The following is a 135,194-nucleotide window of genomic DNA, read 5'->3' as shown; positions in this document are numbered from 1 at the left end:
ATGGAGAGAGCATTTTTCAAGCTAAAAATAGGAAACATTGATTCATATAAAAGACAATTTGGCATGACACGGGTTTAAATCACTAAAGAGGCTCAATGTTTTGAAGTTTAATTTCAGTTTGTAAATAAACTTTTCTGTTTTATGGTCATCTATTTTATAATTAAAACACGTTTCCAAGATGTATGGTTCAAACCCTTAAAATACTGAGAAAGCTTAGTAAGATATAACACTAAAGATCAACTTGAGCCTTGGATGCTCCAATAGTAGCTTTATGCTAGTTCATTCTTCTTATAGTATAAAGGAGCAAAAGGACAAAGAAAATTTAAATGTTTTGAATAGTTCCTTTTATTTGAAAATTGTCAGTAATAGACTAGAGTTATGTTTCAATGATAATTTAATATCTGGGCCTGACACTGTGGCTCATGTCTGTAATCCCAACATTTTGGGAGGCTGGGATGGGAGGAATGCTTACCACCAGGAGTTTAAGACCAGCCTGGGCAACATAGCAAGACCCTGTCTCTACAAATAAATACTAATATTATCTGGGCATGGTGGCACATGCCTGTAGTCCTAGGGGCTGGGGTACCTGAGGTGAGAGGATCCTTGAGCCCAGGAATTCAAGGCTGCAGTGAACTCTGATCACACCACTGGACTCCAGCTTGGGTAACAGGGCAAGATCCTGTCTCTAAAATATATATGACCAAGATAATCAAGGTACAATGACAAAAATTCCTTCCTTACAATGAGTTATAACTTTAGGAGAAACAGGTGCAAGGGAGGAATAATAGGTTCCTTTTACACATTAAAAAGCCACTAAAATATAATGTCCCCCAAATTTTACATACCCATGACAATAATTCTTTAAAATAATGACTGGATTCTTTATTATTACTATTATTATTATTGTACTTTAAGTTCTGGGGTACATGTGCAGAGCATACAGGTTTGTTACATAGGTATACGCATGCATGGTGGTTTGCTGCACCCATCAACTCATCATCTACATTAGGTATTTCTCCTAATGCTATCCCTCCCCTAGCCCCTCACCCCCTGACAGGCCCCAGCGTGTGATGTTCCCCTCCCTGTGTCCATGTGTTCTCATTGTTCAACTCCCACTTATGAGTGAGAACAGGCAGTTCTTTCTGTTCTTGTGTTAGTTTGCTGAGAATGATGGTTCCCAGCTTCGTCCATGTTCCTGCAAAGGACATGAACTCATCCTTTTTTATGGCTGCATAGTATTCCATGGTGTATATGTGCCATATTTTCTTTATCCAGTCTATCGTTAATGGACATTTGGATTGGTTCCAAGTCTTTGCTATTGTGAATACTGCCGCAATAAACATACATATGCATGTGTCTTTATAGTAGAATGATTTATAATCCTTTGGCTATATACCCAGTAATGGGATTGCTGGGTCAAATGATATTTCTAATTCTAGATCCCTGAGGAATCACCACACTGTCTTCCACAATGGTTGAACTAGTTTACAGTCCCACCACAATGTAAAAGCATTCCTATTTCTCCACATCCTCTCCAGCATCTGTTGTTTCCTGACTTTTTAATGATCACCATTCTAACTGGTGTGAGATGGTATCTCATTGTGGTTTTGATTTGCATTTTTCTTTCTTTTTTTTTTTTTTTTTTTGAGACGGAGTCTTGCTGTGTGGCCCAGGCTGGAGTGCAGTGGCACGATCTCGGCTCACTGCAAGCTCCGCCTCCCGGGTTCACGCTATTCTCGCCTCAGCCTCCGAGTAGCTGGGACTACAGGCACCCGCCACCACGCCCGGCTAGTTTTTTATATTTTTAGTAGAGACAGGGTTTCACCATGTTAGCCAGGATGGTCTCGATCTCCTGACCTTGTGATCCACCCGCCTCGGCCTCCCAAAGTGCTGGGATTACAGGCTTTAGCCACCACGCCCAGCCTGATTTGCATTTTTCTAATGACCATTGATGATGACCTTTTTTTCACATGTTTGTTGGCTGCATAAATATTTATATATATGTATGTGTATATATATGTATATGTACGTGTGTGTGTGTATACATACGTGTGTGTGTGTGTGTGTGCATGTGTATATATATATATATTTTTTTCCTGGAGACCGAGTCTTGCTCTGTAACCCAGGCTGGAGCTCAGTGGTGTGATCTCAGCTCACTGCAGCCTCTGCCTCCTGAGTTCAAACAATTCTCCTGCCTCAGCCTCCAGAGCAGCTGGGACTACAGGCACGCACCACCACGCCCAGCTAATTTTGGTATTTTTAGTAGAGATGGGATTTCATCATATTGGCCACGCTGGTCTCGAACTCCTGACCTCATGATCCACCTGCCTCAGCCTCCCAAAGTGCTGGGATTACAGGTGTTGGCCACCATGCCTGGCCCATAAATGTATTCTTTTGAGAAGTGCCTGGTCATATCCTTTGCCCAGTTTTTGATGGGGTTGTTTTTCTCTTGGCAATTTGTTTAAGTTCTTTGTAGATTCTGCATATTAGCCCCTTGTCACATGGATAGATTGCAAAAATTTTCTCCCATTCTGTTCACTCTGATGATAGTATCTTTTGCTGTGCAGAAGTTCTTTAGTTTAGTTAGATCCCATTAGTCAATTTTGGCTTTTGTTGCCACTGGTTTTCGTGTTTTAGTCATGAAGTCTTTGCCCATCCCTATGTCCTGAATGGTATTGCCTAGGATTTCTTCTAGGGTTGTTATGGTTTTATGTCTTATGTTTAAGTCTTTAATCCATATCGAGTTAATTTTTGTATAAGATGTAAGGAAGGGTCCAGTTTCAGTTTTCTGCATATGGCTAGCCAGTTTTCCCAACACCATTTATTAAATAGGGAATCCTTTCCCCATTTCTTGTTTTTGTCAGGTTTGTCAAAGATCAAATGGCTGTAGATGTGTGGTGTTATTTCTGAGGCCTCTGTTCTGTTACATTGGTCTATACATCTGTTTTGGTACCAGTACCATGCTGTTTTGGTTACTGTAGCCTTGTAGTATAGTTTGAAGTCAGTGTGATGCCACCTAGATTTGTTCTTTTTTCTTAGGATTGTCTTGGCTATGTGAGCTCTTTTTTGTTTCCATATGAAATTTAAAGTAGTGTTTTCCAATTCTGTGAAGAAAGTCAATGGTAGCTTGATGGGGATAGCATTGATTCTTCCTGTCCATGAGCATAGAATGTTTTTCCATTTATTTCTGCCCTCTCTTATTTCCTTGAACAGTGGTTTGTAGTTCTCCTTGAAGAGGTCCTTCACATCCCTTGTAAGTTGTCTTCCTAGGTATTTTATTCTTTGTAGCAATTGTGAATGGGAGTTCACTCATGATGTGGAACTCTGTTTATCTGTTATTGGTGTATAGGAATGCTTGTGATTTTTTGCACATTGATTTTGTATCCTGAGACTTTGCTGAAGTTGCTTATCAGTTTAAGGAGATTTTGGGCTGAGATGATGGGGTTTTCTAAATAAACAATCATATCATCTGCAAAAAGAGACAATTTGACTTCCTCTCTTCCTATTTGAATAGTTTTATTTCTTTTTCTTGCCTGATTGCCCTGGCCAGAACTTCCAATACTAAGCATAATAGGAGTAGTGAGAGAGGGCATCCTTGTCTTGTGCGTGTTTTCAAAGGGAATGCTTCCAGTTTTTGCCCATTCAGTATGATATTGGCTGTGGGTTTGTCATAAATAGCTCTTATTATTTTGAGATACATTCCATCAGTACCTAGTTTATTGAGAGTTTTTAGCATGAAAGGCTGTTTAATTTTGTTGGAGGCCTTTTCTGCATCTATTGAGATAAGCATATGGTTTTTGTCATTGGTTCTGTTTATGAGATGGATTACGTTTACTGATTTGCGTATATTGCACCAGCCTTGCATCCCAGGGATGAAGCCATCTTGATCGTGGTAGATAAGCTTTTTGGTGTGCTGCTAGATTCAATTTGCCAGTATTTTATTGAGCATTTTTGCATCAATGTTCATCAGGGATATTGACCTGAAATTTTCTTTTTTTGTTGTGCCTCTGCCAGGTTTTGTTATCCAGATGATGTTGGCCTCAAAAAATGATTTAGGGGGGATTCCCTCTTTTTCTATTGTTTGGAATAGTTTCAGGAGGAATGGTACCAGCTCCTCTTTGTACCTCTAGTAGAATTCAGCTGTGAATGCGTCTGATCCTGGACTTTTTTTTGGTTGGTAGGCTATTACTGCCTCAATTTCAGAACTTGTTATTGGTCTTTTCAGGGATTCAAATTCTTCCTAGTTTAGACTTGGGAGGGTGTATGTGTTCCAGAATTTATCCATTTCTTCTAGATTTTCTAGTTTATTTGCATAGAGGTGTTTATAGTATTCTCTGATAGTAATCTTTATTTCTGTGGGGTCAGTGGTAATATCCCCTTTATCATTTTTGATTGCGTCTATTTGATTCTTTTCTCTTTTCTTCTTTGTTAGTCTGGCTAGTGCCTACGTATTTTTGTTGATCTTTTTAAAAAAAAAAAAAAAGTTCCTGGATTCACTGATTTTTATAAGCATTTTTCATGTCTCTGTCTCCTTCAGTTCAGCTCTGATCTTAGTTATTTTTTGTCTCTCTGCTAGCTTTTGAATTTGTTTGCTCTTGCTTCTCTAGTTCTTCTAATTGTGATGTTAGGGTGCTAATTTTAGATCTTTTCTACTTTTACCTGTGGGCATTTAGTGATATAAATTTCCTTCTAAACACGGCTTTAGCTGTGCCCCAGAGATTCTAGTATGTTGTGTCTTTGTTCTCATTGGTTTCAAAGAACTTATTTATTTCTGCCTTATTTTCATTATTTACCCAGTAAATAATGGAGCAGATACAGGTTATTCAGTTTTCATGTAGTTGTGTGGTTTTGGGTGAGTTTCTTAATTCTGAGTTCTAATTTGATTGCACTGTGGTCTGAGAGGCTGTTATGATTTCCGTTCTTTTGCATTTGCTCAGGAGTGTTTTACTTCCAATAATGTCAATTTTAGAATCAATGAGGTGTGGTTCTGAGAAGAATGTATATTCTGTTGATTTGGGGTGGAGTGTTCTGTAGACGTCTGTTAGGACTGCTTGGTCCAGAGCTGAGTTCAATTCTTGAATATCCTTGTTAATTTTCTGTCTCATTAATTTAATATTGCCAGTTGGATGTTAAAGTCTCCCACTATTATTGTGTGGGAGTCTAAGTCTCTTTATAGGTCTCTAATAACTTGCATTATGAATTTCAGTGCTCCTGTATTGGGTGCATATATATTTAGGATAGTTAGCCCCTCTTGTTGCATTGATCCCTTTACCGTTAGGTAATGTCATTCTTTGTCTTTTTTTTTTTTTTTTTTTATCTTTATTGGTTTAAATTCTGTTTTAGCAGAGACTAGGATTGCAACCCCTGCTGCTTCTTCTTTTTTTTTTTTTTTTCTCTCCATTTGCTTGGTAAATATTTCTGCATCCCTTTATTTTGAGCCTATGTGTGTCTTTGCATGGGAGATGGGTCTTTTTAATACAATACACCAATGGGTCTTGACTCTTTATCCAATTTGCCCATCCGTGCCTTTTAATTGGGGCATTTAGCCCATTTACGTTTAAGGTTAATATTGTTATGTGTGAATTTCATCCTGACATTATGATGCTGGCTGGTTATTTTGTCTGTTAACTGATGCAGTTTCTTCATAGTGTCAATGATCTTCACAATTTGCTATGTTTCTGCAGTGGCTGTTACCAGTTCCTTTCCATGTTTAGTGCTTCCTTCAGGAGCTCTTGTAGGGCAGGCCTGGTGGTAACAAAATCTCTTAACATTTTCTTGTCTCTAAAGGATTTTATTTCTCCTTAACTTATGAAGCTTAGTTTGGCTGGATATGAAACTCTGGGTTGAAAATTCTTTAAGAATGTTGAATATTGGCCCCATTCTCTTCTGGCTTGTAGGGTTTCTACAGAGGGTTCTGCTGTTAGTCTGATGGGCTTCCCTTTGTGTGTAACCCAACCTTTCTCTTTGGCTGCCCTTAACATTTTTTCCTTCATTTCAACCTTGGTGAATCTTACAATGATGTGTCTTGGGGTTGCTCTTCTCGAGGAGTATCTTTGTTGTGTTTTCTGTATTTCCTGAATTTGAATGTTCCCTGTCTTACTAGGTTGGGGAAGTTCTCCTGGATAATATCCTGAAGAGTGCTTTCCAACTTGGTTCCATTCTCCCCATCACTTTCAGGTACACCAATAAAATGTAGGTTTGGTCTTTCCACATGGTCCTATATTTCTTGGAGTCTTTGTTCATTCCTTTTCATTCTTTTTTCTCTTATCTTGTCTTCACACCTTATTTCTTTAAGTTGATCTTTAATCTCTGATATCCTTTCTTCCGCTTGATTGATTCAGCTATTGATACTTGTGTATGCTTCATGAAGTTCTCATGCTTCACGAAGTTTTTCAGCTCCATCAGGTCATATATGTTTTTCTCTAAACTTATTATTCTAGTTAGCAATTTGTTTAATCTTTTTTCAAGGTTCTTAGCTTCCTTCCGTTGGGTTAGAACACGCTCCTTAGCTCAGAGGAGTTTGTTATTACCCATCAGAAGCCTACTTCTGTGAATTCGTCTAACTCATTCTCTGTCTAGTTTTGTTCCCTTGCTGGTGAGGAGTTGTGATACTTTGGAGGAGAAGAGGCATTCTGGTTTTTGGAATTTTCAGCCTTTTTGCGCTGGTTTCTCCCCATATTTGTGGATTTATCTACCTTTGGTCTTTGATGTTGGTGACCTTCAGATGGGGTTCTGTGTGGATGTCCTTTTTGTTGATGTTCATGCTATGGCTTTCTGTTTGTTTGAGTTCTCCTTCTAATAGTCAGGTCCCTCTGCTGCAGGTCTGCTGGAGTTTGCTGTGGGTCCACTCCAGACCCTGTTTGCCTAGGTATCACCCAGGCAACAGCAAAGACAGAATAGCAAAGATTGCTGCCTCTCCTTTCCTCTGGATGTTTCATCCCATCCAGGGGCACCCACCAGATGCCACCCAGAGCTCTCCTGTATGAGGTGTCTGTCAGCCCCTGCTGCGAGGTGTCTCCCAGACAGGAGACACAGGTGTCAGGGACCCACTTGAGGAAGCAGACTGTCCCTTAGTGGAGCTCAAATGCTGTGCTGGGAGATCCACTGCACAGAGCCGGCAGGCAAGGACGTTTAAGTCTGCTGAAGCTACGCCCACATCTGCCCCTTCTTGCAGGTGCTCTGTCCCAAGGAGATGGGAGTTTTATCTATAAGCCCCTGACTGGTGCTGGTGCCTTTTCTTTTCAGAGATTCCCTGCCCAGAGAGGAGGAATCTAGAGAGGCAATCTGGCTACAGTGGCTTTGCTGAGTTGTGGAGGGCTCTGCCCAGTTGAATGACTTTGTTTTCACTGTGAGGGTAAAAATGCTTACTCAAGCCTCAGTAATGGCAGATGCCCCTCCCCCAACCAAGCTCCAGCATCCCAGGTCAACTTCAGACTGCTGTGCTGGTAGCAAGAATTTCAAGCCAGTGGATATTAACTTGCTGGGCTCTGTGGGTGTGGGATCTGCTGAGCTAGACCATTTGGCTCCCTGGCTTGGTAGCTCCCTTTCCAGCGGAGTGAATTGCTCTGTCTGGCGTTCCAGGCACCACTGGGATATGAAAAAAACTCCTGCAGCTAGCTCAGTGTTTGCCCAAATGGCTGCCCAGTTTTGTGCTTGAAACCCAGGGCCCTGGTGGTGTAGGCACCCTAGGGAATCTCCTAGTCTGTGGATGGTAAAGACCTTGGGAAAAGCGTAGTATCTGGGCTTGGATGCACCATTCCTCACAGCACAGTCCCTCACAGCTTCCCTTGCCTAGGGGAGGGAGTTTCCTGACGCCTTGCGCTTCCCAGGTGAGGCGATGCCCCACCCTGCTTCAGCTTGCCCTCTGTGGGTTGCACCCACTGTCTAACCAGTCCCAATGAGATGAATCGGGTACCTCAGTTGGAAATGCAGAAATCACCTGCCTCCTGAGTTGATCTTGCTGGGAGCTGCAGACTGGAGCTGTTCCTATTCGGCCATCTTCACAGCTTGATTCTTATGAGTTTTTTCTCATTATATGGATAACAAAACTAATGATTTAGAAGATGCTAAAATTTTAAAGGTCCATTACAGAAGAAATAGAATAAGAATCTAACGGTCATGGTTCTCAAATGCGAAATTTCATAAAGCATGTTATTTTTTTTAAAAATGTAAATTAAAATAGTACTCAAAATTTATTGAAATAATCTGGATCAAAGTAATTATGTAGTTACTTTCAAATAAAATAATAAAACCATTGTAAATGTGGCATCAATTTTGAAAATATGATACCAACATTGATTTATAATTTTTTGCAAGAAAACTCCTTTCAAAATCATAATTTAAAAAATTATACTTCCTGATTTTACTGTAGAGTGCTAAGGAATTGTGAGCAAAATATATAAGGTGAATATGATAGTGATAATTCTCAACTGTAATATTTTTTACCTTCAATTGATTATTTTGACAATAGGAAAATTTAAATTATATTTATGTTAAAAACAGTGTAAAAATTCACCCAAATTTCTTCTGGATAAGTGGTCTTTTATCTGATGTTTAACATGATGTTTAACATGTTTTAATTTAAAATTAAATCTGGGCCAGGTATGGTAACTCATGCCTGTAATCCCAACACTTTGGGAAGCTGAAGCAGGTAGATCCTTTGAGGCCATGAGTTTGAGACCATCCTAGGAAATGCAGCAAGATCACATCTCTACAGATTAAAATATGTGTGTGTGTGTGTGTGTGTGTGTGTATACATAGGTGTATATATGAATATGTGTGTATATATGTATGTGTGTATATAAAATCTAAAATTCATCATATCTACATTTATTCTCTAGCTATCCAAATGTCTTCATCATTTTATAGGATAACATAAAACTGACAGTACCTGATTAACTAGGAGTTGTGGATGGAGGCCTATTATAAATTTCCAGAAAGTTGACATAGTAGTTCATTTATATGAATATTATTCCATTGAAGACATGTCCTCTTTTTCTTCTTGGAAAGGTATCTCATATAATAAGAACTATTTCTTTTCTGAAATAATTTTCATTGAGTATATTACATTGAGGTTCCATGCTTCTGACACTTTTAACTCAAGAGACTGTGTGAGTATACACATATATTTTGAAATTTTTCCTTGGGCTCTCAGAAAAGTATTAAAGAAGTAAATAAGTAACTACAGGAATAAGAAGATACAAATGTTCATGAAACAAATTTGCTATCTACCATAGGACTGAACCTGTATTCCAAGGGACAGAAAGTATCCTTTTCCTCAAGGACCTTACCACTGAGGGAAGGTGATAAATAGACAAGCTAATTTCAGATAGTGAAAGAAAACCGAAAAAAAAATAAAGACATAATATGTTAGGAAGTACCTAAGGATCGAGGATCAGAAGCCAATTTAGATGGGATGAGAGAAAGTCTCAGGAACTCAACAAAGATCTAAATAACAAAGACCGGAAACAGGAGCAAGGCAAGAAAGGGAAGTACAAAAAAAAGCAACATCTCATGGCTAGAAAAGTCTTCGAAGTTTCAAGGAACAGAAAAAAAGAGTGAGCCTAGAATAATGTTCCAGTGAAGGGAACAGTGGTAGAAAGAAAGGTTTTCTTATGGGCCAAGGAGAGAAAGGACCATGGAGCTCACGTGGAAAGGCAATCCCTTTTCTAGATAATTAATCGAGTTCCCATAGCATGTAGTGGAGATCCTAAAAGATATTACTTAGCAGAGATGGACTTTAGAGTTGTTCTTCGCAAGCAGTACTGTGCTTACAAATCACCTAGGGGAGCTTGTTAAAATGCAAACATGAATTAAATATGTCTGGCTCAGCAGTTAAGAGTCTATAATTGTAACAAGTTCCTAGGTGATACCAATAAAGCACTTTCTTCACTTACCACCTGGGAAGTGAGGGGAGGTGATAGCTTTCCTCCATCAACACCCCCTCTCCAGAGGGCACATCATCTGTTTCCCGGTCCTGCTCTTACATTAATGGGGTTGGGGTGCTGTGAGTGATTAGCACCAATTCTGCTGAAAAGGCACCTCTCCGCAAACTTTTTGAGAAAGTGGCTGTCCTAATAATTGAAGGTTCTGTAGACCTCTCTTCCATGGACTTGTCTCCAAGATAACAGGAAAGCTCCTACTCATGTTTTGGTCCATTCTCTTACAAGTTTTTGATTACATCCAAAGTATCAGTGAAGAAATTAAGAAAAGTTTTCTGGACACATATTTTTTCCTGAATAAAATTGTATAATTTTAAAACTTTAGATTTTAAAAATTTAGAGCAAAACTGCTACAGGAGCATGATTTAAGGACAACTCTGGTTCCTTTGATTTATGAACCACTGATAATAGGGTGTAAGAATCCTCTTCTTTATGCCTCTTATACAGTTGCTACTAAATCATTAGAAAACCATGCAGTTGTTATATGACACGTAATGTGAGGGTGGGAGACAAACTATGCATGAGTGCAGCTAAGCAACACATCTCAATCCTAATACATCCTCTAAATATTTTTAATAGTTCTCATTTCTGATTAAAAAGCATAACATAAGAGGCTGTGAGGAGTGATCTGGCATCTGAAGCCTACACTCTGATAACTATCACTGATATAGATGTTTGATAGCAATAATGATAATTAGATCTTCATTGAAGATTTACCCATTGGGTAATAATGTTGAATCATATAAGTGACTCCTTGTAATTTAATCAAGTTTAGTATTATAGAACAATCACTAATATTTATGTAGCCTATGCTTTTTTTTTTTTTTTTTTTTTTTTTTTTTTTTTTTTTTTGGTGCCATCTTATATATGACATCAGCCATGTAAGGGAGGCGTTACTATCATGACCAATGTCAAACCCATATAGCAGAGGAGGAAACTGAGGTTTACTAGAGAGATGAACTACCACAACTTAGACTCAGATCTCCTAACTTGCTCCCCTGTTTGTTAAATATTTATCGAAGCTCTACACTGTGCTAAAGCTGTGAAAATGCAATACAGAAAAAAAAATCAAAATTGAGTAATGAATAATGAGGGGAGACATTAACATAAAAATTATTTACCACTTATTTTTAGATAAGATTCTACTTACAGAAATTGAACTTAAGATGTAAAGTGAAATGGTCATATTTATGAAATTTAAAAGGAGACAGTGAAGTCACTGGTTTTTTTCTTCAACTCAAATACATACCAGTTTGTAAAAATTAAATAGAATTGCTATTTTAGTGATATTTTAAGTTATTAACATAATGACATCAACAGACATATTGTATCACCTTACATACTCTTTACCTGTAACTTCAAGAACTGCCTGGAATTTCCCAAATTTCTATTGCCTGCATCACAATAACATCTAAACCCAAGATTGATTCAGAGAAAATTTCCTAGGATCCTCACCACTACTTGTGGTGACTTGACTTGAAATATCCAAAAGAAAGTGAAAGCTCTCCCCCACAGTCAATCAAGTCCTTCCCCATTCACCCAGTTACCCCCAAAGACAAAATGGAAGTCATCTATTACTCCTGTCTCTACTAACTTCATAAAATACATCCAGTCCTGAAAGTTGGAGCTCCCTGAGGAGATTTTAATTGATATACCTTCGCCATTGTCACTGCCATTCCTTTAGGAACCTAGCATCACTTCTTAGGTTATTTCAGGAGATTCCTAAATGGTCTTGACTTGCCTCCCTGATCCCTTCCCTCCTCAGGGGTGTTTGCTGTGAAGCAAATGATGTATAGGTTCAGGGCCCTCCATTTGCAGAAACCCCTTCCAAGGTTGTGGAGGGCACTGTTCTGTTCACATAGTAATAGATTTTAGAAAATTTGCAAAAATATTTTGAGTGTGATAAGACTACTATATCCACTCTGACTTTCACTCATAATAATTAACTTATCAAAGGCACTGAAGTGGCTGGAGGTACTTTTGGGATCCAGGTAAGTGGAGATTGAGTTGTATTGCCAGCCACCCCAGCACTGACTCACCTAAATTTGTGACATCAAATTTCATAGCCAGAGGTGATAGCATGGTCTGAATCTGTTGTTCTATGCCTCATCTCAGAAGGGCGTGTTTAGAGGAAGAAACAAAAGAATTTAAACATACTAAGCCAAGAAGTTATTCTGCAGAAAATTCCCCCAATTTTGAGCCATATATAATTGTAAGCAGAGGATTCTGTCCTAAACAATGGCTAGTCAGAAGGTGTTCTCTCAGGAATATATTCACAAATACGTCACATACATTTATAAACACATTACTTTTGGGAGAGAGTGGATTAGCAGGCAGCAATAATGTTTAATAGAATGCACGTGTTGATAGAATATAAACCAGTATCAGTACTACAAAGTGTGAGAACATGTGTTTGAAATCATTCTTTATGAATCAAAATTACCACTAATAAATTTTGAGCAGTCATACTAGAAGAAACACTGGATTATCTTCCTATGCTATCTGTAGAATGTATTACAAAATTTTCATATGAAAAGCACAGCTAAACGTTGAGGGAAAAAAATATAGAGTGGATTTCCTGGCCAAGATGGCTCCCTAGAAGCAGTTAGTGTGTGCTGCTCTCATGGAGAGGTGAAGGAGTGATGAGTAAACACTAGCCCTTGAACTAGATTGTCCAGGTGAACATGTTGGAATTCATCAAGAAAGCAATACAATCCACAGAGATCAGAGACAAGCAAGACAGGACAGCTGCCCACCTGGGACTGGCGTGGAGCCAGTGGAGGCTCCTCAGCATGGAGAAATGATGAATGAGAGCCCCCAGGGCCCTACAGTTCTGCCGTGGACCTTTGCAACCCTGAGCTCAGGAGATCTTGTGTGAACTCCCCTCCAACCAGGACCTCCAGACTGACGTGGAGAGCTATGCGGAGTCTGGGCATAACCACCACTCAGGTACACATGAAATCCCAGGGGCCTTGGACCCCTAGGCACCAGCAACTGCAGCTCCAGCAACAGGGGAGGCCAGACTCCCTCACACATCCCCAGGATAAGGGCTGAAATGACAGGACTGAGGAGTGGATGGACTGCAGTCTTCACCTCCATTGCACTTCAGTGTATGAGGCCAGCTGGCCTGGGACCCTAGCATGGCCACCGCAGTCTCATTTGAGCTCTCTAGCTGGTAGCAGTTCTGCACTTCCCTGAGATGGAGCTCCCAGTGGTAGCAGACAGGTCCACCATTTTGCTGCCCTGCAGCTCCTGCCCCTGCTGCCCTCAGACTCAGAAGGGAGAAAAGTGGTTAAGGACTAATACAGGCCCCCAGCACAGTGCAGCTAGCTGCCTTACAGAAAAGCAGCCAGACTTTTCCACACAGTTACCTGCCCCTGTTAGTCCTCACAGGGCAGGGCCTCTTGACTTGGGCCCCCAGTGCAACCATTCTGCCCTTGCCTGAACACTTGGGTCCAGAGGCAGCTCTGCATTTCCCCAGGGAGGATATCTCAGAGATAACCCACAATGCAGCTGCAGTGGTAGCACTGTTACTGCCTTTCAACTAGGGAAGGAAAAAAGGGCCTGGTTGCATTTCTGGCACCTCCAGCACACTGCAGCCACCATACAGAGAGGAGTCCAGTCTCGTTTTCCTGTGAGCACCCACCCCCTACTCTTCACCAGGTAGGGCCCCTGGCTGGAGACTGCATGGCAGTTGTCCCACCTCCCACTGACCATAGCCACTGGTAGTGGCTTTGTGTTCCCCTAGGGTGGAGCTCCCAGAGGTAACTGACAGCTCCTCTTCCATTGTAGTGGTTCTCTCCTTGCTGCCCTTAGACTGGCGAAGGAACAAAGACCCTGAGTGCTTTATTCAAACCTCTAGCATACTGCAGCTACCCCAAGGAGAAGAGACCAGTCTGTCTTCCCTCAAACCCCCTACAGCCCCCCTGCTCATCACCAGGCAGGGCCCTCCAGCCTGGGTCCACAACACAGCAACCCCACCCTAGGCTGGTCACTCCAATTGGTAGCAGCTCAGCATTTCTCTAGGGTGGAGCCCCAAGAGACAAGTGAAAGGCCTTCTGCCATTACCACTGCTAAGGTCCCTGCCTCTGCTGCCTCCAAGCAGGAAGTAACAACCCTGAGCTCACCCCAGGGATGCAGTGTGCAGTCCAAGAGTGCAACCAGCACTGAAGTGGGAGAGGAGCCCACAGTCTCAGAGCGCTGAGAAGGAGCACAATTGCAAATTCTAGGAAATAGAATCGTATCTGAGCAAGAGTCTACCTACCAGTGATTACACTTCAGTGCCACATAGTGGATCACAGCCCAAACTTCAATACCAAAAATACTTTACTAATATACAACCCCTTGAAACCAATGACAAGAATTCAGCTACAAATAAAGACCCGGCACAAAGCCTTGGCTCTCTGAAAACATCCAGAAATGAGCCCAACTGACTTTACTCAAATGACACAACAGTTCAAGGAACATCAGCCCATACAAATGAGAAATAAATAGTGCAAGAATTCTGGCAATTCAAAAAGCAAGAGTGTCATTTTTCCTCCGGCCCTACTAGTTCCCCAGGAATGGTTCTTAACCAGGTTTAAATGACCACTGAATTCAGAATACAAACAGGAACAAAAATCATTGAGATTCAAGGAAAGTGAAAACCCAATCCAAAGAATCTAAGTATTGTAATAAACAGTACAGGTACTGAAACACAAAATGGCCATTTTAAGAAGGAACCAAACTGATAGAGCTGAAAAACATACTACAAGAATTTCATAGTACAATCGGAATAGACTCTGAGCAGAATGGATTCTGAGGAAAGAAACTCAGAGCTCAAAAACTGGTTCTCTGAACTATCTCAGACAAAAATAAACAAAAATCAGTAAAACGGAATGAACAAAATCTCTGAGAAACATGGGATTATGTAAAGAGACCGTATCTATGACTCATTAGCATCCCTGAAAGAGGAGAGAAAACAAGCAATTTGGAAAACATATTTGAGGATATCATTCACAAAAATTTCCCCAACCTCTCTAGAAGGGTCAATATTCAAATTTAGGAAATACAGAGAACCCCAGTGAGATACTATACAAGATGACCATGCCCAAGACACATATTCATCAGATTCTCCAAGGTCAGTATGAAAGAAAAAAATATTAAAGGCAGTTGTAGAGAAAGGACAGATCACCTACAAAGGGAACCCCATTAGGCTAACACTGAAACTTTCAGCAGAAATCCTACAAACCAGAAGAGATTGGAGGTCTATATTCAGTATTCTTAAAGAAAAGAAACTCCAAGAATCTCATATCAGGCCAAACTAAGTTTCATAAGCAAAAGAGAAATAAGATTCTTTTCAGATAAGCAAATGCTAAGGGAATTCATTACCAACAGACCTGCCTTACAAGAGGTCCTTAAGGGAGTGCTAATTATGGAAAGGAAAAACCTTACCAGTCACTACAAAAACACACTTAAATATATAGACCATTGACACCGTAAAGCAACTACACAACCAAGTCTTCACACTAACCAGCTAGCAACATGATGATAGGATCAAATCTGCACATATCAATATTAACCTTGAATGCAAACAGACTAGATGCCCCAATTAAAAGGCACAGAGTTCCAGGTTGGATAAAGAAGCAAGACCCAACTGTATGCTGTCCTCAAGAGACCCATCTCACATGCAGTGATACCAAAGAAAAATCTACGAAGCAAACAGAAGGAGGGGGGGAAAAAAAAAGACATGGGAACAGGGATTGCTATTCTAATTTCAGACAAGACAGACTTTAAACCAAAAACTCAAATAAGAGTATTACATAACGGTAAAGGGTTCAATTCAGCAAGATAACCTAACTATGCTAAATATATATGCACCGAACACAGAAGCACCCAAGTGCATAAAACAAGTTCTTAGATACCTATGAGGAGACTTAGATAACCATATGATAATAGTGGGAGATTTCCAATACCCCACTGACAATATTAGATCATTGAGGCAGAAAACAAAGATATTTGACATCTGAACTCCACATTTGCCCAAATAGACCTAACAGACATCTAAAGAACTCTCTACCTATAAACAATAGAATATACACTCTTCTCATCTGCACATGGCACGTACTCAGAAATTGACTATACAATCAAGCATAAAATAATTCTCAACAAATTGAAAAAATCATACCAATCACACTCTCGGACCACAATATTGGGGGAACCAGCCCCCAATATTTCAATGTAAGTTCTTTTCTGGTTTCCCTAAGTGTCGGCCAGTCCAAGAAATAAAGGGGAAGAGTACAAAAAAGAGAAATTTTAAAGCTGGATGTCCAGGGGAGACATCACATGTCAGCAGGTTCCGTGATGCTCCCTGAGCTGTAAAACCAGCAAGTTTTTATTAGCAATTTTCAAAGGGGCAGGAGTGTAAAAATAGGTTGTGGGTCACAGAGATCACATGCTTCAGGGGCAATAAAATATCACAAGGCAAATGGGTAGGGCAAGGTCACAAGGCCAGGGTGAAACTAGAGTTGCTGATGAAGTTTCATGTCCCTCTGTGTACACATTGTCATTGATAAATATCTTAACAGGGTTCAAGAGCAGAGAACCTGTCTGATTAGAATTTGCCAGGCTGGAATTTCCTAATCCTAGCAAGCCTGGGGGCGCTGTAGGAGACCAGGGCGTGTTTCATCCCTATCTACAACTGCATAAGGCAGACATTCCCAGAACAGCCATTTTAGAGGCCCCCTGAGAATGCATTCTTTTCCCAGGTCTGTTAATTATTAATATTCCTTACTGGGGAAAGAATTCAGCGATATTTCTCTTACCCGTTTTCGGCAGTAAGAGAAATATGGCTTTGTCCTGCCCAGCTCCCAGGCAGTCAGAGCTAATGGTTATCTCCCTTGTTCCCTGAACATCACTGTTATCCTGTTCTTTTTTCAAGGTGCCCAGATTTCATATTGTTCAAACACACATGCTTTACGAACAATTTGTGCAGTTAATCATCACAGGGTCCTGAGGCAACATACATCCTCATCTTACGAAGATGATGGGATTAAGAGATTAAAGACAGGCATAGGAAATTATAAAAGTATTGACTGGGGAAGTGATAAATGTCCATGAAATCTTCACAGTTTATGTTCAGAGATTGCAGTAAAGACAAGCGTAAGAAATTATAAAAGTATTAATTTAGAGAACTAACAAATGTCCATGAAATCTTCACAATTTATGTTCTTCTGTCATGGCTTCAGCAGTTCCCTCCGTTCGGGGTCCCTGACTTCCTGCAACACCTCAGTGCAATAAAATTAGAAATCAATGACAAGAAGATCACTCAAAACCATACAACTGCAAGGAAATTAAACAACCTGCTGCTGAATGGCTTTTGGGTAAATAATGAAATTAAGGTAGAAATTTAAAAAAAAAATAGAACTAATGTGAACAAAGATACAACATACTAGAATTTCTGGGACACAGCTAAAACAATGTTGAGAGAAAAGTTTATAGTCCTAAGTGTTCATATCAAAAATTTAGATCTCAAATTAAAAGCCTACCATCACACCTTGAGGAACTAGAACAAAACAAGAGAAAACCCCAAAGCTAGTAGAAGACAAGAAATAACTGGCTGGGTGCGGTGGCTCACACCTGTAATCCCAGCACTTTGGGAGGCCAAGGCAGACAGATCATGAGGTCAGGAGATTGAGACCATCCTGGCTAACACAGTGAAACCCTGTCTCTACTAAAAATACAAAAAAATTTAGCTGGGCATGGTGGTGGGTACCTGTAGTCCCAGCTACTCAGGAGGCTGAGGCAGGAGAATGGCATGAACCCGGGAGGCGGAGCTTGCAGTGAGCCAAGATTGCACCACTACACTCCAGCCTGGGCAATAGAGCGAGACTCCATCTAAAAAATAATACTAATAACCAAAATCAAAGCCAAAATGAAAAAACTAAGACATGAAAACCATAAAAAGATGAATAAAACCAGAAATTGTCTTTTAAAAAGAATAAGATACCACTAGCTAGAATAATAAAAAACAAGAGAAGATCCAAGTAAACATCAGAAATAAAAAAGGCTACATTACTACCAATGCACATAAATACAAAAAAAAAACCCTCAGAGACTATGATCAACACCTCTTTGCACACAAACTAGAAAACCTACAAGAAATGGATAAATTTCTGGAAACATACAACTTCCCAAGACTGAACCAGGAAGAAACTTATACCCCAAACATACCAGTAATGAGTTCTGAAATTGAATCAGTAATAAAAAACCTGCCAACCAGAAAAAAGCCCAGGAGCAGACAGATTCACAAATTTTTCCACGCATATAAAGAAGAGCTGGTAAAATTCCTACTGAAACTATTCCAAAACATGAAGAAGGAGGGATTCCTTGCTGTTTCATTTTATGAGGCCAGCATCATTCTGATATCAAAACTGGGCAAAGACACACACAGCAAAAACAAAAAAAAGAAAACTTTAAGCCAATATCCTTGAGAAATATAGATACAACAATACTCAAAAAAATACAAGCAAACTGAATGCAATAGCACATCAAAAAGCTAATCCACCACAATCAAGCAGGCTTTATTTCTGGAATGCAATGTTGGTTCAACATATGTAAATCAATAAATGTGATTCATCTTATAAACAAAACTAAAAACAAAAAACACATGATTATCTCAATAGATGCAGAAAAAGCTTTCAATAAAATTCAGCATCCCTTCATGCTAAAAACCCTTAAACTAGAAATCGAAGGAACATACCTCGAAATAATAGCCATCTGTGACAAACCCATAACCAATATCATACTTAATGGATGAAAGCTGGAAGCATTCCTCTTGAAAACTGGAACAAAACAAGAAAGCCCATTCTCACCATTCCTATTTAACATAATACTGGAAGTCCTAGTCAAGGCAATCAGGAAAGAGAAAGAAATAAAAGGAATCCAAATAAGAAGAGAGGAAGTCAAATTATTTGTTTGCAGATGATGTGATTTCATACTTAGAAAAACCCATAATCTGAGCCCAAATGCTCCTAGATCTGATAACTTCAGCAGTTTCTGAATACAACATCAGTGTATGAAAATCAGTAGCATTTCTATATACCAATAACACCCAAGCAGAGTGCCAAATAAAGAATACAATAAAATCCAAAATAGCCAAACACAAAAAATAAAATACCTAGAAATACAACCAGAGAAGTGAAAGATCTCCACAACAGGAATTACAAAACACTGATGAAAGAAATCAGATACGATACAAATGGAAAAACATTTCATGTTCATGGATAGGAATAATTGACATCATTAAAATGGCCATGCTGCCCAAAGCAATATACAGACCCAATGCTATTTCTATCAAACTACCAACAACATTCTTTACAGAATTAGGAAAACACTATTCTAAAATTTCATATGAAACCAATAAAAGAGCCCAAACAGCCAAAGTAATCCTGAGCAAAAAGAACGAAGCTAGAGGCCTTACATTACCTGACTTAACACTATACTATAAGGATACAGTAACCAAACGGCATGGTACAGGCACAAAAATAGTCACATAGACAAATGGAACAGAATGGAGAGCCCAGAAACAAATCTACACATCTACAACTATGTGATCTTTGACAAAGTAGACAGAAACAGGCAATTGGGAAAGGACTCCCTATTTAACAAATGGTGCTGGGATAACTGACTAGCCATAGACACAAGATTAAAACTGGACCCATTCCTTATATCATATACAAAAATCAACTTAAGATGAATTAAAGACTTAAATGTAAAACCTAAAACTATAAAAATCCTTGAAGAAAGCCTAGGAAATATTATTCCAGACATAGGCCTTGGTAAAGGTTTTGTCATAAAAACTCCAAAAGCAATTGCTACCAAAAAAAAAAAAAAGTTGGCAAATGGAAACTAATTAAGCTAAGGAGCTTCAGCACAGCAAAAGAAACTATCAACAGACTAATTAGACAATCCACAGAATTAAAGAAAATATTTGCAAATCATGCATCTGACAAAAGTCAAATATCCAGAATCTATAAGGAACTGAAGCAAAAAAAAAAAATTATTAAAAAGGGGGCAAAGTGTATGAACAGACACTTTTCAAAGAAGATATACATGTGACCTAAAAGCATATGAAAAAAATGTTTATCATCACTAATCATTAGAGAAATGCAAATCAAAACCACAATGAGATATCGTCTCACACCAATCAAAATGGCCATTATTAAAAGTCATAAACAACAGATACTGGCAAGTCTACAGATAAAAGGGAATCCTTATACATTGCTGGTGGAAATGTAAATTCGTTCAGCCACTATAGAACACAGTTTGGTTATTTATCAAAAAACTTAAAACAGGCCTAACATTAGACTCAGCAGTCCCATCATTGGGTATATACTCAAAGGAATCTTAATTGTTCCACTATGAAGACACACGCATACATATGTTTATTGCACACTACTGACATAATAAAGACATGGAATCAACCTAAATGCCCATCAACAGTAGAATGGAGAAAGAAAATGTGGTACATATACACTATGAAATACTATGCATCCATAAAAAGAAATGAGATCATGTTTTTCGCAGCAACATGGATGGCGCTAGAGACCACTATCCTAAGAAAACTAAGGCAGTAACAGAAGAACAAACACCACATGTTCACTTATAAGTGAGAGGTAAACATTCAGTACACATACACACAAAGAAGGAACCAATGGACACCAGGGCCTACTTGAGGGTGGAGGATGGGAGAAGGGTGAAGACTGAAAAACTACCTATTGAATACTATGTTATTACCTGAGTGATGAAGTAATATGTACACCAAACCCCTATGACATGCAATTTATTGTAGAACAAACTTATGCATGGACCCTGAAACTTAAAGTTAATTTAATAAATAAAATAAATTTAATTAGCTCTTCCTCCACTTGTCTGTCCCAGTGCGAGGGATCTATGTGGCTGCTGGTATATGAAAATACTAACTAGCTTGTCCTTCCTCACTTACCAGAACTTCTAACCAGCAGTAAATTAATACATTGCTCTTGTTAACCTGGAGCATACACAGAGAGTTGAACTGGTTAGTAGGTTAGTCATAAAATCCTTACTAAAGCATTTGTGAAGACTGCCATTATCATCAAGGCCCACCTCTGCCCCACTGTACTGAATTCAAGTTTGGTGAGAATCAAGCTAACTGTATTTATTTGTTTTTGTCTGTCTGTTTGCTTGTCTTTTGTTTTTTGTTTTTGTTTTTTCCTGCCCAGCTCAGGGCCCAGGTTCTCACTGGTGGTGGTACCTGCTCCCAGACTGTCCTACCTCATTTTGTGTGTGTGTGTGTGTGTATGTATGTATATATATATACATAATATATATTATGAAAAAAATGTTTATCATCTGGGCAGAATGTGCAGGTTTGTTACATAGGTATACATGTGGCTTGCTGCAACTATCAACCCATCATTTACATTACGTATTTCTCCTAATGCTATTCTTCCCCTAGCCCCCCGCCCCCTGAAAGTTCCCAGTGTGTGATGTTCCCCTCCCTGTGTCCACGTGTTCTCACTGTCCAATTCCCACCCATGAGTGAGAACATGCAGTGTTTGGTTTTCTGTTCTTGTGTTAGTTTGCTGAGAATGATGGTTTCCAGCCCCATCCACATCCCTGAAAAGGAGATGAACTCATCTTTTTTATGGCTGCATAGTATTCCATGGTTTTCTCCCCATTTTGTGGATTTTTCTTGGATCTACCTTGGGTGTTTGATGTTGGTGAACTTCAGATAAGATCTCTGAGTGGATGTCCTTTTTATTGATGTTGATGCTATTCCTTTCTGTTTGTTGATTTTCCTTCTAACAGTCAGGCCCCTCTGCTGCAGATCTGCTGGGGTTTGCTGGAGGTCAACACCAGACCCTGTTTCCCTGGGTATTACCAGCAGAGGCTGTAGAACAGCAAAAATTGTTGCCTGTTTCTTCCTCTGGAAGCTTCATCCCAGAGGGCTGCCTGCCAGATGTCAGCCAAAGCTCTCCTGTATGAGGTGTCTGTCAGCCCCTACTGGGAGGTGTCTCCCAGTTAGGAGACATGGGGGTCAGGGACCCACTTGAGGTAGTCTGACCCTTAGCAGAGCTCAAATGCTATCCTGAGAGATCTGCTGCTCTCTTCATAACTGTTAGGCAGGGACATTTAAGTCTGGTGAAGCTGTGCCCACAGCCACCCCTTCCCCCAGATGTTCTTTCTCAGGGAGATGGGGGTTTTAGCTATAAGCTCCTGACTGGGGCTGCTGCCTTTTTTTCAGAGATGCCCTGCCCAGAGAGGAGGAATCTAGAGAGGCAATCTGGCCACAGTGGCCTTGCTGAGCTGCGGTGGGCTCCACCCAATTCAAACTCCCCAGAGGCTTTGTGTACACCATGAGGGTAAAACTGCCTACTCAAGCCTCAGCAATGGTGGATGCCCCTCCCCCCACCAAGTCCGAGCATCCCAGGTTGACTTCAGACTGCTGTGCTGGCAGCAAGAATTTCAAACCAGTGGATCTTAGCTTGTTGGGCTCCACGGGGGTGAGACCTACCAAGCCAGACCACTTGGTTTCCTGGCTTCAGCCCCCTTTCCAGGGGAGTGAACAGTTCTGTCTCACTGGTGTTCTAGGTGCCACTGAGGTATGAAAAACTCCTGCAGCTAGCTCGGTGTCTACCCAAATGGCTGCCCAGTTTTGTAGTTGAAACCCAGGACTCTGGTGGCATAGGTATCGTAGGGAGTCTTATAGTCTGCAGGTTGTGAAGACCATGGGGACAGTGCACTAAATGGGCTGGAGTGCACCATTCACAGTCCCTCACAGCTTCCTTTGGCTAGGGCAGGGAATTCCCTGACCCCTTGTACTTCCCAAGAGAGGTGACATCCCACCCTGCTTTGGCTCGCCTCCATGGGCTGTACCCACTGTGCAGCTAGTCCCAGTGAGATGAACCGGGTTCCTCAGTTGGAAATGCAGAAATCATCTGCCTTGTGTGTTGATCTCGCTGAGAGCTGCAGACCAGAGCTGTTCCTATTTGGCCATCTTGCCAGCAATGCATCTTTATTTGTTTCTTATTTGGTTGTCTGCTTTTTTCTTTCAGTGGGGGCAGTAGAGTTGTTTTTGTGGTTATTGTTGTTCAGCAGTACAGCTTTTAAAACATAAAACACTTGACTGTATTTATAGGGAGACCAGCTGGCCCAGTAGGCCATGCTCTGGAGCAGCAATGTGCACTATAGAAGTCACTTGCCACCAATGGTTGTTGATCATTTGAAATGTGACCAGGTCAAATTGAGATGAGCTGTAAATGTAAAATTTACATCAAGTGTTGAAAACATAGTACACAAGAAAAAAGAATATAAAATAACTTGTAATTGTTATATTGATTTTATGCTGAAATGGTAATATTTTGAGTCTGTTGGCATAAATGAAACATTACTAAATTTTCTTTTTTTTTTTAGATGGAGTCTCACTCTGTCACCCAGGCTGGAGTGCAGTGGTGGAATCTCAGCTCACTCTAACTTCTGCCTCCTGGGTTCAAGCAGTTCTCCTGCCTCAGCCTTCTGAGTAGCTGGGATTGCAGGCAGACACTACCATGCCTGACTAATTTTTGTATTTTTAGTAGAGATAGGATTTCACCATGTTGGTCAGGCTGGTCTCGAACTCCTGACCTCATGATCTGCCTGACTCAGCCTCCCAAAGTGCTGGGGTTACAGGCATGAGCCACCGCGTGTGTCTTCAATATTTTTTCTTTTCTTTTCTTATTTTTCTTTTTTTTTTTTTTTTTTTTTTTTTTTGAGATGGAGTCTTGCTCTGTCACCAGGCTGAAGTGCAGTGGTGCGATCTCGGCTCACTGTAATCTCTGCCTCCTGAGTTCAAGTGATCCTCCTGCCTCAGCCTCCCAAGTAGCTGGGATTACAAGCACGTGACAGCATACCCAGCTAATTTTTGTATTTTTAGTAGAGACGGGGTTTCACCGTGTTAGCCAGGATGGTCTCAATCTCCTGACCTTGTGATCCGCCCACCTCGGCTCCCAAAGTTTTATAGACATGAAAAAGATGCTTGAAAAATAAAACAAAACAAACACAAAAAACCAACACTTGTGTGGTGTGGCCAAGGGAAAAAATATGGAGGGAGAGACAGTGTATGTGACCAGGAATTTAATATTGTTTCTCTGGAACTTGTGATGTTTGTGTTTTGTGTTAGATTTTAAATTTTATAATATATTGTGATTTCCTTTCTCTTTCTTTTTTTTTTTTTCTTCAACATTTGTGTTCCAGGATGCACGTGCAGGATGTGCAGGTTTGTTACACAGGTAAAATTGTGCCATGGTGATTTGCTGCACAGATCAACCCATCACTTTGATAGTAAGCCCAGCATCCATTAGTTATTCTGGAAGCTCTCCATCCCCACATCCCACCCGCTGACAGGTCCCAGCATGTGTTGTTCCCCAACAGGCATTCATGTGTTATCATTAAGCTCCCACTTATAAGTGAGAACATGCAGTGTTTGGTTTTCTGTTCCTGCGTTAGTTTGCTGAGGATAATGCCTTCCAGCTCCATCCATATCCCTGCAAAGGAACATAATTTTGTTCCTTTTTATGCCTGCATAATATTCCATGGCCATTGTGAACAGGGCAATAATGAAAATTTGCATGCATGAATATTTATAATATAATTTATTTTTTCATTGGATCTGTGAGTGTGTTTCTTTTTTGATTTTTTATTATACTTTAAGTTTTAGGGTACATGTGTACAACGTGCAAGTTTGTTATATATGTATACATGTGCCATGTTGGTGTGCTGCACCCATTAACTCATCATTTACATTAGGTATATCTCCTAATGCTATCCCTCCCTCCTTCCCATGACAGTCCCAGGTATGTGATGTTCCTCTTGTGTCCAAGTGTTCTCATTGTTCAATTCCCACCTTTGAGTGAGAACATGCAGTGTGTGGTTTTCTGTTCTTGCAATAGTTTGCTGAGAATGATGGTTTCCAGCTGCATCCATGTCCCTACAAAGGACATGAACTCATCCCTTTTTATGGTTGCATAGTATTCCATGGTGTATATGTGCCACATTTTCTTTATCGAGACTATCATTGATGGGCATTTGGGTTGGTTCCAAGTCTTTGCTATTGTGAATAGTGCCGCAATAAACATATGTGTCCCTGTGTCTTTATAACGGCATGATTTATAATCCTTTGGTTATATACCCAGTAAAGGGATGGCTGGGTCAAATGGTATTTCTAGTTCTAGATCCTTGAGGAATAGCCACACTGTCTTCCACAATGGTTGAACTAATTTACAGTCCCACGAACAGTGTAAAAGTGTTCCTATTTCTCCACATCCTCTCCAGCACGCCTGTTGTTTCCCGACCTTTTAGTGATCACCATTCTAACTGGTGTGAGATGGTATCTCATTGTGGTTTTGATTTGCATTTCTCTGATGGTCAGTGATGATGAGCATTTTTTCATGTGTCTGTTGGCTGCATAAATGTCTTCTTCTGAGAAGTATCTGTTCATATCCATTGCCTACTTTTTGATGGGATTGTGTGATTTTTTCTTGTAAATTTGTTTGAGTTCTTTGTAGGTTCTGGACATAAGCCCATTATCAGATGAGTAGATTGCAAAAAAATTCTCCCATTCTGTATGTTGCCTGATCACTCTGATGGTAGTTTCTTTTGCTGTGCAGAAGCTCTTTAGTTTAATTAGATATCATTTGTCAATTTTGGCTTTTGTTGTCATTGCTTTTGGTGTTTTAGACATGAAGTCGTTGCCCATGCCTATGTCCCGAATGGTATTGCCTAGATTTTCTTCTAGGGTTTTTATGGTATCAGGTCTAACATTTAAGTCTCTAATCCATCTTGAATTAATTTTCGTATAAGGTGTAAGGAAAGGATCCTGTTTCAGCTTTCTACTTATGGCTAGCCAATTTTCCCAGCACCATTTATTAAATAGGGAATCCTTTCCCCATTTCTTGTTTTTGTCAGGTTTGTCAAAGATTGGATGGCTGTAGATGTGTGGTATTATTTCTGAGGGCTCTGCTCTGTTCCATTGGTCTATATCTCTGTTTTGGTACAAGTACCATGCTGTTTTGGTTACTGTAGCGTTGTAGTATAGTTTGAAGTCAGGTAGCGTGATGCCTCCAGCTTTGTTCTTTTGGCGTAGGATTGTCTTGGCAATGCAGGCTCTTTTTTTGTTGCATATGAACTTTAAAGCAGTTTTTTCCAATTCTGTGAAGAAAGTCATTAGTAGCTTAATGGGGATGGCATTGAATCTATAAATTACCTTGGGCAGTATGGCCATTTTCACAATATTGATTCTTCCTATCCATGAGCATGGAATAATCTTCCATTTGTTTGTGTCCTCTTTTGTTTCATTGAGCAGAGGTTTGTAGTTCTCCTTGAAGAGGTCGTTCACATCCCTTGTAAGTTTGATTCCTAGGTATTTTATTCTCTTTGTAGCAATTGTGAATGGGAATTCTCTCATGATTTGGCTCTCTGTTTGTCTGTTATTGGTGTATAAGAATGCTTGTGATTTTTGTACATTGATTTTGTATTCTGAGACTTTGCTGAAGTTCCTTATCAGCTTAAGGAGATTTTGGGCTGAGATGATGGGGTTTTCGAAATATACAATCATGTCATCTGCAAACAGAGACAATTTGACTTCCTCTTTTCCTAATTGAATACCTTTATTTCTTTCTCCTGCCAGAGTGCCCTGGCCAGAACTTCCAACACTGTTGAATAGGAGTGGTGAGAGAGGGCATCCTTGTCTTGTGCCAGTTTTCAAAGGGAATGCTTCCAGTTTTTGCCCATTCAGTATGATATTGGCTTGAGTTTGTCATAAATAGCTCTTACTATTTTGAGATACGTTCCATCAATACCAAATTTATGGAGAGTTTTTAGCATGAAGGGGTGTTGAATTTTGTTAGAGGCCTTTTCTGCATCTATTGAGATAATCATGTGGTTTTTGTCTTTGGTTCTGTTTATATGCTGGATTACATTTATTGATTTGCGTATGTTGAACCCACCTTGCATCCCAAGGATGAAGCCCACTTGATCATGGTGGATAAGCTTTTTGATGTGCTGCTGGATTTGGTTTACCCGTATTTTATTGAGGATTTTTGCATTGATGTTCATCAGGGATATTGATCTAAACTTCTCTTTTTCTGCTGTGTCTCTGCCAGGCTTTGGTATCAGGATGATGTTGGCCTCATATAATGAGTGAGGGAGGATTCCCTCTTTTTCTATTGATTGGAATAGTTTCAGAAGGAATGGTACCAACTCTTCCTTGTACCTCTGGTAGAATTTGGCTGTGAATCCATCTGGTCCTGCACTTTTTTTGGTTGGTAGGCTATTAATTATTGCCTCAATTTCAGAGCCTGCTATTGGTCTATTCAGGGATTCAACTTCTTCCTGGTTTAGTCTTGGGAGAGTGTAAGTGTCCAGGAAATTATCCATTTCTTCTAGGTTTTCCAGTTTATTTGTGTAGAGGTGTTTATAGTATTCTCTGATGGTAGTTTGTACTTCTGTGGGGTCAGTGGTGATATCCCCTTTATCATTTTTTATTGCATCTATGTGATTCTTCTCTCCTTTCTTCTTTATTAGTCTTGCTAGCGGTCTATCAATTTTGTTGATCCTTTCCAAAAAAACAAGCTCCTGGATTAATTGATTTTTTGGAGGGTTTTTTGTGTGTCTGTTGCCTTCAGTTCTGCTCTGATCTTAGTTATTTCTTGCCTGCTGCTAGCTTTTGAATGTTTGCTCTTGCTTCTCTAGTTCTTCTAATTGTGATGCTAGGGTGTCAATTTTAGATCTTTCCTGCTTTCTCTTGTGGGTATTTAGTGCTATAAATTTCCCTCTACACACTGCTTTGAATGTGTCCCAGAGATTCTGGTATGTTGTATCTTTGTTCTCATTGGTTTCAAAGAACATCTTTATTTCTGCCTTCATTTCATTATATACCCAGTAGTCATTCAGGAGCAGGTTGTTCAGGTTCCATGTGGTTGAGCGGTTTTGATTGAGTTTCTTAGTCCTGAGTTCTAGTTTGATTGCACTGTGGTCTGAGAGACAGTTTGTTATAATTTCTGTTCTTGTACATTTGCTGAGGAGTGCTTTACTTCTAACTATGTGGTCAATTTTGTAATAAGTGCAATGTGGTGCTGAGAAGAATGTATATTCCATTGATTTGGGGTGGAGAGTTCTGTAGATGTCTATTAGGTCTGCTTGCTGCAGAGATGAGTTCAATTCCTGTATATCCTTATTAACTTCTGTCTCATTGATCTGTCTAATGTTTACAGGGGGGTGTTGAAGTCTCCCATTATTATTGTATGGGAGTCTTAGTCTCTTTGTAAGTTTCTAAGGACTTGCTTTATGAATCTGGGTGCTCCTGTATTGGGTGCATATATATTTAGGATAGTTAACTCTTCCTGTTGAATTGATCCCTTTACCATTATGTAATAGCCTTCTTTGTCTCTTTTGATCTTTGATGGTTTAAACTCTGTTTTATCAGAGACTAGGACTGCAACCCCTACTATTTTTTGTTCTCCATTTGCTTGGTAGATCTTCCTCCATCCCTTTATTTTGAGTCTATGTGTGTCTCTGTATGTGAGATGGACCTCCTGAATACAGCACACTGATGGGTCTTGACTCTTTATCCAATTTGCCAGTCTGTGTCTTTTAATTGGACCATTTAGTCCATTTACATTTAAGGTTAATATTGTTATGTGTGAGCTTAATCCTGTCATTATGATATTAGCTGGTTATTTTGCTCATTAGTTGATGCAGTTTCTTCCTAGCATCGATGATCTTCATATTTTGGCATGTTTTTGCAATGGCTAGTACCAGTTGTTCCTTTCCATGTTTAGTGCTTCCTTCAGGGTCTCTTGTAGGGCAGGCCTGGTGGTGACAAAATCTCTAAGCATTTGCTTATCTGTAAAGGATTTTATTTCTCTTTCACTTATGAAACTTAGTTTGGCTGGATATGAAATTCTGGGTTGAAAGTTCTTTTCTTGAAGAATATTACTATTGGCCCCCACTCTCTTCTGGCTTGTAGAGTTTCTACCGAGAGATCCACTGTTAGTCTGATGGGCTTCCCTTTGTGGGTAACCTGACCTTTCTCTCTGGCTGCTCTTAAGATTTTTTCCTTCATTTCAACTTTGGTGAATCTGACAATTATGTGTCTTGGAGTTGATCTTCTTGAGGAGTATCTTTGTGGAGTTCTCTGTATATCCTGATTTTGAATGTTGGCCTTCCTTCCTAGATTGGGGAAGTTCTCCTGGATGATATCCTGAAGAATGTTTTCCAACTTGTTTCCATTTTCCCCCTCACTTTCAGGCACACCAATCAGACTTAGATTTGGTCTTTTCAAATAATCCCATATTTCTTGGAGGCTTTGTTCATTGCTTTTTCCTCTTTTTTCTCTGGACTTCTCTTATCACTTCATTTCATTCATTTGATCTTCAATCATTGGTACTCTTTCTTCCAGTTTATCAAGTCGGTTACTGCAGCTAGTGCATTTGTCACGTAATTCTCATGTCATGGTTTTCATCTCTATCAGTTTGTGTATGGCCTTCTCTGCATTGATTATTCTAGTTATCCATTCTTCCATTCTTTTTTCCAAGATTTTTAGCTTCTTTGCGCTGGGTACGTAGTTCCTCCTTTAGCTCTGAGAAGTTTGATTGACCGAAGCGGCCTTCTCTCAACTCGTCAAACTCATTCTCCGTCCAGCTTTGATTCGTTGCTGGTGATGAGCTGCATTCCTTTGGAGAGGGAGATGCACTCTGATTTTTTTGAATTTCCAGCTTTTCTGCCCTGCTTTTTCCCCATCTTTGTGGTTTTATCTGCCTTTGGTCTTTGATGATGGCGATGTACTGATGGGGTTTTGGTGTGGGTGTCCCTTCTGTTTGTTAGTTTTCCTTCTAACAGTCAGGACCTTCAGCTGCAGGTCTGTTGGAGTTTACTTGAGGTCCACTCCAGACCCTATTTGCCTGGGTATCAGCAGCGAAGGCTGCAGAAGATAGAATATTGCTGAATAGCGAGTGTTGCTGTCTGATTCTTGCTCTGGAAACTTCGTCTCAAGGTGTGCCCAGCCATTTGAGGTGTGAGGTGTTGGTCTGCACCTAGTGGGGGATGTCTCCCAGTTAGGTTACTCAAGGGTCAGGGACCCACTTGAGCATGCAGTCTGTGTGTTCTCAGATCTCAACCTCTGTGCTGGGAGAACCACTGCTCTCTTCAAAGCTGTCAGACACGGTCATTTACATCTGCAGAGGTTTCTGCTGCTTTTTGTTTAGCTATGCCCTGTCCCCAGAGGTGGAGTCTACAGAGGCAGGCAGGTCTCCTTGAACTGTGGTGGGCTCTACCCAGTTGGAGCTTCCAGGCCGCTTTGTTTACTTACTTAAGCCTCAGCAATGGCGGGCGCCCCTCCCCCAGCCTTTCTGCTGCCTTGCAGTTAGATCTCAGACTGCTGTGCTAGCAATGAGGGAGGCTCCATGGGCATGGGACCCTCCAGGCCAGGTGTGGGATATAATCTCCTGTTGTGCCGTTTGCTAAGACCCTTGGTAAATGCAGTATTAGGGTGGGAGTTACCCAATTTTCCAGGTGTTGTGTGTCTCAGTTTCCCTTGGCTAGGAAAGGGGATTCCCTTCCCCCTTGTGCTTCCCAGGTGAGGCGATACCTCGCCCTGCTTCAGCTCTCGCTGGTTGGGCTGTACCAGCTGACCAGCACTGATTGTCCAGCACTCTCCAGTGAGATGAACCCAGTACCTCAGTTGAAAATGCAGAAATCACCCGTTTTCTGTGTCATTCGCACTGGGAGCTGGAGGCTGGAGCTGTTCCTATTCGGCCATCTTGCTCCGCGAACCAGGAATATATTGAAGAGACATCTGCACCCTCAGATTTATTGCAGCACTATTTACATTAGCCAAAATATGAAATAAGCCTAGGTGCTCAATAACAGATGAATGGATGAAGAATATGTGGTTTATGTACACAATGGAATAATCTCTAGCCATAAAAAAGAATGAAATCGTGTCATTTATGGCAACATGGATTGAACTGGAGGATATTAAGTGAAATACACCAGGAACAGAAAGTTAAACACTGCATGTTCTCATGCACATATGGAAGCTAAAACGTTGTTCTCATAGGAGTAAAAATAGAACAAAGGATCCTAGAGGCATGGGGCAAAGGAGGGAATAGGGAGAGAATTGTTAAAAGACACAAAATTACAGCTGGATAGAAGGAATAAGTTCTAGTGTTCTATAGAACTGTAAGATGACTATAGTTAATAACATATATATAACATATGTAGTTAACATAGTAACATATATACAACATATATTTTCAAATGGCTAGAAGGATATTGAATGTCCTCAACACAAAGACATAATAAATGTTTGAGATAAAAATGTTAATTACCCTAACCTGATTACTATACACTATATGTCTCAAAACGTCACTATGTATCCCATAAATTTGTATATTATGTGCCAATTAAAAATGTGAAAAATTAAAAAGGGTAAGAAGTTTCAGTTAACAGAAGAAATAAATTCCTGAGATGAATTGACTAGCATGGTGACTATAATATTGTATATTTAAAATTGCTAAGAGAGTAACTTTAAATGTTCTCACCACAAAAAAACTGATAAATATATGAGATGATATGGTCAAATATTATACAATGTGGTACATACATCAAGCACTTTTTATACAATATATACAATTTTTATTTGTCAATTAAAAGAAGAAATATGCTGGACATGGTGGCTCACATTTGTAATCCCAGCACTTTGGGAGACCAAGGCAGGTGGATCACGAGGTCAGGAGATCGAGACCATCCTGACTAACACAGTGAAACCCCATCTCTACTAAAATTGCAAAAAAAAAAAAAAATTAGCTAGGCATGGTGTCAGACACCTGTTAGTCCCAGTTACTCAGGAGGCCAAGACAGGAGAATGGTGTGAACCTGGGAGGTGGCGCTTGCAGTAAGCCCAGATTGTGCCACTGCACTCCAGCCTGGGGTGACAGAGCAAAACTCCATCTCAAAAAAAAAAAAAAAAAAAAAAAAAAAGAAGGAGAAGAAAATAATTAAGGTGATAAAATGAATGTGCTTAGATCACTCTGAAAGTAGTCTCAAGAATGCATGGGAGGGAAGGAAAGATCCAGATTTTGTCCAGCAGAGAACCAAATTATACAATTTTAGGGGTTCTTTTTAAAAAAGCAACATTCCACATGTAGATATAAAACATAGGATGACAGAAGATGGCCAACTAGCTACAGTCTGCAGCTCTCATGAAGAAAAATGAAAACAGTGAGTGAATTCTGCACCTTAAGCTGAAATTTCCAGGTTCTCACATTGGGACTGACGAGGCAGATGACTCAACCGACGGAGACTGGCAAGAAGCAAGGTGGAGTGATGGCCCACCTGGGAGCAGCAAGGAGCCGAAGGAATCTCCATCACCAGCCAAGAAAAGTGGTGAGTAATTGTGTGGCCCCACCTGGGAAACCACGCTTATCCCATGGATCTTTTCAATCCATGGATCAGGAGATTCCTTTGTGAGCCCACACCACCAGGGCCTTGGGTGTGATACACAGAGTTGTATAGAGTCTTAGCAGAACAACCTCAGGAGTTTTATACACTCAGGAGTTTTATACACTCTGGCACCAAGAATCCTGGCAAGGTGGGAGATCTACTCATATACTTCCCGAGGAAGGGGGCTTAATCCAGAAGCCAAGCAGCAATGTTCTGTGGGCCCCATTTCCATGGCACCTCATCAGTTAAGACCCACTGGCCTGGAATTCCAGACAGACAGTGCAACAGGATGGAAACTGCCTGAGATGGATGAGTTCTCAAGGGGAAGGATGGCCACCATTTCTAAGGTTAGGTCAACTCAGTCGTTCTAGCTTGCTGGGTCTTGGGAGTCCAGGCAGTCTGGATGAGAAGGAATCCCCCATAGTGCAGCACAGCTGCTGTGCCAGATTGTGGCCAGACTGCTTTTTTTAAGTGGTACCCCACTTGATTTCTCTTCACTGGCCAGGGCCTCCCTGTGGATATTTTAGCAACTCCAGTTAGGGTTATATAAACAGAACTCTGATTTCTCCCTTAGATGAAGACTGCAGGGGGAGGGCCAGCTGACATCTCTATGGTTTTGTCAACTCAGCCTTTCCAGTTTGCTGGCTCTGAAGATTCAGGTGGTACAGATGAGGAAGGGTTCTCCCAGTGCAGGACACCTGCTCTACCAAAAAGCAGCCAGACTGCTTCTTTAAGCAGGTCCTTGATCCCATCCTTCCTGACTGGGTGAGAATTCCTAACAGAGGTCTCCAGACAACTCCTACAGGAGCATCTGGGCCAGCAACAGGTCAATACTCCACCTGGGATGGAGCTCCCAGAGAAAGGAGCAGACTGCCATCTTTGCTGTTTTGCAGCCTTCTCTGGTGATACCTCCAAGCAAGGGAAAAACCAAGGCAAGTAGGGTTTGGAGTCACAACTCAGCAAATCACAGCAGCCCTACAGAAATGGGGCCTGACTGTTAAACAGAAAGCAACAACAACAGTAACATCAACAAAAAAAGAGCCCACAAAACCCTCAAAGTTTAGCAACCTCAAAAATAGAAGGTAAATAAGCCCACAAATATGAGAAAGAATCCATGCAAAAAAGCTGAAAACTCAAAAAGCCAGAGAGCTGCTTCTCCTCCAAATGACCACAACACTTCTCCAGCAAGGGCACAGAACTGGTCTGAGGCTGAGATGGCTGAATTGACAGAAGTAGGCTTCAGAAGGTGGGTAATAATGAACTTCACTGAGCTAAAGGAGCATGTTCTAAGCCAATGCAAAGAAGCTAAGAATCATGATAAAACATTACAGGAGCTGATAACCGGAATAGCCATTTTAAAGAAGAATATAAATAACCTGATAGAGCTGTAAAACACTATACGAGAACTTCACAAAGCAATCACAAGTATCAATAGCAAAGTAGACTAACAAGAAGGAAGAATCTCAGAGCTTGAAGACTATCTTTCTGAAATAAGACCAACAAAAATAGAGAAAAAAGAATGAAAAGAAATGAACAAAGTCTCTGAGAAATATGAGACTGTGTATAAAGTCTGAACCTACAACTGATTGGGGTACCTAAAATAGACAGGGAGAATGGAACCAAGTTGGAAAATATACTTCAGGATATCATCAAGAAGAATTTCCCCAACCTAGCAAGACAGGCCAACATTCAAATTCAGGAAATCCAGAGAACCTCAGTAAGATACTCCATATGAAATTCAACCCCAAGACACATAATCATCAGATTCTCTTAAGTTTGAAATGAAAGAAAAAATGTTAAGGGCAGCTGGAGAGAAAGACCAGGTTACCTACAAAGGGAAACCCATAAGACTAACAGTGGATCTCTCAGTGGAAATTCTACAAGCTAGAAGAGACTGAGGGTCAAATTCAAGATCTTTAAAGAAAATAATTTCCAACTCAGAATTTCATAGCAGCCAAACTAAGCTTCATAAGTGAAGGAGAAAGAAGAACTTTTTCAGACAAGCAAATGCTGAGAGAATTCATCACTACCAGGCCTGCTTTGCAAGAGGTCCTGAACGAAGCACTAAATATGAAAAGAAACCTAATGAGCTACTACAAAACACACTGAAGTACACAGACCAGTGCCACCATGAAGCAAGCACATAAACAAGTCTGCAAAATAACCAGTTAGTATCATGAAGACAGGATCAAATCCACACATATCAATACTAACCTTAAATGTAAATGGGCTAAATGGCCCAATTAAAAGACAAAGAATGGCAAGCTGGATAGCGTATAGACTCATCAGTACACTGTCTTCAAGAGACCCATCTCATGTGCAAAGACACACAGGCTCAAAATTAAGGGATGCAGGAAAATTTACCAAGCAAATGGAAAACAAAAAGAAGAGGGGTTACAACCCTAGTTTCTGACAAAACAGACTTTAAACCAACAAAGATTTAAAAAGACAAAGAAAAGCATACATAATAATAAAGAGTTTAATTCAACAAGAAGACCTAACTATACTAAATATATATGCACCCAATACGGAAGCACCCAGATTTATAATGCAAGTTCTTAGAGAACTGCAAAGAGACTTAGACTCCCACACAATAATAGTGGGAGACTTTAACAACCCACTGACAATATTAGATCATTGAGACAGAAAATTAACAAAGATATTCAGGACCTGAACTCAACTCTGGATCCAGTGGATCTGATAGGTATCTACAGAACTCCCCACACCAAAGCAACAGAATATACATTTTTATCACCACATGGCACTTAATCTAAATTGATCACATAACTGGAAGTAAAACACACCTCAGCAAATTCAAAGGAAATGAAATCATAACAGTCTGTCAGACCACAATGCAATCAAACTAGAACTTAAAACTATGAAATTCACTGAAAACCACACAACTACATGGAAATTGAACAACCTTCTCCTAAATGACTTCTGGGTAAATAATGAAATTAAGGCAGAAATCCAGAGGTTCTTTGAAACTGATAAGAATAAAGGAACAATGAATCAGAATCTCTGAGATATGGCTAAAGTAGTGTTAAGAGGGAAATTTATAGCAGTAAATTCCCACATCAAAAAGCTGGAAAGATTTCAAATTAACAAGCTAACATCACCACTAAAAGAACTAGAGAACCAAGATCAAACAAACGCCAAAGCTAGAAAGCAATAAATAACCAAGATCAGAGCAAAACTGAAGGAGATAGAAACACAAAAATGCTTCAAAAAATCAATGAATCCAGGAGCTGAGTTTTTAAAAAATCAATTAATAGAATACTAGCTACATTAACAAAAGAGAGAAAAATCAAATAGACACAATCAGAAACGGTAAGGGGGATTATCACCACTGACCTCAGAGAAATACAAGCAATCATCAAAGAATACTAAAAACACCTCTATGCACATAAACTAAAACTAAAAAATCTGAAGAAATGGATAAATTCCTGGACACATACAGCCTTCCATGACTGAACCAGGAAGAAACTGAACTCCTGAATAGACCAATAATGAGTTCTGAAATTAAGGCAGTAACAAATAGCCTACCAACCAAAAAAAGCCCAGGAGCAGATGGATTTACAGCTGAATTCCACCACAGGTACAAAGAAGAGGTGGTACCATTTCTTTCTTTTACTTTCTTTTTTTTTTTTTTTAATTTTACTTTAAGTTCTGGGATACAAGGGCAGAATGTGGTAGTACCATTTTTGCTGAAATTACTCTAAACAATTGAAAAGGAAGGACTCCTTCCTAACTCATTTCATGAGGCTAGCATCATCCTAAGACGAAAACCTGGCACAGTTACAACAGAAAAAGATAACTTCAGGCCAATATTCCTGATGAGCATTATGCAAAAATCCTTAATAATATACTGGCAAATTAAATCCAGCAGCACATCAAAAAGTTTATCCACTATGATCAAGTTAGCTTCATCCCCAGGATGCAAGGTTGGTTCAACATATGCAAATCAGTAAATGTGATTCATCACATAAACAGCATTAAAGACAAAAGCCACATGATTATATCAATAGATGCTGAAAAGGCCTTCATGTTAAAAACTCCCAATAACTAGGTATTAAAGGAACATACCTCAAAATAATAAAAGTCATATATGGCAAAACCATAGCCAATATTACACTAAAGGCAAAATCTGGAAGTCTTTCCCTTGAAAACCAGCACAAGACAAAGATGTCCTCTCTCACCACTCCTATTTAACATGGTATTGGAGTTTCTGGCCAGGGCAATCAGGCAAGAGAAAGAATTAAAGGGTATTTAAATAGGGAGAAAGGAATTCAAATTATCTTTGTTTGCAGATGGCATGGTTCTATATCTAGAAAAAAATCCCATCATCTCAGCCCCAAAACCTGTTAAGCTGATGAGCAACTTCAGCAAAGTCTCAGGATAAAAAAATTAAATGTGCAATAATCACTAGCATTCCATATGCCAACAACAGGCAAGCAGAAAGCCAAATCATGAATGACCTCCCATTTACAATTTCTATAAAAAGAATAAAATATCTAGGAATACAGCTAATAAGGGAAGTGAAGAACCTCTTCAAAGAGAACTACAAATCACTGCTCAAGGAAATCGGAGAGGACACAAATGAAAAAACATTCTATGCTCATGGATAGAAAGAATCAATTTTGTAAAAATGGCCATATTGCCCAAAGTAATTTATGGATTCTATGCTATTCCTATTAAACTACCATTGAAATTCTTCACATAATTAGAAAAAACTATTTTAAAATTCATATGGAACAAAAAGAACCCAAATAGCTAAGGTAATCCTAAGCAAAAAGAACAAAGCTGAAGGCATTACACCACCTGACTTCAATCTATACTACAAGGCTACAGTTACCAAAACAGCATGGTACTGGTACAGAAACAGACACACAGATATTGGAACAGAATAGAAAACTCAGAAATAAGATCACACACCTACAACCACCTGATCTTCAATAATCCTGATAAAAAAACAAAAAAGCAATGGGAAAAGGATTCTCTGTTTAATAAATGGTGCTGGGAGAACTGGCTAGCCAAATGCAGCAAATTGAAACTGGACCGCTTCCTTACGCCTTATAAAGAATTAACTAACGAGGAATTAAACATTTAAATGTAAAACCCCAAACTATAAAAACCCTAGAAAAAAATCTAGCAATACCATTCAGGACATAGGCATGGGAAAAGATTTCATGATGAAAATGCCAAAAGCAATTGCGACAAAAATCAAAATTGACAAATGAGTTGTAGTTAAACTAAAGAGCTTCTGCATAGCAAAAGAAACTATCATTAGAGTGAACAAAAAAAAAATCTACAGAATGGGAGAAAAATTTCTTTGTCCACTGACAAAGGTCTAATATACAGGTTGTACAAGAAATTTAAATTTATAAGAAAAAAACAACCCCATTAAAAAGTAGGCAAAGGAATGAACAGACGCTTCTCAAAAGAAGACATTTGTGTGGCCAAACATATGAAAAAAAGCTAAACATCACTGATCATTAGTAAAATGTGAATCAAAACCACAATGAGATACCATCACATGGCTGTCAGAATGGTGATTATTAAAAAGTCTAGAAACGATAGATGCTGGTGAGGTTGTGGAGAAAAATTGACACTTTTACACGGTTAGTGGGAATGTAAATTACTTCAACCATTAGGGAAGATAGTGCGGTGGTTCTTCAGAGATCTAGAGGCAGAAATACCATTTGACTTAGCAATTCCATTACTGGGTATATATGCAAAGGAATATAAATTATTCTATTGTAGAAGGGGGAAGGCAAGATGGCTGAATAGGAAGAGCTCCAGGCTACAGCTCCCAGTGTGAGTGACACAGAAGACAGGTGATTTCTGCATTTCCAACTGAGATACCAGGTTCATCTCACTGGGGCGTGTCAGACAGTGGGTACAGGACAGTGGGGGCAGCCCACCGAGCAAGAGCCGAAGGAGGGAGAGGCATCGCCTCCCCTGGGAAGTGCAAGGGGTAATGGAATTCCCTTTCCTAGCCAAGGGAAACCGTGACACATGGCACCTGGAAAATGGGGCCACTCTTACCGTAATACTGCGCTTGTCCAAGGGTCTTAGCAAACAGCACACCAGAAGATTATATCCCGTGCTTGGCTTGGAGGGTCCGACGCCCACGGGGCCTCCCTCATTGCTAACACAGCAGTCTGAGATCTAATTGCAAGGTGGCAGTGAGGCTGTGAGGGGGTGCCCGCCATTGCTGAGGCTTGAGTAGGTAAACAAAGTGGCTGGGAAGCTCGAACTGGGTGGAGCCCACCACAGCTCAAGGAGGCCTGCCTGTGTCTGTAGACTCCAGCTCTGGGGACAGGGCACAGCCAAACAAAAGGCAACAGAAACCTCTGCAGATTTAAGTGTCCCTGTCTGACAGCTTTGAAAAGAGTAGTGGTTCTCCCAGCACAGAGTTTGAGATCTGAGAACAGACAGACTGCCTCCTCAAGTGGGTCCCTGACCCCCAAGCAGCCAAACCAGGAGGCACCCCCCACTAGGGGCAGACTGACACCTCACATGGCGGGGTACCCCTCTGAGACAAAGCTTCCAGAGGAACAATCAGGCAGCAACATTTGCCGTTCAGCAATATTCACTCTTCTGCAGCCTCAGCTGCTGATACCCAGGCAAACAGCATCTGGAGTGGAACTCAAGAAAACTCCAAAAGACCAGCAGCTGAGGGTCCTGACTGTTAGAAGAAAAACTAACAAATAGAAAGGACATCCATACCAAAACCCCATCTGTACATTACCATCATCAAAGACCAAAGCTAGACAAAACCACAAAGATGGGAAAAAAACAGAAGAGAAAAGCTGAAAATTCTAAAAATCAGAGCGCGTCTCCCCCTCCAAAGGAACACAGCTCCTTGCCAGCAATGGAACAAAGCTGGACAGAGAATGACTTTGATGAGTTGAGAGAAGAAGGCTTCAGATGATCAAACTTCTCCGAGCTAAAGAAGGAATTTTGAACCCATTGCAAAGAAGCTAAAAACCTTGAAAAAAGGTTAGACTAATAGCTAACTAGAATAACCAATGTAGAGAAGTCTTTAAATGACCTAATAGAGCTGAAAACCATGGCATGAGAACTACATGACAAACACACAAGCCTCAGTAACTGATTCGATCAACTGGAAAAAAGAGTATCAGTGATTGAAGATCAAATGAATGAAATGAAGTGAGAAGAGAAGTTTAAAGAAAAAAGAGTAAAAAGAAATGAACGAAGCCTCCAAGAAATACGGGACTATGTGAAAAGACTAAATCTATGTCTGATTGGTGTACCTGAAAGTGATGGGGAGAATGTAACCAAGATGGAAAACACTCTGCAGGATATTATCCAGGAGAACTTCCCCAACCTAGCAAGGTAGGCCAACATTCAAATTCAGGAAATACAGAGAAGGCCACAAAGTTAATCCTCGAGAAGAGCAACTCCAAGACACATAATTGTCAGATTCACCAAAGTTAAAATGAAGGAAAAAATCTTAAGAGCAGCCAGAGAGAAAGATCAGGTTACCCACAAAGGGAAACCCATCAGACTAACAGTGGATCTCTCAGCAGAAACTCTACAAGCCAGAAGAGAGTGGGGGCCAATATTCAAATTCTTAAAAGAATTTTCAACCCAGAATTTCATATCCAGCCAAACTAAGTTTCATAAGTGAAGGAGAAATAAAATCCTTTACAGATAAGCAAATGCTTAGAGATTTTGTCACCACCAAGCCTGCCCTACAAGAGCTCCTGAAGGAAGCACTAAATATGGAAAGGAACAACCGGTTCCAGCCACTGCAAAAACATACCAAAATATAAAGTCCATCGATGCTAGGAGGAAACTGCATCAACTAATGAGCAAAATAACCAACTAACATCATAATGACAGGATCAAATTCACACATAACAATATTAACTTTAAATGTAAATGGACTAAATGCTCCAATCAAAAGACACAGACTAGCAAATAGGATAAAGAGTCAAGATCCATCAGTGTGCTGTATTCAGGCAACTCATCTCACGTGCAGAGACACACATAGGCTCAAAATAAAGGGATGGAGGAAGATCTACCAAGCAAATGGAAAACAAAAAAAGGCAGGGGTTGCAATCCTAGTCTCTGATAAAACAGACTTTAAACCATCAAAGATCAAAAGAGACAAAGAAGGCCATTACATAATGGTAAAGGGATCAATTCAACAGGAAGAGTTAACTATCCTAAATATATATGCACCCAATACAGGAGCACCCAGATTCATAAAGCAAGTCCTTAGAAACTTACAAAGAGACTAAGACTCCCATACAATAATAATGGGAGACTTCAATACCCCCCTGTCAACATTAGACAGATCAACGAGACAAGTTAATAAGGATATACAGGAATTGAACTCATCTCTGCAGCAAGCAGACCTAATAGACATCTACAGAACTCTCCACCCCAAATCAATGGAATATACATTCTTCTCAGCACCACATCGCACTTATTACAAAATTGACCACATAGTTAGAAGTAAAGCACTCCTCAGCAAATGTACAAGAACAGAAATTATAACAAACTGTCTCTCAGACCACAGTGCAATCAAACTAGAACTCAGGACTAAGAAACTCAATCAAAACCACTCAACCACATGGAACCTGAACAACCTGCTCCTGAATGACTACTGGGTATATAATGAAATGAAGGCAGAAATAAAGATGTTCTTTGAAACCAATGAGAACAAAGATACAACATACCAGAATCTCTGGGACACATTCAAAGCAGTGTGTAGAGGGAAATTTATAGCACTAAATACCCACAAGAGAAAGCAGGAAAGATCTAAAATTGACACCCTAGCATCACAATTAGAACTAGAGAAGCAAGAGCAAACATTCAAAAGCTAGCAGCAGGCAAGAAATAACTAAGATCAGAGCAGAACTGAAGGAGATACAGACACAAAAAACCCTCCAAAAAATCAATGAATCCAGGAGCTTGTTTTTTTTTCTGAAAGGATCAACAAAATTGATAGACCACTAGCAAGACTAATAAAGAAGAAAGGAGAGAAGAATCACATAGATGCAATAAAAAATGATAAAGGGGATATCACCACTGACCCCACAGAAGTACAAACTACCATCAGAGAATACTATAAACACCTCTACACAAATAAACTGGAAAACCTAGAAGAAATGGATAATTTCCTGGACACTTACACTCTCCCAAGACTAAACCAGAAAGAAGTTGAATCCCTGAATAGACCAATAGCAGGCTCTGAAATTGAGGCAATAATTAATAGCCTACCAACCAAAAAAAGTGCAGGACCAGATGGATTCACAGCCGAATTCTACCAGAGGTACAAGGAGCAGCTGGTACCATTCCTTCTGAAACCATTCCAATCAATAGAAAAAGAGGGAATCCTCCCTCACTCATTTTATGAGGCCAACATCATCCTGATACCAAAGCCTGGCAGAGACACAGCAAAAAACGAATTTTAGACCAATATTCCTGATGAACGTCGATGCAAAAATCCTCAATAAAATACTGGCAAACTGAATCCAGAAGCACATCAAAAAACGTATCCACCATGATTAAGTGGACTTCATCCCTGGGGTGCAAGACTGGTTCAACATACGCAAATCAATAAACGTAATCCAGCATATAAACAGAACCAAAGACATAAACCACATGATTGTCTCAATAGATGCACAAAAGGCCTCTGACAAAATTCAACAGCCCTTCAAGCTAAAAACTCTCAATAAATTTGGTATTGATGGAACGTATCCCAAAATAATAAGAGCTATTTATGACAAACCCACAGGCAATATAATACTGAATAGGCAAATCTGGAAGCATTCTCTTTGAAAACATGCACAAGACAAGGATGCCCTCTCTCACCACTCCTATTATGCTTAGTATTGGAAGTTCTGGCCAGGGCAATCAGGCAGGAGAAAGAAATAAAAGCTATTCAAATAGGAAGAGAGGAAGTCAAATTGTCTCTGTTTGCAGATGACATGATTGTATATTTCGAAACCCCATCATCTCAGCCCAAAATCTCCTTAAGCTGGTAAGCAACTTCAGCAAAGTCTTAGGATACAAAATCAATGTGCAAAAATCACAAGCATTCTTATACACCAATAACAGACAAACAGAGAGCCAAATCATGAATGAACTCCCATTCACAATACCTTCAAAGAGAATAAAATACCTAGGAATGCAACTTACAAGGGATGTAAAGGACCTCTTCAAAGAGAACTACAAACCACTGCTCAGTGAAATCAAAGAGGACACAAACAAATGGAAGAACATATGCTCATGGATAGGAAGAATCAATATCGTGAAAATGGCCATACTGCCCAAGGTAATTTATAGATTCAATGCCATCCCCATCAAGCTACCAATGACTTTCTTCACAGAATTGGAAAAAACTGCTTTAAAGTTCATATGCAACAAAAAAAGAGCCCGTATTGCCAAGATAATCCTAAGTCAAAAAGAACAAAGCTGGAGGCATTACACTACCTGACTTCAAACTATACTACAACGCTACAGTAACCAAAACAGTATGGTACTGGTACCCAAACAGAGATATAGACCAATGGAACAGAACAGAGCCCTCAGAAATAATACCACACATCTACAGCCATCCGATCTTTGACAAACCTGAGAAAAACAAGAAATGGGGAAAGGATTCCCTATTTAATAAATGGTGCTGGGAAAATTGGCTAGCCATAAGTAGAAAGCTGAAACAGGATCCTTTCCTTACTCCTTATACGAAAATTAATTCAAGATGGATTAGAGACTTAAATGTTAGACCTAATACCATTAAAACCCTAGAAGAAAACCTAGGTAATATCATTCAGGACATAGGCATGGGCAAGGGCTTCATGTCTGAAACACAAAAAGCAAAGGCAACAAAAGCCAAAATTGACAAATGGGATCTCATTAAACTAAAGAGCTTCTGCACAGCAAAAGAAACTACCATCAGAGTGAACAGGCAACCTACACAATGGAAGAAAATTTTTGCAATCTACTCATCAGACAAAGGGCTAGTATCCAGAACCTACAAAGAACTCAAACAAATCTACAAGAAAAAAACAATCCCATCAAAAAGTGGGCAAAGGATATGAACAGATATTCTCAAAAGAAGACATTCATACTGCCAACAGACACATGAAAAAATGCTCATCATTACTGGCCATCAGAGAAATGCAAATCAAAACCACAATGAGATACCATCTCACACCAGTTAGAAGGTCAATCATTAAAAAATCAGGAAACAACAGGTGCTGGAGATGATGTGGAGAAATAGGAACACTGTTACACTGTTGGTGGGATTGTAAACTCATTCAACCATTGTGGAAAACAGTATGGCGATTCCTCAAGGATCTAGAACTAGAAATACCATATGACCCAGCCATCCCATTACTGGTTATATATACCCAAAGGATTATAAATCATGCTGCTATAAAGACACATGCACACGTATGTTTATTGAGGCACTATTCACAATAGCAAAGACTTGGAACCAACCCAAATGTCCATCAGTGACAGACTGGATTAAGAAAATGTGGCACATGTACACCATGGAATACTATGCAGCCATAAAAAAGGATGAGTTCGTGTCCTTTGTACGGACATAGATGCAGCCAGAAACCATCATTCTCAGCAAACTATCGCAAGTACAGAAAACCACACACTGCATGTTCTCACTCATAGGTGTGAATTGAACAATGAGATCACTTGGACATGGGAAGGGGAACATCACACACCGGGGCCCATTGTGGGGAGGGGGGATCGGGGCGGGATGGCATTGGGAGTTGTACCTGATGTAAATGATGAGTTGATGGGTGCTGACAAGTTGATGGGTGCAGCACACCAACATGGCACATGTATACATATGTAGCAAATCTGCACATTGTGCACATGTACCCTAGAACTTAAAGTATAATAAAAAAATAAAATATATATATATGTGTGTGTGTGTGTGTATGTATGTGTGTGTATATATATATATTCCTTTCCTTTGGATAAATGTGCAGGAATAAGATTGCTGGATTATATGGTTTTTCTTTTGGTAGTTTTTGGAGGAACTTCCATGATCTTCTCCATAATGCCTGTACTAATTTACATTCCAACAAACAGTGTATAAGAATACCCCTTTCCCTGAATACTCACCAGCATTTGTTATTGTTTGTCTTTCTAATAGCCATCCTAACTGGGGTGAGATGATACCTCATTGTGCTTTTGATTTGCATTTTGTGATGATTAGTGATGAACATTTTTTCATATACTTGTTGGCCATATATGTCATTGTGTGAGAAATGTCTGCTCAGATTATTTGCACATTTTATTTGAAATTTTGGTTGTTGAGATGTTTGAGTTACTTCTATATTCTAAATATTCTGTTGGATGAATAGTTTGCATATATTTTTTCCCATCATATAGGTTTCATCTTCACTCTGTTGATTGTTTTTGTTGTTGTTCTATAGAAGCTATTTAGTGTGATATAGTCCCATTTGTTTATTTTTGCTTTCATTGCCTGTGCTTTTGAAGATTTTACACAAAAAATCTTTGCCCAGACCAATGTCCTGAATCATTTCTGCTATGTTTTCTTCTAGAAGTTTTAAAATTTATAGTCTGAATTCAATCTGTTTTGAGTTGATTTTTGTATAGCATGAGAGATGGGGCTCTAATTTCATTATTTGGATTTAAATACCATGTTCCCATTATCATTTATTGAAGAGACTGTCTTTAATGGGTGTCATTAGCACTGTTGTCAAAAATCAGTCGGCTCTAAATATGTGTATTAATTTCTGGGTTCTCTGTTCTGGTACATTGGTCTGTGTGTCTGTTTTATGCCAGTGCCATGCTGTTTTGGTTACTGCAGCTTTGCAGTATATTTGAAATCAGGTAGTGTGATGTTTCCAGCTTTGTTATTTTTGCTCTTTGGAGTCTTCTGTGGTTCCACACAAACTTTAAGACTATTTTTCTATTTCTGTGAATAACATCTTGGTATTTGATAGGGATTACATTGAATCTGTAGATTGCTTTGAGTAGTATAGTCATCTTAACAATATTCTTATCCATGAGTGTGAGATATCTTTTCATTTGCTTATGTCTTCTTCAATTACTTTTATCAGTGTCATGTAGTTTTCATTGTATAGGTCTTTCACCTATTTGGTTACATTTATTTCTAGGTATTTTAGGTTTCTGGGTTTTTTTTTTTATTTTTTATTTTTTGTAATTATTGTAAATGGAATTACCTTTTTTCTTTGTTTTTCAACTAGTTCATTATTCATATATTGAAACACTACCAACTTTTGTAAGTTAATTTTGTAGCCTGTAACTTCACTGTATTTATTAATTAATTTGAAGACTTTTTTGATAGAGCCTTTAGGTTTTTCTATATATAAGACCATACAATCTTCAAACAGAAACAATCTGAGTTCTGTCTTTCCAGTTTAGATATATTTAGGTTTCTTTCTCCTGCCTAGTTGCTCTGACTAGGACTTCCAGTACTATATTAAATAAGAGTGGTATGAGTGGACACTCTTGTGTTCTAGTTTCTAGAGAAAGAGCTTTCAGATTTCCCCCATTCAGTATGATGTTAGCTGTAGGGTTTTCATATATGGCCTTTATTATATATCTAATTTATTGACATTGTGTATCTAATTTCCTTGTATATCTAATTTATTGACAGTTTATATCATGAATGATATTTGGGTTTTATAAAATGCTTATTCTATTGAGATGATCATATGATTTTTATTCTTCATTCTGCTTATGTAACGAGGACGTTCATTGATTTTTGTATGTTGAACCATCCTTGCATTCCTGAGATAAATACCATTTTATCATGGTGTATCTTTTTGATATGTTGGTGGATTTAGTTTGTTACATTGTATTAGGGTTTTTGTGTCTATGTTCATCAGGAATATCAACCTGTAGCTTTCTTTTTTGTTATGTCCTTATTTGTTTTGGTATCAGAGTTATGCTGTTCTCATAGAATGAGTTAGACTTAATTTTTTGGAATAGTTTGAGAAGAATTGGTATTAATTCTTCTTTAAAAGTTTGGTAGAATTCAGTGGTGAAGCCATCTGGTCATGAACTTTTTATTGTTGGAAGACTTTTAATTACTGATTCAACCTCATTACTTGTTATTGATCTATTCAACTTTTCTATTTCTTCTTGGTTTAATCTTGGTAGGTTGACTGTGTCAAAGATTTATTCATTTCCTCTAGGCTTTCAAACTTATCAGCGTATAGTTTATAATAATCTCTAATGGTCCTTTGTATTTCTGTGGTATCAATTGTGAAATCTGCTTGTTCATTTCTAACTTTATTTGGATCTTCTCTCTCTCTCTCTCTCTCTTTTTTTTTTTTTTTTTGACGGAGTCTTGCTCTGTTGCCCAGGCTGGAGTCTAGTGGCACAATCTTGGCTCACTGTAAGCTCTGACTCCCAGGTTCATGCCATTCTCCTTCCTCAGCCTCCCAAGTAGCTGGGACTACAGGTGCCATCCACCATGCCAGGCTAATTTTTTCTATTTTTAGTAGAGACAGGATTTCACCATGTTAGCCAGGATGGTCTTGATCTCTTGATCTCGTGATCCACCCACCTCGGCCTCCCAAAGTGCTGGGATTACAGGAGTGAGCCACTGCGCCTGGCCTAGACTTACCTCTCAATACTGCTTTTGCTGTATTCCATAGGATTTGGTATGTTGTGTCCTATTTTCATTTCTTTCAAGGAATTTTAAAATTTATTTCTTAATTTCTTCTTACCCATGGATTGTTTAGGAGCATGTTGTTTAATTTCCATGTATTTGTATGATTTGAAATGTCCCTTTTTAAAAATTGATTTCTAGTTTTATTCCATTGTGGTCAGATAAGATTTTTTATATGATTTCAGTGTTTTAAAATTTTTTGAGACTTCTTTTATGTTCTCACATGTGGTCAATTATCTCCTGCCAGGGAATTCAAGATGATGGGGAAGCTGGTTGTCTGCCTCAATCTCACTTTTTCCAGTTTAGAAACCACAAGTTGGGGATAATTTTTCTGCATACTTGGCTAGAGTGAGAATTAGGTGGATAACCAGCAAAATTGGTGAAAGGGCATGATGGATGTGGAAATCTAGTTCTCTGATGAGTTGCTCCATTTTTTTCACTTTGCTGTGGTTCCAGAAACTGTCTCATCTTCATATCAGTACATCATACATTTATCTTTGCCTTTTTTATTTTTATTTTGAGATGGAGTCTTGCTCTGTCACCAGGCTGGAGTGCAGTGGCACAATATCGGCTCACTAAAATCTCCACCTCCTGGGTTAAAGCAATTTTCCTGCCTCAGCGTCCCAAGTAGCTGGGACTATTGTGCATGCCACCACGCGCAGCTAATTTTTGTATTTTTAGTGGAGATGGGGTTTCACCATGTTGTCCAGGATGGTCTCAATCTCTTGACCTTGTGATCTGCCCACCTCAGCCTCCCACAGTGCTGGGATTGCAGGCATGAACTACCACCCTTGGCTTATCTTTGACTTTTGACCAGGGGTATTCAGTCTTTTGGCTTCCCTGGCCACATTGGAAGAATTGTCTTGGGCCACACATAAAATACACAAACACTAACGATAGCCGATGAACTTTAAAAACAAAATTTGCAAAAAACAAACTTATCTTGTTAGGGTCAGTTACTGGTTCCTTACTTTGTTAATTTGGAATGATCATGATTCCCTGTTTGCTGTTGTTTCTTATGTTTATATATCTATGTCTTTGCATTGAATGATTCATTATTTATTCCAGTCATCTCTAGCTTGTTTTGGTTTTTATTCGATATATTTACTTAGACGTACTTTACTAGGTCCCTGACTCCATTTTGGCTCTAGATGGCATCTTAGGCTAAGGTTTGCCTCAGGTGGAGCTCTGCCCCTCCTGAATGAGGGAGGTCTGTTATATCCTAGCAGTATGGGAAGGTTGGCTAGGGGGTTTGTGCCCAGGGAACCTGTGGGATGAACTTTCACAGTGCTAGTGAACAGTCACTCTGATCTGACAGCTCCTTAGGCTGAGTTATAGGGCAGAGTTTCCAAGGCTGGGGATGATATTCCTGCCTACCCCCTTTGTTTCTGTCCTCAGGGGTATTTCTCCCTTGATGCTTCGTGTGAGTTAAGACAGGGTAGATCTCCTGCCCAGGAAACCCAAGATGATGGGGAAGCTGGTTGTCTCCCTCAATCTCACTTTTTCCAATTTAGAAACCACAGTTGGGAAAAAATTTTCTGCATACTTGGAAAAAGTGAGAATCAGGAGACAACCAGCAAAATTTGGGGAGGGGCATGATAGATGTGGAAATCCAATTCTCTTAATGAGTTGCCCAGTTTTTTCACTTTATTGTGGTTCCAGAAACTGTCTCATCTTCATATTTGAGTTCTGGGATATTTCTGGTAATAATCTTGGTGCTGTATATATGTATTTTTGGTATTCTGTTGGTTGCGAGAGACAGAGGCTAGGCAGTGCTTCAGCTAGCTTCTACACAGCAATTTGGAACTCAAATTCTCTCTCGTTTATTATTTTATTAAATGTGTTTTCTTTACCTTTTCCCTTTTCTTCTTCTGGAATGCTCACAATGTGAATATTTGTTCGTTTAATGGTGTCCTATACATAAATTTGTAGGCTTTCATCATTCTTTTTTCTTTATCTCTTTTTCTTTGGTCTGTTATTTCACAATAACTGTCTTCTAGTTCAGAGACTTCTTTCTTCTGCCTAATCTAGTCTGTTTTTGAAGCTCTCAATTACATTTTTATCTCATTAGTTGAGTTATTCAGCTGTGGAATTCATATTTGTATCTTTTTATTTTCCAGTATCTACTTTGTTGAATTTCTCATTAAATTCCTTAATTGTTTTTCTGATTTTATTGAATTGTCTATCTGTATTATTTTGTATCTTCACTAAATTTCCTTAAGATTATTATTCTGAATTTTTTTGTGACATTTTGCTTATTTCCTTATGATTGGGGTCTGTTACTGGAGAATTATTGTGGTCCCTCAAAGGTGTCATGTTTCCTTACTTTTTCATGTTTGATGTGTCCTTCCATTGATTTCTATGCATCTGGCAGAAGGGTCACCCTCTCCAGTTTTATGAAGTAGATGTTGTAGAAAAGATTTATTCATTTAGATGGGTATTGGGCTGTTGGTTTGATGAGGTGTGTTGGCTTTGGTTCTAGGTGGACGCAGTAGTGTAGGCTGTATATAGTTTCTTCAGCTATAATCTATATTAGTAATGTTTGTAAGTGTGTCTGTGGCTTAAGCTGAGAAACATAGTGGTGGCAGTGCAGCTTTGCCAGAAATAGGCTTGCTGGGCTGTTTCTCAGGTCAGAGCACATGATGGGTCAGCCAAGGAGTCTGGCTCATTGGAGTTGAGGGTCTGTTACTCCAGCTGGGGCACAAGCATGTAGTTGCTTAGCCAGCCTGGGGACATGCCTGTCAGGTGTAGCCTCTTTTTGTTTCTCAAGCCTGGGACATGACCACCCAACTACTTAACTGGCCTGGGTGTGTGTTTTAGTGGTGGCCCTCAGGGCTGTTTCTCAGGCCCAGGAGGTCAGTGCACAGCTACTCAACTGGCTTGAATGCATGTCTGTCAGGGATGGCGTGTGGAGTTGTTTTTCAGTCCCAGAACACAGGTGCACAGCTCACTGGTCAACTTGAGGACATTTCTGCCAGGGGCTGTTTCTCGGGTGTGAATTGCAGGCAGAGTTTTTGGGCAATCCAGGGCAGGGGCATTTCTCTGTGGGTCAGGCATGCCACAGGGCTGTTTCTCAGGCATTGGACATGAACATGTGGCCACTCTACCAGCCTAGGGGTACGGCACCTGCTCAGTGGGGGACCTTTGGGGGGGATGGGGAGTGAGGCACACAGCAGTCTGCTGGCTCAAGAGTAAGTTCACCCTGGGTGGGTGTGCAAGACTTTTTTCCAACTGGAAGTGTAGGTAGTGGTGGCTGGTTTGTTTCCCTGCTTTGCAGGACCAGAGTCACAGCTGATCCTGGGCCCAAGCTCTACACAGCTGGGTTTGTGGTGGTCAGCCCCCCGCTCCCCACCACCCGGTGTGGGCTTGATGCAATAAAAATGGAGCCCCAGTGCTTCAGAAGTGCAGTGGCTACTTGCCCCCAGAGGAAGACACACTCCAGAGAAGGCCCTGATCTCAACATGGCACTGTGCTGCAGCAGCTTGACTGGGTGTAGGGTGGGAGTATACATCTCATGCTCCTAATCTGGAGCAGTGCACCTATGTGAAGCCCTAACAGCTCTTTCAATTGGGCACAGGGCTTTGAGAGAACTGTATGATACTCCTGTACTAAGGATTTTAGGTATTTACGGTGGCAGTGGGGGCTGATGGGATTTTTCTGCTTACCTTCCTCCCTCACCTCCTCCGCCTCTGCAAGTGGAAGTCCCTCTTGTCTGCACCAATCTGATCTGGGTGGGGAAGATAGGACTTCAGAGGCCAGGTGCCTGAACACTGCCTTCCTGAGTTTCAATCACCATAGATACATCTCCACTCCCCTGCCGCACTCCAGTGTTTTCCCTTCAACACCTGAGTCAATTCTTAGCTGTATTTTCATTGTCTTGGTCTTTTCTTGCAGGGGGAATGAGCACCGAGCATCTGCAGTCAGCCATCTTGCTGATGATGTCACTCCCATTTTGTACCTTGACCAATATGTCCCAATCCCCACTCCCACTCTCCAGCCCTTAGTAACCACCATCTACTCTCCATTTCTATGAGTTTCATTTTAGAGTCCATGTATAAGTGAGGTCTCACAGTATTTGTCTCTCTGTGCCGGACTTTTTTCACTTAGCAAAATGTCCTCCAGATTCATCTATGTTGTCACAAATGGCAAGATTTCCTTTTTTTGAAGGATGAATAGTGTTTATTTTGTAAATATACCATAGTTTTTAATCCATTCATCCACTGATGAACACTTAGGATGACTTTATAATTTGACCACTGTGAATAATGCTGCAATGAACATGGGAGTGCAGATATCTCTTCAGTGTACTCATTTCTTTTGACTGTATACTCAGAAGACTACTTGGTGGATTATATGATAGTTCCATTATTAATTTGAGGAATCTCCATACTGGTTTACGTAATAGCTTACCAATTTACATTCCTTCCAACAATGTGCTATTGTAATTGGGATTGTTTTCTTGATTTCTTTTTCAGATAATTCATTGTTAGTGTTTACAAAGGCAACTGATTTTTGTACATTGATTTTGTATTCTGAAACTTGATTGAATTCATTTATTAGTTCTAAAAGTTCTTTGAAGCCTTTAAAGCTTTTAATGCATAGGATTATGTCATCTGCAGAGACAGTTTACTTCCTTTGTGATTTTAATACTTTTTTTTCCTCTTGTTTAATTGCTCTAGCTAGGACTTTCAGTACTACTTGAATAGAAGTTGTGAGAGTGAATATTGTTCCAGATCTTAGAGGAAACGCTTTCAGCTTTTCATCATTGAGTATGATGTAAGCTGTGGGCTTGTCACATATGGTTTTTTTTTTTTTGAGACAGAGTCTCGCTCTGTCGCCCAGGCTGGAGTGCTGTGGCTGGATCTCAGCTCACTGCAAGCTCCGCCTCCCGGGTTCCCGCCATTCTCCTGCCTCAGCCTCCCGAGTAGCTGGGACTACAGGCGCCCGCCACCTCGCCCGGCTAGTTTTTTGTATTTTTTAGTAGAGACGGGGTTTCACCGTGTTAGCCAGGATGGTCTCGATCTCCTGACCTCCTGATCCGCCCGTCTCGGCCTCCCAAAGTGCTGGGATTACAGGCTTGAGCCACCGCGCCCGGCCTCACATATGGTTTTTATGATGTTGAGGTGCATTCCTTCTGTAACTAATTTATTGGTAGTTTTTATCATGAAAGGATGTTGAATTTCATTAGATAATTTTTCTTGATGCATTCATAATATATTTGTCCTATATTCTGTTAATGTGGTATATCAATTTATTGATTTGCATATATTGAACCATTCTTACATCCCATTAATAAATCCCACCTTACCACAGTGAATAATCATTTTAATGTGCTGTTAAGTTTGGTTCACTAGTGTTTTGATGAGGATTTTTGCATCTATGTTCATCAGAGATACTGGATTGTAATTTTCTTGTAATGGTATTGTCTGGCTTTGGTATCAGGGCCTCATATAATTCACTTGAAAGTTATTTCTTTTTCTTTGATTTTTGGAAGACTTTCAGAAGGATTGGTATTAGTTCTTCTTTAAATGTTTAATAGAATTCAGCAGTGAAGCCATCAGGTACTGGGCTTTTTTTGGTGAGTGATTTTTTAAAAAAAATTATTAATTCAGTCTCCTTGCTTGTTATTGATCTGCTCAGATTTTCTACTTCATAATTCAGTCTTAGATTGTATGTATCTAGAAATGTATCCATTCCTTCTAGGTTATCCAATTAGTTGGTGTATAATTGGTAATAGTCTTCTTATTAACCTCTTTATTTCTGTGTCTTTAGTTGTAATAGCTCCTTGTTTATTTCTGATTTTGAGTCTTCTGGCTTTTTCTTAGTGAAAGGTATATCAACTTATCTTTTAAAATATAACAACTCTTAGGTTTATTAATCTCATCCATTATTTTCCTAGCTTCTATTTTTTCCTGGCCTGATCTTTATTATCTTCCTTATACAAATTTTTTCTTGGTTTGTTCTTGTTTTTTCAGACCCTTTTGGCATAATGTTAGTTTGCGTATTTGGATTTTTTCCTTTATAATGTAGGCATTTACTGTTTTTGCTGCATTCCACAAGCTTTCATATGTTTTGTTTCCATTTTCTTTTGTATTAATATAATTTTTAATTTCTATTTAAATTTCCTCTTTTTTTTTTTTTTTTTGAGACAGAGTCTTTGCTCTTTTGCCCAGGCTGGAGTGCAGTGGCGTGATCTCGGCTCACTGCAAGCTCTGCCTTCTGGATTAACACCATTCTCCCACCTCGGCCTCCCGAGTAGCTGGGACTACAGGTGCCCGCCACCACGCCCAGCTAATTTTTTGTATTTTTAGTAGAGACGGGGTTTCACCATGTTAACCAGGATGGTCTCGATCTCCTGATCTTGTGATCCACCCGCCTTGGCCTTCCAAAGTGCTGGGATTACAGGTGTAAGCCACCATGCCCGGCCTTAATTTCTTTTTTGATCCATTAGTTGATCAGAAACCTATTGCTTAATTTCCACATATTTATGAATTTTCCTATCTTCCTATCATTGCTTTTTAGTTTCATATTATTGTAGTTGAAAGAGATATTTGAGATGGTTTCAATCTTCTTAAATTTGTTTTGTTTTATGACACAACATATGATAAATCCCAGAGAATGTTTCATGTGTATTTGAGAAGGATATGTATTCTGCTGCTGTTAGATGGAATGATCTTTCTATATGTCTGCTAGGTTCCTTTGGTTTATCATTCAAGTCCACTTCATCCTTATTGATATTTTTTCTTTTTGGTATGGATAATATATCCGTTGTTGAAAGTAGAATATTAAAGTCCCCCACTGTTATATTGCTGTGTATTTCTCCTTTGTGTTAATATCTGCCTATTATATTCAGATGATCTGATAGTAGGTGCCTATATATTTATAATTGTTATAACCTCTTGATAAATTGACATCTTTATTATATATGAACACTTTGTCTAATGCAGGCATTTACTACTACATTCGAATTTTATAGTTTTACAGTTTTTGACTTAGTCTGTTTTTTTCTTTTGTAAGTATAGGCACCCCTGCTCTCTTTGGTTATAATTTGCATAGAATATCTTTTTTCATTCATTTACTTTCTATGTGTCCTCAAGCCTAAAGCGAGTATTTTGTACACAGAATGTTATTGGATCATATTTTTCAACTTATTAATTTTTTTTTATTTCAATAGGTTTTTGGAGAACAGGTAGTGTTTGGTTACATGAATAACTTCTTTAGTGATGATCTCTGAGATTTTGGTACACCAAACATTCAGGCAATGTACACTGTACCAGTGTGTAGTCTTTTAATCCTCTCCCTGCTCCCATCCTTACCTTAGGTCCCAAAAGTCCATTGCATTATTTCCACACCTTTGCATCCTCATAGCTTAGTTCCCACTTATGATTGAGAACATAAAATGTTTGGTTTTCCATTCCTGAGTTACTTCATTTAGAACAATGGTCTCCAGTTCCATCTAGATTTCTGCAAATGCCATTATTTCATTCCTTTTTATGGCTGAGTAGCATTCCATGGTATATATTGATATGATTTGGCTGTGTCTCCACCCAAATCTCATCTTGAATACCCACATGTTGTGGGAAAGACCTGGTGGGAGGTAACTGAATCATGGAGTAGGTCTTTCCCATGCCATTCTTGGGATAGTGAAAACGTTTCACAAGATCTGATGATTTTAAAAAATGAGAGGTTTCCCGCACAAGCTCTCTTTCTTTGCCTGCCACCATCCATGTAAGATATGACTTGCTCCTCTTTGCCTTCCACCATGATTTTGAGGCCTCACTAGTCACGTGGAACTGTAAGTCCATTAAATCTCTCTTTTTTTTTTTTTTGTAAATCGTCCAGTCTCGATGTGTCTTTATCAGCAGTGTGAAAAGGAACTAATACGTATATACACCACAATTTATCCATTCATTGATGAGCATTTAGGCTGGTTTCATATATTTGCAATTGTGAATTGTGCTGCTATAAACATGCATTTGCAAGTATATGTTTTGTATAATACCTTCTTTTCCTCTGGGTAGACATCCATGAATGGGATTGCTGGATCAAATGGTAGTTCTACTTTTAGTTCTTTAAGCAATCTCCACACTGTTTTCCATAGTAGAATGATTATTCCTTCAAATATGTTGACCAAACTTTTAGATTTCTCCTCAGGAGCAGTGATTATTCTTAGGTTTGTTCTTTTAACATAATCTCAAACTTCCTGAAGGTTTTGCTCATGTTTTAATTTTTATCTTTGTCCTTATTGGGTTGGGTTAATTCAAAAGCCTTGTCTTCAAGCTCTGATGTTCTTTTTTCTGCTTGTTCAATTCTATTGCTGAGACTTTCCAGTGGATTTTGCATTTCTCTAAGTATGTCCTTCATTTCCAGAAGTGACTGTTTTTTATTTATGCTGTTTATCTATTTTTCTATTCATATCCTGTGACATTAAAGTTTCTTTAAGTTTGTATTCACCTTTCTCTGGTGCCTTCTTGAGTAGCTTAAAAATCAACCTTCTGAATTATTCTGGCAATTCAGAGATTTCTTTTCAGTTTGGATCCATTGCTGGTGAGTTATTGTAATATTTTGGGGGTGTTAAATAACCTTGTTTTTCCATCAATTCATAAACCAGAATTGTTTTTCTGGTTTCTTCTCATTTGGGTAGACTATGTCAGAGGGAAGATATGGTGCTCAAGAGCTGCTGTTCAGATTCTTTTGTCTTATGGGGATGTGGTGCTCTCCGCATTCCCCTAGGGATGGGGCTTTCTGAGAGCTCAACTAGAGTGATTGTTATTTCTCTTCTGGATCCAGCCACACAGCAGAGCTACTAGGCTCTGGGCTGGTTCTGTGGAGTGTCTGCAAAGAGTCCTGTGATGTGATCCATCTTCAGGTCTCTCAGTCATGGATACCAGAACCTGTTCCAATGCGTGTAGCAGGGGCGTGAAGTGGACTCTGTGAGAGTCCTTGGTTGTATTTTTGCTTAGTGTGCTGGTTTTGTGTTGGTTGGCCTCTGGCCAGGAGGTGGTGCTTTCAAGGGAGTATCAGCTGCAGTATTACAGGGAGTATATAAGCTTGCCCTAAGGTCACCTGGATAAGTATTTGGGTGTCTCAGGTGGTGGGTGGGCCACAGAGCTTCCAAGAAATTATGTGCTTTGTCTTTAGCTACCAGAGCAGGTAGAGAAAGACCATCAAGTAGGGGTGGGGTCTGGTGTGTCTGAGCTCAGACTCTCCTTGGGCAGGGCATGCTTCAGCTGTTGTGGGGGGTGGGGGCATGGTTCTCAGGCTGATGAAGTTACATTACCAGGGAGATTATGGCTGCCTCTGCCACATCATATAGGTCACCAGAGAAGTGGGGGAAAGCCAACAGTGACAGGCCTTACCCAGCTCCCATACAGCTGGAAAAGCTGGTCTCGCTCCCACTGTGTCCCCCTAACCACACTGAGTTTATTTCCAGGCAGCCAGTGAGCAGGGCTGAGAACTTGCCCCAGGCTACAAGCCTGCCTTCTGAGAAAGTAAACAAGGCTTTCAGGTTTCAGGCCTCCCCAGCTTCTGCAGCTTCTATGTTCATATCTGTACTCCAGGTCACTCCCTCCCCCAGTTTCTGTCCAGGAAACTTCACCTTCAGTTGAAATTGTTACAAAGTTCAGCTGAATGTTTCCTTTCCCCTCATCTTTCCCCATTTCCACTGCCAGCAAGGACCCCTATGAGATAAAGTCAGAAATGGCTTCCCTGGGGACTGAGAGGGCCCACAGGACCCCTCCCTGTGCTTCCTCTACCCCCATATTTTGCTCAGCTCTCTAAATTTGTCTCAGCTCCGGGTAACGTCAGATCCTTCTCCTGTGATCTGGACCTTCAGGTTTCCCAGGGAGGATGTGTGTTTGGGGGTGGATGTTCCCTCTTTCACACTTTGAATACTCACATTCTTTCGGCTGTCTCACAGAACCTGCAACAGCAAGCCGCTTCCTTCAAAGGGCCTGTGGAGTCTCTGATTTTCTTGGTATGTTACTGCACTAATTCTTGGAGCAAAAGTTCACAGTGTGAGCCTCCACACGCTGCTCTGAGTGGGAATTGGAAGTTAGTCCTGTCTCCTATCTGCCATTTCTTTCCAACTGAGATCATATTTTTTAATCCATTTAAACACTGTGTCTTTTGATTGGAAAATACATTCATTTGCATGTAAAGTAATAATCGATATGTAAGAACTTTTGCCATTTTGTTTACTAATTGTTTCATCATTCCTTTTTTCCATTATACCGTTCTTTTCTTCCTCCTTTGTAATTTGTTAAATTTTTAGAGTGCATGCTTTGACTTTTTTTTAAAATCTTTGTGTATTCACTAGAGGTTTATTTTTTCTTTGTGTTCACCACGGGACTTATATGAAACACCTTATTGTTATAACATTCTATTTTGAACTGAAAACTTAAGTTCAATAGCATACGAAACCCACACTTCTACTTCTCTCCTCACCGCCTTTTAGGCTATTGATGTTACATTGTATATCTTTCTACTTTATTTATCAGCAAATTGTAGCTATAGTTATTTTTAATACTTTGGTCTTTTAACTTTTGTATAGAGTCAAAAGTCATTTACACACCATTATTACAGTATTAGAGTATACTGGATTTGACTAAATATTTACCTTTACCAGTGAATTTTGTACAGATGGTCCCCAACTTACATTGGTTTGACTTAAAATTTTGTGACTTTATGATGGGTTTATTAGGATGTTTCCCCATTATAAGTTGAGAAACATTTGTACTTTCATACGTTTTCATGTTGCTATTTAGCATCCTTTTGTTTCAACTCTAAGAACTTCATTATTTCTGGTAAGGCAGGTCTACTGGTGATGACTTCTCTCAGGTTTTCTTTGTCAGGGAACGTCTCTCTGTCCTTCATATGTGAAGGACAGCTTTGCCATGTATAGTATTACTTGTTGATAGTTTGTTTTTTCTTTTTGCACTTTGAATATGTTCTCTCACTTCCCTTACAAGGGTTTCGTTGAAACCCTTACAAGGGGTTCGTTGAAAAGTCTGCTGATAGTCTTATGAAGGTTCCTTGTGTGTAATAAGACACTTTTCTCTTGGTGCTGTCAAGATGCTGTCTTTGATTTTTGAACATTTGATCATAATATGTCTCAATATTTTTCATTGGGTCTGATAGAGTTTGCATATTTGTCCCTGCCTAAATCTCATGTCGAATTGTAATTCTTAGACTAGTGGGAGGTGTTTGGATCATGGAGGTGAATCCCTTGTGGCTTAGTGCTGTTTTCATGATAGTGAGTGAGTTCTCACAAGGTCTGGTCACTTAAAAGTATGTGGCACGCCACCCCTGCTCCATTTTCTTTCTCTCTCTCTCTCTCTCTCTCTTTCTTTCTCCTACTTTCATCATGTGACAGGCCTGTTCCCCCTTCACCTTCTGGCATGATTGAAAGTTCCTTGAGGAGCTTCACCAGAAGCTGAGCAGATGCCAGCCCCATGCTTCCTGTAAAACGTGCAGAACCATTAGCCAATTAAGTCTATTTTCTTTATAAGTTACACAGTCTCAAGTATTTCTTTATAGCAATGTATGAACAGCCTAATACAGGGTCAGTCTTGCTTAGGGGTTTTTGAGCTCCATGAATCTGGTTGTCTATAATCCTCTCAATATTTGGGAAGTTTTCAGCTACTATTTATTTAAATAAGTGTTCTTTAACTTTCTCTCTTCTTTCAGAAACTCCCATAATTAATAATATATTTGTATTTGATGGTGTCCCATAAGTCTCTTATGCTTCCTTCATTCTTTTTCTTCCTACAATTGGGTAATTTCAACTTTTCTGTCTTCAAGTTCACTCAGACAACTAGCCCATCACCAGGTGCACAGACTGGTGTGGCTTCCTGTGGGTTTCTGGGAAGGCTCCCCCGGGTCACTGGGTAGTTCTCTGGACAGGCAGTGTTGGCCCCAGCCCATAGATGAGAGGGACTTAAAACAGTTGCAGGGCTGCTTCAGGTTCCACAGCTGAGACTAAGTTTGACAGGTCTGCCTCCAGGAACTCAGACAAGCATGTCTCCCCCTGGGGACCTCATGGGGCAGGACTGCTTGCAGTCTGCAGCTGACAGAGCTGAAGACAAGTCTCTTAGCCATTTCAGGGTCCACAGGAAGAAACAAAGTCAGCAGGCCAGTCACTCAAGGCATAAATGGCATGACTTTACCTGGGTTCCTTGGTGGGTGATTGTGGTAGGAGGATCAAGGCCAAACATGGCTGCAACTGAGTTCTGAGGATGACAGGGCCATTTCCAGGTCTGGAACTGGGACCATAGCCTGTGAGATTTCTACATGGGCACAGTTCTACCCTCTAGAATGGCCTCACTAGGTCTTGAGCTCCAGTAGGGTTTCACAAACTCCTATCTGAATTCCAGAGCTCCCACAAAGGCACTTTTGCCTTTGTTGCTTGAGAGGATACAAGCAGGGGAGCTCCTATTTTACCATCTTGCTGATGTCACTCTCTCCCTTTCTCAAAACACTTCCAATTATTCCACTGAAAAAAAAAATCCATTATCATTCATCTAATTCATTACTCCATTAATCACTATTTTTTGAGTACATACTATAACAAAGGTACTGTTAAGAATTGGAGGAATTATAAAGCATGGTTTGTGTCCATAAGGATCTTGCGGTCTAAGAAGACAAACATAAGCAAGATATCAACATAACAATTTAGTACACACAATCAGGCAGTATTTGCTTTAGAAATGAAATGAGCTCATCTTGGGGCAGATGGAATTTTTGAAATTTCCTGATTCAGATTAGTTTCTTACTAAGGCTAACTTTAATAGTATCAAATCTCACCCTGACTTAAAAAAAGAAAAAGGCAGGAAAGGTCCCAATTTCAAGAAGAGTAAATATAGTTCTCTTATCACTAATTCATGACAGCTTGCTCTTATGTCTCATTATGAAAAAAGAAAATGATAGAACAGTAGCAAGGATTACTTTTTGAGAAACCAGAATTTCAGAAAACAGGTATGTGTTAAAGATTGTTATCATGAAATTCACTTTCAATATTCTTTTCTTGTCATTTAAACATTAAGAAAAAAAACTTATTCAGAGAAATAATTTTTCCCTTCCTTTTATAAGTATAAGCACTCCCTAGAAATAATTGGTAAAATCCTTAATTATAGATCTCGTCTACTTATTAACATCCTCTTCAATGGTCAATATTCACATCAATAGTGTTTTGTTAAATAATCCATGGAATAATGACAAGCAACTCTTTTAAAACTAAGAAATACTAAATTTTTAAAAGTAACAATGAGAAAATATTTGCAAAAGTATGTTTTTTTTGTATTTTATGGACACAAACCTTTCAGAAATTACCTAAATCAGAAATCAGGGTTTTGCAATAGTCTTTATTATAAAATTTTGGATACTGAGTAGCTAATATTTTAATTTTTTAAAGTATTTTTCTATGAAAAAATAATCTACATTATTGGACTGAAATATGGAGATATGTAAAATAAAAATTCTGAGATACTGACTCTACATTGCTTAGTAGCTACTATTACCCTTTCAGTATAGTATTTAGAAAAGGTTTCTAACTAAGCTGTTCAAGTGTAATAAGTCCAGAGACTCTTGGGAATGTAATTATCTTATTTGTTTTGAATCAGACTGTCTGCAGTTAGTCTAGTGTTTTAATAAGGTCTACAAGGATTAGAACTAGTCAACATATGAATTATGAAACCCCTAATCAACCTGAAGAACAGAAAAAAATCAACTCGTAGGAAAAATGTGGTACTCTTGCAAGACTGTGGAATACCATTCAGAACCATAGCAGGGGTAGACTTGAAAACCAAGAAATATAGTTTCAACGAAGAAAGGTTTTGTTACCTAGGGGGATAAAATAGCATATGCTTCTAAAGATGTGAACTTTCTTTTTAAAAAATAATCTGTGAGTTTACATCATCCTGTAAACTTTCCCAAAAGAAATAGGAAGCTATTCATCTACTATAGCCAACAAAGTGCAGAAATGTGTTATTGCAATATTTTAACAAACATCACAGGTAGTTTTAAAATGTAATCCTTAAGCTTACCTTTTTTGGAAAGAAAATAGTTATTTTTTTCTAAGACATGTACCATCATATACTTGATGAAAATGTTTTTCCATAATTTGTCATTGAGATTATTAGCTTTTCAGCATTTAATATGGCAAATTGTGGTTAACTTCTAGCCTATTTTCTTCTAGTCAAACTCTAAAGATGTTATGTTTTAAAAATCTTAATAGGCAGAAATCTACAGTCCTCAAACTGAGGCTCAAAATGAAAAGATAAAGACAAGTCAAAGAAAGAATATTTATTTTGATGGAGCAAACAAATTCAAAACTAAGAAAATAGGGCAGTTTTCTCAGAAGAAATTAGCCCTCCAGTTGATTTAGAGAGAACTTACTAAGTAAGCTGTCTCATTGTGTATCCATCTATTAAGAAATCCACCTATAAAAAGAGGTCCACAAGGTGATTTCATGGGGCCTAGATAAAGAAACACTGTGGTGTAGTTTAAATATTTCTCCAACATTTACTTCAAGGAAAGGATCCCTGATTATCTGCCAGTTATTAAGTACCGAAAGGTGAATCGCTTTTGATAAACTTGTTAAAATGTCTCTTAATTCCATCCAACTACTTTTCTTACAGTTCTTACATCTCAGTCTTCCCATATTAGTTTCTCTTCTGAGATGAGAATGTGATGATCAGTTTGTGAACATCGTCTGTTTGGCAGCTGTTTCTGATTTATGTTTTGTTACAAACCAGTACCATGTGAGTTAGGGTCCCCTATGGCTCCTCCAGGGGCTGTATCATTTCTGATAAGACTAAGACTCTCTTAGATGGAGACCAGGCTCCCTAACAAAGGTAGCCATAGCTTGGCTAGCACATGCAGGGATCCGAGTGAAACTATTTATCATAAAGACAGTGCTGGAAATTACAATCTCTATTGGTGAGTGGATTCAGAGTCCAATTCCCATTAGGACTGACCCAAGCTATTTTTAGTACCATATTCATTTATAAAAGTTACAGGAAATGTCTAAAAACATGGCAGTCAAGATAATTCTACAAAGTATTCTAAAGTCCCCAAATACAAACTGCCTGAACTTAAATATTGTTCAACTGATTAAGCAGATAGGTTATTGGAGAGCTAACTCTTTAAATATAAACAGCCTTTATGTTATCATTTAGATTCAGGTTTAGAGTTCAAAGAATATTTTTAAAAGGGGTTGAGGGTTTACTGTATCATTTTCTCCCTTAGGTGTTTTGGGATTTGTAATTTATTTTAGATTCGATCAGATTGTCTTAAGTCTCCTCAGTGGATGGAAAACAATTTGTCTACACTCAGCTCTAACAGTAAAAATGGGAACTTTGGAGACATGAAGTATAAAGAAATATCAAGTTCATTATATAAACAAAAGGGGTTATTTTACTGTAGGAGATGTAATAAGTAATAATTGAATATTTATTAGATTAAATGGCAATGTAGGGAGGAATGTTTTCTAGTTTACCAAAAATTAAACAATGCATCAAGCACATTTTAGATTTATTTTATTATTTTTAATGAACTATGTTTAACATTTTACAAATCTTCAGGTTGTTACAATTTTCAGCAGTAAATATAGTAGTAACAGCAATAAATACACCGAAATATGAGATTTCTCTGAAAGAATACAAAAAATAGAAACACCTGGAAATAAGAAGGCAAAATGTCAATTCTAGATCTGAAATAGAAATTAATACAGCTGAATTCCTTTACAATGCTGGTACATGGGAAAATGAGAAACTCATGCGCCTTATAAATGAATGTGTGACTTTGAGCTTCACCTTTCTGGGAAGTTTTGAGGGACATCATTTGACCCACAGATCTCTAAAACCCTATAATACATATCAATACCAGAGGATTCAAACACATAGTGGCCTGAAAATGATTGCCAAAGCAAAGAAGTGCTTTCATTCCTCAACATTTGTGATCTTTGTGGTATACTATGTATTATAAAAGGGCATAATCCCTATACAACTGCATAAAGTCATAAAAATTGATTTATAAAGTCTCAAGATCATAATATGTATTCAAAAATACATATAGCTGTGCTTTAGTAAATGAATCCATCAGTTAGTCGAGAGATAGTTTTGCCTTTAATATATATCCAAAGTATATACAATGGATCGACAAATGTTAACAATTTGTGACCAAAATCATCTAGGTTTATATTTGAAAAAACCTTAGTTTTCAATTTAAAAATTTAAGAAAGTTGTGAATATTGTTTATTATCACTTGGGTTAAGAAAAGGTAGATGGCTTCAGCTTTTTAACAGGAAATTTGTGAACTACTCACAAATGAGAAGTCACACTCTTTTGATCATTAGAAAAGATAAATTGCCTATAATTACCAATTGCGAACAGCATGTGCAGTGTAAAAATAATAATGTTTTATTCTGAAATCAAACAAGTAGTTCTAGAAAAGCCCTTGGGATACATCATCTCATTTCCCTTACACAAAAATGAATAAAATAAGTGGCATACCTGAATGGTATACCCTTACACCAATATGTGTATTTCATTACCAAGCTGAGATGAAACATTTTTATTTAAAGGTGGGAAAAATAAACACTTAAAATATAAAGTTTTGCTATATAGTTTCTGACTTCATTCCAACATAATTTATCATCAATATATACTGTATTCAAAAAACAAGAAATACTACTCACATGCAAAATTTATTGTTCCAACATGAAACACTAGGTCTATATTTTTAATAAAACTGCACATCTGTTTAATTTGGTTAACTGAAAGAAAATGCACACTTAAAAAAGATGTTCTATCCTTCTAATAATGCAAGTCTATATCAAAGGCACTTCAGCAGAGCACTAACTTTAACCTTTTCCAAATCATTTTCATTTGTGCTGCTTTTGATGTATCTTTCTGTGTAAGACCAATAAGAAGCCTTCTCTAATTGTTATAAGCCTTATCACTTAAAAAAAAAAAAAAAAGAAAAGGAAGCCTATGTATTACCCAAAACATTTATTTCTTCTATGGATTGGAGTAATATATAGCAAATATTTACCTAGGGTCTTTATGTTCTTTGGGTTAACACAGAATGGTAGGAAGGTTATTTGACAGGTTAGATGTTGCAGAAGTTGCAGGAAAAAATTGCACATCTAGCTATAATTTTACTGAAGCAAATGGGCTATTTTGGTTCACTGAACTTGTTGACGGTCTCTATGTTGCTCCCATGTTGAATAGCAGGGAATGAAAAACAAAGCAATTTAGGATTTTTACCCCCACAAGGGAAAGGTGCTTCAGACATTTGCCTTCAGGGAAATTTTAAGAAAAATGGGATCAGTTGATTTTAATGAATAATGAGCTTTTTATTTTTAGGATGTATGAATGGTAATTGAGTTAATTAAAAAGTTGTTCACATTGAATGCTTGCTATGATGAAAAGAATATAGATATATTACTTACAAAACTGAAAAAAGAAGTTGCAAAGGCTATAAGTAACTTAGGGAAAAGCTTTTACTTTCCCCCTGAAATTGAAACTGTTTTTCTTAAACATTTTTTAAGCAAATCAATATCTGGATATACAACTACTATACTGAAGGTATTTTTGAGCCTCAGAAAAAATGGCATTTCTTTTTCTTCTCATCAACATTTAAGAAAAATAAATCAATGTTTATTTTTATCTCCACATATTTTATTTTAGTGTTCAAAAGAAACTTTCACATCATTTTTTAAAATTTCATAGCCTTTAAGTGACTGAGTTCAGGTTTTTAGAGTAGAAGAAATATATTAAAACCAATTTAGCCTAAAAGTATCAGTGAGCCTTAAATCAAAGTCATAGATTATTTTTTCAGATTTGTAAAAAGTTTTCCTTGACAGCTAAGCTTGCTTCATTGTTGAGGGGAAGAAAAAATAATTAATTTTTAAATAAAAATTGCCAAATTTCTAAATTACAAATTAATACCTTACTTATTTTGTGAAGTTATATCCAAAAACAACCAAAGAGCTGGTGTCTCCCTCTCTAATGACCAAGTAGGTTCTTGCTCATATTATATAAACGTAGGATTTACGTTTGGGATGATACAATACGCATGCTGTTTAAAGACCAAACAACATTTTCTTTGAGATAACTCCAGAGTAACATCAGTCCAAGTCATTTATCAAGTTATTTTTAAGTATAGGCAGAAGAGGACGTAATAGTAACATTTAAAAGAATATGATGCCTGAAGTCAGTTTTGTTTCTAAATGTTCCATGGGGTAGTCACCATGGCAGAGGCAACATTTTTGGAGGCAACTTGAGGAGTATATATTTCACTGTTTATTCTTAAGAGAGTCAAGGCCAAACTGGCTGGCCGAGCAACATTTTCAGAAAACTAACATCTTGATGCTATTTTGCATTTTGAAAACTTGGATACTGTAATTCATTACCCAAAAATAAATGAATAGGCCAGAAAAAGCATTCCTTGGTATCTTTCTCTCTGATTACTGAATTACCATTTACTCTGCTTGAGACATGTCCAAGAACCATGAGATTGCTCAGTCTCAACTTCTTAAGTTCATACTGCAATTTACAACAAGAAGCAAGAATAAATGGCACGAGACAGCAGACACACAATCCCTGTTGGAGTTAATTTATGGGAATCAGTGGGCGTTCCTCTCGCTTCTTCCAGATGTTAGTCTTGCTATCTCTTTTGGCTAGTGGTGGTCTGCCCCTTCTTTTAGTGGGGGATGTATTAGCTTCAAAATCTTCAACAGTGCTTTTCCTTCCTAGGGACTCTTCCCCAGGGTGCTCCATAATCACTCCACTCCCTCCATCCAGGATGTGCCTTAAAGTTGGGTCCTCAGGGGAACAGACGGTGGTTCCACTCTCACTGCTGCTTAGGTCTAAATCTTCTAAGTAAAGGATCTTGGGCTGATGCATGCTTTTGATGAATGTTTTCTCCCTCTCGAGCTTTCTACTTGAGTGAAGCTCATTCAAGTCCACCCCAGAGTCCAGACTGGTGTCATTGCTCTGGGTTCTCTTGCCCTTTTTCAGGTCTATAAAGGAGTGCCTCACTTGCGCAACTGGCTTTCCATCAAGAGACACAAACCAGGCTCTGGGATGCGGGGAGGGCTTTCCTTTGGACAGCTCCAGGAGGGTCTGTTCTGAAATTCCTTGAAGTTCTGATGAAAATGGAGTCATGACAACAGCCTCATTTAGTGTTCCAGGAACAGAGACGGATTCCAGTAAACTGCTTGAATATCGGCTCCAATCTGAAGCTTGGGATGGCAAGCTCTGTTGACCTTCAAGTATGATATCCTCTTCCCTGGCATCTGGGGGCTGTGCATGAGAATGAATTGGCATTTTGGGCAAGGTCTGCGTAAAGTTCTCTCGATTTACTGGTTCCATCAGTTGGCCATAGACTAACTGTCCCTTTCTTGGCAAAGTAGCTGACTTAGCAGTATGTAGCTGTTCCGGCGTGGAGAAAAGGTCAGATGTTTGAAGAATGGCAATGGGCTGGCTGTAAATATGCATAAGCTGTTCAGGAATATGGGAACGCCCATAAGCCTCCTCATTACCTGTGAGATACCTCTTTTCATCTTGAGCATCACCTAGAGATGAAGATAGATTGTTGTTAATATGTTTAGGTTGTTTGGACCCTACACTGGGCTCCAAAGACTGTGTTGGGTTTCTTGAGTAATTATTTTGATTGACTGATAGAAATGCAACATCTTCATTGTAGATTTTAAAATCGTCCCGAGTTTTTACCATGGAAACTCTTTCTTCTGTTTCTGCCTTTGATGGTTCCTTTTTCTGAGGACTATATGAGGAGTTTTTGGCATTGAATAACTGTGACTTGTCCTCAGCTTTTAATGCAACTTTAACTGTACTGATATGATTTATATGTGTTGTTGAAGTTGTCTGGTCTCTCTTGAGGACCTCAAGTTTAGTGATATTTCTTTCTCTTTTCTGTGGAGTACCACACTTATCCCTAGAGTAGAAGAGAAGGCAAAAAATATTTAAAAGTTATGACACAAATGGTTCATTTTTTAAAAATCACTCCACAATCTACACATCATATATGTGCAATGCTATTGTGAGATATGCAGATTAAAAATAAAGATATATTGTAAAATTAAATTTATTTCTACAAATAAACTTTTCAATGTACAGAATACACTGAAATGATACCATACCTTGATAATTTCTGTTTATAGCCATTAATATTTTCTTACCTGCAATAACAAAGTAGTACAGCAAAAAATCCAATGACAATGACTATTGTTCCTCCTAATATGGCTGTAAGAAATACTGTATGGTAGGCAGTTATGTCCTTGGAATCTTCATTTATACCTGAACCTACATGGTTCAATATAAACAAAGAGAAAATGTTATTTTAGATCAAATTCTCAACTATGTCACATGCTGGGTGAGGCACATTGAATAGGTTACACACTTTTATTTGTTTGCTCCCCTCCTATGACAGATTTCCCTATGGGTGAAGTAAACCTTCCCTATCCGTTGGCTTCATTGACTGACTCGCTTTAACCAATGAAATGTGAGCATATTAAATAAGTTTGCATGGTATGGCTCTGCCCTCTTGCTCAAGCCTTCTAATATGTGAATAGCATATCCCAGAGAGTTTTCATTCCTTCAACCTGGTGTCTAGAATGAGAGTATCTGTTGAACTGAATGAAGCCAAGTCCAACAGTGTAGCAGACAACCTGAAACACTCATGAAATGTAAGTAGCAAATAAGTGTTTGATATCGTTAGCCACCGAGACAGCAGGGTTGTTTGTTACTGCAGCAATGGCTATGACAGAAGATGCTGAGATGCTGCTATAGAAAGCTTAAAACATACGACATTGGCTTCCAGGCCAGGCAGTGAGAAAACTGTTTCAACAGGCAGTAAAACTGGTGATCCAAGTAACAAAAAAATTGGTAAAATAAACTGGGAGAAAAAATTTTTAACTAATTTGAGCTTTGAACAAAGAGATTTTAAGATAGAATGTTGATTATCAGCTGTATTTACTATTTTATTTAATCTTTAAAAATTTTAAAGACAAATTCAAAAAAAGGATTTACCAAAGCAAGCAGGGGTATAAAGAAATAGAATCCAAAAATTCTAAGACTTGAAGGATTAAGAGTTGCATCTCCTTCTACCTGGGCTCTAGAGTAAATGGAGCACAACTGACCCACTATCCTCCTGCTATGAGAACATACGCATAGGAATGGCATTGTGATAAGCTTTACTGCAGTAAAAGCTGACTAGGATGATTTCAACATAAAAATGAATGCTAGTGGTAAAAACACACATATTAAGACCAATGGAACAGAACAGAGAACCTATAAATCCATACATCTATAGTGAACTCATTTTCAACAAAGATGCCAAGAACACATACTGGGGAAAGGACAGTCTCTTCAATACACAGTGCTGGGAAAACTGGATATCCTTATGCAGAAGAACGAAACTAGACTCTTATCTCTTACCATATACAAAAATCAAATCAAAATAGATTAAAGACTTAAATCTAAGACCTCAAATTACAAAATCACCAAAAGAAAACACTGAGGAAACTCTCCAATAAATCTGGGCAAAGATTTATTGAGTAATATCCTGCAAGTACAGGTGACCAAAGCAAAAATGGGATAACATCAAAAGCTTCTGTAGAGCAAAACAAACAATCAACAAAGAGAAGAGACAACCCACAGAATGGGAGAAAATAATAACCAGAATATATAAGGAACTCAATTCAACAGAAAAATTCTAATAATCCCATTAAAAAATGACCAGAAGACTTGAATAGAACACTTCTCAAAAAAAGACAAACAAATGGCAAACAGGTATATGAAAAGAAGCTCGACATATTTGATCAGAGAACTGCAAATCAAAACTACCATAAGATCATCTTATCCCACCCAGTTCACATGACTTTTATCCAAAAGACAGGCAATAATGAATGCTGGTGAGGATGTAGAGAAAAGGGAACCCTCCTACACTGTTGGTGAGAATGTAAATTAATATAGTCACTATGGAGAACAATTAGGATGTTCCTCAAAAAAAATAGAGCTACCATATGACTCATCAACCCCACTGCTATATACCCAAAAGAAAGGAACTCAGTATATCAAAGAGATATCAGCACTCCCATATTCATTGCAGCACTGTTCACAGTAGCCAAGATTTGAAAATGACCTAAGTGTCTATCAACAGATGAATGGATAAAGGAAATGTGGCATATATACACAATGGAGTACTATTCAACCATAAAAAAGGATGTGATCCTGTCATCTGCAACAACATGAAAGGGAGTTTAGGACATTGTGTTAAGTGAAATAAGCTAGGCACAGAAAAATAGACTTTGCATGTTCTCATTCATCTGTGGGAGCTAAACACTAAAACAACTGGAAATTGAGGGTAGAATGATGGTTTACCAGAGGCTAGGAAGGGTAGTGTGGGGTTAGGGGAGAGTAGGGATGGTTAGTTAATTAGAATGAGTAAGATCTAGTATTTTGATGGTACAACAGAGTGAATACAGACAATAATTGTACATTTAAAAATAAAGAGTATAATTAAAACATTTATAACAAATAAATGCTTGAGGTGATAAATACCCCATTTATGTTGATGTGATTATTATGCATGATTATTATGCATTGTATGCCTGTATTAAAATAGCTCATGTACCTGAGAAATATAAATACCTATTATGTACCCACAAAGATAAAACATTTAAAAACATGATAAAGATGAATGCTATTGGGCAGCTAATCTTGAGGTAATCTGCTTCAATATCACAAAGACTTCAATATCACAAAGCTCAAAAAGGTATATAATAAGTCTACTTATCAGTACCAATTATATCCTAATATGTATTCAATGAGATAGGGTAAGAAGAGTGAGTGGTGGGGCAACTGGTTTCTGGTCATCTTTACCATGAGAAAACATCCAGAATGAGGCTCCCACCTGCACTGAGGACACTGAAGAATTTGAGGGACCACCACCTCTTTAATTTTATCTTTCAAATTTTGCACTAAAGATTTGGAGAAACAGTATTGCAGTTATGCATGTAGACTTTACAGCCAAAGTGTCTGAATTGGAACTCTCACCTCACCATTTATTTTTATTCAGTCTTGGGAAAGTTTCATTTCTTTTGTATCTACTTCCCCTATCTGTAGAGCAGTAACAGTTATTTAATCCTCAGCAGTTCACATGGGTTAGATATGAGTAAATACTTGTGAAACACTTAGACCAGTGCTTGGCTCATGATAAGCGCTCAGTTTTAGCTATACCACACTATTCTTGAATGAAGCTTTAAGGTTATATTAAAACGGGCACTCTACTATTGGCCATGATTTCACAGATGGTGACTGATCTATCTTATTTAATAGACAAACACAACACTGTACGATATGAAATTTTGTCAAACAAGAAATGAGAGTAACTTTCTGCTATCTGTAGATTTGTATGGAGGTTTGGTTTGATTATAACTGGGCATAAATGAGTTTGTTTCCAGAATGGAATAATGCTAACAACTCCACAGGAATCCAACAAAACTCACATTTGGAAACAGGATGTTGACATATTGAGTTTGCCCCAAATCCTATACGTATGGCAGTAGCAAGAGAATGCATCTGTCTGTGTGCATGCATGTCTAAAAGGAGTTAGGTAGAAAAGCATTTTTTTTCATTCAAGTATATTTAAAATGCACATTTAAAACACTTGCTTATTAAACTGTACTCAACCACCTACTCTCCTACACCAATCTGAAAAATTAATCTCTTGCACTTAATATTTTTCCAAGGAATTCTAGAATTCTATTTAAACTTTAAAAAACAAATTAACCACATTTATAACTAAAGAAGCTCTGCAAACACTAGCTCATCATAGGCACAATTTTGAGATTTTATATATCTTAAAATGTTTAGGGACATTAGGAATTGTGTCATAATCAACATATATATATTTGGTCTCTGTCCCTAGTTTCTGGCACAGAGCTTCTAAAACACTTGGAATTTCCTGAGCAACAGGGGTTCTAGGAGTGTCTTTTGTTCTATTATGTGGTCTTTGACCCTGTTTCCTAACATAGAGCTCCTAAATCCCTTGGAATTTTCTGGGTGTTGGGAGTATCTTTTGTTCTAACTTGACTCTGGGCGGGCTCATGCCTGGGGGCTGGTGACCAACAAGCCATGCTTAGAAGCTTGTAGCTTTCAGCACCACCCCTCATACTCCGGGAAGGAGAATGGCTGGAGATTAAGTTAATAATTGATCATGCCTGCACGAGGAAGCCTCCATCAACATCCCTCAAGTGTAGGGTGTGTAAAGCCTCTAGGTTGATAAACACATCCACGGGCCAGAAGGGTGATATACCCCAACTCTATGGGGGAAAAAGCTCCTGTACACAGGACCATTGCCCTACGTACCTTTTCATCTGCTCTTCATCCGTATCCTTTATCGTTTCCTTTATTACAAGCTGTTAAGTGTAAGTAAGTGTTCCCCTGATTTCTGTGAGCTATCACAGCAAATAATCAAACCTGAGGAGAGAATTGTGCAAACCCCCCCATTTGAAGCCAAATCTGAGAACCTGCTGCTTGCAATGGGCACCTGAAATGGGGGCAGTCCTATGGGATTAAACCTTTAACCTGAGGGGTCTGATGCTAACTGTAAGTAGACAATGTCAGGACTGAATTGAATTATAGGATATAATCAACGTCCACTGAAAATTGGAGAATTGGTTGGTGTGTGGAAAGACCATGTGAAGACGCCTTGAGAAAATGGCCATGTAGAAGCCAGGAAGAGACCTCACCAACCCTGACAGCACCTTGACCTTGGACAGTAGCCTCCAGACTGTGAGAACATAAATTTCTGTTAATAGCCAGTTACTACTCTGCAATTATTTTGTTATGGCAGCCTGAGCAGACTAATACAATATCCAACTCTCCCAATTTAGAAACAAGAAAACTAATGCTCAGTTGGGTAAGTACCTATTTCAAGCTCACTCAGTTAATTACAGACAAAGTAAGGGCTATCATCAAGTTATCCATATTTCTAATGTAGTATTCCTTTGATTGATATGCTTGCAGAATAAATTCTTCAAAAGCATCACTAGAAGATCTCTAATTCAAACTAAACAAGAAGCCCCTACTTTTATTTTCGTACTCATCCAAACAACATCTTTTCCAATAAATAATCTGGAACAGAACTTCCACGTGGTTTTAGAAAATAATTTTGGCTTTTGTAATTCATAAAGCTATCTTACGTAATTCAGTTATTTTAGATATATTTTTAGTGTAAGTACATTTCTCTATAAAACTGAAATGCTCCATAGGTTATTTTTATTAAAAATGAAATGAGTTGTATGAAATTAGTTTTTCATCGATATTTCATTATAGTTGCAAATATAGAATGGGATAAGGCCAGACAGCTGGCAAGATTGTATGATATTTTGCATCATGAAAAGCAAAAGTAACCACCCTCTGGTTTCTGAATAAATAATCTTGTAAGCACTAAGTTCAAATAGAAATAAAAAGAACATTTCTCGTGATTATATATGGCTACCTAGTCCTAGCTTCTCAAGAGGCTGAAGTGGGAAGATCCAGAGTTTGAGCCCAGCCTGAGCAGGCAACATAGCAAGACCCAATCAAAAAAGAAAATTCAAACTTGCCAACACAGAATGAAAATAAAAATCAAACTTGATTTTAAAAATTAGAGAAAACCGATAGCCTTCAAAATAATAGATAGTTATAATAATGTTAGATGACAAAATGCTGCAGATAAACATATGTAAAATGCCATCCATGTTCTGGATCAGGGTAAGTACTAGGACTATTCCTAATCAGTATGAAATACCCAGGTAGCAACTACCCCTCAGCTGTGAGCCAAAACACTTGATAAACCAAAAGAATTATCTCTAATGCATGTATATCATAATCTTCAATCATGTATTCAACTTTCACTCTAAAATCTTCACTAAAATAACACTAAACTTTTGCTTTGTTTTTAATCTGTAAAAACACAAACCTACAAAAATAAAGGAATATAAGCTATCATAATTGACTCATGAAAGCTGGTGGCAGGGAAAGCCAAGAAGCAATTTGATTTATGCCAACACATACCCAAAAGGCCCAGGGTAGCAGGCTGACAGTGCAACCAGTCTAGACTACTGCAGGTTAGAGAATTTTTCTTTTTTTCAAAATTTAATGGCTAAAATATGCAATGTTTGAATATTTTGAGGAATGTACACAACTTGAGATCAATGTAGGGTTTCCTGAGGTACAAATTACCTAGATAATTTGACAACATGTTAAATATAAGGAAATAAAATTCTCATTCTTCCTAGAATATGAACAGATCTTCCCTAGGGGACAATTCATGGTTTTGCTCCCCAGCCTCCATCTTCCTTCTGTTCAAAATGTCAGACCAATTTTCATTTAGTACGGGGGTGTCCAATCTTTTAGCTGCCTTGGGCCACACATAAAATACATTAATGATAGCTCATGAGCTCAAAAAAAAAAAAATCACAAAAAAACTCAATGTTTTTAGGAAGTTTACAAATTTGTATTGGGTCTCATTCAAAGCTGTCCTAGGTTGCATACAGCCTGTGGGCTGAGGGTTGAACAAGCTTGATTTAATACATCCTCAGTCTTTTCTTGAATGATGGTGTCTGCAGACTTCCAAGAGCCCTTCCTCTCCTCCTCAATCCCCACCAAATAACATGTGTGCTCATGACCCAAAAGTGGGCCAATGGGATGATCATTCTTCAGCCCTAGAATGACCAGGAATAGTATAAGGAAAATACTGGAAAGGGCTGGAAAGGGTTGGAGCCAGCCACCACACAGCAGCAACCTGGCAAAGGTTGTCAAGCAGGCTGCTAACTAGGCCATCTGGCACGGCAAGGAGTCCTGCCTTTCAGCATGTGGTTCTTCAGCCTTCCCTGGGTTCCTGTGAACTCCCTACATCCTTCTAATATAGCATATTTTTAAATTACTCAAAGTATTTTTCTGTTGCTTGCAACCAAAAGCTCTGATTTGGACAGAATTTATTCATAAAAAAAAAAGTAGACTAAGAAAATACTTGATTTGAACAAACTTCACTCTTCACAGATTCATCAGATATGACTATAAGAGACCTTATACACATGAAAAAAAAAAATGCTGAGATCAAGTTCCTATCCCATTGTCATACAGCTTGTAAGTGGCAGTGCTTAGAATAAAACTGAGGTCTGCTGCTATCAATTCCAGCAAGACTATTTGGATTATATGTTTTAATTACTTTCATTTTTTACAATACCTCTAGTTCCTGGAAGTGGAGCTGCTATCCAGTAGCCCAAATGTGGTGCATCATATGTCCAGATTAAATGACTGTTATGTTCCTTGACCATTCCCCGACCATGATTTACCCAAGCACCTAAAAAGGAAGGTATGTAAAAAATACCAGTTAGTTACAGTTATATATCTTAAGAACTGATGGTCATGCATAGAATACGTTATGGGACTTTTTCAAAGATTATGAAAACTGTGGCAATATATTATCATAGGCTAATAAATATCACATCATATTATAATATGGTATATACTGTAATAGAATAATTTGGATCATTTGTCATGACCAAAAAACACTGTAAATAAACTAAGGATGGCCAGGTGCAGTGGCTCAAGCCGGTAATCCCAGAACTTTGGGAGGCCAAGGCATGTGGATCACAAGGTCAGGTGTTCAAGACCAGTCTGGCCAACATGGTGAAACCCCGTCTCCATTAAAAACACAAAAATTATCAATTACGACACCTATTATTGTAATAGGTACTGAAATAAACTCACCTTAGAATCAGACCTTCAAAAAACTGGATCACAAAGCCTTAATCACGGAATTCGTGAAAAACTCATCTATTAATTTGGTGAGTTTTAAAATTAAAAAGTACTAAATTTTCACATTTCTTGATATTAATACATGTTTTTGGCATACAAATTAAGAATTGTCATTCCAAAAAAATTGTCATTTTATATTAAAACAAAATAGTTATTTAAAAAAACCACAAAAATTAGCCAGGCGTGGTGGTGCATGCCTGTAATCCCACATACTCAGGAGGCTGAGGCAGGAGAATCGCTTGAGCCTGGGAGGTGGAGGCTGCAGTGAGCTGAGAGTGTGCTACTGCACTCCAGCCTGGGTGACAGAGCAAGACTCTGTCTCAAAAAAAGAAAATAATAAAATAAACTAAGGACATAGACATACTTAGAAAAATCATGACTCTCCAGATTCTATTTAAACTGCATATTAAGATAGCTTGTATCACGTGTTCTGATATTCTGATTAAATATACTATTTTATGGCCTTAATTTTTTACTAAATATTGTTTTCGTCTAGTACTGTTGGTATTGTTCTTATAGAACTAGATCTTCTAAACTTTCAATAAATGTTACCTCATCCAGTAAAATTTGCTGTCAGAAGAAAAAAGAATTCAGTAAAACCTATACCTCTTATGAAGTTTTATTTATAAATAGCATAACAAAGCTATTTGAGTTTGGTGTATATTTGTATTATGGTTTATTGATTTATTATAGGGAATTATCTACAACATGTAAAAAAGTATTTTAATAAGGTAGAGAAACTTGAAAATGATGAGAATAATTTAATCTATTGCTTTTAAACAGTCCACAAGTGTTACATCAGTGATAAATCAATTCAAAAAATGTTGCCACTGAAAGGTACATTAGAGATAAATGCCTTGGCCAGAAAGAACAATCAGCAACCAGGGACTCAAACAACAGATATTCTTTTTTTAAGTGCCTTAACACAGCTTCCTCATTCAACAAATCAGGAAACTGAGGCCCAAATAAGTTAAATGACTTATTCCAAATAGTACTGCTGGTAAACAGACCAGACTCCAAATCTTAGAGTTTTTAATCTAATGATTTCAGTAGCATACTATCATGGTTATATAGTTTCCACTCTTTCTTTAAAACATAGATACATTACTGCTTATATTCTATAGTGAAAACATATGTGTTTTGGGGGTCTTATTACCCACATGAAATCCCATTTCAAGTCTCCTTTGAGGATCTATTGTGCCCTATTCTCCGTCAACATGATCAGTATAGGGTTCTACCCCAGCTTCAGCACGTGACTTGAAGTCTAAATAAATCTGTGCATTCAATTTGCAGGTCACAAAGACAGGTTCTAAGATGGGCATGCAAACTCCACTCTACAACTACAGTGAGTCCAAGGGCTTCTGCTATATATAGCTCCTAAGAAAATCTCTGCACTGGCCTTCAACCTGGCAAAGTATAACATTAGAGCACCTACAGCCTTCTTGTCACTCTGAAGGGAAATTCTATCCTAGAAAGGTGCTAATACAGAGCAAACAGATGGGAGTCGGGGAGGAGAGAAACCAAGCCCAAGCCCTGTGAAACTAACTAGACTGTACATGACTCACCCAAGGAAGTCCTACCTCTAAACTTTTCAGCTGTGGGCTGATCATTTTCCTTTTTCTTTTCTTTCTTTTTTTGGTAACTTACACTCCTACCTTATTTACATGGGAACCCATGAACAAAACAAAAGGAAGCTGAGGATGAAAATATACATATATTTCCAGCTGCTATTTAGGAGGCAAAACCCAGAGAACAAAACTAGTATCTAAGGGGTTTCTTTGGAAAAACAATTACTCTTTCTATCTCTTAATAACATAATGTTATTTTTTTTCATGAAACTAGCATACATTTCCCAATTACCTTAAACCATGCTCTTAGATAGGTATTATGAGCTTATCAAAACAAAAGCAAACTTCTAAGAACAGAGATAATTTTAAAAAATTATTTCTACCTCAGAATGGTGGTGCTACAAAAAGGTAATGGAATGAATAAATAATGCTATTTTTTGACATGTGTATTCCCATCATTTCCCCAATAGTTGTATTATATTAAAGTGAGGTCAATTTTGGTCACTAACAAATATATTTGTGATGTTACTGAAAAACTAGAGCTGTATCAAGTTCTAAGATAAAACAGTCAGCTAGTCAATTGACAAATATGCAAAATATTCAGAATATTTTAAGCTAGCTCACATACCTGTGTTCATATCAAATGTCCAAGCAGGTATGCGATCTCCTGCACTTACATCATTCAGACGTAGAAGAGGAAGAGAAATCTGAATAGAGCCATTGACTTTTAGTTCTTTTCCTCCAGAATATATTTTCACACATATTGCAGCAAGAGGGGTCAATTCAATGTTTTCAAAACCTATAAAAGAGGACAGTTTATTAAAATCATATATAAACAGAAGTGGTAGTTACCTAATTATTATGGGTCTAAAATAAGTAGTTCCTCTATTTCACCAAGGGTTATCTATTTTAATATCAAATAGATACTGAATACACATTAAGGATTTTTAAAATGTAATTTTAAAATATTGTCTAAATATAGGCTATGCAATGTAACATAAATCAATATGAACCTAAGTTATCTAAGTCATCTGATACAAGGGCACTAGAATCCAATTCAATATTTTTATAAATCTAAAAAGCAACAACCAAAAAAACCCCATCTCATACAGAACCACACTCAAATAAAGGCTCCATCATACACCATCAATGCAGATGTGGATTTGAAATATCTGGCCCTCTCTTTTCCAAGACCATCTGTTTCAAGGAGTGCTAGAACCCACAGATCCAGCTGCACTTCTTACATAAAAAGCATTCAGATTAAAAGTATAATTTTTAATGGATAGGTTTAGGCAATTAAACATGAAACAAAATCACTGTAATATTACTTGATAAAAATTATGTCTTAATATACTTGATTATTCATACAATTGAAAGAATATAAACTTAGATTTTAAATCTAATACTAGACTTCCAAGCTTGAAAAGTAGGAGAAAGGGAGATAACAGAATTGGTTATATTGTTTTGCCTAAGGTTTTAAAGATTTAATTATACAATTTATAGTAAGGCTTCTTAAATATCAGGAACTATCTACAGATATCTGTTACACTCTGGGCAGAGAGAGGGAGCAGAAAGTGCCTTTCTTTTGCTTTTGAAATATTAGCAATGCCAAACAAAGTTATAATATATACCAGAATATTTATGAAGAATAAAATTACAGATTTTTAAATTACAGTAGTTCTACAAATAGATGGTGAAAGTATACTTTTTATCTATTTGCTTTTGGTCTACACTTTTGAATCTTTGGCTTCAAAACTAGAATTTTGTTCATTCATTTAACAAATATTTACAGAGTCCCTACCAGCACCATGCACTCATATGGGCCCCAAAGACACAGTAAATACATAATTTCTGATATTGTCTGCAATACTTTCTTCATAATTCCTATCAAATATCCTTTTCCCCCCCATGTATTTACTCCTCATCAGTTTTTTCCCCCATCCAAATGTAAGTGCATGATAATCTAGAAAAGGAACATAATTAGGTGGTCAAAAAAGGCCTCCTGTCTGAGGAGGGCACATCTGGGCTGCAGCCAAATGGGAAGGACCTCCAAGAACTTTCCAGGCAGAATAAACAAGTCCAAAGCCTCCAAATTAGAAGTGATCTTGGCAGGTGCAGGAAAGAAAGGTGGCCACAGGGCTAGAGGGCAGCACGGGAGACAGGCAAGAGTGGAGGGCCTTGGCAGCCACAGAAAGAGTACTCATTATCATGACTACTTATCATCTGGAATGGCTTCAACCATCAGACAGGGCAAGTAGTGGCTTATTGAAAATTTTCAATTAAATATAAGAATTAACTGTAGTAAATTACCTGAAGGACTAATATTAAATGAGCAAAGCAGTGCCATATATATTTTATAGGCTGGTATTGCTAGTAAGTCATCCACTGCAAGCACAAATCAAATGTTGTATAAATTGTTAAGTAACTACATCAAACTATTCAGTAAAACCAGTTGGCTGGCTTTCTGAAGTACCTGCCTCAACCCCACCCTTCAGCTCTGTGCAGTCAGTGGCTTTACAAACTGTTGACAGACACACCAGCATTTGAGATAAAGCCAACTCGGCGGAGAAAAGCATGGTGCAAGGGGAAAAAGACTGATAAAAAAAATGAGAAGGAGAACAAAACTTTTATGAAAGAACATTCGTATCCTCACTGAACTCTAGAACTGTGTAATCTTAATAGAGTGACCACTAGCTGCATGTGGCTATTTAAATTAAGTTCCTCAGTGCACTGGTCATGTTTCAAGAGCACAACAGCCACATGTTGGACAGAGAAGAGTATTTCCATTTGGCAGCACTGCTCTAGAACTTTTTAAATGAGAGCAGCATTCTCAGGATAATCCAAACTTTTAATGAATACTCTCAAAAGCAGGTAATACAGTGTTGGGGGACAGAGTTCATTGTGACCCTTTTCCACTGGACCTAATGAGTCTTGGCCATGAACACACTTCAGAGCCATGAGCTTCATTTGTGATAGTGTGTACAGATACCATTCTAGTAAATGTTTTTATTTACAGCATGCTGTAGGTTACATCTGGAAAATCTTGGCAGATGTCTTAGTTTGGCTTCCTCAAGAAGCAGACCCTGAGATAATAATTTGAGTGCAAATAGTTTATTTTGTAGGTAAGCCCAGGAAGCACCTATCACTAAGAGAAGCATAATTCAGAAGGAAGGAAGGGAGCCAACACAGGATATGTTAACAAGCAGGTTATCACTGTGGTAACTCCAGCTCAGTTCCACTGGGGACATACACTGGCTCAGAGTTGTCCTAGCCACACCAGCTCTTATGTGTCATTAGTTGACAGCTTGCCCCATGTGATGGTCAAGTGTGCTTCCTGGAACCAAGGAATGCCCTCAGGCAGTCACAGATGTGTGCAGTAGGAAAAGCAGGTTTGTAACAGAAGAATGAGTGTCACCTGGCTGGGGCACTGATAGCATCAACTACAGCAAGCAAAATAAAACAAAACTATCTAACCAAAATACTTATTTCCTGTTATCACTCATCGCTGGCTGTTCCTCAAATGAAACAAAATATGTGGAAAAAAAGATGAAACTATCAGAATTATAGACTGTTTGAGGTTATTTTAAACAGTGGATTTTCAGTTAGGTTACAATGAGTGGTAAAAATGGTAGAACAGGCCTGTGATCCCAGCACGTTGGGAGGCTGAGGTGGGTGGATTGTTGAGCAGAGGAGTTAAGACCAGCCAAGGCAACATGGCGAAACCCCATCTCTACAAAAAATAAAAAAATTGGCTGGGTGTGGTGGTGCACGCCTGTAGTCCTAGCTACTTGGGAGGCTTAGGTAGGAAGATCACTTGAACCTGGGTGGTTAAGGCTGCAGTGAACCAAAATCATGCCACTGCACTCCAGCTTGGGAAACAGAGCAAGACCCTATCTCAAAAGAAAAAAATGGCAGAACAAGTATGGATATACAGAGGGAAATGATGTTTTTAAGGGGTTTATGAATGTATTTTTAAATGTAAAATTCCATTGTTCCCCTAACTTTTATATTATGACAGCCTTATAGAAATGAGTGCTGTTGACTCTGAAATACATATATTTTCAGCATTTATATTTTATACAGAGAATAGCAAATATTTACAATAGCTTACTCCAATCTATAAACTTTTTTATATCTCAGTTATTGACACTTCTCATCAGTTGGTTAAAAATGAATAGGTAGAATTATGAAAAAAATACAAACTGAATTTTAATTTTTAAATGTATTAAATTTTCAAAGCTATACAATAATCATAACTATTTTCTGTACCTTACCTGCTTTGGATCAAATAAAATTTAATAAATTTAGAAGAAATCAAAATTTCCATGCATTTGAAATAATGTATGCAGAGTTTTTCTTTCATTGAATAATATATATTTAATTGGATAAAGGGAATTATTATATACATTTTAATAACTAGATTTATGTCTCAAGTGATGTGTATTATCCATAGCTTAAATATTGAATATTTAATAGCTATCTAAATAGCTAAATATTTGATGAAAGATTTGTGTACTAATGTTTCTAACTATATTATGCAAAAAGATAATACCTGGTTTATTGAGAGTAATTCCAGTTGTATGCAGAAAATTGTCCACTTTCAAAAACTGTTGTAGAACTGTAAGATAGCCGGTAACGTTGCTTATATGATGGTTGTCAGGAAGTTTAATTAAGGCTTTTGAAAACTGAACACTTGGTTGAGATTTGGCATCTGGAATAAAGGAAACCTTATTAACAAAGAGATAAAGGCATGTTGACCATAGCAGCATTGGTCAGGATGTTTTACTTTAAAAGAAGCAATTATAATTATTGCTAAATATCATTAGCATCTTCTCATGTAATTATTTTAAATGCAGAACTAAGAAATTTTCCTTTCTTTAGATGACACAACGCACCTTTGTAACTGATTGATTCTGCTGCCCAGAATTTCCTCACCCTTTTCTTTCCACTCTGGGGAACCCCACACTGACCATTTTTAGCCCATGTGTTTCATTTGGGGTCTCATTTCTGTAACAGTAGTGGAGTTGATGGTGCATGCCAGAATGGGCTGAAACCAATTAAAAGCATCTCATTCTCTTGGCCACAGTGATTTGTTCAATGATGGGCCCTGTCCCAAGCACAGTTAATGAGATGTAATGTGTGTTTTGCTTGGACTGTATTTTATGTGAGCAGGTATACATCCAGGAGTTGTAACAGCCATCTTGCAATAAAAAATGAAAGCTTGTTTAAAAATCGAGGCAGCATTCAAAGAGTGGAGAGTTGAGAAACTGAGAACCAGTTTTCAGTTATTTCTAGTGAAGTCCTGATCGAGCCATGTCTAAAGTTTGTCCTATTCCTACAGTTACCATCTATAAGAGAAATAAATAAATGCTTCTTTTGGGCTTAAGCTAGATTAAACTGGGTTTTCAGTAACTTGCAACAGAAAAGTGTCTCTGATGATATTCAGCCACATACTTAAGTCGGTAAGCTTCTCTATCAGTTAACTAACCACGCATTAAAAGTCTTTCAAATTCCAGGTACTCAATTTATAAATATCTCAGTAACTGAATTTTTCCTAAGTATAAATATCTCAGTATCTTCTAACATTATTTATCAAGTGAGAATTCAGTGACAATATTGATATTTCTGTAATCAACAGATTTTGAATTTAATAATTTAAAGATCAACTCTTACACCTGAAAATTATCAGAAACATCAGCTTTTGCTTTGAACTTTAGTAAGGTCACCGATGAAGACAGAAGTAATCAATTAAATTATTAGAATAGAAAAGACATCAGTTTTTAAAGAGCTGCATGACAATAAATGATAAATGAAACAATGTAAGACTTCTCAGTTTGTAGTTTTTGTGTGTGTGAAGCTAGAAAAAGTAATACCTGGAAAATAGTTAAGAAAAGTAACATAATTATATGCTTTTGTTTGGTTGTTGAGGATACAATCTAAAGCCGTCTGATCACTCACAAGTACTACCTACGACTTGCTCTTTTAATATGTGGCTTAATTATTTTGAAGACCACATTTCTTAACAACTGAATACATGCACACTAAGCAAAATGTCTAGCTGAGCTTCTGTCAGGTTTTTACATTCCTAAATGTTCTAATTTCTCCTTTGGCCATAAATACATAAACACACAGGCTTAATTTCCACTGTACAAACCTAATGAAACATTTTATGGAAGTTTAGCAGTAAGGATATGTATTTTTCACAGAAAGATTTAACATCATTATGAAACATTCATACTTTCCTGCCTGGCCTTATGAATGGGTCACCTTTTAGGAAAATGAGACAGTAAAAGGAAGGGATTTGAGAATTCAAGAGGACTCACAGTGTTCTCACAGAAACCTGCCAAAGCATGGCCAGTACTTTCCAGACAAATGAGTGCTTACCATTGCTTGGCACAGTGGCAAAGGATTGGTACGGGACATGGTCACACAGATCCATTTCATGCATTCCAGCAGAAACTATGATTTTTAATGGGGTTTGAAGATGCCAGTAAGGGGTAGAGATGCATCAAAGCAAACACTGAAGAGGAACTGTGAAGAAGCTAATTTCATTAACGCCCCAACAGCATTAAACATAGCCTCTCTGTATACTTGTGGTTCTTATTTACTTTCCATTCTTTCACACAAGGCTCCACATCTACCATTCTGCCATACACAGCAAAAGTCACTAGCTCAAAATTCTGGCAAGGCCAGGCATGGCAGCTCCCAGCACTTTGGGAGGCTAAGATGGGCGGATCACTTGAGGTCAGGAGTTTGAGACCAGCCTGGCCAACATGGTGAAACCTCATCTCTATGAAAAACATAAAAATTAGCCAGGCGTGGTGGTACATGCCTGTGGTGTCAGCTACTTGGGAGGCTGAGGTGGAAGGATCACTTAAGTCCAGGAGGTGGAGGTTGCAGCAAGTCAAGATTGCACCACTATACTCCAGCCTGGGTGACAGAGCCAGCTGTCTCAAAAACAAACAAACAAACAAAAGCTGGCCAGGCACAGTGGCTCATGACTGTAATCCTAGCATTTTGGGAGGCTGAGTCGAGTGGTTTACCAGAGGACAGGAGTTCAAGACCATCCTGACCAACATGGAGAAACCCCGTCTCTACTAAAAATACAAAATTAGCTGGGTGTGGTAGCATATGCCTGTAATACCAGCTACTTGGGAAGCTGAGGCAAGAGAATCACTTGAACCCGGGAGGCAGAGGTTATGGTGAGCCGAGATCACGTCATTGTACTCAAGCCTGGGCAACTCAAGCGAAACTCCATCCCAAAGGAAAAAAAAAATCTGGCAAATGTCTTGGTATTTCATAAGTAAGAGATTCTACAGCCTCACTCAGTAAATTGCTTCAAGATTCAGCAAGCCCTAGTTTATTTTCTTCCCAAATAATAAATTTTCTGGTTTCATACTTTAGGAATAGATAAGACAGCATCTAAATACGAAAAGAACTTTCACAGAGAGTTCTTTTTACCATGATGCTCTTACTGGACTCTACCTTGAGGGCTTTCTCACTTTATCAGTCATTCCTATTACACTTTAGACCTAAACATAAATTTACCAATACAAAACAGACAGGTAAATTGTTGTCATTTATAGAGGTTTCCTAAAATAATGCAATCAAAGAGTCACAGAATTCTGAGGTTTCTACGGGTTGCGGGAAGTTAGGATGAAATGATCATCTTCATGGCTAGTAAAGCAGAATTGGAGGACACAGTTTGAATCAGTACCCAAAATATGATTTCTGCATTCTTCCCCTTGGGATACACAAGTGAGGCAAATCACATCTACAGAGCAGATACTTTACTACCAAGTCTTAGGCACCTCCCACGAAAGCGACAAATTTAATGCGGGGGGCAGGAAGGAGGCAATCTGCAAATTAGCCCCAAAGGCCTGAGCAATATGTCCTGCCCTTTCCTCAATTTCTCCCACCATGGAAGCCCCAGTAAGAAATGTGACTTGGAAAGAAGAACAGAAGTTCTCTACAATGTGCCTATTTGAGGGGCTAAAATAGTAACGGAAAAAATGATTCCTGTTACACAAAAAAGCCACACCATTCATTTGACAGTAAAATAAGTATCAATTCAGATCAACTTATAGTCAGTACTAATCATACTGAACAATTTAGATTTTCTCAAGTTATAATTCACACTGATTCTTGGTGAAGAAGTGCAGCTATACAACAATAACTTGAAGTGTTTACTTAGAAGTATGGTACTTACCAGCTAATTTTCCAGTAATTAAAACAGTGTCTTCAAATAGCCATATATTTGCTTGACTTTGCGGGAACAGTGAAAGTGTAACTGATGAATATACTGTGAAATATAGCACAGTTAGAATATTGTATTAACGTGAGGGGGAAAAAACTAGGACAAATATAGTTTCATAACAGCAAGTCTCAAAAAGTGTGTGTGTCGCGGGGAACAACTGCTTGATGGGAAGAGCAATTCAAAACAAAGGAAGAATGAATATAAAATATGATGGAGGTAAAAGGTCACAATAAAGTAAGAAGAAAACATTGGTTAACACTATTTATTTTACTAATCTGTTCCATGTGATAGTAGTAGTCTATACAAAGGTGATGAATGATGTTCTGTAACCCCAGATATAAATGATCAAGTTAAATGCTTGAATAACCCCCCGATACATTTTCTCTAATTGTTACTTGTTATTAATATTTAAAAAAATTTTTTTGGCTCCATGATTCAAGCTTCTCTAGACTAAAACTATATCCACTTTTCATTTTTACCTTCTCACATAAGAGCACAGTGCTTTTCTGCACACGGTGTGGTTTGCCAAAACGATCCTGAGCTGGCAGAGAAGGAAACAATTTAACACACAAAATGATTCAAAGTCAACCTTTAGTAGTAATGCAGGATGGAGGTAAACCTGCCTACAAGTGTAGGCAGCTGAACTACCTGTTGGGATGAGTTAAGTGCAGATTACCTGAAAGATATTATTTCAAGATTGGAGCAAGAAGCTGGCACAAAAGACCATTTTACAAGCAAGATCAAATCAAACTTATCAATCCTTCAAAAGAAAAATCAGTTTTGAGGAGTTCCCAAAGCACAAGTTCTCGTTTGATATCTTTCCTCTATGCTGTGTATTTAAAATAGAAATAGGATGGCATCCTCAAATCTCTTAAGAGAAAACATAGTTGCATGGAAATACTTTTATTATTTTGAGATATTTCAAAGAATTTAAAGAAAATATGGAGAAAAGTAAAATACAAAAAGTATACAATGATGTATGGAGGTAAAATGAAATATACTTTTCTCCTTCCATAGGAAAAGAGAACTACCAAATAAAAATGTAATTTCAATTTCAGAATATATTAACATTTAGACTGATTAATGGATTAAATTGGAGAGGTGGGAGGGTCACAGTTTGAACGTCAAGGTGATTTTAAGTAAGACATTAACCCATATTTGGATACTTTCTCAGTCACACGTCTATTAAACATGAAGAGAATCTGAACCTCAAACACATTCAGATTTCTTTTCCCATGAAAATTGTTTCCTATTATAAACGGGATGTAATACCTACTGTGAAAAACTTGAGGAACACAGAAAATAAGATGAAAGTGATGATCATTGCAATACCACCACAGGAACAATCATTAATAATATTTTATTATAGCTCTTTGTTGGGTATTCCTGTGATTTTTTAAAATAGTGAATTATGATATTGTATACAGAATACTGTTACCCTGCCTTTTTCATTTAATAACGTATTTCTCTCAAAACGTACTTTTTGTAACATTTTTAACACACATATTTCATTTATTAAGGTATCAAGATTTACTTATTTACTGCATTAATCCCATAGATTTAGAATGTTTCCATTTCACTATTACAAAAATATTGCATCAACTTCCTGGTGCATGAACGTCTGTCCACTGTATTTAATATTTTAACATGCGTTTATTTGTGCAGATTCATAAAGTGGAATACTGGGTCAAAGTTTATGAAGATTTTGAAGACTTTGACACAAACATTTCAAAAATTTTTACCGAGGTAATTTTGCCAGTTTGTACTTCTACCGAGAATGTTTGAGAATGCTGATCCTATCTTGTTTGACAATATTAAAGATAATCATTTAACAACTTTTTTAAGGTAAAAAAAATCTAAGAAGTGTGTATTTCTTTGGTGTACTGATCTTAGATTATTAAAGCATGTTGTCATATTTACTAACCATTTGTATTTCCTGTTTTGAAAATTGATAGGCCATGATTTTGTCCATTTACCTTATTTAGTCAGGGTCTTGGCATTTTCATATTGATTTGTATGAATTCTTTACATATTAAGGACATTATGCCTTATTGTTCCAAATATATTTCCAACCTTAGTTGCTTTTTATGTTTATGACATACAGGAGTTTATTAAAATAATATGTTCATATATAGCTTATGGCACCTTTTATTGGTTTTAAATTTAAACAGACCATCCTAACTGAAAGGTCAGATAGTTTATTTTCTTATTTAATATAATTATTTTACACATTTGATCGATCTAAGCAATATATTTTCACATATGGATTCAATTAATTTATTCCAAATAGTTAACCAAAATATATCTATCATTTAATGACTATCCAACCTTTTCTCAATGATTTCTAATGGCATCTTATTATAGATAACATTTTTATAAATACTGTGTCCAATTTGCACCATAATACAACTTATAGCACAATATCACTCACTGTTAATTTTGTAGATATATAATATTTTAGTTGTCTGTAATGGCAAATCGCCCCTAGGAGATGTATTTTTACAAGATTCCCATGTATCTTTGCACATTTATTCTTTAAAGATTATTTTTGCCAATTTAAAAAAATGAATTAAATCTATAATATGTTAGGGAGGTTTCAGATAGTTTACCTGTTGGGACATAACACCCTGAACTAAAACAGGCCCAAGAGAACTTGTTTGCCCATTCTACTATGTGAGGATACCGAAGATATCATCTATAAACAAAAAAGCCCTCACCAGACACAGAATCTGCTGGCACCTTGATCTTAGACTTCCCAGACACCAGAACTACAAGAAATAAATTCCTCTTCTTTACAAGCTACCCAGCTTAGAGTATTTCATTATAGCAGCCTGAAAAGACCAAGACAATGTTTTCTTCAAAGTGGCACTCCCTTCTAACCTCTTTATACTGACTTAAGCTTTCTCATTTTCAGCTTACCAGAACAAGATATTCCCCAAACAGAGAAAAAAATTCATTTATATTTAGCAAAAACAAAACAAAACAAAAATAGTGTTTAAGTGCTTACTTGGCATTCTTCTGGTTTTCCAAGGCAGAGGGGTCAACACGTAGCCATCTTTGTAAGCAATAATAGTTAAACTAAGTCCTAATTTGTAGGGTACTTTTATCAGGACTGCTCCATTGCTTTTTGTTACTGTGGAATTTGTCTTCGTGTAGTTTACAAACACTTCTACAACTGCTTGGCTCAGGTACTGACGACTGATGATGTCATTCACCTGAACTTTCAGCATAAATACAGACACTGGAAAGAAAAAGGTAGAAATTGCAGCGTGTTGTATCCTATAATGCATATGTCAGTCTTTAAGTGTCATTCAACATATCTAAATAACAGTACAAAACTGTTGTTTAACTTAGGAACTACACATAAATACATATAATAATGAAGAATTCATTATTCTTCCTAAAATGAAATAAATTTTAATACAGTAAAGTGCTCCATAACAACATTTCAGTCAATGATGGACCACATATATAATCTTCAAGAAGATTATGATGGAGCTAAAAAATTCCCATTGCCTAGTGACATCATAGCCATCATAGTGTTGCAGTGCAATGCATTACTCACGTGTTAGTGGTGATGCTGGTGTAAACAAACCTGTGCTGCCAGTTGTATGAAAGTATAGCATATATAATTAGGTACAGCATATAAAACTTGATAATCGATGACTACATTACTGGTTTATGAATTTACTATACTGTTTAATCATTATTTTACAACGCAGTCCTTCTACACACAAAAATAAAAGTTAATTGTAAAAAAGACTCAGGAGGTATTCCAAAAAAATAAAGGCATCGTTATCTTAGGAGATGACAGTTCCATGCATGCTGCTGCCCCTGAAGACCTTCCAGTGGGACAAGATGTGGAGGTGGAAAACAATAATATTGATGATCCTGCCCTGTGTAAGCCTGGGCTAATGTTTATATTTGTGTCTTAGTTTTTAACAAAAAAAGCTTAAAAAGTAAAAAGTAAAAAATTTTAAAAATAGAAAAAGATCTTATCAAATAAGGATAGAAAAAAAATTGTACATCTGTACAATGTGCTTCTTTTAAGCTAAGTGTTATTACAAAAGAATCAAAAAGTTTAAATTTTTTTGTTTATGAAGTTATAGTAAGCTAAGGTTAACTTATTGAAGAAAAATATGTTTTTCTAAATTTAATATAGCCTAAGCATACCACTGTGGAGTGTTTGCATAGTCTACAGTAGTATACGGTAATGTCCTAGGGCTTCACATTCACTCACACTCACTCATAGCAACTTCCAGTCCTGCAAGCTCCATCATGGTAAGTGCCCTTTACAAGTATACTATTTTTTTAAAAAATCTTTTGTATGGTCTTTTTGTTGTGCCTTTTCTATGCTAAGTTTAGATGCACTGACACTTAACATTGTGTTATAATTGCCTGCAGTATTCAGTAGAGTAACATGCTGTACAGGCTTATAGCTTAGGAGCAATAGGCTATACCATATAACCTAGGTGTGTAGTAGGCTATACCATCTAGGTTTGTATAAGTACATTATGGTGTTCACAAAACAAAATCACCTAACAATGCATTTCTCATAGTGTCTTGCCATTGTTAAGTTATACATGGCTGTATTTGTTATTAAGGCACAATATTACTCCATTTTTTTCCTATCAATTAAAAAAGAAGAAAGGACAGCAGTTAATAATGGGAAGATTGAGGTTCTCTCTTAAGGAAAATACATTTTTATTGTGTTTCACTAACTCTAATGCTATCAATAGCAACAAGAGACAGACAAATTCCTAGACAGTCAGAAATGAGTCCCCTTTCAGTGCCAACCTTCAAGCCAAAGAAAGCCTGAAACCGGAAAACTGAACTGCCAGTTCTGGACAGTGTCCACGACCAGAGTGAGAACTACTATCTTTGTCTTACCCTCTCTCTCTTGATTGGTTCCTTTTGGATGATGGCTTTTCACCAACTGAATGGTGCTTTTTCCAAGATGACCCAGGGACTAGCATGTACTTCCCCATTCTAAGCCCACAAAAACTCCAGACTCAGACTCACAGATGGCTACCCTGCTTTCAGGGTCCCCTCTTCACTGACAGCTTTCCTTTTGTTGCTCAATACAATTCTTCTCTGCCCTACTTATTCTCCAGTGTCTGTGTACTTTATTCTTCTTGGGCATGGGACAAGAACCCAGAACTCACCAGACTGTGGGCAGCAGAAACAAACAAGCTGTAACCTTGACGTCTGCCCAATGGGCTGTGGATAGTGGGAATAAAGTAGCTGTAACATGCTCCCACTCACCAAGCTATGGAAGTGGAGAGCTGCAACATTTCTGGAAGCTCAGACCTTGGGACCCCCTCAAGCCACAGTTGTAACATCCTTTGGGGCCCCATGATCACTGGCATCTCTGAATTCATGGCATCTCATGTTCCCCTAGTCTAGATGCCAGCACCCAACACAGAAGCCACTTGTGGCATGCCCAGTCCAGCCACAGGCTGAGTGTGGAGCCAGTGCAGGATCTGAGCAGGCGTGAGCCGAGCACAGCCTGCTGGGCTGAGCAACATGCAGACAGAGTCAGCTGCAGAGATTTCTGGTTGTCAAAGCAGCACCGTAGGAATCTTGTAACACTATCAAGTTATACAGATTTAACACATTCCAAATGTAGTCAAAGTTCTCAGAATAAAATGCCACTACTGCATGGCTAGCTCTTTTATTTATTTCCGCTGTCTGGAAAGCAGAAGATGTTTTTCAGTGCCAAATATACAAAATATCAAAAATCCTTCTCCAAAATATCAAAAAGCATTATCCATTAGGTATATAATAAAACAAGGCTGAGCACGATGGCTCATGCCTGTAATCCCCGCATTTTAGGAGGCTGAGGCAGGAGGATTGCTTGAGGCCACGAGTTCGAGACCAGCCTAGGCAACATAGTGAGATGCTATCTCTACAAAAAAATCAAAATTAGCTGGGTGTACTGGCATGTGCCAGCTACTTGGGAGGGTGAGATGGGAGGATCATTTAGCCAGGAGGTCAAGGCGGCAGTGAGCCATGATCTCACCATTGCACTGCAGCCTGGGCAACACAGCATGACCCCATATCCTAAAAAAAGAGAAAGAAAAGAAACCAACATATCTTGAGGAAAATGAAAACTAAAGTCTGTTTTTTACTTAAACCTCTAGTCTTACTCCTTAAGTACAGATCTTGATAACGTCTGCCCAAGAAAGTTTGTACCACCATGAAAGTGCTTTTGTAAGCATGTATCACATCTCTGTGAAAGATGCTTTCTCTTCCCTGTAAAATGGGTTCTGGAGTCAGTCACTATCCACCTCTGCCATTCCCTAGACATGTGACGTTGGGTAAGTTAGCTCCCAAAGTCCACTTGCTCATATGTAAAATCAGGAAAATAGCTACTTTGAGATAATAAAATGAAATAATGTGTCCAGTACAAAGCTTGTGTATCACTTAATGTGATTGGTAATAAAAATTATTATTCCACGATTAGAGAGCACTTCACAAACATTAGAGTACACTGATAAGAAATACAAAGATTGATTATGCTGCAATGCATTTGCATAAACCTATTTTTACTCAAAATTTGTATCAAGAACAGCACATCAGATAAAAAATTCTAGTCAATGTTGACGGAGCCTCAATATTGCTATCAAAATAGTTATACCTTGTCCGTTCTTTGTTAAACTGGACCTTAAATTGCTTCTGGATCATAACGACATTTCAAATACAAATATAACTTTTGCAATAATCACCCAGTCCTAGGGAAGGTTCAATCCACCAAACTAAAAAACAAACAAACAAACAAAAAGCTCTGATCCCTTCCAGAGTCTAAAAGGTTAAATGTTATCCAAACACTATTCTCTCTCTCTCTGTCTCTCTCTCTTTCTCTCTCTCTCTCTCTCTCACACACACACACACACACACACACACACACAGATATAAACATATTTCGGTATATGTTTATGAAATATATTATGAAAATTTTAACCATAATAAGAACTAAAATGTGCTGGGGGTAATGAGCCATGCATTGTGTTAGTTTCTAAGTACATTATTCTACTTACTCTTCAAAAAAACCTCATTGAAGAGATATTGTTGTTTTATTTTATACATATTGGTAACTGAGAGTTGCAAGTTTGAAAATGAACCATGGCTAACCCTCAGTAAATGGAGGAAACAGGACATAAACTCAGGACACCTCTCATCAAAGCTTATCTTGTAAACCATTGCCCTACATCTGCCTGGTTACTCTCTTAAAAGCAATTATCATCTCAGTTTAGAGTGTGGAGATGGGAAGAATTGATTGAGAATAGCAAAGAGAAGATTATATCAAGTCATACCTTAAAATGAGGTCCATCAGTCTGTCTGAAACAATTTCCTGAACAACAATCTCATATATATTCAAATATAAATATGAGGAAGAGATTCCAAGGTGATATAGAGATAAGTAAAGTTTATCCACACATCTGCTTTGCATTATTAATAATAATAGAAAACCTTGTGAGGGGTCAAATTACTTTGAGTAGTCATTAGTATCATTACTTTTAAGAGATAAATTGAAGAACATTCAGTAATAAAAGACCAAATAAGCTTTGGGTCTTAAGCTGTTCCTCAAACTATTTTTTCCATTGTATCATAAATTCAGCCCATTAATAGTATTTTGTTATAAAACAAATATGTTTGTAACAACTTAAAATCAAAAAATGAAGGTAAAGAATAAATATATGTGCCTCAGATTACCTTTATAAAAATTATAACAGACAATTATAACAGTTGGGGAGATCTGATCTAACCAAACCCTTCCTCTTGCCTGTAGCCTTCAAGCTACCTTAATTATTCCTGGGCTAAGGCGGGCTAGCACTGTGAGATATTTAGTTTATAGTTTAAATAATAATCGCCCTTACTCAAAAATGTAACTGCCTTTGTAAAGTTAGTGAGATAATCGGGTTAGGAGGATGTGAGGAGCCTGAATTCTAAGGTGTAGAATGCCAGCCATTCTTCTGGAGGTCACAAGGTATGCAACTTCCCCAATTACTCCTGCAAATAACATCACTATTGTAGAACCTAAGGACTGGCCATTTGAGATATCTTTTCAGGTTTTTTAATGTCTGAATTGATGGCTCCACCACTCCTGTGGCAGCATCCAGAAGCAACTCAGCTCAAGAGGACAGCTTTGACTCCCTATGATTTCATCTCTGACCCAACCAATCAGCAGAAAGCACCCACTGCCTAGCCACTGCCACCCCGCCCCCTGCTTCCCCCAAACTGATAGCAGTGACAGCCCATGTGGAGCAGCCACTGTGAGGATGCCAGCTGCAGCAGGGGAGGCACAGCTGGGGCTGCACAATCCACAGGGCCAGAGGGAGCCCTGCCCCTACCGAGTTGGTGGGGCAGGAGCCCACACTCCTGGGCACAGCTGCAGCTGCAGACCCCAGCATCTCTCTGCTCTCAGGGTCCCAGGAAGCTCCCTTCCCTCACAGGCTTGAAAGTGTCTGCTTCCACTGTCTGGCTTCTCCCTGCTCCCAGTGCCAGCTCTGGGGCAAAGCAAAGTTGTGGCCAAGCACAGGCACTTTTGCAACCCAGCTGAATGTGCACACACTTGGGGCAGCACTGATAGGCCAGCCCCCTGCCACCTAGGCCTCCTCCAGACTTTGGGCACTGAAGGCTACAGGAGGGAAACAGCAGAGGCCGAGGGTGGCTCCACGCGGGATTGTGGGTACCCCTCAGCACAAACAACCTGCGCACCATGGACAACATGATTGATGGTGGCAGAAGTCAGGTTCCTGGGCAGGAATGGGTGGGTCCCTGGTGAAGCCCCACCTTCAGGCCAGGGATGGTCTGAAGCATGGAGGCCAGGCTGCCAGTTCCACAGACCAGAATGAGAACTTACGGTGCATTTCCTGGCCCACTCATGGACCAATCAGCATATACTTCCTCTACTCTGAAGCCCATAAAAACCCTGGACTCAGCCAGACTCAGGCAGAGGACAGGATGATGTGCCTGCGGATAGGAGCTATTCACTCTGGATTGCCTCTGACTTGAGGGCCGCAGAGATGTTAGGGTGACCTGCTTATGGATAGGAGCTACCCACTCCAGGTATCCTCTCTCCACTGACGGCTGCACAATCATTAAGATGACCTAACTGAAGACAGAAGCTACCCACTCCAGGTCTTCCCTCCACTGAGAGCTGTATTCATCAGGATAACCTGCCTGTGGATAAGAGCTACCTACCCGCTCTGGGTCTCCTCTCTGCTGAGGGTTATAGACATTGGGACAACCTGCCTCTGGATAGGAGCTACCCACTCTGGGTCTCCTCTCTGCTGAGGGCTGTCCTCATCGAGATGTCCTGCCTGTGGAAAGGAGCTACCCACGTCAGGGTATCATTTATACCTACGCTGATAACACCCATCCTACAGTCTCCTGAGAGCTGTACTTTTGCTCAATAAAGCACCTCTTCACCTTGCTCACCCTCCAGTTGTCTGTGCACTTCATTTTTCCTGGATGTGGGATAAGAACTCAGGCCCCACTGAATGGTTGGGACTGAAAGAGCTGTAACACATACAGGGTTGACATATGCCCCTCCACTCACCACACTGCAGGTAACAAGAAGGAAAGAGAATAGCTGCGGTCCTTCAGGAAGCCCAGACCTAGGAGCTCCCTGAGTCAAGTCTGAGACACCCTCTTTGAGGCTCTGTGGTTCCTGTAGCCTCCAAGCTTCCAGATGCCACTGTGTTCCCTGGTGCCTGTAGTGGAAGCCATTTGAGGTACACCTGGTCCAGCCACAGCCTTGCAGGGAGCCAGCACCCATGCCAGCACCTGGAGCTGCCTGCCCTGTCACAGTTGGTATGTCTGACTGTGTGCAGTGGCTGTTCACTCACTCATGCACCCCTCACTGCTCTGTGCCTGGCTCACCCTTGGCAGGCATGAGATCCAGGCCAGTAGTGTGAGCTGAGTGCAGCCTGCTGGGCCAAGTGGGAAGGATGAGCCCAGTGGGCCTGAGCAAAACTCGAGCAAAGAAACCACCAGCCACAAAGGTTTGTGGCTGGCAAAGTGATACCCCAAGGATCCTGTGACAAAACAACCTTTGAAAAACCTCCAAATTCTTGGGGGAGACTGATTTGAGTAATAAATAAACTGGTCTTCTGTTCAGCTGGCTCTGTGTGAACTAAACTCTTTCTTTATTGCAATTCCCCTGCCTTGATAAATCGGCTGTATCTGGGAAGTAGGCAAGAAGAACCCATTGGTCAGTTATATCCCAAGTCTTATATGTACAGACCGCAAAAATCTCAATATACCTTTGTAAAATACATAACATCAAATCCATTTTATTCATTTTAAAAAATGAAGATTCAGATAGGTCATGGAAATTGACCAAAGTCTCACAGATGGTAAGAGGCCACGCCAGTCTTCAAATACACCCACTGTTACAGTCGGTAGTCAGACATGAGCAAGGCAGGAGAGGACCCACCCTCACCAGGAATGAATGTCAGGCAAACATCAGGAAATGGTGATGCAGTTGTTAAATTGTCTCTCCATAATAATAATTGGTCACAGCCAGCACCAGGGAAGGGCAGTCTCCCAGTAGATAGAAAATCTAAAACTGGTGATCAGTAGCTTCCTGATGAGATCTCAGGAGTTGGGTGAGTGGGCCCAAGCAGGTGCACTAAGAGGTAAAATAGCAGAGTTTAACTGAAATATGACCTTCCTCTAGGAACGCTTGACTGGTGAGGGAAAATGCCTCAAGTGAGCATGTGTACAAGTTCAGTAAACACACTGCACATGCAGCCACTCCCAAGTGCTAGCAGGCCACTGCACATGCAGACAGCCCACTCCACAGGAAGAATCAGAGAAGCAAAGCAACCCTGGAAGCTGCCAATATGTAAGACCCCAAGTCAAAAGTCAAACCGTGCACTTGAATCTCAAGTTGCCTGCTTGACCCTCTTCCAGGTGCACTTTACTTTTGTTCCTGCTCTAAAACCTTTTAATAAACTTTCCTGCCTGCTCTAAAACCTCCCTTGCTCTCTCTCTGCCTTACATCCCTCGGTTGAATTCTTTCTTCTGAGAAGGCAAGAACTGAGGTGGCTGCAGACCCATATGGATTCACCACTGCCAACACCACGAAGGACTCCAAAGCCATCTTTGAACTATGGAACAGTGGGGCTTGGGGTGACACTACTAAATTAACTCAAGTAATATATGATTGCCATCATCATTGAGAATTTAAATTCTTATTTAACATCAATTAAAAAGAAAAAGCATCGCCTGGCCATATACACACATACTCATGCCAAACCATGTCCTCAAACTCAAATGGAAAATATAACACTTGGGTTTAAAAAAAAAAAAAAAGGTTATAATAGTAAGATATATCAGTGGCTCCCAACCTTTTTGGCACCAGGCTCTGGTTTCAGAGAAGACAATTTTTCCATGGACCAGGTTAGGGGGATAGTTTCAGGATGATTCAAATGTATTACATTTATTGTGTACTTTATTATTATTACATTGTAATATATGATGAAATAATTATACAACTCCCCTCAGTGGGAGCCCTGAGCTTGTTTTCTTGTATCTAGATGGTCCCATCTCGGGGTGATGGGAGAGAGTGACAGATCATCAGGAATTAGATTTTTATAAGGAGCATGCAACCTAGATCCCTCACATGCTCAGTTCAAAATAGGGTTCATGCTCCTATGAGAAAGTAATGCTGCCACTGATCTGACAAGAGGCGGAGCCCAGGCGGTAATGTGAGTGATGGGGAGTGGCAGTAAACACAGATGAAGCTTCACTGACTCACCCGCTGCTCACTTTCTGCTGTGAGGCCCAGTTCCTGATAGGTCTCAGTATCTTTATCTGTCCGTGTCCAAGGGGTTTCAGACCCCTGATATATATGACATGATGGGCTTCTAAACCAAATGTACTTGGATAGGTACTTGGATAGTATTAAAAAACTGTATGTGTAGAGAAAAAGTAGCTGCTGCTCAATTTGAAATAATTCCCCCAGCCACCCAGTCCCTAATCCTTCAGTCAAAATTTACTGAGCCACCAGCATAAAGCACCCAACTAGTATAGGCCAGACAGATTCTATCTGGACCTCAAAATATGAATACAGTTACAGGGATGCTAATGGTTGCTGGAACTGAATTACCTTGGAAAGTCTATGAGGCCTTACCATTGTGCTTTCTAGTGCTTCCCTAGTCCCTCTCCTTCCAGAAGCTGGGCTGTGCAGCCCTTCCAGCTGATCTGTGAACTACATAATAATCTTTCCTAGAAAGTCCTTTCATTTCTTGTAGCCAGAGTTTGTTTCTGTTGCTTGCTCCTTAAGTAAGCACATTAAATATGTACAACTGTAAATAAAGGATAATATTTACCAGGCCACTATTTTATAGACATAGATACCTGTTATAGAATGTGAAGGAATTAAGGATACTGTTGAGTACCAAAAGCATGGTAAACCATAGGAGAGACAAACTGAACATAACTAACTCATAAGGGAATTAGGATTCTCTATTCAAATTCAATAAGAGATCTTGTTCAAACCAAATGTACCTACAGTGGCTCCTTCAACAGCATATTCAATAGGGAATTTTTATTAATTCATTTGTTTAAAAGATCAATTTCAGAGAGTCTGAGAGCCTTTGGATTTACAGACAAATCCCAATGTGTGGTAGGATCTTAAGCTAAATTCGCAAAAGAAAAAAAACTGCATATTCCATCTGTTTCATCCTTGTAAAAGTACAGTTGCCAAATTAAGACACACTAAAACCCTCCTGACATTCTGAAGCTGGATTTGATTTATAAAATGTTTTCTAAAACGTGTTCTAATCCAGAATGGATGATTTTATTTTTTCACATGCAATAATGTTAATATAAATCTGATGAGAAAATATCATATTTAGAAAAAAACAGATTTGCAAAGGTCAAGTCTTGATGATCCAAATCACAATCCCCTCTCTGATGAGATCGCCTATATCTATATCTTAAAGTGCTTAGTGGACTCAGTGCATAATACAGGCCTGACCAACGGGGTCCTCTCTAGCTCAAAATGGAAACAACCGACTTGCAGTTGTTTCCTCCTTAATCCCACTTAGTTAGAGCTGACATCATAAATCACAGGTTTTATACATACATACATGTTTAGTTGTGTGACACACACACATATCCAGCCCAGTGCTGGAAACTTTACACATATTATCCAATTTCATCCTAACACACACCTGTAAGACATTTCCCAACTTTAAAGCAAGGAAATTGCGGTGGCTCACGCCTGTAATCCCAGCACCCTGGGAGGCCGAGGCAGGTGGATCACGAGGTCAAGAGATTGAGACCATCCTGGCCAACATGGTGAAACTCTATCTCTATTAAAAATACAAAAATTAGCTAGGTGTGGTGGCACGTGCCTGTAGTCCCAGCTACTCAGGAGACTGAGACAGGAGAATTGCTTGAACCCGGGAGGCAGAGGTTGCAGTGAACTGAGATCGCGCCACTGCACTCCAGCCTGGCTACAGAGAGAGATTCTGTCTCCAAACAAACAAACAAACAAGCAAACAAAAAACCGAAAAGCTGCACAGCTCATAAGGTTATAGCCAGGATTCACAGGCAAGTCCCTCTGACTCCAAGTCCCACGTTCCACATTAACTCTTACTGAAAAGCATTAGGGATTTGGTTTTCATCATATTTACTAACTTATTTTCTCACAACCAATGCTCAGAAGGAAATTATCATTGACTGACTCTCTGAGACTCTTTTCCCCATCCTCAGACTTGGTTTGTCTCTCACCTCAGCACAAGCCACAGCAAAAGCAGCATTTAAAATCAAACGAACAAAAAAAAAAAAACCTCAGCTGAAAGCCTGGTCAAAGTAATTAATGAGGCATGAACAACTCTTTTTTACTTCAAGTAAAAGGAAAAGTTACAAAGAATTAGCTGCTTATGACTTCTGATAACAGGATGCTTCTGATTTCTATTATGTAAACAGCTTGATCAAGCAAGCAGCATAGTCAGCCAGAAGCAATATATATCCCTAGTAATCCTCTACCAGTTCTCTCCTCCAAAAAAATAAAAATAAATAAATAAAATACTTTGGCATTTAGACAGGGCAGATTCCATGAATAAATATATGATTTTCAGCTGGAGGTGCTTTTGTCTACCTACCCTTCTCCAGTGTAATTGTTTAGCTTTCAATGAGTATATTTATTTTCTCTGTCACTTAATTATAATCATTATGTCTCGCCCACATAATCATCTTTTCCACATATCACTATTTGTTTTAAAATGGTTCAATATTAAATGATTCAACTGCACCCTTAGAAAACATAATCTAAATGTTGAGAGAAACAAGTAAAAATAAAATACATATCAGTGAGCTAGGTCCTGAGGTTGCTGGAGAAGATTTAACTATTTAGCAGATGGTTTCAAGCATCGTTAAGTAGTGAGAATCACTAAAATTCAAATAATAATAAATAGGTATAAAGGAATATTCTAGAAAAAAATATTAGAACCAATATTATATTACGGTCTTCCTATAGAATACAAATAGGTAACTAAAAGTCCAAAAGGGCTTAAAAAATACTGCTAACTATATATATTTGGGTGACGTTTACATTTTTATGTAGGTAGGCTGAAAATATCACAATCCCACTTCTTTTCAAGAGACTCTGACATCATCCTATTATGTTGTCACCATTATGTAGGTTACAACTATACACATGGAGAAGCTACCTCATTTTCAGATTTATCCAGTACAAAAACTCACCTACTTCATTTCCATTATGTTTCAAAAGCAAGTATCTATAATAATTTCATTTCATATGCTACAACTTTATCTCCTATAGGAATACATTGCTAAAATAAAAAGATTTTATAAACTGACTATAGGTCAAATTTTTAAAACAAGATTTTAATGAGATAAATTCAAAAAACTTTATTGAGGTTTATGTATCCTGAGAACTAGGAAAAATGGAGAACACAAAAATATAGGGAATAAAATGGTTGGAAACAATAGAAATGTTCATTTACATGAATTCATTCAACAAATGTTTACTGATTACCTATTTTTGCTCAGACATGCACAAGATGGGGACTGGGGATACAGAAAGCAATAGAAAACAGACTTTCCTTGATGTATAATTCTGAGGGGAAACAACACGTGAGGAAAAACACAGAATTTCTGATATTACAATAAAGGAGGTAGAAAAGGAGTACTGAAACAGACAAAAGAACTTCCTATAGTATCAAACACAATCTTCTAGAAATTATGTAGAAATTAATTTAAAATATGTATAAAAATTCCTGTATCAAAAAATAATGACACTAATATCTACTTCGATATCAGTTTACACTATCATTTTTTTTTTTAAACAGGAAGAATGTCAACATTTTGAGTCCAGATCATCTGAGGACTTGCCCATGAATTCTCACCTATTTTTCATGATCTGACTTTTTGATCTACTTCTGTGGAGATACTGTGGTAGGGACCCAAAAGATACCAGGTTTCTGCTTACCTCCCAAATCAGGCTTCTTGGGGTCATTCAGAGGCCTAGTTTGCTCTCTACCCACCATTTTCACACAAAATATTCAGTTACCAAGAACTCTTAGTTTTGAGGTAGGTATACAAATACCTGAAGAAATCTGGTTCCAAATTTAATTTAATTCCAAATTTAAATGTCTAGGTATTTAAATCATTAGTAGAAACATAACCATCATGGTTTCACTAAACATAATATCAACTGTTTTCTAACACTTTAGGCAAGCATTCAAAATTCTCTGAGATCTGACCACCACCTCCCTTTCTAGTCTTTTTTCCCCACTCATCATACTCATATCAGATATGGGCAAATTACAGCCTGCCTGCCAACTCTGACCCACTCTGATTTTGTAAATAAAGTTTTACTGGAACACGGTCATGCTATTTCATTTATACATTACCTGTGGCTACACTTGCTACGATGGCAAAGTTTGCTACAATGCTATCTGGCACTCTACAGAAAAAGTTTGCAGAACCCGGTACTATACTGTCTCATAAACAGTCATTGGTCACTAACCAAGACAACCCACTTTCCTGCTACAGTGTAATTATTCATCTCTTTCTTCCACCTGAAATACCCTTTTAAAAATCTCTACCTGTTAAAATCCTAACCTATCCTTCAAAGTATGGTCAAATGTCCCCTTTTCAAATAAATGTCCCCTCAGCCCAAGCAGATGGGATCTCCTCTTCTGTACTGACCAGATTAATGACACATGATATATTCTGGCATGTTTGCCTTTTCTGTGCATCTTCTCTCTGCAAAAGGCAGGTTCTTGACAGCCCCTATTGTTTCCAACTCAGTCATGAGTCATACTAAAGCTTGAGCTAAATAAGAGTTAGTGTGTGGATACTTACTAAATGAAAGAGGAGTGCGGGGGAAGAGACAGAAGAAGAGGAGTTGCAGAGAGAAAAGGAATGAAGGGAGAGAGGTAGAAAAAGGAGAAAGAGATCAGAAGTGGCCAGGCACCTGAAAAAAGGAATGATAATTGCAGGATTTCGGCAGGGGCCACCAGAAATTATAGCCAGCTTTCCAGCCCCAGTATTGGGTACAAAATTTTAAGCTTAATCCCACACTTGACAGTGAAAAATATTTTACATTACTAAAATAATTACAGCAAGAACTAAATAACAAGATTCCTCTTCCTTTCAGAAAGTAATACCATTTTTTTTTTCATAAGAATCTTTAACCTGGAATTTTTGACTAGAAAAAAACAATTTTGACTGAAGAATGATACTAGGGAGTAGCAAAACTTCCTAAATAATATAAGGGAACTATATCCTGGCAAAGAGTAAATTAAACATTTTATTTTTACTACTATAAAACAATATCAACAAAGTAGTTTTATGAGTCTTTCTCCCAGGGTACTAGCACAATTTCCCTGTTTAATTGGAATGAGGGCTGAAAGTTCAGAAAAGAGTTGAGGACAACGAAGGAGCTTATAAAGAAAAAGGACCATATTATTAGGCATTCTGAAAAGTGGGATAGAAAGGGTTTAATCAGTTTACTCTCTGCAGCATTTCAAATATGGACACACAAGCCTCCTTCTTTTAAAGAAACAACAGGGTGCTGAATTAAAAAAAAAAAAAATCAGTAAAATAGAAAAGCCTCCTTTCCGTTGCTTAAGCCCCAGATTGGATCCAAACTCTTATTTGGCTTTGAGGTTTAAAAGAAAAAGAAAAAAATATGTGCGTGTTTGAATCAAAAACAAATTTACTTGCAGTAAACTAATATTTATTACAGAGAAAATGTCAATTCTAAGAAGAAATTAATGAGATAGAATAAAGACATGATCTCCAAAGGTATAAAATGTTATGGAGCAAATAAAATACATTTTTTATCCATTAGGACTGAAGGCTTAAATAAGTGTGATTCGCCAGAGCTAATGAAATGGATAACATAAAAAGGACCTTTATAACTTAAGAACTAACACACAATAGACAACTCAACAGAGAACAAATGAGAGAGCTGAGTCATTACTATTCAGACTCCGGTCCTTCTTGCCTACCTAAAGGACCCTTTTTCCTCAATGGAAATCAATCAATCTGACCCAAGCTCCTAAAACAGATTGTTCAAACTCACTCCACAGGCATTTATCATCCTGACTTGTTTTTTCTTCCCAATTTTTCATCCTTCCTTAGAATCACAAGCATTTATTCACTAACTCAGACATTTATTCAAGATTTATTAAGGATACTTTATGTGATGGCACTAGGTAGAGAGAGACAGAGAGGCTTCAGCCCAGTGAGGAAAGCTCGAGATAATTTTAAGTGTTTGAAAAAGCACTGGTCACCACTGCCATTTAAGTACTGAGCACCTAACTCAGACTAACGTGAGAGTGCTCCTCTGTGAAGACAAAATCAGAATTGAGTTTTGAAAATGGGGTGTGAGGGGAAGGAGTGAATAGCACAGCTCCCTGAACCTGGGAATTCAATCACAGATACTTATCCTTAAGACCCAGCTCAGATATACCCTCTGCGCTGAGGCATGGTGTGACTGATTTCCCCTTCCTTTGAATCGATACAGCACAAACTGAGTTATCGCCTAAGATCAGGGTCATGTTTGGCATAATAGATGAAAAGAAGACAGAGAAAGTAAATTTTTTTCCTGAGGTTACTCAGCAAAATTTTTTTTTTTTTTTTTTTTTTTTTGAGATGGAGTCTCTCTCGCCCAGGCTGGAGTGCAGTGGTGTGATCTCACCTCACTGCAAGCTCCGCCTCCCAGGTTCACACCATTCTCCTGCCTCAGCCTCCCAAGTAGCTGGGACTACAGGTGCCCACCACCATGCCCGGATAATTTTTTGTATTTTTAGTAGAGACAGGGTTTCACCGTGTTAGCCAGGATGGTCTCGATCTCCTGACCTCGTTATCCACCCACCTTGGCCTCCCAAAGTTCTGGGATTACAGGCGTGAGCCACAGCGCCCGGCCTACTCAGCATAAATTCTTAACGAGGAAAGAACAAAGAGGTTAAGAAGAATATGTAAAGGTTCTGCCAAAGATAGAAATACATGAGCTGATGAAACATAAGAAGATATTCCTCCTTAGAGGAAAGGTGGGAATTTAGCAATTCATTCGGCAAGCATGTGCTAAGTGACATCATCCTCTGCTCTCAATGTCCTTTTCTGAGCCCACTGCATCTCTCAGCTCATTTCCCCTTCTTTATCTTCATCCATTCTGATCCACAATGGCCTCCTGACACTTTCTTGAACACTCCAGGCATGCTGTCACCTCCGGGTCTTTGCATAGGTAATTCCTTCCTAGAATTGTCTTCTCCCTGAAATCCAAATGGCTTACTCCCTCACTTTCTAGAAATCTTTGTCAAAATGACACTTTTCATGACTCCTCTCCTCCCAATCTGACTTTCCTGTGTTTCGGTGGTCCCAAGACCACCTTAAGGTTGGTGATTCACCAAAAGGAATCAAATGTCCTTGCACTATGCTTTATTATAGAAAAGGATGAAGAGTAAAACAACATGAAAAACGTATTTCTTCTAGCTGTTAGCTGCAGGGACACAGGAAGTGTCTCTGCATAGGGAAGGCCAATAGAGTCTTAGGGTCCAAAGCTGTCAAGGCATTGGTCATGTGGACACATTCCTGTAACATAACTAGCGAGGGCAGCAGAAACACAGGACCCCCAGCATAAATATCAAGTGTATATCATGATCTTGCTAAATGATCCTGAAGTCTTGACAAGCTGGAACAGCATACCCCATTGCTCCAGGTATATAAAATATCATCATCAATCAGTAAAATAAAGAACACTCTGAGGGCCACATTCCCAGAAGCCGGCCAAGGACAATCATAGCTCCAGGCTTCATGACAAGCAAGGACAGAGCAACCAAACCTGCTGTGCTAACCCACTTCTCAACTTTGATCTATTCTTTCCATAATATTTTTCCATACTACCTTCTTAACACATATATAACTTTTTCACTAGGTTCATTTTCTGTTTCCCCAACTAGAATGTTAACTCTGTAAGGTCATTGACATTCTCATTTTATTTACTATATCCTCAAATATCAATACTTATTTTTGAATGAATGAATACTTGAATTAATGAATGAACTCCTTACTCTTGTACCAGTACATGGGACTACTGGCTCAAAACCACTTAATAATTGCAAGGAGAGATGCAAATATGTGAAATGAGGTAGAAGGCCTTGAAGTAGAGGGTGGGACAAGAAGATGGGTAAGCAATCATTTCTGGCACAGAACATTTGTAAGTTTTGTACTTTAAACAAAGTACAAATTCTTTAATTCTTTACCGTTTTTTCCTTCGGCAACTTCTTCAATAAATATACTAATTCTTTTGATGTTAAAAAAGGATTTAAATGCAAGATTAGGACCACCATTGTTGCTCTGCCTTAGAAAAACAAACATATGAAGATTAAATTCATCATTTATCTGTTACCCAACTTTAAGTAATTAATTGGAAAAATACTAGAACCAAAATTGAAGTTGGCAATAAAAATGAGAATAATACAGTTGAAAATAATTAAAAAAAAAGACATAAGGGGGAAAGTCTCACTTGAGAAAACAAATTTTTGAATGTAGAATTACAAAATCTATTTCACACAGACTATTTATAATAAATTATTATTTAAAAGAGCCATTTGTTGGGACTCTTAACAGTATTGTTCATCCTCCAGGTGTTTCAAATTATTGATAATCTATATGAGAGCGACAAAAGGACCTTTGGGGAATCAACAATTACTGAATGTTCCCTCTCATGAATGTAACAATGGAAATCTGGTTAGATCCATTTGCTAGGGTACAATACCCCCTTGGGGATGAATTAAGTGTGAATTACTTGAATTGGATACAGAGTACCCTAGCCTCCTTTGCAGCTTAATGACTCAATGCCCCTAAGTATTCCCAATTTAGTATAATTGATGAATGAAGTCTGGAGACGACTGTATCATCTCCAGGCCAAAAGGAGAATCAGGCTATTGCTATTTATATAATTAATACCCTGAAAAGGATTTATTGTCCAAAACTGAAAATGCCCACAAAAAATTATTCCCCCAAAGTTCCCCAAAAGGATGCAATATCCCCAAACACCAAATAATTGTAAAACATGATTACCATTTTGAGCTGCACAACTCTGAGCCAGGGGAAATGGGGTAAGACGGAACTCATTATTGGAGTCTATGTTAACACTTCTCAATAGAATGAGCTTTAAGATAGGTTAACTGTCTGTACCAACTGGGATGGCCAGTGGCCTCCACTTCCTGCCAAGAGAACTGTCTAGCACAGCCCAAAGGCCATCATCTCTATCTATGCCCTGTGCAACCAGACAACCCAGTCCTCTCCATCCTGCAGCAAAGAAGTTTTCTTTACTGCACGGTAAACATTCATTCGCTGTATGAATGCATGGCGTATCATGCATTCAAAACTTGATCACTGGTATATCATGCATTCAAGTTTTAAAAACATTAAAATGTGAAACAGTTGATCACAGAATAAAAAAAAATGGTGCTGTAAAGCATATATGACCACAGTGCCTTGAATCTAGTTAAGTCCCTTTTTTTTAAGCACCTATTTTTAGTGGTTCCATATCTTTAATGCTGAAAAGAAACAGTGTGATCTATCTTTTGTTAGAATGTATACAGGCTTGTCAATTCACATCTAAAATAAACAACATAATGAACAAAAATTTAGTAAATCAATTCTGTGTCATACCTAGAACAGAAAATCATCAAAAGCCTGAGATTTGGGGCAGGTCCCAAACTATGCTCAAAGCTACCAAAGGTGATACAACGAACTCATAGGGTGCCAGAAGATATTTTAAATTTTTCATGCAAGCACAATGATACTAACATCTGTTAGATACCACAAACTCCAGGGAATTTACAATTTCAGCATTAGATCATACGATGTTCAATCAAATGACATGGTTCTTTGTAAAGCTGTGTTTTCAGTGACTGCTCTGATAGAAAGTAAATACTTCATGAAAATAAATTTGAGCAGGAAATGAAGGTGGAAATTTTCAGTCTTATTCCAATGTTGGCAAAGTTGCGCACACATATCCCATTAAGCAATTAGCAAATATGTTTTTTTTTCAAATGACTACTAAGTTAGACATTACATAGTCTGGTTACCAAACAACTACTGAGACACTGAGGGGACTGTGAACCAAGAAAGTTTTGGAGCCTTTGTTTTGTGCAGTCTTAATGCTACGTACTTTTATTAAGCACCTACTATATGCAAGATCTGTACTCGGCACTGAGAAAGACACAAATAAATTAGCTGCCTTTAATATGTATACAAGTCAGTAGGAAAGAGTGACAGTACCAAGAAAATTACAGGTAAAGTGAGAGTTTAGAGAATTGTAAAATTAAATTATTCTGGCTAACAATGTTAAGCAAGAAATCAGTCATTTATGAACTCTTAGTATACATCTAACAGGTGCTTGTTCACTTTATTGTCTTAGTAAGAACATTCTAGAAAACATGTTTTGTTTGAAAAAAACATTTAGTATTCTAAATACACTTTTATTTTCTGAAAGCATGACTGATTGCTTGATTGCTTGAGTCAATGAAATGTTGAATGAGAATCTTATAAAACCTCAAGATTATCAATTTTCATAATGTGTTACTATTGTTAACCTTCTCTAGAATGCTTAACTCTCTTGGCCCAGAACAGCAGTTCTCAACCCTGGCTATACATTAGACTTACCTAGGAGACTAAACTTTTGCTACCTTCCCAGGCCCCACCCCAGTCCCAATTAAGTTAAAATCACTGCAGATGGAGTCTAGAGAAGCACATTTTTAAAAGGTTTCAGATGATTACTAGTGCACAGCCAAGATGTGACCTAAAATGATAAACAGGTAATATCCTGAAGGGATAGGGATATGAGGATATGACCTAAAGCCATCTTCTTCGGTTCATATTTAATTGTTCTGTTTCTCTTACTATAACAATAAGAATTGAAATTACTTATCTTCAATATCATTGATATTTTATGACTTACTCCCAAATCCTGATGCATACCCCTAGAGGCACAAGCACCCCAGAATATCAGAGAGGTAGGACACTGACAAAAATGAAAGCTGACTTTTGATGGCTGCCAGATCTGCTGATAGTTATTATTAATTTTTTTAAACAAATTACTGTTATCTGCCATTTTCTGCTCATTTATTTCTGCATCCTTCCCATATTAGAAATGTCTGCTTAACTCAGGGTTTGGGTACATTTAATGTGTTTAATTAGAGGGGTTTTGTTTGTTTGTTTGTTTTCTCTTTTTTTTTTTTTACATGATGTACATAGAAAATTTGGAAAATATGAAAAACTATAGAGAAAAATAAAAATATTTCCTAATCCCGTTTTTCAGAGGTCACTTGATTTCCATCCAGCACTTTTAAAAGCATACTGAAAAAAGCAGACCTATAAAATTCAGATCATATTGTGATTACTTATGTCTACATTTGTATAAGCACAGTAATGTATTAAAGAAACTCACCAAATTGTTAATATTGACTATATCAGTAGGAGTCATTCTGGAGAGGGGATACTATGTGACTCACCAAAATGTATGACATGACAACTACAGTGCACATGTATTAAGCAGGAGGGGAAAAAGAAAATTAGACAATAAAGAATATTATGGCCAGGCATGGTGGCTCATGCCTGCAATCTCAGCACTTTGGGAGGCCGAGGTGGGCAGATCACCTGAAGTCAGGAGTTCGAGACCAGCCTGGCCAACATGGTGAAATCCCATCTCCACTAAAAATACAAAAATTAGCCGGGTATAGTGGCAGGTGTCTGTAATTCCAGCTACTCAGGAGGCTGAGTCAGGAGAATCGCTTGAACCCAGGAGGCAGAGGTTGCAGTGACCGGAGATTGCACCATTGCATTTCAGAGCGAGACTCCATCTCAAAAAAAGAAAAGAATATTATATGCTGTGTTTTTCAGTTAAGATTATATTGAAACATACAACCATGGTACTAAATATTTCTAAAATTATCTTGTTTCTTATTTAAGAAAATCCTATGGGTTATTATTAACTATTTTCTTATTACTATATGTTTAGACCTAATTTTTCACATTTGCAAACAATGCTTTAATCAAAATCTATTTTCATATACCTTTGTCTGAATTTACAATTGCTTCCTGGGGAGGAGAAATAATAGGTCAAAGCTGTGAACTGTTCATAGCTTCTTGATGTGCATTGCTAAAATGCTTTCCAGAATGTGATGCCAATTTATACTGTAAACAGGAGAGTATTCCTACATTATTTTACTGTAGTCAATATATCAATGTGACTCCTCCTGTCTCCGCAGGGAGTTAACAGGGAAATGAATGCTCAGTATGCTTTGAAATCATTATATTTTCCTTTAACTTAGCTTTCATTCCCAAGATTGTTATTTTTTTTTCCTCACAACAGTCTCTTGATAGGTTAAGAGAGCTTCTTATAAAGAAAATTAAACACACAAACAATAGCCTGATAGCAACAACAGTCCAATATATATTATTTTGTTGTTTTGGGATTCCATTGGTGAACTCACATAATTTATTTACAGTGAAATAAAGTGGGAAAAAATGAAATATCCATTTTTCCCTTTTACAGAAACCTTTCTCTCCTTGTTCTATCAATGCGCAAAGTATGTTTAGATCAATGAAGAAAAAAATGGAACTCAGAAACTGCAAGATACATGCTTCAGCATGTCTTTCAGAAAGGGTTTGAAATCTTCTGTCAGCATTTCATTTAAGCAGATGAGACACACCATGCTGGGAGAGTGGGGAAAGTGGTTAGATTTAAACAGAATTAGATGGAGCATTTTCTCCAAAGTTTCTCTGACACTTTAGTAAATTGTAGGGTTTTCCCTGTAATTTAACATCTGAAGGGAATACTGACCAGTAAATACAAATTCAGGTGCTATAAGAACACTGAGTGCCTTAAAGAATAGCACAGCATGAATAGCACAGCATGAATGAGATACAGTCTACAGCATTAGTAGATGGCAACTGTATTGCCAGGAAGGCTTGGAAATTTTAAGCAAAATAAAGAAAATATATATTAAATTGAAATGTCTTAAAAGAAAAAGCAGACATGACACAACACATGTGCAATACACATTTCATACGAAAAACGTCTGTAGGTAGCATCTCAGTATTTTTAAAAAATTAAGATATCAATTAAATTTGCCTCAGTAAACATGAATACTGACCAGGAATTAAGTAAAATGCCAGGTCCAGTAGAAGTATATGGCATAACAGCTTCTATTTATTCAACACCTTCTTTGAGTTAGTAGCTAGCTGTGTTAGATGTTTATGTAAGTATATTTAATATTCCCCAATTTCAAGCCTGAATTAATTCAAAATCTAATGGGAAAGGCATACAAAATTATACAAACAAAGTATTATAGGGATAGAGAAGAGGGAAATATGGATTCTAAATGAGGGAATATGGGATATTTTCAAGTAGGAAATAATTGAGACTGAATTTGAAAGAGTAGATTTGAAAACCTAGAGTTGAGTCAAGGGCACATCAGAAAGAAGGAATAGTGTGAGAAAAGGAGCAAAAGTGTCTTTTTGTTTTGTTTTGTTTTTAAGGCATGTTAAGGGAATGACAGTCAGCTGTAGCAAGAAAAAAGCCTGGGAACAATGGAGGCGACTGGATTTCATTCCGCTGCTGATGTAAGGAAGGTGGAGCTGTGTGTGACAAGACCTTTCTGGTATAGAAAGACCTCTCTAGGAGCAATTTGTAAAATGGCCTTAGACAGTCAGAAACTGGATATAGCTATTGAAATAGTTTAGGAGCAAGAAAAGAAAATCAAAATTAGAGCAGAGGCGGTAACAAAGGAGGATCAGAAGCAAAAGCATTTCAGATTTGGCAAATGACACAATATTGAGATGGGGAAAATTTTAAACGATACTGTGATTTTTGAGTTTCGATAACCAGATGAACAGAAATAATAGTCATTTATTTATAATAACATTTATTGAGCACCTAATAATTGTCAGTCAAGGTGATAGGCACTATCAGCCAAACAGCAAAATAGCAATAGACCATACTCCATAGGACTGGAAAGTCTAGCAGGAGGCTGCAGACAAATCCATATGTCATGACAACTGAGCGTGAAGAAAGCGTGCATTAATAAATCATGGGATTTGGAAACATAGCAGGACACAAAGCCCGGACTGGGTCCAGAAAGATTCCTGATAGAAGTGAAAGGTGACACCAGAAAGTCTCTCCTCACCTTAGCGAGCAGAAGCTATCCAGACAGAAGAGACTTCCAGGCAGAGAGAGAAAAATCACTGAGGCCTAAGATAGCAGCTGGCAGAAACTGCAGAGAGGAAAGCCTGACTACAGCACGGAATGCAAGAGAGAAGGAGACAGAGAAGCGGGAGGGGCATCTGATCAGAAGCATCCATTACAGTAGACTCATATACGGTCCTCTTGGAAAGAAAAATAAATGAACCTTTTTTTTTTTTTATCTTGGTGATTCAATGATGTAACTCCATGTAAAAGATCTCTCCTCTTAATACCAGAACAGTAATTCTTTAATCCCTTTGAGAATCTTATTTATGTATGGATCTCTCCTTACTCCCATCTCAACTGCACCCCCAACAAAGAAAAGCATGCATCATAAATACATGAAAATTCTTCGTACAATTTCTTGGGCTAGGAGATTACCATAAACTAAGGTTCTAAATATTTATTTTTATTGTATTTATTTTTACTCATGTTCTCTTCTTCACATTTTTTAAAAGAAGAGTAATTGTTTTAAGTACCACCGCTATTTTTCAAAAATGTGTTCTGCCTTCATGAGTAAGAATGGGCTCTTTTCCCAGAGAGGCTGTATAGTCTATTTTAAGAGCTAAACAGCCAGGGTTCTAACCCCAGCTCCATCTCTCACTACCCATGTCATCGTGCCAAGTTACACTGTCTGCCTGAATTTTGTTCTATGAAATGAGGACAACGACAGCACCTAACAGACATACCTCACAGGGTTATAAGAGGATTGCATAAAATAATATAGTCAATGTGCTTAGAACAGCAACTGGTCCTGAAGTATTACTACAGTAAGTACAACAACAACAACAAACTCTCAGAAAAGAAAAATAGAAGAGGAAGAACATGAAAAATATTGCATTATTAACCACAAAAATGCAAACTGTACAACTACTTTTGAGGGGAACTTAAACAGACCTAGAAATGTTGAAAGTGTACATACCATATAATTCAGCAATTCCATTTCTTTGTATGAACTCTATATAAATTGTTATTTGCCTCTAAAAGGAGATACCTACTAAACAGATCATTGCACCAGCATACTACAAAGCCAAAGATAAAGCCTACCTGTCCATCAGTGTGACTTATTTATACAATGGAATGTTATGCAGTAATTATAGTAAGTTAATGAGATGCAAATATATCAATAAGGAAAGTCCTTCAAACATGATGTTAAGTGAAGAAAACTGCAAAAGCATATGTATAATATGTGTATATATCTATTACAGTTTTTTAAACAGAAAATGATTGACACCAATTCAAGACAGTGATTAATTCTGGGTAAGGAAGGAAAAGGGATGGAAATGAGGATTGATTCTATCTTTGATTTTTATTTCTCAAAGGAGAGAGAGGCCAGGCAAGGTGGCTTACACCCGTAATCCCCGTGCTTTGGGAGGCTGAGGCAGGATGATCCCTTAAAACCAGGAGTTCAAGACCGGCCTGGGCAATTTAGTGATACCCTCTCTCTACAAAAAAATTTAAAAATCAGCTGGGTGTGGTGGTGCACACCTGCAGTCCCAGCTACTGGGGATGCTGAGGTGGGAAGATCCCTTGACCCCAGGAGTTTGAGGCTGCAGTGAGCCCTCCAGCCTGAGAGACAGATCAAGATTATCTCCAAAAAAAACAATTCAAATTTAAAGTTTTGATTTTAAAAAGAGGGAGAGACAAAATTTGAAGCAAACAGAGCAAAAAGCTAATATTTGATTAATCTCAGTGGTGAGCACATGGGGATCCATTACATACGGACTTTGCTTCTATGTTTGAAATCTTAAGGATTTAAAAATTTAAGAAAAACAAAAGTGGAAGAATTCATTACTATGCTGAACATGTGAATATAAAAATACAAACCGCAATCTTAGTTCCTATTTCCTGCTTAAGTTCTACTAGCTACACCTCTATCTAGAGACAAATAGCAAAGAAAACTTCTATTACTTTCCAGCCACCCTCTTTTATGTAGGCGATCAAAATACGCTGATCAAAAAGCAGGTAATTACATAGTAAATTGTTGGGAAATCAGTCCCTTTATAAATGAAAGTTTGTCTCTCCTTCCCTGAGTTCCCACAGCACTTTTAAATGTTAACAGAGCATATTATGACGGCCTGCCTTATATTTTTATGTTTATGTCCTCTCTGCCTATAAACAGTACCTTGAAACCAAATCAGTCCCAGCTAGGTATGGTGACTCATGCTTGTAATCCTAGCATTCTGTAAGGGGGAGGCCTGAGGATTGCTTGAGCCCAGGAGTTCAAGACCAGCCTAGGCAACGTAATGAGTCCCTGTCTCCACAAAAATTTAAAAATTAGCCAGGCGTGGTGGCATGTGCCTGTAGTCCCAGCTACTTGGGAGGCTGAGGTAAGAGGAGGATGGCTTGGGTGCAGGAGGTCGAGGCTGCAGTGAGCTGTGATTGTGCCACTTACACTTCAGCCTGGTTGACAGAGCAAAACTCAAGTCTCAAACAAACAACACACACACACACACACACACACACACACACCCCTCAGTTCCTTTGAAAAGCAAGCCAAAGAGATTCTGGGCATAGTAAATGTTTACCTGCCCTTGTACTGAATGTGAGAGTTGTACTCTATGCCCATCTATTTGACTATTGAATAATTTTCCATTTTGCAGTTCAGCATATCATGTTGTTTTAATTACTGGATGTTACAGACTTTAAGGAATTACCACCTCTGAAGTAAATTTTTCTAATTCTTGCTCTTCTGACAAAGCCTTAGAGAATAACACAAACTGCTTTGGGTTAAGAACTGAGCAATCTTCAAATCTTTTATTTAGCTGGCTATCTAGACATGGTTGCCTTATTAGCCCTTGCCATACTTGTCAATCAGTTCCACCTAACCGATCGGCATAACTATTCAGGAAGCAATTACTGTGAACTCAATACAAGTCCAGGGGTGATGCCTTCCTGCCATTAGCCGGGCTCTGAAAGCACAGAGAAAAACCATCATTTTAATGTGACTGAATCCTTTATTTTCAGTTACAACCAAAGTGGACTAAAAATAATTCCTAAATAACACTCTGATTTATTTTTGTCCCACCAATTCTAAACTTTCATTTGATGTATTACTTTAATTTGGACACAATTTATATCATGACTAGTAATTTTTAGTAAACTCCTGGTGGATCCTGTTTGGTCTTTATAATTCATGACTTTCTTCTGCTTCCTACTTGTAGACACAGAATAAATAGTAAAATTTCCAGACACTTTTCTCTTAATGTGTAGTTTCTTTCATCTCATCTTTTAACAAAAGTCACATAAAATGTTGTTTTACTTGTGAATATTGTTAACATTAGAAAAATTTTTAACTATTTAGATGGAAATGCCCTACCAATTTGAGAACTCAACCAGCCTCAAATTTCACAGAAAACTATCTTCCAGATCTAATCAATATATTAATCAGTCTGCTGCCTCCATTATGATGTTAATGCCCTTCTCTGTTGTGGAGTGGTAACTGCAATACTAGAGAGAAACACAATTTACTACTCCGTTGAGGTATTTAAAAAAAAAGATTTCATCTGCTCCACAGAATTCTAAAAAGACTGTTCAAAGTCACCATTTTAATGGACAAATGATACTGTCCAACACAATGCCACAATGCCAAGGCCAGCAAAGGAAAAAGAAAAATACTCTTGTTTTTCGCATAAAGAAGAACATTATCTTTTCAATAAAAGGTTTTCCACAGTACCACAGCCAGTATTTGTTGGCTTCTTAGTATGCTGGGAATATTCTAGCTCATGTTAAGATTTTCTGAACAGAAGAAGAATAAAAACTACTGTTTGAATTCAAAACAAAAGGCGTCAACAATAGTGAAAAGTCAAAGCTCAGATGAATACCTCACTGAATTTTGGCTTTCAAATATATTTTTCTTGCTTTCTTGCTTTAGGTAATGTTCCAAAGACAATATTGTTTCTAGGTTGTTTTAAAAGAAAAACAGTAATTTTATTCCACAATATGCTTTAATACTTCTTACTACAGAAACATATGTACTTTTAAAAGTGAATTTACAGGAAGCACAATTTGTTTTCATTAAAAAACAAATCTGGCCTCATTTATTAGAAAGTTATAAAATGGGTATATACCTTTTCTCTCTCCCTACCTATTCAACCCTTACTAATAGTATATAAATCAATGAAATAAAAGGTTTATACTTCTGATTTAATTTACTAAAAGTAATCTCTAATAATTATTGATAAGTATCTGTTGAATTAGGTATTTTACACATATTATCTCTAATACTTACAATAACTCTAAAGGATGTAATTCTATCCCAGAGGAAGTTTAATGAGTTTGCCCAAGATCATCCCCCAGAAGGGGAAGAACAGATTTTAAACTACAGTTGCCATCACACTAAAGCCCATGCTCTAGTCACCAAACCATGCAGCCCTAGAATGAGTCCTGCTGGTTACATGAATGGCAGATGCCCGTGTGAGTGCACAGAACCCTGACCATCCCTGAGCCCCATTTCCCTTAACCACCCCTCAGACCACTATCCTCTCACTTCATGCTCTCCAGGGCAGCCGCACAGGCCTTCCTTCAAGACTCAGACTCACCAAGGTCTTTCTTGTCCAACATGAACGTTGAGCTGGTCAGTTTTTGTTTTTTTAGACGGAGTCTTGCTGTGTCGTCCAGGCTGGAGTGCAGTGGCGCGATCTCGGCTCATGGCAAGCTCCGCCTCCCGGGTTCCCCGGGTTCACGCCTTTGTCCTGCCTCAGCCTCCCGACTAGCTGGGGCTACAGGCGCCCGCCACCACGCCCAGTTAATTTTTTGTATTTTTAGCAGAGACCAGGTTTCACCTTGTTAGCCAGGATGGTCTTTATCTCCTGACCTCGTGATACGCCCGCCTCGGCCTCCCAAAGTCCTGGGATTACAGGCGTGAGCCACCGTGCCCGGCCACCCAGCTTTTTTAAGTGCCAAAAAGCAGTTGATTGATTGCCCTCATTTGTTATGCTATTTGTGAAAATAGAACTTTCATTTGATAATTATTGAAGACTGATTAATTAAATGTACTTGTTTGCAATATAGATTTAGAAACGTGTTTTTATAAGTCAGAGGCCCTTGGGCAGTATTCTGAGGAGAAAAAAAAGGATTCATGTTGGGAAGACAGAATCCAAGGACATTTAAATTAGTACTAAGTGAGAAAAAGGATGTGAGCGGGAGTGAGACGGCATGAGGTTATCATCACGGACCAAAAAGTAACAAAAGTCAGTGCTAATAAGAGACAAAAACAAAGGCAGAAATGGAAAGAAACAAAAGTACGGAACAGGGAAAGAAAGTGACTCTAAAAAATGCCCCAGGTTTAAGAATTGTACTTCAGTATATTAAAATGATTGACAGTTCTCCAACTCAAAGCATTTTATGGTATTACTCAAGTCAACATATTCCCATTCATTTTAACACCATCAGCATTTACCCCAAACTCATACATCTTAAATACTTTCTAATAAAAAAGAATGTTGGAATACCTATTATGTGTCTAGCACTGTGAGAGGCATGAGGATACAGCGGAAGAACAAAGAGATACAGTCCATGGAGCTTACTCTCACAAGGAGAAAGACAACTATCCATTAGTCCCATTTAAACATACGTTGGGACATACTAGGGGCACAAAGAAAAAGGTAGAATGAGAGATTATGTTTCATAGCAATGCACTTAATTAAACATTACAAAACTCTAGGAAAATTAGCAAAAAAAGGAAGATAATAACAAGTCAAGTAAATATTATTTAAATTATCCTGAGCATTTTAGAAGCAAATACATAAATAACAAAAGATACTTAATTCCTTGGATACTTCCCTTTATATATATATATATATATATATTCATAACATATTATGAACCAACATGCTTTTATAGAGCACTTACTGAGCACAAGGCATTCTGGGACATAAAATGAGTGAATACAGTACCAATGCCCTAAAGAAATTCATAAGCTCAAGAGAAAGACAAGATAAACACACCAGAAACAATTAGAAACTAATTTAAAAAGACATATTATCAAATATTGACTCACCAAATAGAGATTATAAGTGATACAGTTAGATAAAGATAATCATGGACCAGAAAAGCCTCATGGAGAAAGCACAGCTAAGTTGGTTTCTGCTGGAGTTTGGAATATAAAAGAGGTAGGGCAGTGTCAATGAGAGAAAAGTGTCAACAGATTAAAAATTTGCTTGAAGTTAGGGCTTAGTGTAAGAAATAACATATAGAGTCAGTTAAGACTTTTGCTTTAAAGTTATGGAAATACAACCAGAATTTGCTGAGGCCAAAAAAAAAAAAAAAAAAGAATTTATTAAGTCATGGAATACAAGGAAGGGTTATATAAGCAGGCCAGGGGAAGTTAACTATCCATCCAGATCTTAGGAATGACTGGAACCAGGAACTCCATTTCTGTGTACTGGCTTCATCTCCATTAACAGCCTGGCTGGCTTTCTCCACAGGGTGGGGACTGTGGCAGATGACAATTCCCAGTTTTTACATCTTACCATTTCCATCATCAAATATGGAAGGATGATGGTGTTATAATCAGAATAAAGTTGGGAAGAAGTACCAGACAGCCAATGCTATCTACATTCACCATAAAAGTTACAGCCAAAGAGTAGAGTTGACCAATGGGAAATGACCCCAGGTTGGTGGGAAATAAAGAACAAAATAAATGGAAAGCCTAGAAGAGAGTATGTAGCTAAATTATTACTTTCTTACAACACTTGGACTTACCACAATCTGGTGCACATATATTAGTATAAATAAAGTATGCTATTTGCACAAATAAAACAGGCCAAAGTAAACCTTTTTGCCACAGAACAGTCTATAAGATTCATTTATTCATTCATTACTTGAAATTCTATACTTTTTCATTTTTACATCGCTTATTTAAAAGTTTTTAATAATTGTTTTACCATTACCATTTTTTTAAAAGTATGACTTGCACACTGAAAATTATCTAGATCTTAAGAAAGGTATCCTGAAGCTTTTAGAGATGAAAACTCCCGGTGTATATAAGTAAGCTTCAATTGGTTCTGCAATTGTGTGTGTGTGTGTGTGTGTGTGCATGTGGAAAGATAGTAATAGAGCAAATATGAAATTTTAACAACTGTTGTATCTTGGTGGAGGGCATATGGATTTTCATTACCCAATGTCAATGTTTCAGTATATTTCAAAGTATTCATTATAAACAATTGGAGGCAGATAGAAGCCTCATGGAAACTTCAACTTTATATGACAATAAAATGAAAATTTAGGAAAGACAACAATGTTTCAGCAAGATGCATGCAGCAAGGGTATGGTCTGAGTTACAGGGAAGCAAAAATGAGGAACCCTAACAGATGCAATCATCCAGACAGACGGTGTTGGGGCCTAGACAGGGAAAGTGGCCATAAAAATCAAACAGCAGGGACAAATACTAAAAACACTGTCATTGGACACTTACAAAGAGGGAAAAGACAGAATCAATGAAGATTCCATGCCCTCCAAGTTGGATGAGTAGAGAAATGGTGGAAATAAATAAGGTCTAAAGAGGAAGCAAATCTGTTGGGTTAAGACAGTATCTTTCGTTAAACAGATTTATACGTTGCCTTTTCACAATTCACACTCTGAATGGTGGTGCAAGTGGTATAAACTCCCGCTTAGTCTCTAAAAGCCAAAAAAGACAACACACCACACAAGTACCCTGAGAACACTGGGCTAGAGCCCGAGGGAGAACAGCCATAGTCAGCCCATATGCTTCTCCTCTTAAGCCACCTGTTTCGGCGTCTCAATTCCCTCAGCCTGGAACAGTTACAGAATTTCAGAGATTTTTAAAAATGCAAAAACTGCATGACAGGTGCTTTATGTGATAAGAACAAACTTCAATTGTATCCACAAAATACATCAATGCATATAGCTTAAAATAAATATATGCCCTTTCTTCTGCTTCGATAATTTCTAGCTAAGTGGCCTCTTGCTATGAGTGCATCTCTAGGCTAACCGGAAAAAAAGAAAATTTCATGAATATTAAAAATTCTTGATATGTATTAGTTTTCATGAACTTTCCAATTTAACAGAAGCCCAGGCAACTGCTATGCGCAATTATATTTTTTAAAGTCTCAATTTAGATATTGCAACCACAATAATTAACAAAATATATTTTAAATCACTCACTGCCGTGGTGGGGTGTGGAAATGAAATTTGAAGTCACTGAAAGGGAAATAAAAGAAGTTGTTTCATGATGCATTGGGGGAAATGGCCAGCAGGCTGGCGCAGGTGGGGAAGAGAGGTTATAGGAGATATCAACACACAACTGGTCTGTGGTGTTGTTTTCATGTTGAGGATTGACATGTTCAGAAAATAGCACAATCTGGTCAAGATGGTGACACTCCCACTGTTTTTGTGGCAGGGGAAAGTATTTCTATTATATATCAATGTAAAGGCAAAAAGTACCAATTGCTAATTCATAGTAGATCCCAATAAATTGACAGAAATGGGGTTTATGTTTGAATTCTGAATTCAGTTTCCTTATTTAAGAAAGGAAGATGCATTACCAGTCTGGTTTCTTCAAGAAATGTGGGTACTAGGGAAGAAGCTACATTTAGTTTTCTTTTCTAATCCAGAATAAGCCCTAAAAATAGGAAATAAAATGGAAAATTCTAGAGACTACTTGATGAAGTTTGGATGTGTGTCCCCGCCCACATCTCATGTTGAAATGTAATCCTGTGTTGGAACTGGGGCCTGGGGGGAGGTGACAGGATCATGGGGGCAGATTTCCCACGAATGGTTTACCACCATGCCCTTGGTGCTGTCCTTGCCATAGTCAGTACTGGCAAGATCTGGTCGCTTAAAAGTGGCACCTCCCACTTTCTCTCGGTCATTCTTCCTCTATGTGAAGCGCCTGCTCTCTCTTTGCCTTCTACCATGACTGGATGCTCCCAGAGGCTTCCTCAGAAGCAGATGCTTCTATGTTTCCTGTACAGCCTGTACAACCATAAGCCAATTAAACCTCCTTCCTTAAAAATTACTAAGTCTCAAGTAGTTATAGCTGTGCAAGAACGGCTTAATATACATAGTGTACCTTTTTCCATCCTTTTGCTTTCAGCCTAAGTATATCATGATATTTGAAGTAGCTTCCTTTAGACAACGTATTGTTGAGTTATATTTCTTTTGGTTGGTTGGTTTTTGTCCAGTCTTCCAATCTGTAATTTAAGTGCTATATTTGGATCATTGATACTTAATTGTTAATATGTCAGAGCTTAAGTCTGCACTTTATTATTGTCACAGAAAGATAAAATAGATCTTAGACAAAAATTAAAATAGTTTCCTTTTTCTTCCTTTCTACATAATTTTGAGACTCACTTTTAAGTGTGCTTTCTTCTGGGAAACTCAGGCCAAATTACTTTCCCCCAAACCTGTTTCCACAGTAGCCTATACATACTTCAAATATACTCATCACACTATTATGTGTGGTCTTCTTATCTATGTCCCAACTGACTATTCTCTGCAAGCAGTGACAATGTATTTTATTTCTATATATTTGGCACCATGCATGGTGCCTGGCAAATAGACATTCAATGAGTTTTGTTTAAAAAGAAAAAAAAATAGTGAAATCAGTCTTGTAGGAATCTTGTATATTCTCACCAACCCCATAGATATACTGGCACATGATGTGTTGAATTTGCATAAATGCCAAATTTTGCTTTTCAAAGCAGGTATTGCTCTTCATCCAAAACCTGTATACTTTGACCACTTCAGTCCTAAGGTCCTACAGTCTTTTCCCCACATAAGATCCTTTTCTTATATAATCTGGAGAAGCCAGCTCAAGCATGTGAATGAAAGAACATATTCAATTACCCAAATAATCATCTATATGGAGACCTTAATTTATTCATTCAATACATATTTATACAGGGATATAGCCCCAAGCAAAGCAATTATTGCACCTGGCCTGATCTGGCTTCCAAACTAAAGGAAAAGATAAATATGGAAATACGGAACAGATGCCTAGCCACCAATTAATTACAGACCTTTCACAAGTAGGAGGTGCCTCTGAGAGTGCATAACAGAGGAACCTAGCTCAGACAGGAAAGTCAATGAAAAACCTTTTTTTAAAAAAAAAAAAAAAAAAAAAAAAAGTGGTATTTAAGCTAATATCTGAAGTTTGAATGTAATTATCCAGGTAATTGGGGTGGGGGATGGGCAGTGCCTGTGTTGGATGTGGGTAGTGTTAAAAACCAGAGAAACAACCTGTGTTAAGGCACTGAGGCACAAAACCTGTCACTCCCGAGGTACAGAGAACTGGAGCAGTGATGAAGTGGGAAAGAAGCTGGAGTTGAGACTGCAGTAGTGAATCATGCAAAGCCTTACAGGTCACATTACGATTTTTGACTTGGTTCTCAATGTAACTAATGTGTACTTAAAAATAATCATTATAGTAATCAGCATAGGAGGGCAGGGTAGGGAACAATCCCCAAGGCTTTTCTGGGGAGTCTGGATTTCAGAGCATCAAGAATGGACATAAGGAGGCCGGTTGATGTGCTAATATGAGCTAGTGCTAAGAGTAACCTGAGCTAGAACAGAGGCAGTAAACATGGGGAAAAATTAACAGAGGAGAAATATATTTAGAAAGTAGACTCCTAAATGGATTTGCTGATAGATGAAGAGGAGTGTAGAGCTGGTAGCAAGCACAGCACCACTCTCTCTGGCTGCTGGAGCACTTCATTGGTTTTTAGTAACCATAAGGAAGGAAATATTTATTTTGGCTAGCATGGTAGGAAATCAAGAGTCTAGGTTTATTATTAAACTGTGATACCTGTGATATAGCCATATAAAGATATCAAAATAATTGGTAGATATATTCAGGAGTGAGCTCTGGGGAGTCTTAGCATATAGATGATATTTAAAGCAACTGGAGGGGATATGATCACCTGGGGGTGAGGAGGATGAGAAGAGAGTCAGAGAATGTTAAACAGAAAAATAAATTTTGTTTCTACTTTCATGTTTTAGAATGTAAGGATATTTTAATGACATGCATATTATAGTTTCAAATGTGTTATGATTATAATATTAATATATAATTTTCAATATAATATAATTAGAGAGCAAATTATTTGAGTTATAGACTTTCTACTATACTATTGATAAGGAGTATTGATAAAGAAGAAAGGGGAGTAAATTGGGCCAAGGTTGTTAGAGCCATGATGGGCCCATGTACCATCCCTGCATAGCGTCCTGATCTTTAAGCCAGTCCTTATATACAGAAAGCACAATCACCACAACAGGACTGCGATTTGTCAAGGGGTGTCTATATCTTTTTCACCTTCAGTTCTATGCCCTAGATTGTTCTCTAAAGCTGCAGCTTTCCAAGCTCAACACATGCTATTATTTATCTTTGGAACATCAGAATGTGCTGAGATACAAATTTCTCCTTTTGGATTTCAAAGTGAAAGATAAATTCTGTAAGATAGAGCTAGTCCTCAAAGTACAGAAATTCTCTCTGCCATTCACTCTTCATAGTCTCTTGTGTTTCCAATGTAATCAGTTATTAATGATACCATGAGAAGTGTGAATCAAAAAAAGAAAAATATGGGTTTCACTGAGTTTAGAGATGATATTAATTCCAAAAGCCTGGAACAGCATTGGTGATAAAAATAGCAAGTTAAATTACAGATTTAAATCACTGTAGACTGAAATTACCATTTTGACCCCAAAACAGCTTAGAGACCAAAGATTAATACTTATCTCAGGAGAGAGGAAAAGGTTTAGGTTTTTATAAATGCCTTCTTCGGGAATTACTAACAACCAGGGTAAGCCCTCATCTGCTAAAACTGATTGAGGTTTATAATCAGGCCTGGAGGGATTAGATGACTGGAAAATCATCAGAGCCCATATTAAGATTAACTCAATCTCAGTGACTATCTTTCAGTGGAAGAGCCATGAGCCAAATGCAGAGCTTCTGGATTGACTGCCAACAGATTCTGAACGAAGGGTTTTTTCAGGTATAAGGTATCCCACCTGTTTATTATATAACAAAACCTAGATATGAATCAATTCCAAGTCATGCGATTTATCAGAAGATATTTATTACATATTGGCAGCCATTGCACCAACAGAAGGGAGAAACTAAGGCTGAAAGAAGTGACCGAGATACGTGCATTCTAAGCAATCACGAATCTTTTAAGGGTTTAGAGCCTTCTGGTTGGATTGTTTATACGGCTGTCATGCTTGCTAATTTCACCCATCATATCTGCACAATAACAACAACAAAAAAATCTTCACATGTTAAGAAAACACAATGTTTTTTGAGTCTAAATGTTATTTGAGTTTGAATGTTACCTTTGTTCTCTTATTGAGTCCACTTACAAAGGCTTAATTAACCATGGTAGGTTTTCTGACCCCTTTCAGGGGTCGGAGATGCCTTTGAAAATCTCAAAGCACATTGAACACTTGATAATGGCAGATTGTCTAATTAATTTCAGGGTTCCCAGGAACCCCCTACGCCCTTCTATTGGCTCCCTAGAACCTCTGCGTTGCCATGAGGTAGAAGGCAGGACTTGGACACCCCAAACAGAGAACGAGCTAAAACAGGGACAGGGCAGAAGCAGCTTTCCATAAGACATGCTCACCAGTGTGCCATGGCAACAACCCGGAGTTACCACCCCTTTCCACAGCAATGACCCAATAACCCAAAAGCTACTACCCTTCCCTAGAAATCTCTGCATAAACCATCCGTTAACGTATATGTAGTTAAAAGTAAGTATAAATATGACTACAAAACTGCCCAGAGCTGCTACTCTCTGCCTATGGGGTAGCCCTGTGCTGCAGGAGCAGTCACGAAGTTGTAACACCATAGGAGCCATAACACTGATGGTTTAATCAAGCTGCTGTCTTCTACTGTACCACTGACTCACCACTGAATTCTTTCCTGGGTGAGGCCAAGAACCTTTGCAGGCTAAGCCCCACTTTGGGGCTTGCCTGTCCTGCATCAATAAAGTATAAAGGAATGAGAGTCCTTTACATATACATGGGGGGAAAAGGATTCACTACTTGGGAGGCCCTTCCTGCTCCACGGACTGCTGACTTGCCTGACTCCCTCCCTCGTCTCTTGAGCCTCCAAAGTCTTCACTTCTAACATCTTTACATCCTACATTTGCCAAGCTTTATCGGTGCATAGACTTCTCTCCTATTTGAAATAGTATACTACGGTACAGAAGCAATTTTAAAATACACATTCTTTTGACTCCTCTGATTCACAAACTTGAAGCAGTTGGTAGTGAAAGTTTTAGGTTATGAACAAGCTCAACCCTTGTCATACTTGCTATGAAGGAAATTAGCAAATTATCCTTAACAGTTTTATCAGACTTTGTAACTGCCAGTGTTACCACAATTTCTTTTAAGGGTGTCTACCTTAAAAGAATGTCTTTTAAGGGTTTCTAGCTCGTGTCTTACACTTTTCAAACACTGCCAGAGCAAAGAACATAAAAGAAGGTCATTTCTACCTCATTCTAGTTCTAAGAGCATATGATTCCAAGAAAGTTTATTATAAAGCATAGATATGAGTATAATCTGGGAAGGGAATACTTTTGTGTTTTTTTAAAAAAATTATTACATATTTTAATTAATATTAGGCATTGCTTTCTTTATTGTAAATAGCATTAGATCAGATTAGCTGTTTCATACAATACTATAAAAATAATGCTTATAGTCAAAATCTGATTAATATAAAGAAAGTGAAATTTTTAGAAGTATTAAGTCATAGCTTTTCTGCTAAACTTCCAGAATTAAACAGCACAAATATATTGAAAAATATACTTCAGGAAGTACTTATTTTATGAAGAGAAGTTATTTGTCTTTAAATACAAATACTTTGAAAGTACCAGTTCATTTAAACATAAATAAGTAGATGGGTTTTTTAACTTCAGGTGTACAAACCAAATTAACCATAATCCCTTGCATGACACACCCTTATCACTGATCCATGAATGGTTCATTTTACTTAAATAGTTAAATAAAGTCTACCATTATTTTGGTGATATTTTTCCCCTTACACAAAAGCATGTTCTTCATCTATTTCATTCTTACAGTAAATGGATATTTTTCTGGTAATCTTGTTTCAGTCACCCAGACATTTATAAACAAACCCTACTCATGCAAATGTCAAAGAACATTAGCAGCATGTTTCAAGTTTTAAATAAACTTAATTCATTTAATTCTACTGAGCCATAATTTGACATCTTAATTTTTACCCTTTCCCAAAACACAGGAAAGGAGGCAAGGGTGGAATGAGTCACAAACCCCAGGACATCTGCTGTCTCTAACTCCTGGTTATAGTTAATCCATTAAGAAAAACAAATCACCTGTCTATCCATCCTGTTTCTGTTTGTGTCATGTTCCTATTATAAAAAACAGAGGAATAGGTCAGTGGGAATAAAAGCATGAACACTGGTTTTATTTTATTTCAGAAAGGACAAAGGATATGGAATTTTATAATGTCTTTGGTGCCCAGGGTCCTCACAGCATGAGCTATGAGTTGAAGCTGAACATTTCTACCAGTTGACTGGTCAACTGCTTACGTAAAGACCAGCTAGCATATGGATCCACACATACGAATTGCTGTTGGTTTAGCCAAGTAAATGTTCTACATCTCAGCAGAGCCAACAAGTAAATTAAAAATATGTAATTTGGCTGGGCACAGTGGCTCACGCCTGTAATCCCAGCTACTTGGGAGGCTGAGACACGATAATCGCTTGAACCCAGGAGGCGGAGGTTGCAGTGAGCTGAGACTGTACCACTGCACTCCAGCCTGGGGGACAGAGTGAGATCCTGTGTCTATATATATATAATTTATAAATGATATTTCTTTACTGAACAGGAACAAAACTGAACTAAGTACAAAAAGTGATTATACTGGCAAATGAAATATTAACTTAAATGTTATATTATTCCCTAAATTGTTATGATATAGAAATCTGCTTGAGGAAAAAAAAAAGCATATTAAATAGAAATTGAAATGTCACATATAAATGAAATTAATTTTAAATCTTACTTTCTGTGTAAGATATAGAACCTTAATGTGGAGAACTTTGGCATTATCAGCTCAAGGTTTGAAGAGTAATACATGACTGAGGCATGCTATAATTCTGGTTCACTAAGTCCCTGAGGCATATTTGACACATTAATAATGATGGAAAGTGATTACCATTTCCCTGACACTCGCTGCCCTACATGAAATGGCACTCTCAATCACTCACTCATTTTAGGCCCAAATAAATTGGCCTTATATTCACAGGCATTATTAACAAGAATGTAAAAATACAGCCTAGTCATTGTGACACAAACAATCATAAAAGAAAAAAAAATTAAATGGCACAGAATCTGATATGTCTTGGACATGTGAATTGTGCTGATGCAAAAGGCCAATTAAAGAGGCATCTCCAAACAGAATCTTCAAAGCAAACAGAGCTATTTTCTTACGCTTACACAGTTATATAGCAATTAATATTTTGGTCAACAGACTACATATATGACAGTGGTGGTCCCATAAGAGTATAATACCATTTTTACTTTGCCTTTTCTATGTTTAGATACACAAGTACTTAAAATTGTGTTACAAGTGCCTACAGTATTCAGTAGAGTCACATGCTGTACAGATTTGTTGCCTAGGAGTGATAGGCTATAACATATAGTCTAGGTGTGTAGTCGGCTATACCATTTGGGTTTGTGTAAGTACACCCTATGATGTTCACAGAATGACAGTCACCTAATGACGCATATTTCAGAAAATTTCCTTGTTGTTCAATAATGCAGGACTGCATTTTACTACCACACATATCTTTCATGGTTTTAGACTCTTCCAGATAAGTATTTCAAAGCAAACTTTACCAACAGCAAATGGAAAATAGTGTATCAATTTCCTAGCTAAGGCAACTTGGACAAAAGGAAATTAAGAAACATTACACTAAGCCAAGTAAATGAATGACAACAATACCAGAGCTAACCTAGTCAGACAGACATTGAAAGAGAATCAAGTTCAATATTTATATACTTGGGGGAAGAGCTTTATTACAGAAAAATAATTGGTACAGTTTCTACTTACTCACATTAAGAACACTATAAAGCTGCTACTAAAACAAACTGGACTCAAATTCAACACAATAACATATGTGTTATCAACACCAAGAAATAACTCCTTTTGGTATTAAAATCCTGGAAAGAAATAATAATTACCCCATCTGGGAATATGGCCTTTGAGGCATGATTACTTGGTTATTTTGAATTCCACTTTTCCTGTTGATTTTTCAAATTCCTTGAAAAGAAAAAAGTAAGTAAATAAGTGCTTTCATGGATGGGAGATTTAAGTGGCTACCAAGGGCAGGAGAAAATGGTGAGATGTAGGACAAAAAGTACAAAGTAGCAGATATGTAAGATGAGTAAGTCTAAAGACCTAAGGTACAGCATGAAGACTATAGTTAGAATACTGTACTGTATACTGGAAATTTGGTGAGAGTAGGTTTTGGTGTTATCACACCAAAAAAGGTAACTATGTGAGAGGATGGATATGTTAATTTGCTTGACTATAGTAATTATTTCACTATGTATAAGCCTATTAAAATATCCTGTTGTTATAATATATACAATTAGAAAATAAAGTTAGCCAGGTACAGTAGCCCACATCTGTAATCCCAGCATTTTGGGAGGCTGAGGTGGGCAGATGACCTGAGGTCAGGAGTTCAAGAACAGCTTGGTCAACATGGCGAAACCCCGTCTCTACTAAAAAAAAAAAATACAAAAATTAGCCGGGCATGGTGGCAGGCACCTGTAATCCCAGCTACTTAAGAGGTTAAGGCAGGAGAATCACTTGAACCTGGGAGGCGGAGGTTGCAGTGCATCTGAGATTGCACCACTACACTCCAGTCTGGGCAACAGAGCAAGAGTCTGTATTTAAAAAAAAAAAAAAAAAGTTAAAAAGAAGTTTAAATTAAGTTATTTTAAGAAAAAGCATACAGTAATACTATACAATACATTTCATTATTTTTAAAGTAATCATCTTAAGAGAGGTAAGTTCCACCTACATAGAATATTGGGGAACAAAAACATTTTTCACTTCAAAAGTATATCAGTTGGCCAAGCAATTCCACTCCTAGGCATTTATCCAACAGATATGAAAACATGTACACACAAAGATTTGTATAAGAATGTAGCAGCTTCATTCAGAATAGCTAAAACTGGAAACAACCCAAATACCCATCAACAGAAAAATCAATAAACTGATCTGTGGTAATTCATACAATGGAATACTATTCAGCAATAAAAAGGAATAAACTACTAAATGTGCTACAAAATGAATAAAATCTATGGAAATTATACTAAGCTAAAGAAGCTGGACACATGCTATTTGATTCCATTTTGTGAAGTTCTATAAAATGCAAAATTAATCTATGATGAAAACAAAACCAACACAGCAGACATCGCCAGGTGAGGGACAGGAATTCTCTAGGAAGGGGCTATGAGGAAACTTTCTAAGGTGATATAAACATCTACATCTCAATAGGGTGATGTTTACATGGGTATATCTATTTGTCAAGAGTGTACAGTAAAATATGTACAATTCATATATGTACATTTTACCTCTAAAAGGACCTATTAAGAAAAAAAAAAAACCCAGTCCATACTACCCAAAGCAGTTTACAGATTCAATGGAATCTCTATCAAAATACCAATGGCATACTTCACAGAAATAGAAAAAAAAAAAACCCTAAAATTTATGTGGAACTACAAAAAGCTCCAAATAGCCAAAGCCATCCTGAGCTTTAAAAAAAAAAAAAAAAAAAACTGGAGAACTCACATTGCCGGACTTGAAATTATACTGCAGAGCCATAGTAACCAAAACAGCATTGTAACTGGCATAAAAACAGACACAGAGACCAATGGAACAGAATAGAGAACCCAAAAATAAATCTATTCATCCACGGTGAACTCATTTTCAACCAAGTTGCCAAGAACATACATTAGTGAAAGGACAGTCTATTCGATAAATAGTGCTGGGAAAACTGGATATCCTTATGCAGAAGAATAAAACTAGACCCCTATCCCTCACCATATACAAAAATCAAATCAAAATGGATTAAAGATTTATTTCTAAGACCCCAAACTACGAAGCTACCACAAAAAAACACTGGGGAAATTTTCCAGGACATTGGTCTGCACCAAGATTTATTGAGTAATACCCTACAAGCACAGGCAACCAAAGCAAAAATAGATAAATGAGATCACATCAAAAGCGTCTGCAGAGCAAAGGAAACAATTAACAAAGTGAAGAGATAACCCATAGAATGGGAGAAAATATCTGCCAACTATCCATCTGACAAAGGATTCATAACCAGAATATATAAGGAACTCAAACAATTCAATATGCAAAAAATCCAATAATCCTATTTAAAATTAGGCAAAAGATGTACATAGACATTTCCCAAAAGAAAACATACAAATGGCAAACAGGTATATGAAAAGGTGCTCAACACCACTGATCATCAGAGAAATGCAAATCAAAACTACAATGATAGCTCATCTCATCCCAGTTAAAATGGCTTTTATCCAAAGACAGGCAATAAGAAATGCCGATGAGGATGTGGAGAAAAAGAAACCCTTGTACACCACTGGTGGGAATGTAAATTAGACAACCACTATAGAAAATAGTAGGAGGTTCCTCAAAAAATTAAAAATAGAGGTACCATATGATCCAGCAATACCGCTGTTAGGTATATACCCCAAAGAAAGCAAATCAGTATATTGAAGAGATATCTGTACTGCCATGTTTATTGCAGCTCTATTCACAATCGCCAAGATTTGGAAGCAACCTAAGTGTCCATTAACAGATAATGGATAAAGAAAACGTGATACATATACACAATGGAGTACTATTCAACCATTAAAAAGGATCAGATCCTCTCATTTGCAGCAACATGAATGGAACAGGAGAACATTAAGTGAAATAAGCCAGGCACAGACCAACTTTGCATATTCTTATTCATTTGTGGGAACTAAAATGTAAAACCATTAAACTCATGGAGATAGAGATTAGAACGATGGTTATCAGAGGCTGGGAAGGGTATTGGGAGGGGAGAAAAAGTGGGGATGGTTAATGAGTATAAAAATATAGTCAGAATGAATAAGATCTACTACTTGATAGCACAACAGGGTAACTGTAGTAAACAATAACTTATTGTATATTTTAACATAACTGAAAGTGTAATTGGAATGTTTACAACAAAAATGATAAATGTTTGAGGTGATAAACACCTCATTTACCCTGATATGATAATTATTCATTTTATGCCTGTATCAAAATATCTCATGTAGCCCATAAGTATATACACCTACTATGTTCCCATAAAAATTAAAAATTAAAAAAAAATCCCACATAGTGGAAACAGGTAGAAGTATGGGTGAAAAAACAATGGCAGAATTTTGACTACTGTTAAAGTTGGGTGACAGGTATAGGTTTTTATTACACTATCCTGTTTACTTTCTATATATTTAACATCTTGCAAAATAAAAAATTTTAAAATAGATATCACTGAAATATGCAATCAAAAATTATCATACCATGAAAATATGCCTCTCAAGAAGCTTTCTCTGTACCGAAAAGACATTTCTATAATCCCTAGAGATCCCCAGTGTCTCTGCTTCACATGGAGAATTTTAAACGGAGCTCATTATTTTTCCCCAGCTCCTCTCGCCCTCAACCCCAGCATGCCTCCCATCTAATGGGCTATCAGAATGAGTATAATACGGTTGTACCAACTACCACTAGCCCCCAAATTAATTCTTCTCAGCACCCTCAAATATTTATTTCTAACAAATACGGGTACAGATGGAGAAATAAGAGCTGTTGTATACACTGGAGAAAACAATTGATTTGATGGATACCAACCTTAGTCTTTATTTTCACTGCTCTCTGAAGATGGTGTTTTTGTAAGTTAATGAGAAAATGGAAATGTACTTTTATTTGCTGATTTTTAAAAAATTTTTCACATTTAAGTTTTTTTGTTTCATCTTGCTTTCTTGTTTCTCAGAAATATAAAGAGGCATAAATTTTTAGAATAATAAAATCCAGAGAATACTAACCAAGGGCAATGGTGAATTTCTCTACTATGGACAGATAAGGCTTAGTCATATATCAGTCATTTAATGTGTCATATTCATTTTCTAAATTTTGCCTGAGAAAAGTCCTACAGTTTTTCAAATGGTACGTCCAAAGAATCAGAAGCATCATACAGAGGTAAAGAATGAACTCAAGCTCAATCACAGCTATTTAAAGGTATATAATATGTTAAAATCCTCCTGGGTCATAAGAGGATTAAGTATACTCAGGTAAAGAATTATGGTTCATGCTTGTAAACCCAACATTTTGGGAGGCTGAGGTGGGAGGATTGCTTGAGCCCAGAGTTCCAGAGTGTGAGACTAGCCTGGGCAAAAAAGCAGGACCCTATCTCTACAAAAAATAAAAAAATTAAAAATTAGCTGGGCGCAGTGGCATGAACCTGTAGTTCAGCTATTCAGGAGGCTGTGCCCAGGAGGTTAAGACTGAGTTGAGCCACGATCACGCCACTGCACTCAACCGTGTCTCAGAAAAAAACCCCGAAAATTCTTGATAAAACCTAATAAGTAGGCCCAAGTACTGGTATCAATCAGTTTTCTGTAGTCAGCATAAGATAAACACTGATATTAACTAAAATTAAAGATCCAAAATTTATATACTTTACAACTTCTACTTACAAATTTTACTACATAACATTTATTTTTATAAATCCCCTGCTAAACTCCAATGGAGAGTTTCTCCAATGAAGAAGAATACTGAGAAAGTGAATTCATTCATTCATTCATCCATTCAACAAATGGTTGAATGTCTATGGGTACAAACCAGGTGCTCTTCGAGATATTAGAAATATAGCAGTGAAAAAAACAAAGTCCACGCTTTCACAGAGCTTATGTTCTATCAAGGGAAAACAGGCTTATTAGAACAGCTGAGAATAATGAGTACCATGGAGGAGAATGAATCCCGGTAAGAGCAAAAAGGATGCGCAGATTACTATTTTAAACACCTGGTCAGGAAAAGGTCTCTCAGTTACTGAGACACTTGAGCAAATCTGAAAAATGTGAAGTTCCAGAATTCCAGGCAGAGAAAATGGCAAGCGCAAAGGCCACACACTTGGGTCCACTTGCAAGCTAAAGAAAATAGAACTAGTGTGGCTACAGTGGAGTGAGTTAGGGTAAGGGCTAAAGGAGACGGGAGAAAAGGAGGATACAAAGGATCTAGACATTGGTAGGCCATTTTCACGATCTGGGCATCCAGTATGAGAGAGATGGGAAGCCATTGGAGGACTGTGAGCAGAAATTATCCTATTTATTTTATTTTATTTTTTTAAGATCCCTAGCTGTGTGAGGAGAACAGACAGTAGGAAAACAAAGGTTGAAATAGGAAGACCAGTTCAATGGAGAGATCACAATGCATTCAAAGGAATATGTTAACTTCATTTGTCTATAAGCTGTGTTGCATTATAAGACTCAATATTCCAGTAACTAAAACAGCAGTCAATTGAATTGCTCCCTTGTTTGCCACTGGCTTGGGTAATTAGAGTTTTTGAGGAAGAAGAATCATCATAAGTTACTTTTCAGGTTCTAGTTTGATCTATTGAATAGTGTGGTTCCTTTATTCAATCTAATAAGTAAATAAAACAAAAACTGCTACTTTCCCAGACAATCATCTTTTTCAGAATATTCCCTCACAAATATCAGAAAGCAAACATTTTAATTTGCATGCTTGATTCAGGTTTCATATTATTGCAGTTATTCATAACCCTAATCACAACATGTATGTATTACAGTAGTCAAAACTCATTTAATATTCCTGAAAGGTACATTGAAATAAAAATATACTGCAAACCATAAAACCCACCAACACTCTCCCAGACTTCTGCTTCATAGTGAATTTATGAAATATCTCTATTAATGAGGCCAATCAATCTGATATATCCAATTTCCTTAAGTTCAGCGAATGGCATGTCTAACAGTAGCCTCACCCAAACCACGTTATCACTTTCAGTTATTAAAAGCTGGGTAGGAAAACCACCATACACTATACCTTTCAAGACTTTTAGCCACACTTGAGTGTTACTAATTGGTTTCAGAGGGTGTCAGAAACACATGCTTTCCTGCACACTTTGGTGATTTCATCCTATGCTCAGAGCACTCTGATAAATTAAATCATCCTGGCTGTGTCATGAATCGCAGCTGGCATGCCTGTGTACTGCTTTTTGATGATGAGCAAGCAATACAAAACGTGATGCTGATTCCACTCTTTAAAATCTCATTTTCAGCACTCATATAGTGTTATCAGGCAGGATTTTAAAACAAAAACAAACGTCATAATAAAATTCACTTTGGTTTCACAAAATCTAAGCCCTCGTGCCAGAAAATTGGAGGCTTTTTTTCTTTCCAAATAGCAGACAGAATCTACAGCCAGGAAGCGAAGTGGGTTGGGGGGTAGGGAGATGCAATATACATGGATAATCCAGCTATTTGCTTACCGATGGAGCTGTAATGGGGGAAGAGGGAGAAACTGCAGAACTGTTACAGCCACCTATACCACAGCCGTATTTCTGCACTTTCATTGAACAGTGTCAAGAATCTGCCTCATTTAAGTTCTACTGACAAGTAAGGAGATTTCCCTCTCCAGGGATAGGCTTTTGCTGTACTAATACCACTCCAGACTTCACCATATGAATCCCCCTCTCCTTTTCCCTTTCCTTCAATTACAAACTCCTATTTTGTTTTGCTTCATCTTATTGTACTAAAAGCATTCTTTGCAATAAGATGAACCCTTAAACCCTTCCTGGGGTAAGGAGAAAGAGAAATAAATAAAAAAATCAAGATTTCTCTCTTCATGGCTAAATTTAAATATAGCAGGCATGGAGAAATGGTGAAAAGGGATGTGTGGGTGTCCATGGCAAGATTTCTCAATCTCTAGGAGAGAAAAGGATAGAGAACAAAATGCTTAAGGGATTTAAGAACCTGTGTGTGTGTGTGTGTGTGTGTGTGTGTGTGTGTGTGTGTGTGTGTGTGTGCAGTCATTCCCACGGCGGAGGGTAGAATTCAGGCAGAAGGGAGGGAAAAGAAAATCAATCCAGGCAGTCACCCACCCCCAGCCTTCCCGACCCCTCTCCAACCCACTGCAGTGCTCTGAGCTGCCCAGAAAGCTCATTACCCGAAGAGCAGATTCCCTACACCAGATCAAGGGACCAAAGGCTGTGTAGCCAGTCTGGGGCGAGAGATCGGGAGGGATGGTGACAGGAACGAGGATGGGAATGGCTAGGGAAGGGGCGAAGAAGCCGGCGAGGCCCTAAGAGATCGCCGGCCAAGACTGAAACGCCGGGCTGGGCAGCCAGGACCTACCTGGAACCGTCAAGGTGGACGTCGCCCCAGGCACCTCTGGCCTCTCCTCCTCAGCCTCCTCCAGCTGCTTTTGCTGTTGCTGCTGCTGCTGCTGCTGCTGTTGAATGAGGCTGAGGTCGGAGCGGCTGAGTTCCGCTCGGGCGGCCGCGGGGACCAGCCGCGCCTTCAGCAGCACCGCTGCCAGGCCGAGAAGCAGGGTGCAAGGGACACGCCGGCAGAGCCTCGCCATGGCCGAGAGCCAGAGGGCCGCGGCGGCATATTGCGGGGCTCCGGGCGGCGGCGGGCGCCAGGGCTGCGGGCTCCCGGCAGCGCCCGCTCGCTCGCTCCCCCTCGCGCAGTCTGCCAAGCACTCCCTCACCGGGAGGAGGAAGAGGCCCGGGAGGCGGAGGGGGCGGAGGAGGAGGGAAGGGGAGTTTGCATCCTTGCGCATGTGACGCGCGGGGAGGGGCGAGCCCAGGCCCGCGGCCCCGCGCCCCGCAGCCACTTGGGGCCGGGCTGCTCCGAGAAGACGCGAATGCTGGGGCTGCAGCCCGGGTGGAGGGCCGTAGGGGAAACAGAAAGGGGAGGCCTTCTGGGAGCTGGTAGACGCTCAGTCTCCACTTCCCACTGAGGCACGGGGAAGATTTGCAGAGAGTGGAATAAAATTCCCTCCACCTGAGCCCAAAGTAGCAGAGAAGGTGGTATATTGATTACTCCCATCCAGCACATAACGTGGCACCAACGGAGCAAAAGGCCAGGATCTCAACCAAATAGGCTTTGCTGCATCACCGCCATCACTGGTTAGCTAGAAGTTAAACTGCAGCGCGCCAGATTTTGACTAAACTTCTTTTCTCTACCCTAGTGGGAATTTCTTTCCATATCATAAAATATTCTTAATTACATTTTGTCTAATTCTAGCCTACCCTTTTCATTTGTTAAAAAAAAAAAAAAAAAAAAAAACTTACTAAATACTAGTTGCTTACCATGTGCCAGCATTTCCTCAGGTGTTTGGAATAAGTAAAATACAATCCCTGCATTCCAGGAGCTCATCATCTATTAGGGGAGAGGAACACAGAAACAAATTAGAACCCAATGTGGTGCTACAAACAGAAAAGCATTACAAGTCCAGAGGTCTTAGAATTGGAAGAAAATATCTCGTGTATGTAGGGGCTATGAAACACCAGGGGAGGTAGAATATAAAAAAGAGTAAGACTTCCACACGGGAGAAATCAGGAATGTGGAAGTGTGTGTGTGTGAAACCCAGAGGTGTGTAAGCA

At 38.3% G+C, this 135,194-nt stretch overlaps 1 protein-coding gene across 2 annotated transcripts; it reads right to left on the bottom strand.

Moving 5' to 3' along the window:
- Positions 1-62,634: 62,634 nt before the first annotated feature.
- FAM171B (family with sequence similarity 171 member B) lies at positions 62,635-134,279 on the bottom strand. Of its 2 annotated transcripts, XM_005573676.4 has the most exons (8): positions 133,939-134,279; positions 87,784-88,017; positions 84,729-84,821; positions 81,072-81,230; positions 77,148-77,318; positions 74,377-74,493; positions 67,319-67,442; positions 62,635-67,074 (listed from the first exon to the last, which is right to left on the bottom strand). In XM_005573676.4, exons 1-8 carry the CDS (start codon positions 134,165-134,167, stop codon positions 65,730-65,732), a joined length of 2,472 nt encoding a protein of 823 aa, XP_005573733.2. In that variant the 5' UTR covers positions 134,168-134,279; the 3' UTR covers positions 62,635-65,729. The 2 variants fall into 2 exon arrangements, with proteins under 2 accessions (XP_005573733.2, XP_045223294.1); XM_045367359.2 differs by lacking the exons at positions 84,729-84,821; positions 87,784-88,017.
- Positions 134,280-135,194: the final 915 nt, after the last annotated feature.

This window comes from Macaca fascicularis, chromosome 12, assembly GCF_037993035.2.
Source record: "Macaca fascicularis isolate 582-1 chromosome 12, T2T-MFA8v1.1".
NCBI classification, from domain to species: Eukaryota; Metazoa; Chordata; class Mammalia; order Primates; family Cercopithecidae; genus Macaca; species Macaca fascicularis.
The sequence above is the reverse complement of the archived record's forward strand: the minus strand, read 5'-3'. Positions and strand labels throughout refer to the sequence as shown.

Excerpts from the sequence above, each read along its gene's own strand:
- FAM171B (XM_005573676.4), bottom strand. The coding sequence starts at position 134,167 with ATGGCGAGGCTCTGCCGGCGTGTCCCTTGCACCCTGCTTCTCGGCCTG. Across the intron at positions 74,494-77,147 it reads GACATTTGATATGAACACAG|GTGCTTGGGTAAATCATGGT; the intron begins GTATGTGAGCTA and ends CTTCCTTTTTAG. Across the intron at positions 67,443-74,376 it reads TCCACTTCCAGGAACTAGAG|GTTCAGGTATAAATGAAGAT; the intron begins GTATTGTAAAAA and ends TGAACCATGTAG.